This window comes from Thermobia domestica, chromosome 4 (genome assembly GCF_964235325.1).
Source record: "Thermobia domestica chromosome 4, izTheDome1.hap1.1, whole genome shotgun sequence".
NCBI lineage: Eukaryota > Metazoa > Arthropoda > Insecta > Zygentoma > Lepismatidae > Thermobia > Thermobia domestica.
This window is the reverse complement of record NC_137457.1, coordinates 293,088,374-293,229,517: the sequence shown is the minus strand read 5'-3', so window position 1 is coordinate 293,229,517 and position 141,144 is coordinate 293,088,374. Positions and strand designations below refer to the sequence as shown.

Sequence of the window (141,144 nt, the reverse complement as noted above, 5' to 3'; positions counted from 1 at the left end):
AGTCATGGATGATCTCAACATAAGTAAAATCATATATTTAAAATTCTTTTCAATATTCATATATAAACGTATCACACAGATTAAGTTTTTCTGAAGCCTAAATGCACAGTATGTTGGGAATAAAATTTCAGACTGACAGTAACTATATCTCGCTTATTTGTCGTATTTGAATGGAACGATGTACTCACAATCGATCACTTTTATAAACAAGTTATAGTTAGTTATCAATGCCTTACGTATCCTATATCAGGTAATGGGGCCGCGGTGGCTCAGTGGTAGAGCGCTCACCTCTGGTGCTTGGGGTCCCGGGTTCGATCCCAGCCCCCGCCAAGTGAACTTTGTGGTGGACAAACACCGCGTGCGTGGGTTTTCTCGGGGTTCTCCCGTTTCCTCCCACTTTCTTCATTCCACCATTTCACTCATTACTCATCATCACCGTCTCCTTTAGCCTAACCGGCATAACCGTGGGACGTAAAACTCAGAACTTTCCTATATCAGGTAATATTTCAAAAAAAATAAAAAGATCCTCTGTTTTGGTAGCTTTAAATGCCCCTATAGGAGATAAGGCTTTAAAATAATAGTTTTTGTTTCTAAGCATAGTAGTTCAACTTTGTGCAATGAATGCTCTACGATAATAAATAAATTCTATGCATGATGCCGAATACAAAGAATTACATCTGCGCATTAAACCTGGATGCGCTTCTTGGCGGGAGCTCATGTGGTAGAGATCCCACGTTAAACAGTAGGTCCATGTCTCCTATAGTCTCGCTGCTGAAAAAGACGCTAAATCCTAGTTCAACCAACGAATAATTACGTAGTAAATTTGCTTTTATTGACAGTTCATAAAGTTATACGAAGGTTATATTCTAAGTTAGGGTCGTCCGTGAATACCGTTTGAAATTTCGTGCGCCATTGAGTGAGAGTGCACGTGCAGGTTTTTGGCATCCCTTGCCTACAGTCGGGCGCCATTTGCATTCACGACATCAGTTTGCATGCTTTCTAGTGTGATGTTAAACCATTATTTGGCGTAACAGTCCATTTTTTGGCCTAAGCCTGCTCCAGCGCCATCTGCTAGCGGCCGGCTGAACAACGTCCAGGCTAACGGCGAACACGTGGTCAGCTTACTGCGAAGCCCTGTCCCGAACAGGCGCATCAGGACATCACGTCTTGTTTTTACGTGACTCCCCAGTTTGCCCCACGACGCTGTGTGGACGCCGAACATTGGAAAGCACTGGCCGGGAATCGAACCCAGAACCACGCGGACATGAATCCAACGCTCTAACAACTAAACTATGGTGCCCCCAGTGTGATGTTAAATTTCGCGTCCTTCCGACTGTCATACGGTCAGTCATCCAGTTCCTAATAGTAAGAAACATGACAGCTGCGAATATTCATAGCCAAGTATATGAGGTGTGCCGACGATCTAGTGAGTGAGAGTAAAATGCGAAAATGGATAAGATTGATGAAGGAATGTCGGATCTTCATAATAATCGTAAGGTAATAGAAGCGCTAATAGAAAAATAAACTAATATTATTAAAAGAAGAAGAAATGCCAATAAAAGATATAAAGGAAAAGTGGTAGAATATATATATATATATATATATATATATATATATATATATATATATATATATGCCAGAATCAAATTGGTATAGTGAAAGTGAAGATGATGCGTTCGATACTTAAGCACTTATACCTGCTCAAGCATGAATGAAATTATTGACTTCGATGAAATATTCTCATGAAAGTCGTATTGCTAATACATATTAATAACGAGGGATGAATAATGCTCGTGTTATTACGCCTGGATTTGTTTATTAGCAATCTCACAAACAACATCGTAAAGAGAGAAACAAGAACTGGGGTTAAAAAAAAAAAAATACCGAACAACGCCTTAAACAGCTTGACGCATCTGGGAAAGAAACTCACTTTTTCTTTGTGTAATAAAGATAGGTTTTAATAATAGTGTTAATGTTAGTAATTGTGGCAAGAAGATAACAAAAATGAAACAGTGGAACTAAGAAACAGTAGTAAGAAAGGTTTAAATAAATATACAAAATTTGAATTGAAAAAGTTACGTAAAGAAGAATAGATAATAGGTTATGCTCAATTAAGAAAAGCGGAATTAATTAACTTTGTTAATGTTATGTGAATAATTCTATACAAGATAATAATATATTAATGCTCGAGTTAATGTTTAAATACACACACAGACGTCTGAGAATAATGAAAGATGAGTTGAATACAGTAGTAGATAGAGTAGAAAAAAAGAAGGTGCTGTTTCGGTTAAGAAACAATTCAAAGAATTGTAGCGCCTTATGCAGAGTCGTTTTCACGTATGATTAGCATCATACTAAAGGCCTAACTACTGCAGGAAACATATGTTAGTCGAACTCTTTAGTATGGCACTAGTCACCCGTCATAACGACTCTCCATAAGGCCTGTAGTGTTTTCCCAAATTGGCGCGAGAGTTATTGAAATATGATGTGTTCAAATATAGTGTCGTGAAAAACACTACTTAGAGGAAGCACATCAGAGAGAGAGAGAGGTTTATAATATAAATATAAGAGTATAAAGGATTTTATTGTACGTACAAGTAAATACTTTCATGATTGTGACGAAGATTTTACTTCTTCTGGAATAGAAAATGAAATTAAATAAAATCTTATCTTTAAGTTTTACGTCTCACGATTATGCCAGCTAGGCTAAAGGAGACGGTGATGATGAGGAATAAATGAATGAAATGGTGGAATGAAGAGTGAGAGGAAACGGGATAATCCCGAGAAAACCCACGCCCATGGTGTTTGTCCACCACAAAGCTCACTTGGCACGAGAAAGTGGGTTCTCACTTTATTCGTTCCACCATTGCCTTCATTTATTTCTCATCATCACCGTCTCCTTTAGCCTAGCCGGCATAACAGTGGGATGCAAAACTTACACATTTCATTTGATTTTAGATCTTCAAATTTGATATTCTCGGAATATTTATTCGAAAGTCGCAACAAAATAATGTACAAAACGACATGAACCATCCATGATCCCCATGCAAGCAGGGAGATTCAGTGGTGGAGCACGCACCTCTGGCACATAGGGTTCCTTGGTTCAATCCCAGCTCCCATCAAGTGTTGTGGACAAACACCGTATCTGTGGGTTTTCTCGGGGTTCGACCGTTTCCATCCTCCTTTTTTTTTTTATATAATACCATTGTCATCCATCTTATCGTCGTCTCTTTTAGCGTTAGTGCAAAACAAACTTTCAGCACTTCGTTTCCCCAGTACTATCTTATCAAAACAGTTTCATTCCTCCTCCTCTTAAAAATGTACTATAGTCATTAAAAGTTTAACTTCTTGTGTAATTTCTTTCCACAAATGGTTTGGAATTAATTGAACTTTCTGATATACCTGAAGAGAAAATAAGGTTGTTCTGTCTAGTTTACAAGAATACACATTCAAATAGGTTTACTCCCTTCACAGTTATTACCCCGACTGTGGTTACTACAGTAAAAGGTGTGGGCCCGCTAGCGTAGTTCTGGGTTTGATTACCGGTGGGGACACTCGGTCGAAAAGGTGTAACAACTTTTTCAAGCCAGTCATCCTGAGGAGTTTTTTTCCTAGGTTTCCTTATTCACACCAGGCAGAAGCTGGGATGGTACCTGACATACAGGTCCCAGGCCACTTGCCCCCTTCCCCAAATAGTGTGCTCGCCGAGGGACGTCATCCTTCACATATGACGGACTTAAGGCCATAAATGTCAGTTATTCCCGGAAACATGTATAAATAAATAAAACTACAATAAAAGGAACTGAATTCAGTTGTTTTCTCCAATAAACACGGTTTTAAGACTTGGTTCCAAATTACAAAAGTTAATTTCAAACCTCTGTGGATTCATCTACATCTTATCACTTATTTTCTTTCTTTTTGACGTTTTTGTGTAATTTTCTGTCTAGCTAAAACGATTTTATTGATTCAAAGTAAGTGATAGAATACTGTTTTAAGCCACAATCTTTAAGGAATGATAATAAAGATACTACAAAAGAATATTGATAATATATTTTATTTATACTATTTGATTATAGCACTATAAAAAATCTTAAAACATTGGGTAACAAATCAGGAAAAAAGGCACTTCATTATACATATATAATAAATCGATAATATTCTAGTCAGTACTGTATAATACGAATTTCATTGTCCAATGTTTGTAACTAGACGCAAATACAATAATCACCATAATAGCATTAAAAGTAACCTTAACAATCTAATACAAAGTATTATATTACAAATTACTATCAATAACGCATATAAAAAATATGAACTTAATATTTTTTAACGAATTGTGTAACAGATATCTAACTTTCTTAAAACAAGATTGTACAAAAGGTACTTTAAATATAATGTGTGTGTATCTGATCTTCATATTGATAATCATGTACAATTCATTAGTTTTGACATCAGATGGTAAAATCAGATAGAATAACTTTTTAAAATATATATATATATATATATATATATATATATATATATATATATATATATATATATATATATATATATTATACAGAAACTTGTCTTTCAACATAAAAATGTTAGTCCAACTTAATCATATATTTTTTAAAAAATTGTTCTTGAGAAAAGATTTCCTGCAGTGATTTAACTTGATTTAAATGGAAACCTATGCATAAAGTTAATACCATATGAGTCCGTTTAAGCCAGATTTTGCTAACGGTTAGTTTTCTTTTAAAATGGGTTGTCGACAAATTCATTCTTATCCTTTCAGGTGTACGCGTTAGCAAAATCGTATTGTAAAGGAGTGCACGAGTGGCAACAATTCTTTCAACAGAAGGAAAAGATCTAAGTTGGAGTATGATTTCTACAGAAGGTCGTTTCAGGTTTATTGTAACGAATTTGGTCGTGAAGTAGTAGCACGCATGAACATGACACGTACAAGAAATTATTGCGGGTAATTCGCACGGGTGAATTGTAAGGACGACTGTTGTGTGTATGGGTCATTTGTTCTAGTTATAGTCAAATAATGTTTCTATATCAAAAGAATTAAAGCTCTGACCAATTGCAGCTAAACGGGTACCCTTGCTGTTGCTGGGCCCTACAATATTGGGTATCAAGCACACCCCCGATGTAGTACAAAATGTGCGTTCTTTGGTGCGACGTGACAACCAGAATCCATCATCTCAAAGAATAGAAGTAGTAGTACAATATTTCGCCGCGATCGTAAACAGCATACTGGCGCAAGATTTACATTTAGCAAAGCAGCATAAGTCTCGTACTTCGTCATTTACATATGATCGGAAAACAAAATGAAAAGACAAAAGCCGCTATCTTGAAGGATACAGGTGAAAGTTTGTAGGGGCTCTATACGAGACATGAAAGTGTCTGTGTCTGTCGGAATGTAACAAAGAAGGCCATCTTCTACCGTCCCCGTGATTTCGAAGGTCGTTCTGTCTGGGTACATGAATGTGTAGGGTTTTTTTTTTTTTTTTTTAACTTTATGGTTGTTTGGTGGTTACAGCAATACTAGCAGTTTCGCTACGTAGAATGGAAAAGTGCTAAAATCAATGTAGCTTATTGCCAGACGAATATTTTAGTTTTTGGATACAATATCATGATATTTCATCCCTACATGGCAGCGATATATATATACAGGGGCTGATCCAAGGGGGGCCTCCACCCTTGACGCTCAGGTATACACTGGATAAACTGGGCTTCAATCCTGCTTTACACTGGATAAAGCGGCAAACTATGGTTTAGCCCCTCTCTTGATCCGCCACTTATTCACCAAGACAAGCTGTATAGTTGCATGATGATGTCAAAGGTGACGTACGAGAAACGGATGATACGTGAAACGGGAATTCATGTAATTCCTTAATGCATCTCCCATGGATATTTGTGAGTCCCCGATGTTGAAACGAACGTTCGGTCGTCAAAGCTGCGCACACACTGTCTTTGAAAAATCTGTCAAGAGGAACTGAACTTCAACACCGTCTCCTTCACTGGGAACTGAGGCCGTGTCCAAAAGTGCATAGTGCACACTTCGAGGATGCACACTCGAAGTCTACAAATCGAGTGCACACTAAATAGTGTACACTTCGTAAAATTAGCTTTTGATCAGCACTTGCTTACAGCGCCTCGTTGTGGTGGAATATGGAACATTGATGACAAAAGAAGGGAGAATTTCGCGTACTAGAAAAAATTAGCATGCTTTTTTTTCTTTAGATGAATGACTTTCCAGTTATATTAAAGATAAATAAACCGTTCAGATTGACTATATGGGGTAACCATAAAATGATTTAAGAGTTTTTTTTCATGTATGCCAACAGCTTCAGCTTTGCCGTGCCTGCAAATATTTGTCATTTTGGGTATTTCACGCGCAGATTAACAAGAGCGGAGCATAAATGCAATACATATATAATATATGTGTGCGTTGTCTTATGTGCACAATATACTCGTAACAACATAAAAAACAGTAAAATATTGGCGATATTCTACTTTATTAGGCATGCTTGCGGAGGGAATATTTAATAATCTCCCGAAAGAAGAGTAGCACTGGTGATTAGGGCGCTGAAGACACTTTTGCGAATTAGTTTAGGAATTTTATTGCAACTGAAAGTAGGCAACGTGCAAGGGCTTTAGGACACAGAGGAGAGCGGTATTTACAATAATGTGGCACAAAACTACTTTGGGAGAGGGTTGATACTGATTATAATTGCTTCCTGTACGGTAGATTTCACAACAATGACAGTATAATTGTTGTAGTTCTACTGTATTCTTTCAGTTCAGGCATACTGATTGAACTCTTTCTACCATATTGCGCTAATATTGAAGTTCCTTAGATGTTATTCTTTCACTGTGAATTTATTTATTTTACCTGGAAATCATCGAAATTGTGTCTCCGTATTCTTAATCTACAGCAAAAGTTAACACATAGAAGGATGACAAGGAAAGAAATGGTAAAGTTGAACAACATGAGGACCAAAATAACAGAAAAAAGCTATTATGTCGCTATGAAATACCAATTTATAAGGATAATGCATACTCAAGGCGAATAACCCTAATGAAAGTAGTATGGTAAAAATAACAACAAAAAAAGTGAGATTACTATCTTATAAGCCTGCTTGAATGGAGTTCTGTATATTGTATACACTTCAACATTTACGTGCATTTTACTACGCTTTCGGCGCCCTACATCTCTCTTGAAATATACTCTCCTACATGCTTCCCACTGCGAAAATGGTTATTCAGTAACGAAACAAATCCTCTCGTCCAAATATAAACGTAAAATAAACTACTAAAAATATAATAAGAATTTTATGAAAATTAAGAGACGGTTTTATGAAAAAATACAGTATGTAATGTAATGGCTCTCATTGTTCAACTATACGGAAGAAATTATTGTTCATAATCTTTTAATACTGGGTACAGTAATGGGATTATATGAATTAAGAGGAAGGCGAGTCTTTACTTTGGACATTTCTTTCAATGAATCGTTCAATGAACCGATTCGTAACGAAGACGGAAAAGAAAGTGCTCTGCGGGGTTCCAACCAGCCTTCACTCGCTAACACTCGCTCGTCAATATTATGTGAATTAAATATTATACTTTGGTACAAAAAGGAACCAACCTACCTACTACCTTATATACAGTATATGGGTGAAGAGGCAAGTTGTTAAAACCGGAACCAAGAGATCAAATCGCTAAATCGAAGAATAAAAAAAATGAAATGGCCATAGTAAAGACTTACCAGGAGTAATTTGTGAAATCTTTGATAAATGTGGAGAAAGGAATTTTTGATCTGTATTTCACTTTTCGGTACCTGTCAAAAATACACAATGTATGGTAATTGGTATATTACAGTCTCTCTCAAGTGCAAGGAAATATGGTATCGTTGAAAGGAATTCGTTTAGAATCAAAACTATAAAATTAGGCTTATGTGTCTATGAATTAACCTTTGCGGCTGCGGCTGTAGCTGTAGCTATAGAGAAATGAATAATCTATGTATACTATGCTAGAACTTAATATATTCATACACCATTAAAATTTGTCATTTACGTGCAAATAGCCGCATTACCGATAGTGCAACTATTTCAATTAAGCTACATAAACCATGTAATATTTAAGCACAAATGTCTTTATAGCATTAATAAAGAAATTATTTGTTTGTTTTCCCTATACTATTTTAAATTCTATTGCATACTCAAAGAACATAACGTAAATACATTTGTTATTTGCGTAATATTTTTATATTCGACTTGTAAAATCACTAACTTGTATGTTTATCAAGTAAATTATTATAAAATCAGTCCACAAATATATTTACTTAAACAAAAATATTAAGAATATGCCTATTAAAATTTTATTAGGTCATTCTACGAGAAATCGCCATATTAAGCACACAAGTATACTAACGTAGTGTACATCCTCGCACACTACGCACTATGCACTCGCACACTTGTGAACTTGGACCTTTTGACGCACACTAGGTGACGTCACTTCCGGAAATAAGCGTACTTCAAATGTGCACTTGTATCTTTTGGACACGGCCTGAGATATAGGGTGATAGCTAACTGACACGGCTTGTACACTCATGTTCAAAATTATTGTAGCATGTCTATAAATATGTTGCTGTAGGAATATAATTTGATAAAGAATTCGCCCGGTATTTCTTACAATGTTAGTATGTGTATAATCGGCAAAGACATGTATGTGGCAAATTTCATGTAAAAAGAGCAGTAAATAAGAACAATAAAACGAAAATAAAACTTTCTTGTCCATTTAGCAATATTTTGTTTTACTTATTCTAATTTTCGTATTTATAATTCTTTTCCTGCGAAATTTACCACAAATATACATTTCCCGATTATACACATAGTATCAGTATTAAAAGTACCCTGCAAAATCATTATCAAATTATATTCTTACAAGAAGACAGTTATAGATATGCGACAATTATTTTGGACATGAGTGTACGTCGAGTACAATCACTGGCGGCGTTGCGGTATTTTTTTTAAAGATATTAAGGGTGCCAAATATTTATCATAAACGTGCTTCTGCGAATTTTGAAAAAAATCTATGTATCATTGTTTATTCAAAACCAAGTTAAATGCCCAGTCCCTTGAAACGAGCTTCGAAGGATTATTTTGTCTCCCCTTTTGAGAGCTTTCCTAGAAGATTAGGATCGATACTCAAGACACGCGACTCCTTTACAATAGATAAATTTACTAATCTAATAGAAGATATGGTGTTTTCTGATATGGAATATATTTAATATCGAAAAAAATCTAAATATAGTCAACCTATAAAATTTGCTATAATGTACATTATCTCTGCTTTTACACTTATGCATTCAAGAATTCTTGGTCGTCTTACACGGAGATCATTATAATGATGTGTGATATTTACACACACACACGTCTAAAAATATATGTTATCTTTAAGGTGTGGGATGGTAATTTCATAGAATAACGAGTTAAAATGCTAAAAGCAACATTAACTGAGTAGATGCTTGATTTTCCTCATGTATTTAATCTACTACAGTCAAACTATTTTCAGTCATGAGCCAGAATTTCAAGATAAGTAAAAGATAGAATTTTCTTTCCTTTTGCTAAAATATATGAAGCTAGATTTTAAAAAAATCGAGTTTAATTTTTTCCCCACTTATTACTTGAAATATGTATTATAATTTAAATTACTCTGTTTATAATTGCTTTTAAAAATCAAATAAAAGGACGGATCACAGAAAGGAATCAACATACGGTTTGCCGCTTGTTCAGACACACTGCTATAATCTAAAATATTCTGTTTCGCCCTAGACAAGTCCAAAACCAAGTAAAACATTTAAAATATAACTTTTTTGAAGAACCACAGGAAAATTATGTAATTTTACCTTTGCTTGTATTATTATTATCATCACAAGAATTAATATTTCCTAGATTTTTTTGAAATGATGAAAGAAACCTTGTGAAAGTGGAAGCAATAAACACAACACAACACATCCCATTAATGGTATAGTATTCCGCACTTTAACTAATCATTCTTCAGAATAATTGAATTCCACGACTTGGTGGTAATATAGGTACATCTATCTTCTGGGACTTCATGACATGATTGTTGAATCACTTCATTTCTTAACTAATACTATATTATTGTCTTTATTACTATATATAGAAGGCACATCTTAGTATCTTAGATCAGTGTCATAAAAACGCTTCGTCATACTCATACAAAAATATTATTCTATTATATCAGTTGTTGGGTATCCTGGTCCATCACAGTCCGTAGTGTATTCTGCTAAAAGAAAATTAACAATGATATTTATTTACTTAAAAAAACTAAATGTAACTTAACATCAATTTACATTATTTGAAATTTACTGTTTATGGCAACCGGGCTAAATAAAATACTGATTTATAATTTAACGTGGGGATTCAAACCTGGGTCTCCTTTATCATAATTTAACTGTTTCAACAGCCTTCTGGCAACACAGAGAGCTTTCCAGGAGCCGAGAGGCTAGTTTGATCGTTTTAAATATGAATTGTCTCAAGCAGATTTAAGGAGGGAATAGGGAATAAAAAATATCCATGGGTGGTAACTAAGCTGGCATCCATAACTAAGCTGGTAGCTAGTGATATCTCAGTTGTCTACAACCTGAAGGAATGGTCATATCTAGGCTTGGAAATCATGATTTTAAAACGGCAGTAAGTTTGTTTGATTTGTATTTATTTCTATCTATGCCCTTTGGGTTAGCAGCGAGATTATATTGGACAAAACCTCATGATCTGAACCACGCTGTGCATTTGAAGCTCTTCCACCAGAATCTAAAAAAGATCCTTATGCATCAAAGATATATACAGCTTTTTGTAATCCAGCCACCCCTATTGGGACCCTAAGTTTAGGTACCTGGAAAGATACTGCATGTCCTAGGCTATATATATATAATAAATTTCAATAAAATGTGGATAATAGTTATGGAGATAAATTTCTTCAAACCAAACAGAACAATAAAACATAGTACTCATATGGGGAAAACCGGGAAACGGAAAAGCAATTAAAATTTAATGAAGTTATGCAAATACTAGTTGAATAATACTTTACCATGAATCATACGGAGATCCAAATATTTCAATAGAGTTATCAGCAATTAAGAGTACATAAAACTAATCGAAGATTTTACAAATTCCGCTTTCTCGCTCTATTGTAGACCCCCCAATGCTACGAATGCACATAAACTAGCAGTTAGCCCTCCCTAGAAGTGACTAGCGCTGGCCCCTTTGATGGACATGGTCCTGGGCTCGATGTCTGGTGGAAGAACATCGAAATTTGAACGCACCATGGTGGTTCGGATTACACCTCAAAGTATAAGTCTACTCGTATTAATGAAAGAAGGTAAAAACCGATATACTAAATGAGCTGTAGTTGCCAATAAAGAGTGAAAAAGTGTATGACTAGATCAGGTAGGTGGTGGTTAACGCATCGGCACGAAGATTCCAAGATCGTGTTCCGGTCCAGTCATACAATTTTCACTCTTTGTGTATGATAAGTCCATTACTTCATATAGCTTCAATGCTGAAAATGGACGCTAAACTTCAATAGTGACAGTTATAAAAAGACACATCTATGGTAAAAGACAATATAATAACATAAATTTTATTTTATATTTACAAAGAGGCCTCTGTATTTTAGTAAATTCGATTATTTTGTCGATATATATCAAAAGTGCTAAGTAGATATCAAATATATCAAAAGTGCTAAGTAGATATGAATAAAAAATTTCAAGTTTTTGTACTAGTGCAAACCATTACACTGCACATATTTAAGACGGCACAGACTAGAATGATACAAGATCTGTAGAATCTGATGTAACTGTAATGAAATATTGTAAACTCATTAATTTGAGTTTTGCTTTAGACTATGTTCATTACAGGCGTCGGATTTTACATTTCCACTCTTTTTCTCGTTCTTTTTCAGTAAGAAATCGCTCAACATCTTAAGAACTGTCAATTGAACTGTTGAGTAGTCAAAATCCAAATCCCAAACCCTATTGTCGCCATAACCAATTTTAGCCGGATAGAAGAATATTGCGCGGAACGCCAAAATGACCCCTAGATATTTGCACATTTAAAAGTGATATAAAACTGAAACAAAAATATACTTCACTACAGTAACTATCAAAACATAACCATGAATAATATTGCGTTGGACAAATATCTTCGAAATATATCAAATGAACAACTCATATATACAAGATATTTCTAAAGCTTGGGGGGTGATTCTACTCACAGAAACAAGATAACTGGCTGCCAAAAGTGTGGGAGAATGAAACTATGCAGGTGAATGTATGACCAAAAGTGACGAGGTGATTGCGGACATCCAAATAAGTAAAAATGTTCTATAAACATGGGTCCGACGTCGCTTCGTTTCCGAGATACAGGGTGTTCATATGTCGAGACCCTCCATTGGCTTACTATGGGAAAGTGAAGGAAATGTTCAATATTACAGGAATAATACAATCAAATGGAATTATGCCTGTGCAGATACATTTATACTAACATAGGGAATGAAACTAATCGACATTTGAGGTTACTGGGTTGTCAGCGTTGCCATATCTATGAACCGTTGTTTCCTATTGTGTGCCGTTAATTGACTTCACAGTTGGACGCCTTGTCTTTCGAAAATGAAGCGGAATCTGCCCCATGTTTAGGAACGCTTTGATGTCAGCAATCATATGCTAGCGTGTGGACGTCTAATGCTATTTTAAAACATAATACTTTGTACTAGATTGGCAACACTGACAACTCAATAGCCTGAAGTGTTGATTAGTTTCATTCTCTACGTTAATGTAAATGTATTTGCACAGGCACAATTCCACTTGATTGTAGTATTCCTGTAATATTGAACATTTCCATTTACTTTCCTACATTGAGTTGTTGGAGGGACTCAACATTTGAACACACTGTATTTCGGAAACGAGGCGGCGTCAGACCCGTTTATAAGAACATTTTCACTTATTTGGATGTTCACAATCACATCAGTTTTAGCCATGCATTTGTTACACCCTGTAATGATCTCAAAGAGCCATCACAAAAGTGAATTTCAATTTCACTAAAAGATAACTCAGAATATTAAAAGTAAAAACTGAATTTCCATTCGATTGTGGCATCTCCGTAGTATGACCTGCTATCAATTTACATTAGCTTGAATGAAATGTCTTGAAACACTCAATACAAATATAAGAAACCCTGAAGCTGACCCATCAACCAACATCCTCAAGTTCATAAATTTTAAATAAGCATTTATGTATTAAAGAGAAAATTCATCACACTTGCCAGTATGAAATGCCCAGATAAAAGAATTAAAACTTACCCCTTCAATGTTCACTGTATAGTAACTGAAAATGACTGCTTATGTTGTGCTTCACGTTTTCTTATGTTTTTCTTTATAATGCGTCTTGAGCCCACTTTCATCAGTAAACACTTCTCGGCAGATATCACAGTAGAAACATTTCGTACTGATTGGTTTATAAGTTTCTGGTACCTTGACTCTGAAACTAGATATAAATACATCATTAATACTGCAAATTCAAATAAGTAAACTAGAACTTTTTTAATCCTTAAAGAACCTTTCTCACTGAATTCACGTATATAACCAACTTTGTCTATCACCCATGGTTTTCTAGTGACACTTAAGAATATAGTTTTAGATAAGTACCTACAGTTGCCGTTGCCGGCTGACATGGTTAAGAAATTACGACATTAGGCCGGCGATCGTAAGAGCCGTCTGATTAGGGCATGGATCTTCGTATTGTCTTTTGGTCCTTTCATTATTTATTTCATGAATCTCATTCATTCTCTTCGTCCCTTTTAGTCTAAAGAGCAGAACCGTGAAACGTACAAAACAAAAATACAATCAATACATATACAGGGTGATTAAAAAAAACAGGAAATTTTGAAAATTAAATAATTTCATGAAAATAATTCTTTTTTAAAAAAAAAAATCTTATTTAATAGTAAAAATAATGCCATTTTAAAAAACACACAGTACGTTATATATATATATATATATATATATATATATATATATATAGAGAGAGAGAGAGAGAGAGAGAGAGAGAGAGAGAGAGAGGGAGGCATCTTGCAGTTGAGCCCCTTCTCTACGCAAACATTCCTGCAGTCTCTTCGTTACATTGTTCATGGTTTGACGTAATATCTCAACTGTAATTTCGGCAATTGCTTCTAGGATTTTGGCTTTCAATTCTTTCGTTGTAGCAGGACGACTAAGGAACACTTTGCTTTTAAGACCACCCAACAACGTGGACTTACTATGACAGCATCTCGAACAGCTTGGATATTGTCTGGCGTCTGAACGGTTTCTTTTTCATTGCCGAACCATTTTGCTCGAAATCACGTATCCATGTTTTAACTGCATGTGCTGATGGAACACGATCGTGGCGTCTTAAACTAAAATGACGGCGGAATTCTCTATGCCCCCCCCCCTTCCACACACACACACACGCAGTGTCAATGTTCTTGTAAAACGCTTTGATCGCGAAAGCACGTCGCTCACCATTCCAAGCATTCATGATAACTAAATAGCAGGGTGTCGTTGACAAGCTGGCGTGCGTTATTCAGTGTAAACAAACGCCCACTGTTACCAACGCAACTTTCAAAATTTCCCATTTCTTTGAACCACCCTACTATACCTACTATACATACTATTACCTATTATAATTCGAGGATTTAAACGGTAAACGAATATACCTCGTTGCATTGAAAACTGAACATGGTTTCAGGTGATTATAGCTTTCTTGTCGTCTTTCTGCGTATGAGGAGAATAACAAAAGGAATTTATCGAATATTCACTCGAGAAGAAAGAATATTTCTTTGTGGGAATTTTTGACAATTTGGCCTCTTGTCTCTTCAATAGTGTTGTGACAAAAACTAGCTACTTATACTCAATAAATGTTGAAATTTGATTTCAACTGCATTACTTTCTACACAAATATTTTCTTTCTTTCATTCTTTCATATATATATATAAATGAAAGATGAATACTTTCTTATTTTTGTTGTTTGTTACTGATTTGTGTATAAATTTTAAATTATGCTTTATTGTTGGAATGTGTTAATATGAAGGCATTAGATCTAGAACTAAATAGTGCTCTAAAATTTAAAGACAGCGCGCAATTGTCTTGAAAGACTGTAGAAGTGGTGGTTGAAGAGGGACCAACAGACGACAGCACCTAGTTGATACTTTATATAAAGGTGGAGCAGTAGTATAAAAATGGTGGTAACATGTACCAAATAGGAATGGCGTTATATTACGCATTTTTAAGTAGGAAAGGATTAAACCCATCGAAATTCATCGAAGGATGTAAAATGCGGCAACTGTCTTGAAAGTTTGCAGTAATAATATGCTTTGGAAGACTCGCCAACATCACCAAATTAAAACGGTATATGAAAGTGAAACACTAATGTAAAAAGAAAATTGCGATACCAGTGGGAACATGTACTAAATACGAACAGCCTTCCGTTATCAGTATATTTTTAAATAGGAAACGATCAAACCCACCGAAATTCATGAAGCAATCAACATTGCCCGTATGCTGATATATGCCTATTACCGTAGCCAATGTAAGATGACATAGGAAGCTTGAAACTGCATCACTTTTTTTGACATGTTGCTCTTCTTTAGAGCATCGCGGAGACAAACTTCAAAGCTAAAAGTTGTAACGTACATCGTCAACTTTCTTAAAACTAACAATTAACATTTACAAGCCAAATGCTGTAATCATATTATTCAAACAATGTTATTAGCGTTCAATGGAAAGCATTTTGTCAAATGACATAAACCAATCGACAAGTCTTAATGAGCTGAATATAATGATATGGGTGAGAAAATCCTCATGCGTACTTTTTGATTTTTTTTGTAAACCTCAAAACTGATGCTGTACGATTACTACGCCATCTATTATGATAAAACTGATATTAAAGTATACCCTCATTAAGCATGTCTTGCGAAGTTTCAAAAAAAAAATATTATGGCTTTGAAAAGTATGTCGTTGGTTACCAATCTGATGCGGCTATAATATTCCTTGGAAGTGAAAAATGTGCACTGTTCAGTAGCAGACGCGACAATTCTTATTTGATTTCCTCGAACAGTGACACCACATACTCCTAATAATGATATGCACTGTGCCAAGTAACTCATATATACTACGGGGTGTTTCACCCAATTAGTCCCCTTTTTATTTTATTACTGTGACCAAATGAAATACGATGAAGCACAGTTAGTGATATTGTCGTGTACAATGGAGTTCAAATAATGTTTTGACATCTGGCAACACTTGAAACCTATACCTACTTCAAAATGTCGCCGCCCTTAACAAAGGAAAAGAAATCACGTGTTGTGCAGTGAAATCTTGAAACGAAATCGCCCACTACCGTGTAGAGAATGTTCAAGGAGTATAAGTGTCCATATGCTCCGGATAAAACTGCAATCAAAAGGTTTGTGAAGCAATTCCGTATCGCGGGAAATGTGACAGGAAAGAAAAAGAGCGGGAACAAGCCTTGCGTTCGCACACTTGGAAACATCGAGGTCATTCGTCGCAGTGTTGTGGATTCTTCAACGAAGAAATCGTTGAGACGTTTATCTATCGAAAATAATGTATAGTTGACCAGCACCTGCAGTATTCTTCAGCAAGATTTGCAAATGTTCTCCTACAAAATTCATGTATTCCAGGGACTAAGGAACGCTAACTGTGTTAAGAGGGGGAGACGTTCGCATGTGAATTCAGGTGATCACATGGAAGAAAACACTCATGTTTGGATAAACTGTGGATAACAAATGAAGCGTACTTCCATCTCACGGGAGACGTAAAGACAAAATGTCCGTTTCTGGGGACTGCAAAATCTACACGTAATCGAGACCAGTCTTCACCCGGCCAAGCTGTTAGTGTGGTGTGCACTGTCAACCAATGGGTTGATTGGTCCCTTCTTCGATTGACATGTCACTGCTGAAAATTACCAGGATATGTTGGCGACCTTTTCTCTTCCTGAATTCGGACGGAAAAGGTTCCCATTACGTCGACAGGGGTTCCAACAGGAAGAGGCTACCTTCGAACGACTGCAGAAGTGCTCAATTATCTCTATTCCAAGTTCCAGGATCGAGCAGTGTCAAATTGATTTCTGGCGCTCTTTGATTGCGGAGTTTCCTGGCCACTCACCAGCCCTGAGATAAACCCCTGCAATATTTTCTTATGGGGATTCCTGAAGGAAAAAGTGTTCGCTAGGGGTCCTCGTACACTACAAAATTTGCGGACGGCAATCATTGATTGCTACACACTTCTCGATAGAGATATCTGTAGACGGTATTTCCAGAACTTGACGATTCGCATGTGGGAGGTTCCCAATGGGAGTGGGAGACACATTGAATATGTCATACATTCTGTTCGTCAGTAATGAAACTCAGAACCGTACTCTTTACAGTGATACTTTGATCATTTATATACATTAATTCATTTGGTCACAGTAATAAAATGAAAAAGGAACTAATTGGCTGGAACACTCCGTACTTGTAATGAATCGCTATAATTTTATCAGGCATACTTCTCCTTGGTACTTACCTTACGCTCTCAGCATCTGTCTCTAGTATCTGTATAAGTTTATCTGTTTGGATTCCGTAAGTCGGTCGCTTCCCAGTCTGCAAGCATCGCTTTTGAGACCTCCAGTATCTGACGAGCGTTTCAGGAACACCATAAACCCTCTCCGTTGACAAATTCCCATGCTTTTCAGCATAATCCACCACCTCCAGCTTAAACTCTGCTGTAAATCTAAAGAAGAAATTTATGTTGTTGAACGTTGTAGGAAGGCTCATTATCAAAATAAATAGTTATTTTGGCATTTCCCAAAACAACATCCAATAAGGTATTATACTTCAGCAAAACGCTATGTCTATCTTCAGAACAAGACGACAAAAAAGATAATAATAACACAATACACATTATACTATACACAGGGGCACAAAAAGGGAATTTTTAAAACTTGTATGAACTTAGAATGTAGATGATTTTTACCAGTATCTTCTGACATTAATTTGCGAGTACTTTGAGTGCTCACTATATGGCAGAAAATACCGTAATGCCGGCATCTTTCCGTGAAGTATTGCTTTAAATGGGAGATTTCAAATGAAGTCCGCAATTCTTGCTTTATTATGTATTCTGTTTTTAAGATAATAAATTACCAAAGAAAAAAAGAAAAGTGAACTTGGAATATTTAATTTACGAACTGAAAATTTTTTGTTCTCGTCTGCAAACAAATCAATGTACAGTCAGCAACAATACTAAGTATGGATCGGAGGTATAAGAAATGATAGCTCCAATCTATACTTAATACTGTTTCTTACTGTACACATTATGATAACCAGTTCCCAACCTAGCTATCAGTTGCATGCACATGCGTTCTTTTGTCGTGGAAATTCTTCTTGGAAGACATATGAAACGGTGACGGCGCCTAATTAGTAGAAGATAGGAGGAAGGTTACGAAACAATAAGCCAAAATATTTGACAAGACTAAAAAACCGATTATATATATGAAAGAAAGAAAGGAATCCTTAAGTAATAATGGAAAATAATTACTTACCAGAGAGCAGTGAAAACATAATCCCACACAGCAAAAAAAAAGTACATTTTCACTAGAATAGGGAGGGGGAAAGAAACTGCAAGAAAATTAGGACGAGGGAAAAATTGAACTGAAGGAAAAGTAAAGAGGACAAAACGAAATGAAGCAAAACTACGAAAAGGAAAAACAAAGAAAAGTAGAAGGAAAAATAAACTGAAGGAAAAGTACGAGGAGGGGGGAAACGAATTGTAGGAAAAGCAAAGGGAAACAAACTCAATGAAAAAACAGGCAAAGTATGATGGGAAAATGAACTGAAGGACAAAATAGTAAGAGGAAAAAAATAAACACATACCTAACTACCAAGCGTTCTAGTGGTGCAGTGTTGGGAATGTGGTGTGTCACTCCAGCATGCGGCCGTCTGGATGGCTCAAAAATACTTACCAGTTCTTTCCTTTTTCGTTTCTTTTTCTATTTTCCCCCTCCCTATGTAGCGAAACTGATTATAGTATGTGTTAGAACCTCATTGGAACGAAAGAAATAAAAAGTGGGCACAGAAAATAAATGATTCTCCAGACTATAACAACACAAATTGAAACAATTCTCGAAATTACTACTTCATTTCATAGTATAGCATATTTAGTATTTATTAGAACTGTATTTACCTAAATTGAAGGGTAAGGGAAAAAAAGAAGGAATGTCACAAAACTGCATTTTCGAGAAAACGGCGTTTTAATATTGAAAACCGCGTAAGAAGTATAGGGTTAAATCTTTTGCCCATTTTACATGGACATTTCTACACTTACTCATGCATAGCATAGACAGTCAAATAGAACCAAGAGTCATCAACAGATAGGGCAAAGCACCAGAAAAAGCACATACATGGACATTCCTTGTTTTTTCCCCTGACCCTTCAATTATAGTTCAATTATGAACGTTTTGGCGTAAATTTACTGCCATTCTCAGCACAGATCCTATCAGAGAACTAACGTTGCATGTAGAATTATATCCCATTGATTACCTCCTGTATATCATAATTCATGTAATTCCTATAGTCTCTCAACGAAATTTTTCTTGTACTTAAATATTTATCTTTTTATGCTTTAACTAGTATCATATACTAAGCGGTTTGCGTACGCGCCTTTGATGTGGGAGACCCGGGTTCGATTCCCGACGGGAACTCATATGATTCGGATTCCACGTTAATCAGTAGCTCCACATCTCAATATAGCCTCCCTGCTGAACGGGGGAGTTAAACTCAAAATCAACTTAACTCAACTATCATATGATACTCAACTTAGAGTATCATATAAAACTGGGAGAGAAACTTCATTAAAAGACTTCGTGTTATGATACACATAAAAAGATAATCTATGGGATGTAATTCTACAAGTAACATTAGTTTTCTGAAAGAATCTGTGATAAGGATGGCAAATGATTGCTGAAACGTTCACAATTGAATTATAATTTGGGCGTTTTGGGGTAAATACAATTTTTACAGAAACTGCACTCCTTTTCGATAAACATTTCACCAGATAGAAAGAAACAAAGAGTAAAGCTTTTAGTTTGAGTCATACTTGAAAAGCTTTTAGTTTGAGTCATACTTGAATCAGAATCTTAACTCTGAATTGACATTTCCCTGTTCCTTTTCTTCTTTCTATTTCATCTCCTCTTTCTTTCTTTCTGATTAAGGATAGTTCCAGTATTGCCAAATAAATAAATTAACAGAAAAAAATCACGACACAATATTAATGTAATTCGAACACAATTTGCAAAGATTAACAGTTTAAAAGCAATACAGACTTACTCTTCCTCAGTTTTGTGAGATTTCAAATGTGTCTTCAAACCTTCTTCGGAACGAAATTTTAGGGTGCATCGCTCACAGTCTAAGCGAATAACTTTCGTGGTGTGTGTTCTCTTTTTATGGTTTTCCACTTGACTCATATCAGCGAACCGACGATCACACATAGGGCAGCTGGAACGAAAGAAAAAAGAATGACATACCAAGGCTTTCATCCATAGGTTATGCCCTTTAGGCTCAACATAGTATTAGTTTGTTAATGTACTAACACCTAAATCAAACCTAATTCTATATTATTTTGAATCTAGTCCTGTAATCTCTTACGTTCTATCCGTCTTCCAACATGACATAAATTTAAACCCCTGTATATACAATGTTGCCAAATTATGTACAAATTCAACCCTTAGTTTATATTTTTTGTATTGTCTAAAGAATACATAATAAAGTATTTACAGTCTTAAACTTTGTTTTTATTAATGTACTTGGTAATAATCGTTTCCCAGTTCTCATGGTTTCACTTTTTAGTGTTCAATAGCGGATAGAGGGTTTTATGTCATTATATATGCTTCAAATACGTTCCTTTTAATATTAGTTGGACCGCGGTGGCTCTCAGTGGTAAAACGTTTACTTTTGGTGCATGGGGTCCTTGGTTCGTTTCCAACTCGCGCCAAGTGAATTTTGTGGTGGACAAACACCGTGTGCGTGAGTTTTCTCGGGGTTTTCCTGTTTCTTCCCACTTTCTTCATTTCACCATTTCATTCATTTCTTATTATCACCGTCTCCTTTAGCTTAACCGGCATAACCATGGGACGTAAAACTTAAAGATTTCATTTTTTGTCAATATTAGTAGTAGACTGATGTAACATTTTTACCTTCTGAACTGAATGTTTTGTAGTTTGGACATGTTTTGACAGTCCTGAGACAGCTTACTTATTCTCGCAGGACTCTGTAATTTATTTCTCTAATCTAGTTTCAATGTTTCTTGTTCATTTCAAGGAAAAGAGAAGATTTAATTTTCGATATAAATCAACAGGCTAAACCATGGTGTCGTTACACATCTGACTTCACTGAAATTGTCTGGTTGAAATACAAAAATTCGTGATACGAGGTAGGATTGTTCGTATTTGAGTAATGTATCTTATAGCATCTTACCAGCAATTCTACTCACCCATATTTCTTCTGATGATCACACCAATGAACAACGTATGCATCCAGTGATAAATAGGATCCACACACATCACATGGATAAAGAACGACAGTATTGTGCTCATTAGTAATGTGGTTCTGGTAATTTGCTGCAGGGCCCTCAATTTTCAGGTCGCAATATTTGCATTTCATGCGTTTAAGATATGGCAGCTGGAACAAGAATTTCTGCATTTTATACCATGAACCATTCTCAGAGTAGTACTGATTCCGCTGAATGATAAACTTCATTTGGTCCCAATCACGGTCTGTGAATTCACGTTCCACCAGATCCTTGAATTCGCTGTCTAGTTAAATAAAAACAAGAAAACACTGCGGTTAGAATAATCTATTATGCCTGTATGTATCAACACAACAGCAACACAGAACAAACGAATCCCGAGTTAGATATACGAACACGAAAAAAATGTTTTGCCACAGTACATTAGAAAATTAGAGAGGAACAACCTGGGTCTAACAAGCAAACCAAAGGGACGCTAGCAGTTTGCTTAGGCAATTGGAATCCAAACAAACGTATAGTTTGTTTTACTCGAAACTCATCGCTCTCTTAAAGAGAAAATACTAGGCACAAGTCCGTAGTTGTCAAACACAACAGCGCAGACTAATTTAGAGAGGCTTCGTTCCTTACTCTTTACATATGTAGAAGTTGATCCATTTCCATCGGAACAGACTGAAGTTGCTTATCTAAGATATTCCATCCCCCACCATCGATCATGCTCCATGTGATGGCCACCGGATAGGATCATTTGCACTGTAGCAGACTTCATTACCGTTGCACCAGGGGTATACTGCCCATTCCTGCTTTCCGCCTTTCAAGATGTCATTTACTGTGTAAAACCGAGGTCATGAAAGGCGCCGTTTGAGAACTCCAAAAGCACAATAATACATGAGACTAGCATTTGAACTTTTCATGGGAATATCATCGAAGGAATAGCACAGTTGCCAGTTGAAGTTGCCAAACATCGATGCAAAGCAAGCGATTCTTTGGCTGTGACCTGTAGGTTTGTTTAGTAAGAAACAATATTAAATATAGGTTGGAGCTATCATTTCTTATACTTCCAACTATACTTAATATTGTTTCTGACTGTACAAGTTCTTCGTAATAAGGAGTTTATTATTATTATTATTATTTACGTTACGAATTTTGAACTTTATCCTGTAGAAAAAGCCCCTAATAACCATAAATCTTTCCAGATATTATCTTTGTACTGACGTACAAAAATTCATCGATCTTTTCCATGAACAAGTCTGTACGTTACAACCAGAGCCCGGATTTTGATGGCATAAAAATCTCTGAAAAATGACCTTTAAATTACAACCAAAATTATGTAAAATGACCTAAAATTTTTGAAGAAGGCCCAAAAATTCGTACAAAACTCAATCGCTGATTGAAACTAGCATATATACAGGGTGTTTCAAAACAACACTGACAACGTTTGGGAGGTGATTCCTAACATCAAGATAAGACGAAAAGTATACATCAACCTGGGTGCACAAATGCTTCCTTTTGGAGTTATAGGCTGCAGAAAACATGAAAAAATTAACTTTAAAGGTCCACAGCTCCAAAACTATGGAACATACCGTGGTCGGTTCAAGACTTCACTTAGGAACTAATATGTGCTCTATCCAAAAATACATGTTTCAAAATCCTAAGGTACTCACGCAACAATTTTTATAGAGACAGTTTGGCTATGGGCATATAATTTGAAGTACTCACCAACTACGTCTATAAAAATTGTTGCGGAAGTACCGCAGGATTCTGAAACATGGATATTTGGATAGGACACATACTAGTTCCTAAATAAAGTCTTGACCCGACTACGGTAGGTCCCATAGTATTTGAGCTATGGACCTTTAAAGTTCATTTTTTCGTGTTTTCGGCAGCCTACAACTCCGAAAGGAAGCATTTGTTCACCCAGGTTGATCTATACTTTTCGTCAAATCTTGGAATTAGGAATCACCTCGCAAACGTTGCCGGTGTTGTTTTGAAACACACTGTATATTTATATTGTACACTTACTTGATAGATCACAATAACATTGCAAAAAATCACAGATAATCACAGTATCACACAAATAAATCCTTACCTTTTATTATGCACACAGTAGATGGCAGTGACCATTCTCAGGTTCTCAAAGGAAAAGGAACGTCGATTGTTGGCCAACACATTTCTGTACATGCACCTTTCGACATCTAGGATGCAACTGGAACATATTTGAAATCAACAGCGGTTCGTGGTCTGCAGACGCACCGGTTGCAACATCAAAGGTATGAGCGTATGCGTGAGTATCCCCCTGCCCCGGCGTTCTCAGGAAATATGAGGAGGAAAGTCTCTTAGAGCCCTATTTGTCTATTTATTGAAAAAAAAAAAAGCGTTCTTCCAATATTTAGGTCACGGACAAGAAGAGAGTGCAATGAATTTTACAATGGTTATTTTATGCAACGCCTATATACAAATTCTTATGAAGAGCCAGGGATTTCTGCCATGATCCTTTTCCCCTAGAACAGCAGTGAAAATTTGATTCTTCCTAGACATACCTCGGAACCTACTATATCTAGTAGACTTGATTAATTATTTTGAATTATCCTGCATTTAAAATAATTTGCAGAATATTGCTACTAATTATCGGACAGTAACGGGTATCATGTCAAGTCTGGTATCCAAGGAAAGTATTAACAAAACCTATTTCTGAATTCAAAACGACCCCCATATTTTTAACAAAGCAACATCTACAGGTGGTAGTAGGTATATTTTCAGAACTTACCATGAAATTATACGAAAAATCAAATCAGATACAGACCTCACTGGAAGGGTCCACTGAATCTCCGAACGTTCAAGCCCAAAGCGATAGGCGAGAAAGAGAATAAAGAAATGAAATGAAATCTTTTAAGCTTTACGTCCCATGCTTACGCCGGCTAGGCTAAAGGAGACGGTAATGATGAGAAATGAATGATATGGTGGAATGAAGAAAGTGGGGAGGAAATGGAAGAACCCCGAGAAAACCCATGCATTTCTCCACCACAAAGCTCACTTGACGCGAGCTGCGATCAAACCAAGGACCGGATGCACGAGAGGTGAACGCTCTACACTGAGCCACCGCGGCCGGGAAGAGGATAAAATTAGAGCTTAATGGAAGCTTGTGATTCTGTTCAACTACGGAAAATTTCGCAATATGGCGTGAAAGCAAAACCTCATCTCTGTGGGCAAAAAATGCGAAAAAAACGCATCTTAAATTGAGAAATATACACTACCGAAGAATATATCGATTCTTGGTATAGTACACTTCTCATACTAGGAGAGTACAGCCTAAAATTGTTTTTAAATAGATTGCGACTCTTGCCTCTTTTATTGTGGAATAACCCAAACAAAACAAACATATAAGGTGGTAAAAAAACAATGAAAAAAAAGGTAAAAGAAAGAATTTGTCGGGGATGTAGCACTGTTGCGATAACATTTCCTCTGTGCTGACACAAACACCAGGTTAAAAAAAAATAAATACATATATATTCTCACCTGTTTCATCTTTGATTATTACTGATTCACTTTCATGCACATCAGTATCGTCATTGGGTTCTTCTTTGGGTGGATCTAAAAAAATCGCGTGGGGTTCCTGTTGCACTGGCTGGCAATCATCTATTTCGGCTGAATCATTAGAAGATTCACAATGGATATCTTCACAATCACTGCCTGACAGAAATACTGTGTCATTGGATTTTTCCAGATCACCTTGATTAATGCGTTCAGTCGTCGTGACTTGACTATCTTTATTCTCAGAACTTTTTGCATTATTACTAGTACTACTGTTGCTGCTATTGTTAATTTTTGAATTGTCGGAAGTTGTCTGTACATTCTTTGGGTCGTGCACAACACTAGCACTACTACTACTACTACTGTCCCCTTTGGAATTATTATTACTTGTACTAGTAACAGTTACACTAGAGATTGTTGCAGCAGGAGTTAAAGACAGTTTAAGTTTTTTCACTGGTGGATTGCTTGAGGTTGTCTCGGAGTCACTAAAGCTCCAGTCATCTGAGTCGGAGTCCGAATCGTCGTCGAACTGGAAAATAAATGAATTAAAAAAAATCATCATTTCGCCAGCAGCGACGTAGGATATAAATTTCACAATTAACCTCAAAATATTGGCATCCTACAGTACCACATAAAAATTAAGTATAGGTTTGAGAATAAAATATTTCAGCATGAGTTTTAAGCCAAAATTGTCTGCCAGGAGGGAAGTATACAGTTTCCACTTAAAAGCCAGTCAGTATAAATACCACGTAAGGGCAAAAGTTAACACACAATTATGTCATCGTTGTCCCAAAGTCACATTGAGCAGTGCGAGTTAATCTTGGGTATCACAGTTTCATAGACAGTATGCTTTACACTAAGCAAGCAAATATGAGCAGTATGTTGCTGAAAAAGGAATAGAAAATTGCATTACGATGACATGTACATCAACTTCTTGGACAACTGCCTATTGCGGAAGTTGTCAAGGATTTTCAAGAATGATAACTTTTCATGTTACATGATATATACTATCATAAAAGGCTATGAAAATGGGTCTACCAGCTGAAGATATGCAAAGGTGTGGCCATCCTGGCAAACACTCAGAGTGACAAAACGAAAATTGAAGAAACTTGCAGAAAACCATGTTGGGACAAGTGGTCAGAAACTGGTTGGCAAATTTCATGTATCTCCAGAAGAACAATAGAGTCATGAACCTACAACTTACGGTTGAATACGAGCCACCGTAACGTGTTGAAATTTTAATGCCCTCACCATAAATCTAACCCATGACTACGTGCACAAAACGGCGCATGAGCCAACCATTTAAAACATCGGGGAGAGCTACATCCCCCACGTGTTACACTGCATAGGAGGGCTTCTAAAGGACGAGGTAGTAACTGTAAATGTACTACGAGGGGTATTCAAATGAAAAGGTACGAAACGACACTCGAAGTATAATCGAATTCTGTAATCAAAAGTATAACCAGAGACTTGAGCACAACTATCCCACTGTTTGACGAACCGAACTATTTCCTGTTCCCAGAATTCCTGTTGCTGTGACAGTACCCAATCGTCCACTGTGTCCTTCAGTTCGTCGTTTAAGTTGAAGCGCGTCCCTCTGAGATGTTCTTTTAGCGGATCAAACACATGGAAGTCGCAGAGCGACATGTCTGGACTGTAGGGCGAATGCTCAAGCTGCTCCCACTTGAATCTGTTCATTACACTTTGTGTAATCTGGGTGACATGTGGATGAGCGTTATCGTGGAACAGAATCACTCCTTCCACATGCAGCCCAGGTCGTTTGCTCGTGATGGACATGCGTACGTTACTGAGTGTCTCACAGTACACGTCACTATTACTGGTTTTTCCGTGGTAGAGGAATTCGATGAGTATTGGATCTCGGATGTCGAAAGATTCTGTAAGCATCACCTTGCCTGCTGAGGGCACAGCTTTGAAGTTTTTAGGAGAGTAACGACGCATACTTCCATTGCATGCTGTCTCGCTTTGTCTCTAGCTCGAAGTTATAGCACCAGCTCTCGTTATCAGCGATGATTCGCTCCAGGAATGCGCTATCTTCATGACAGCGGAACAGGGGTTGCAGTGCTAGTCCCGCATGTAGTTCCTTTGCGGTTCGCTAACCATCTTCGACACCCACTGTGCAATAATCTTCCGGTAACCCAACCTGTCATGCACAAGCGTCCACACTGTTCCAACAACGCTGGTCCCCAACGTTGGCTATCACTGCCAAGATTCGCATTGTAACACGCCGACCATTTCTCACCATGTCGCTGAGTTCGACCGTGATTATTGTGTTTGCCTGGCCTAGTCTTACTCTCCTGGCCTTCACGAAAACGGGCACTCCCACTTTTTTTATGACACATAGTCTCCCCCGTATACGGCCACCATCCGGCGATAAATATCGGCCGGTTTAACCTCTTCAGCAGTCAGAAATCTGGTAATACTTTGCTGCTTCTCAATCGTAGAATTTTTCAATGTGAACGCCATGACTTCCTCACATGCATTGCCGCGTCAATTGGACGGAACACGAAATCGCCTGATTCTCTCCTGCGTCATGTGAAAGGCGCTGGCACATGCGCACAATCACGCCGAACACTACATTCTCCCAAAGCGACATACTCCTATTTCAACCGATGTTTCGTATCTTTTCATTTAAATACTCCTTATATATAAAATATGCACATAAAATTGCAACATGAGCAGAACCACCTAAAATTATTAGCAGAAAAAGAGTTTTACTGATTCATACATTTCAAACTTTCAGCTTCTCTTGCTTACTTTTCATTTTTTAGGTACAAGAATAAATGGTAAAACAACTACAGTGAAACTTCTAAGGAACGGACACCGATGAGACCGTAATATTTGACCGTAAATGAGAGGTTACACAAATTTAGATTAATCTCAGTCTCAGTTTATGAGGTAATTACATGCACTATACAATAAATACGCGTCACAAATCTAAAATATGGGCTAATATGGAAATACTGTACTTAGTGTTCGAATTACTCGAGGATTTTCGAAACAGGAAGAAAAAAAATTCCTCGTTGAAATTGCATTGTAAAATAAACAACGTTTGTTCTTATAACTTGGAAGTTGATGCAAGCTTCACAAAAAACTTTTGCCACGACCTGGATTTCAGCCAGGGACACCACGCACCAGAAGTGATCACTCTACACTCAGCCAACGAGGCCCCTATTGTCATCAGAGTACATAATAATAATTACATTAATAGATAATATTAGTACAATAATAATATCTTTGGTTCGTTATACGCTGTAGATTAAAACTGAGGAGTTTGATGTAATAAGGGTGTAAGCGAGTTGCATCAAACGCATTTGTGGCTTTTGCCATGCTTGTTTAGCCTCTTGATAACATTTCAATTCAATATTGGAATAACATGCTGCATATTACATTGTTTTATGCAAGAAAAAACACTTCTTAAATTTTCAAGATTGTTTTTCTCCAACTATGTTTCAGACTTACGCCCTTATTGCATCACTCCAACTATATGTTTCAGACTTACGCCCTTATTGCATCAAACTCCTCAACTGTACTTAATTAAACGTCTAATTGTTTATTTTTATTTTTTCTGCTTACCAACATACTGAGATCTTTTCCTTTTATAGTAAGGATAATATAACATAGTAATATTAGTAATACTACAACAATACTACACTAATCATAGAACCGGTGTTTAAATGAATCAAATGATACCTCTGAGTATAGACATACAGAAAAATTTTCTACCCTTTAAAATATCCAGCGTTGAAACATAACTTTTTTACTGTTGCCAGAAATAAAATTCAAAATAATAAATTTAGTTATTAGTTACAATAATTAGATTAACAACTAAACAGGAAGATAATATATCGAGAAGTATGAAATCATGCTCTGCTCTACATATTATGCTTTTTTCTTTAACTCTTTAGAGACGGGCGAATTGGAGCGCAGGCTGAGGTCCCGTCTGAAACATCCTAATTCGCCGCCTTGGGAGAGGAATGGGCGGCCATACAACATGAAATTGTTAGCACAAAATTGGTGGCAAACCTTCCCAGGAGGGCGCACGCTGGATCCAGGAAAATAGAGGCATAACACCTTATTAGGTTAAGTCGTGAACTTCTACGCTCTGTTACGTATAGGGTGTTCAGTGACTTCTTGAAAAGTAGTTTATACCGGCCTACGCTTTCTATACCTAGCGGTCATGTTGTTTGGAACCAGAAATGCAATATTCAGAGCCTTGAACTTGTGTTGTTACCAAAAGTGAAGAAATTGTTTGACTTACCGAATAGTATAAGTGGACTGAAAACTATTATACAGAGCTTATATCCATTAGTATGAGCAGACAGAGAACTATTCTATTAAGGCAATGTCCATTAGTACGGGGAAATAGAAATCTATTGCACTAAGCCAACAAAGTGATAAGAGCTTACCATAGGTCTTTCGGCTCTCCTTTTTTCCCTCCGCAACCGTTTTTCCTCCTCTTCGTCTATATATTCAATTCCTTTCGACTTTGCTATCTGCTTTAGACGCTTTTGATTCTCGTGACACTGAGAACGGAACGTGTGAACATTTTGCAGCTGGATCACGCAGTTTCTGCATAGCATCTTAGGGAAAGGATCCTCTTTCCTCACCTATTAACGAAATAGAAAACATAAAGATTCATATACGTATACAACAAAGGGTTCTAATATACATTTACATTTGAAATTACTGACATTGTATTCGTCAAAAGCAATTTATTTGATACACGATTTTAGTAGTCTCTGCTACTTTCTTCAGTAGCTTCTTGATTTGCTACGCTAGATTCATTGTATATCTTCCCACCCCATGACTGTCCCGGAAGAGGACAACGACATTACTTAGGAAACGAACAAGAAAAAGAGTTTGCAAATGACACTTAATTATGAAACACTAGTAGAAGTGTTCTGTAAAAACTGAGATTACGATTTTACTAAATTAACAGCAAATCAGTCGAACCAAGACAAACACTAAACAACAGACAAATCGTTATTTTATCCAGTCTCCACTTTACAGTCGCCTGCAAAAATAAAGCGTAACCTACGTTCACAATGAAAAATGAAATGAAATCTTTGAGGTTCACATCCCAGTTATGCCAGCTAGTCTAAAGAGACGATGATGATGAGAAATGAATGAAAAGGTGGAATGAAGAAAGTGGGAGGAAACAGGAGAACTCTGAGAAAACCCACGCACGGTGTTTGTCCACCACAAAGCTCACTTGGCGCCAGTTGGGATCGAACCAGGGACCCCATGCGCCAGAGGTGAACGCTCTACCACTGACCCACCGCAGTACGTTCACACTTAGTTTGTGCCTCGATTAACTTACTTGTTAGCAGCAGAGACGACTGAAACTTCAACTAACAAATAAGTTGTTCTTTTACGGACACAAGGTCAATAATTTCAAGTTAAGATTTAATTGAGTTGCTTCTCTTTGAGTTCTCCGAAGTTTCAACCACATCCATTAGTACTACCAGTCTACCACGTTCAACTGCAGAGTAAGATATCGGGAAAAATTATTTTATATCACCAAATAAAAATAAAACTAATTTCTTTCAAAATATTCAAAATGAACATCAAAATAAAATTCACAGAAAAATGGAAAGTATAATACGAAATGCGTTGTTTGAATTTAAAGATTTTAGTTTTCTTTTAATATCCCATAGTTATGCTATTTAGACTATAGGAGAAAGATGGTTAATGAAAAAGGAATGAATGTGAAATTGAATTTTTTGTGTTCTCCCACTGAGAATCGAACCCGGGACCACGTGCATCAAACGCACACGCGCTAGCCCCTACTCCAGCGGTGAGAGCTTTGACTGGATTAGAGTTTAATGTCCCTTTTAGTACTGAGGCTACATTAGACGCAGACTTAAGCTGGGTATTATTTAATCTCTCCCCCCCCCCCCCAAAGTCATTTGGTACTGATTCTGGCTCACTTGCTAGTGATTACGGTTCGTTATTTGTAACTTTGATGTAGTCATGAGCAAGGTGGAAAAATCATGATTTTTAAAAAAAAAAAAAAACATTTTTGATTTTTTTGATTTAAATCGATTTTATTGATTTAAATCAAATCTTTCTTCTGGTATAATACAAATCGCGAACTGAAGAAAATGCATTAGGAATTAGTAATAATGTTAATTATGTCATTTAAGTGAAAGTATTGGAGGGGAGAATTTTGAATCTCCAATCGCTAATCTATATCAATCCCACACAATGTTTCTTAACTGTTTTAAATTATGGCTTTTTCAAAAGATAAATCATAGACTTTCAGTCAAGCAGCTACATCCTCATTTCTATTTATCCTAGGATCATGGTTCATACCTAATTCGTAACATTAACATTTCCCTATCATGTCCCTGGAGCGGAAAATTTTGAGAGAAATCGAGATTTATTTGATTTTTTTTTTTTTCAAATTCTGATCCCCTCGGGACTCCCCTGTGTTAACGCACAGATCTCAAAATCAATTGGAAAATACTAAGGGGTGTACTAAATGTGTGTACAAAATTTCAAGCTTCAATCTTGAATATTAAGGGTGGGAAAAATATTTAACATTGAGCTAAGAACATCCCCACAATGACCCAGATGACCAGAATGTAATATAAAAATTTCCTCAGACATCCCTATTTATGCTGGGATAATTATTTGTACATTAATCTCTTTAGATATACAATAGATTATCAAACGGTACCATTCAAATGTCTTCATCGTTATCTGGGGCGGGATAAACACGAAAAAAGGTATTTTGTGTTTAATATATATATATATATATTTAAACTTTTACCCCTCGACCCCCCTGTTTTAAGGCAAAGAACTGAAACAAATTGAAAAATACTAAGAGTGCACTGAATGAGTGTGCAAAATTTCAATCTTCTAGGTGCAAAAGTAAGACCGCGAAAAAAATACCCAAAATACCCCAGATTCCCGTATAAAACAGGATCTCAGGTAACAATTTTCTGAGACATCCCTAATTACCCTTAGATTATGGTTCGTACATCATTCTCTTCACAATAAAACAGCCTTTGAAACGGTACCATCCATGTCTCCATCTGAGGCGGGAAAATCGCGAATTTTTTTTCCCTCTGGACCCCCTATTTTCACGCAGAGATCTGAAAACATCTGAAAGATATTAAGGGGTGCAATGAACGAGCGTGCAAAATTTCAGTCTTCTGAATACAAAATGTAAGCCCGCCAAAAAATATTAAAAACAGGGATAACAAAAAAATATCTTTTTTAAATTTATGACGCCACCACACCCTATGTCTCAACGCAGAAAGGTTTTAAAGCATATGTATTTACTCATCACCACATGCACCACATGTGTTTTACAATGCCTCCAGCCCCGAAAAAAAGAAAAAAAAAAAAGAAAAGGAAACGAAGTAAAAAGCTTTACTGATACTTTTTAAACCCAATAATGAAGATTCTACCCTATCACCTAAAAATAGATATCATTTCAAAAGGAAAAAGTACAGTATTAAGGAAAAAGTACAGCAACGTTTATCAAAACGACATTTTGTTTCCACAAGTTACTGATATTTGGCAGGGTCATATTTTTAAAAAGTCGTAATTAGCTTGCGGCACGAAATACATAAATTTCGCTTAGTTATAAAATATTACACACACACACACACACACACACAAAAAAAAAAAAAAAAAAAGTAGGGATAGGACCCCTCTAAATATGACCTATTATCTGGGAACAAACAAACAGACGCACACAAAAGAATTTTCGTCTTAAATGTCGATGGTGATTTCAGCGGTGGAATAGTTAACGGTTTATAAACCCTAAGCTACGAAGAGAAGAAAGCAGGATTTCCCTGTTACAGGATTTTCCCTAATCATCCTCTGCATGACACTTGTTTTCATACTGTGTTGTATATACATTTGAGTCTCATTGTATTACAATTATTATCTTCCATAATCGAAATAACAGAACAGAAACGGGATTTTATTTATTTTCACTTTAAATTAATTTATTTCGGAATATGATTTAAATCAACGTATTTTATTAAAAAACCAAGTGATTAAAATCAATCCACCCTCGTCATGAGTATAAATACTGTATAGACATATGGCATAAAACACAAATCAACTTGTGCTAAGTGGAAACTAAAAAGCACGAATGTTCTCTAACCGTGTCAGGGCAGCATTGCACCAGGGGGTACTCAAATTAGCGAGGGCGTACGTCCGTAGGGAGCAGGTGCGTCATCGATGGTAGGGAAGATACTAAATGCCATTCCCTACTTTTAACGTGGAATCGGGTTAAATCCCAAAGTTGGGCGTCCGTTTCCAGCGAAATTTTTAAAATTTACAGGAAAGATATGGATTTGTTCGTTTGTGTGCTTGATAATATATGAGTCTTGAAAAATCTGTTTATTTGTTACATATAAGCGGTTATAAACATGGGACTATACAGAGAGCGGAGGGAACTACTTGGCGCAAGGTAACCGAACAGTTGCATTGTGGTAAAGAAACGAGCATTTATGTTATCAACATGGCGAATGTACAAGGGCAATGAACTTGCAGTTTTAACATTTGTGAAGCAATACGTTGATAACGAGCAAACTCTTTTAAAAGTTTGTGAAGAGCACGGATTAATGAACCTAATAACAAACTGCAGAAAGTTTTGAAAGGAGATAACGAAAAAACGTGACGAAAGCAGACGCCCAACTTCGAATAAATGCCGTGGGATCTGAACAACGCAAGCTACCACCAGGAAAATCGAACCTTTGTAGCCTGCGTCAAAGACGCGTACGCTAACTATACAGCAACAGAGAAAATTCGTTATTTTGTATGTGCCAAGGTTTAGACATATCGTGTTTGAGTTTTATGGAATTATAAAAAAATAACGAGCATATCACATAACCAACTTAACCTGCTAGATGGCCACTAGGCAGTGTATTTCTGCAGTGTACAGAAACTGCATTTTGCTTACAAGTGGAGCGTTACTAGTTTGAGACATGACAACTACTATTGAAACCCGTATGATTGCCAAAACCCAGCTGTTTTCACTGCCCTCGCGTACGCGCATACTCACCATCGCCAACGCGCATGCTCCCTTCAGACGAGGCCCATGTGGGACCCTAACTTAATGTAATTTTGTAGGAACTTGTATATTTTGGTACTTTTTTCGATTTTATTGTGGTTCTGCGAAAGAGCAAAAGTGCCCTACCCTGCGGCACTTAACCCTATAGGATTATTTTTTCTGGCACCATCAAATATTTCCTCATTATTTTAATAGTATCCCTATAGAAAAATGTTAAATACCCACTTAAAACTCTTCCACCATAAAATATTTATATGTGGCGTATGCATCTAAAATTTAAAGCTTGTCGAACGTAATCTATTGCTAAACTTACTTTAATTTTTAAATCCTCTTTAATCATATCCAACAAACTAGAATTCCTCGAGTTCTGCCTAACACTCCGCGGGAACAATTCAATAACACTTTTATTCTGAAGCAAGCACAAACGACACGTATTCTGTGGAAAAACTGATTCCATGATTAATTAAAAAATAAAGACTTCTATGGAAATAAAACAAGCAAATAAATAAGCATTTGAAATAACCAGGCTAAAAGAAAGTCAGGATATTTATCCACATCAAAACTTCTAAAATGAAAACTAATCGACAAACGATATTACGAAACAAATGAAGTCCACTTTTCTCCTCTACAAAACCTAAACTGTAAAATTCGTGCCTCGGACACAATTTCAGGTAAACTACTCTAACATAAAACTTTCTTATGTGTGCCTCATGAGGAGGACTTTTCAAATGAAAACGAAATTATTTAAAAGGAACACAATAAGAAAAAACCGTCAAAATCACGAAAAGGTCAAAATCTGGAGAGAAGTTTAGAGAGGGAAAGAGGACTGAAGAACCAGCTGGATAGGGGCGAAAAAGGTGGGGAAAAGTAAGAAATGCACGATGTAAAAACGAAAAATGTAAAGGAAGAATTGGATGTATGAATGATTAAATATACAAAGAAGAGACATGTAAGTGCAGTGTATATGTGAGGAAGTCCCACTTGACCTCTTTCCCCCCAGCACCCTGGGAATATTATATAAAGTCAAAGTATGCCACTTAAGCTCTTTATACACTATAGAATAGATCCTAGTAAATGTCTTAAGACATTTTCCTAGAGTCAAAATCTCAACGTGTATGGTATCAGATCGCATGTCATTTTGGATGTTTGTTCCGTTTGTTTTCAGCGATCCTATGAGATTTCTCTTGCTTTGAGCACGCTCTATTTAGGAACGAAAATTGGTAAGATTTCGAATTCAGCGACATCAAGTAAGAGAAAGTGAAAACAATTGTTTTTCTCCCCGCTAGCCATATGTGAGTGAAAAAGCAAAAATAATCGATAAAATGAAGTGGGTGAAAGGATTAATGAGGTGTTTACTAATTTATCTTCTGATATTTTTTTTTTTTTAGAGGTCTGCAATTTAACAATATAGCGCCGGGTATCAATATCAGTAGGATGGTGCAGTGTAGTTACGTGTATGGGAAAAAACGGTAGGTAAATCATGATATATTTCGTAGGACTTATCTCATAGTATATACATGGCCTAAACGACATCAGGTGAAAGAATCTTTTTTTAGGGGTGCAATTTAACAATTAATAAACATGGATGTAGTTATCCTGATGTTATTCTATTTTTGATCTCGCAAATTTGTGTAGTGTAATATAATTTCGAAAGAACCTTTCAAAAGAAATCCAAATAGGTGGTATGGGTTCAATATTTCATGAGTAATACACGTTGAACTTAACCACGTAATCAGGTCAGACAAGAAAATCTTCACGTGTGCGGCAAAATAGGGTAAGACTTCCTACGAAATATGTCGTAACATTTTTCCGAAGATAAATTGTAAGAAATGTCTTAGGATCTATCCTATAGTGTATAGCTGCCTAACTCATAGAAAGAAGTCCAATTTTGTAGCTATCAAACAACATAGATATGTCAAATATGGATAACACTTATTAAATAACATATGTGACTCTATGTCATAAAAGAGACTGTTTTACCAATGTATGTTATCATCGGTAATAATGTCATCACAACATTTTACAAAATTGTTAGTTAAACATTGTTAAGAGTACTAGTAAAGTTTAGTTATATGTGGAAAAAATTCACAAATACCGGTACTATTTACAAGCCTTTATTTCGAGTACTGTAACGGGTCTGTATGATATTGTGACGGTTTGAATCAACACAACGTAAGATGTTCGTTTTAGTCTGCGTAACTGGTATAGCAGTTATAATTCATCCCTGCACCTTCAAAATATGCTGGGCCTTATGCAGAGTCATTTTCAGAATTGTGTTAAGAGATTTACAACTTCCTATGTTACCTTCCGTAATTAGTAACACGTAAATGAAGTAAACAATGATTTATATAGAAAAAGGAAAACCACGAATTTTGAGTAGGGGTGTATATATATCATAGGAGAAATAAAAGTGAAAAAGGAACGCAATTAACTTGATTGTCCTAGTGTTCGGACAAGTCTGAAAAAAAATGGCGATGTTCACTTTTTTTCGATATAAATCGTTCACTTCACTCACATGTTATTAAATACGGACGTTAGCACCACGATTAATAAAACTTAATATAACATTAAAAGCGACTCTGCATAAGGTTTGCTATATGCAAAACTCAAAATTTTACGAGGTTAAAAAAAATATGTAGCTGCTGCGCAAGCATTATTGTTTCCATTTCCATGTGGAATCAGCTATATGCACATCCCACTCTATGGTACATATATAGGCTGTGGCTAAGGGCGCCCATGTTGTGGTTTCCAAGGGGGGCAAATATAAGCGAGGTTTCAAATATAGTTTCAAATTTTGCTATAACTAATGTAAAAATACTATTGGGCTTTCGTTATTCCCAAGTATGATTTCCTCTTGAGGAGGGCAAGCGCCCCACCTAGTCCCCCCTGATGGTCGAGAGTATACGACGGCGCCCCCATACATATATTCCAAACAATTTTTCCTATATTTTTTTCCTTTTTTCTCCCCCTTACTTCGGCGCCCGGGGCTGTTTCCCCCCCTCACAGCACGGCCCTGTTGATGATGCAGGTGATTCATAACTGAAGAAGAAGAATGTTGACGAATTGTGTTTGTCTCGAGGACTAACTTGTGTGCTTGGTTGTACTTACTGAGAGGAAGAGCCTCCACTATATTAGTAACCATGTTCAAGCAGACTACAGCGAGAAAGCGAGTTCTCTGTTTCCACAGGCAGTTATCTATGGCAGAACTAAAAATCTCGATTTCCTGTCCCATCCCCGGCTCTGCACATCCATTGATGGCAATTACGCCACTTAAATAGAATAGACTTGTACAGAAACTGGTACAAGCCAGTACATGTTAGATATTGTATGATGTAAATTCTCGATTTCTGATACATTTCGCAAATTAATGATTGAGCTTGGTCCAGGAGAATTGCAAAATAAACGCTAGATTTGCAAAAGATAATTTAGGAATTCAAAAACACTACTTTGAAAGAAAAATGCCAAATGGATAAAAAGATTTCCAGAACTGGATTGTGTTACTCCCCACAGAAGCAAATATTGTTCTGGTGGTCTTATTTCTTGGTAAGAATTTAATTGAGAAGCTTCTGTAGCGCTGATGATTTCCCATATTGAAGGAGGTTGTATCCAGGCTTCAGGACCATGAAAGCAGCCCTTTGGAAATGGAAAACCGAAAATGTTGCATAAACAAATGTTTGATTGATGACAGTCTGAAAAGATGAATAAAGTCCTCGATCATAAGTTTGGAATGTGTCATCTCACCGATTCTGTTACTTACAGAACAAAACCTTTCCTTTCGCAGGTACGAGAGTCTCTAACTGAAAATTCGAATCCTGGAAAAAGTTTAGCTCTAATGAAGTTTCTGTAGAAATTTGATTCGATTACGAAATCACATATTGATTTAATATCCATGAAGAAGGCAAGACAAAGTGCATTTTTTAATTTAGGAGAAAAAGTTCGCCAGCACATACTTGAAGCTGTAAACAGCTAGCTCCAGTATTGTATTTTATTCAACTCCTGGTTGCTGTTGTGTGGAACAGTTTTCACAAATAGATCGATTTGTGAACTCGGTTCAAATTCGAGATTTAATAATGTCATTGATGTTGAGAAGGAAACTGTTGGTAGCACTCCAGTTGACACTAAACAAATTTAGTGTGGTAGACTTGATGTTCATGATTGGAGAAGTCAATTGTATGGATGAAAATTTATCGAATACGCTCTTTTAAATGCTACAGAAATGGATCGGGTTATACAAGCACTAATGACAATTTCCATATGTAACATCTCTACGGTAATTTGGCGAATCCCCCCCCCCCCCAATAACTGCCACATTGTTCTCTTAATTCCAGCTTCCCGAAGTCGGCCAGAGTGAAAATCATCTTCCAAATCTTCCCCTCCCTACTCTGCTCAAATGATCGAATTCACCTGGTACGTAAAATGAACATACTATTTTCCCATAAATTGATTTCAAGTGTTACTGAATTCTTTTTAGCTTTTTCACCTAGCATGTATCGTATGCAAATATAAAATCGAACGCAGGAATTCATGTTTAACCACCAGCTATTGTAACTACACTCACATTACAATCCTTCCTGAGACTTATCTTACATTGAGATATATAATTTTATAGGTCAAAATCCACTGAATCCAGCTATGTTAATTAAAATCCCACGCTCGATGTTCTTCAACTGGCAAAACTACCTGAATACCCCACCATAGAGGTCTCATTTCGTAAACCCCTTTTTATTCCGGTTTGGGTACAAAATATCGCGGGGCCGAAACATCCCCGCTCAAAACCTCGCGGGACAAAATCTCGCCAGGTCAAAACCTCGTGTCCCAAAATCTCGTTTGGCCAAAACCTCGCGTCCCAAAATCTCGCCTTGCCAAAACCTCGAGTCCCAAAATCTCGCCTGGCCAAAACTTGGCGGTCCTGAACTTGGGACACAAAATCTCGCCTGATTTAAACTACGCGGAATGTAATCTCGCCTGGGAAGAAATGTCATTAGTATAAAACCTCGTCACGGGGATTTCTTCAATATACATATATTGCTATATGTATACATTTTGTAATAACACATAATTGCATTAAAATAATGACAAGAAAATATTCTAACGCATGCTTTGAAATTCTGTATATATAAAAATGAAAATGACTATGCTTGTGACATCATACCTCTTGAGCCACCCGACCGATCTCGATCAAATTTTAAACATAGATGAGGTTCGGACCTAGGATGTCTTTTGTAATTTCACTTTGACAGCACAACGAAGTGGAGGAAGATATATAAAATTAATAAAACTTGATAACTCTTGAACCATGAGACAAATTTCGATCGAATTTGACACACAGATCAGGTTACCGCCTGGGATGTTTTTTTTTTTTTTTTTATCTTTTCACTTTGACGGGAAGGCGAAGGGGAAGGGAGAGACATAGAAATTCATAAAAATGAAATTGACTATGTTTGTGACTTAATAACTGTTGAAGCACCCGACCGGTCTCGATCAAATTTTCAACATAGATGGGGTTTGAGCCTGGGGTGGTTTTTATTTCGCTTTGACGGTGACCTTAGGAAATTCTAACGAAGTCGAATCATATTTATGAAAGTATGAAATAATATCTGAGTTTTTACGTCCCACTATTATGTCCTGTAGGTTAAAGGAGACGTAGATTATCAGAATGAAGGAAATGATGGGAAGAAGAAAGTGGGAGAAAATGGGAATACCCAGAGACAGCCCACACACACGATGTTTCGTTTATTGTTATTATTATTATTATTATTATTATGGAATTGCATATTAAAAAACTCATTGGGTAAACTTTAAGGAAAGGTTTTATTCCGCAAATTTTTGCCCAAGTGAGATTTTCGTCTGCGAGGTTTTGGCCAGGCGAGGATTTTGCCCGGCGAGATTTTATCCCGCGAGGTTTTGGGCGGCGAGGTTTCGGCCACGCAACATTTTGGGCGGCGATGTTTCGGCCGCGAGATTTTGTCCGTATCCCATAGGAGATTATTTCTATAAAATTTTGAAATTCTACTTGAAATAGTTTCGGAGATCTGGGGAACAAAAAATACAAAAAACAGGAAGCTTCTCTTTACCCCCTTGAGAGTCATATTTTGCACAAACTTGTATCTTTAGCCTAGGGCAGATGACTGACGACACAATTTACGGAACATCAACGACATCGCGACACATTTCTTTTGAGTTTTTGTTACTTATAATATATAATAAATTATAACAGCGTAAACCCATACGTATATATAAAGTAGTGATTTCATGTAGTTCTGAGCATCGCTGCTGACACTGGAGGCGTTGGCTGGTACACTCTGTCTGAAAATTGATTTTAGCTAGTTACCAAATGCATCATGAGTTTTAAATTCTAAAATTTCGCGATACACCCTATGGGACTGTAAGATACATAGGTTGGAAACAATTGGCCTAGGATGTAAAGACAATATTTATGTCTTTTAGCTGTGTGCCTATTGTTTCGGCAATCAGCTGATGAGTGAATCAATGTATTTACTCATTTATATACACTGATTTTATCTATCTATCTATCTATCTATCTATCTATCTATCTATCTATCTATCTATCTATATACTACATTTATACCTGCATGTTTGTAGCCAATTTCTTTCAACAAGACCTCAGAAATAAAAAGCACTAGGAACGTTCTGTGCCAATTCTCATTCATTAAAAAAAAAATGCCATTATTTTTCTACTGAACCTTTTAAGAGTCGTTTTGAGCCCGTAAGAATAACATTATTGCTAGGATGTTGCAAAGGTTGATATATATGTTTGATATACCTGTGTTACGAAACCAGTATAAGAGCTACGTCGCGGGCTGACAGACATTGTAGGTGCGTTAGTCTCAATGGCAAAACTTACTACATGTTGACAACTTCCTATAGACTCGCAATGAGGCGTACACTCACCATTTAGCATCATCCATCAGTTCTCCAAGTTTGCTACAAACTAATCTCGACATCTATACATTAAAATACTACGTTTAAAATATCTGTCTACAGGAATTCATTTTCTTTGTGACTCCTCCTGTACTTTACTTATGTCTGTAAAGAAACATGTATTTATGCTCAGGTTCAGCTATTATCCTTATATAATTCTTAAAACACCGAGTAACGAATCAGGAAAGAATAGTCACTCCATTTTACAGTAAAATATATTGACAATGTTTCTATACAGTATTGTATAGCACGACTATGTAAGAACTAGATTTAAGTATCGCAATAGTAAAAGTCATGTTAACGAACTGATATAAAATACTATACTACAAATTACTATCAATAACGTTTATTTAAAAAAATAATTGTACAAAAGATATCCATCTCTCTAAACACAAGAAAGAAAAAAAGACACTCCTATTACATGTAAGAAGTTACAAAATATACATTGTCTTCATATTGAAAATGAGAGATTACCTCTGACTTCGGATGGCAAAAGCAAATACAGTAAAATTACTAGTTTATTAAAAATATACATTCAAAAGAAATTTATATTTAACAAAAATGTCTTAACAAAATAATTATTTTTTAAAGTTATTTACTTCAGTTTAAAAGAAAATACGCGTAAAATACCATATATGCATAAAATACCATATAATTCTGTTTAAGGCTGATTTTTGTGTACGTTTTTCTTTTAAAATGAGGTATCAATACCACATTTATTTCCTTGAAGTATACATTGAAAAAATCGTGTTGTACAAGAAGTCAACGAATGACCACAGTTATCTCGACAGAAGAAAAAGATCTTCAAATTGGAATATGATTACTTTCTTCTTCTTTTACCTTTTTCCTAGTTATGGGAAGACGGAAATTCTAAAAATTGTTTTGTTAAAATTTATTTTTAAAATAAAACCAACACAATTTTCCTTCTTTCAGAAGTTACAAGTCTCGAACGTTGTCTGAACCTGCTCTGTCAAGTGATCAAAGAGATTTTAGATCCTCCATGCCATAACCTAAGCTTCTCTTCAATGTACTCTGGAAAATGAGGTCATTGGTGGACAGGTGTCAGAAGCCGGGAAAAGGCTAAGTCTGACAGATTATAAAATTCAAGAGGGGTCCAAGAGATATATATATATCTATATATTCAAGATCCTGCCTAACCATTGAATCCAGCGAAAAAGCGAGCAGGTTGGGAAGATTCAACATGAGATGGATCGTTCTCCTTCTATCTTTTTTTCCACCCTCTCCTTTACTGTACTTCTGTGAATTTTAGGACTTTCTTGTATAACTGCTTACTCAAACCCAGCATAAATCCCTAATACCTTGTAACTGGTTTTAGATAGCCAGGAAAGATCATTTTGTGTCTCCTATTTGAAAGCGTTGCTAGATGATCTAGGATAGATATTCCAGAGAGACAAGCAACTCCTATACAATATAGTTGAATTTACTAATCAAGGTAGTAGAAGATATGGCACTTTCTGATATGAAATATAATACACAAGAAGACAAGACTGTTGTTATTTGGAGGATTTTATAAATAAACCGGTAGTAGGAGTCGATTCCGGACTCTGATTTCCTAAACCTAGCTCCACCTACCAGAAATTTTACAATATATATAAACTGGACGAAGTAACACCCACAGAGGATAACGGAACAATAAACAGGACATGAAAAAGGTTAGAAGCAATCCTTGTAAGTCCGGCACAAGTAATTGGGAAAGAAAGAAAGAACAAGTATGACGGAACAGTTTGGTCAAGAATGTAGAAATATAATTAAACAAAAACAATGATGCGAGACAGAAAATTCTTCAAAAAGAGAGACGAAGTAATAGTGAAAGATATAAGAAATTGAGAAGAGAAGCAAATAAATATTCAAACAAAAGAAAAGATTTTTAAACGAATAAATAGAGCAAATTGAACAATATATATATACGAGGGCTATCCAGAAAGTAGATTACGTTTTGGAATAAAAAATCAACAAAGTATAGGAAACAAATTTTATTATATACAGATGAAAGCCACACACAAATACTACTTTTCGACATAGTCACCATTCAAATTAAGGCATTTATCGTAGCGATGTACGAGCTTGGAAATTCCTTCGTCGAAAAATTCGGCCGCCTGCGACTTGTGGTAACCAAGCTTTTCGCTGATGATTTCGTGCAACAAACTTCGCGAAATTTGTGGAAAACTCAAAGAAAGTTCCGTTATTGTGAACTTTCGATTTTCACGGACTTTAACATCGACTTTTTCGACAAGTTCGGCAGTCACTTTTCTGGGTCTCCCACTTCGATCTTCGTCGTGAACATTGGTTCGGCCATTTTTAAATCTTATGACCCACTGTCGCACTCCACCTTCAGTGATAATGTTGTCCCCATACACTTCACACAGCTGCCGATAGATTTCTATCGGTTTACAGTTTTTTGCTGTCAAAAACCTTATTACTGCACGCACCTCGCAGCTCGCGGGATTTTCAATTAACGCAGACATTTCAAACCGTCACAGTATCTTAACGGAGCACAGCACGAACCTCTCACTAGCACGGCTAGATGCCGACTGAGCTGCGCAATGCTCTGACCCCAAGATGGCCGCGCTAGCCCCGCCCCTAGCGGACACAGACGAAAACGTAATCTACTTTCTGGATAGCCCTCGTATATATATATATAACATAACTATATTCACCTTTAAAAGTTATTTTTTTCATACATTTCATTTTTGCTTTTTGAATTTAAACTTTGCTAAGCCAAAAATCATTTTGGGGATTTTATCCTTACAAGTCGGAGAAAACTGGTGATGTTCATTTTGTTCCCCCCCCCCAAAAAAAATCCTACAAAGTTCAAAGTAAACGGCAAGATGGATTTTTTAAATAAATAAAAAAAAAGAAGTAAGTGTACTGCAAGAGTAATATTGAATCACTAAACCTGGACTTATTTGTATTACTATAAATCAAGTTCTTTGGGGATATATGTAGTTAGTGTTGACCATGAGACAGGACTAGACAAGAAATAAGGTTTTCTCGTCAGTTGTGTAGAATTCTCGACTCGTCTCAGTTCTCCTAGAATTGTTTCTCGTCTTGTTTCGTACATTTATGTAGAAAATTTATTCTATAATTGTTTTAGTATCATCTAGAAGTTACCAGAATCCTTCCGCGTCACGAGAGGTCCATGGAGGGTGTGATATAACAACATATACACCATATTTATTATTGGAGTAGATTATGTAATGACTTGCATATCTTTAAGTGTATGGCTATTCGAGGATGCATTTCAGATGCGTTAACACCCGCCGCCAACGCGATCTAGGTGGCTACTCGGTAATTTTACTTTCGCCAGTTATAACAGTTATAAATCATACTGTGAACCGGTCAGGGTTTCCAGGTCCAGGTCTATAATAGCACAATTCCAATACTCTGCACAAAACATCTTCCAAGCAGCCATTTCTTGCTAAAATCCCCTTGCATGGCAACACGTCTTTCCTTTTTTTCCCCCTTCCTTTAATCATCTTTTAAACAGCCGGCGGTCTATTGTTCCGAAACGAATCAAATACGCTCCAGCCGACGTTTTCTGCGCTTTTTTGCTTTCGCATTCGCAGCGCATTGTGATTAGCCATCCACATTTAAATGCATGGTCAGCGTATTCCAAGTGTACGCATGAGCAATAAAAACGCGTTGCGAACGCAACGAATAGCCGCGCACTAAACGTTGATAAATGTTCTTCATTGTATTTGTACATTCATTTTATAAATGTATGCTATTAAATGTTGGGATAACCAGTGGGCGAATTGAACATTAAGACTTGGTGTACTAGTGTTGCCCACAACACTCTTAGAATTTGTTGTCCCGTCTCTATTCTCATCTCCAAAACGAGACGAGAAATTTCTAGTCTCTTGGGCAACACTCTGGCATTGGAGAAAAATTTCATCATCTGTTGATTGCCATGATCCACCTTTCATAATTAAAACGAAATATCGATAACGCACGCGAAACATAATACAACAGATGTGTTGTCTAAATAATTTTATAACAAACAAACAAACACACACACACACACACACACACATATATATATATATATATATATATATATATATATATATATATAAGGTGTAACTACCCAAATAAATAATTGTAATTATGCATCTAACTTCTGTATTGTATGACGTTCATCATCCTTGGATTGAGGTGTGCCCAAATGCATTGCAAGTTTAACCAGTCACAAGTCTGTTTGGGCTCCCACAGAAGTGCGTCTGGCAATCCACAAAACATTCGTGCACTCCACTATCGTGTGAGAACGCTGAACTCAAAAGGGTAATGTGTGAAAATCTTGAATAATTCTGCGCAAAGACCGAAAGGAAAGAAAGAAAAAAACTTTGGAAAGGTTATGTCTACTTTTGGGTTCCCCTCAAACGTTATCTGTACCATTTCACTTTCTGTTACCCTTTTCTCTGTAATCATTACAAATCCTTGTTTACTGAATCTACCCTTGCACCACTTCTGTTTAAATAATCTAGATTTCCCTAAATTACTCGGTATTTGTTTGAAATTAAAAAAAGAAAAACTTTATTATTAATTTAATTGGTATATTAAGAAAATATAAAAAATAAAAAATAATATGTACAGTTATGTTACATTTCTTTGGTTATTAATAAAACTAAGGTTTCCTCCAAAAATACACCAAAAAAATCAAAAAACTAAATAATATAACATATTTCTCGGATGGTGGTATCCTTATGCGCCGTACAAATTTCCAAGGCGAGGAAAACAACGTGATTTGGTTACCACAAATTCTCAGAGCTTCTGCTTGTTACAGCGCGCACATTGCAAAGGAGTCTGGTCATCCATCGTTTTTAGAAACATACAGAAAGCTTAGGATGCACTATTTTTGGACGACCATGCGAAAGGATGTTCAAGATTTTGTGAGCAGTTGCATCTCATGTACAGTGTTCAAGGAAAATATTAATACTATGTTTGGGGAATTACAAAGTAGCTTAGTAAAGCGCCCAAACATTGCCGTTTACATACATAATCTTGGGCCCCTAACATGTAGCAAGTAGGAATACAAATATTGCCTAGTAATGGTGGATGCTTTTTCCAGGCTAGTACAGCTCTATCCTATTAGGAAACTCTCTTCAAAAATAATAATAAACTGTATTATCAATTTTTTCTCAGAGTTCGGTTATTACTCTCGGCTAATTAGTAACAATTATTCCATCTTTACTTCAAAAGTCTGGCGAAAAACTTTAAAGGCACTTGCTGTGAAATATTCAAATATCAGTTGTTATAAAGCAAAATCAAACCAAGCTGAAAAGGCCATAAAGAATGTTAAAACTCTATTGGGCCTATATAACAAGCACCATGAAAATTGGAGTAAGGTCATAAAGATGATTGAGTTTGTGCTAAATTCAAGAGTAAGTAAATCTATGGGCTACATGCAATTCAAGATTCATTTCGGGAAAGATTTCACGCATCCCTTACTTAATAGGCCTGAGGCAAAAAAGAGATCAATAGATTCAACGGAACAAAATAAAGCGGAAACATATTCCAATTATGTTAAATAAATTAGCAAAAGGATGCAAATTGCTCTGGATAGGGCAAATAAAATTCAGAGAAAACACCATAATCAATATAAAAAAGTTTATGATAAGGGGAAAAGAAATTTTTTTTTTTAAATTGGGGAACGTGTTTGGCTTAGAGTTATTCGGATCTCCGAGCCTACGCAGAAAATTTCATCTCTTCTAAACCGTTACAGCGGGTCATGGTCTATTCAGAGGCAGGTAGCTGCAAATACGTATATAATCAAAAACATATGAATGGGCAAGAAAGTAAAGTCTAATGCTGATATGTTCAAACCCTTCGTTGTACCTCCAAATTTCTGACGCCATATTCCGGAGCCCAAAGAAAAATTCATTCATGAGCTCTCCCAAAAGAAGGAAAAATCAAAGGGAGAGGGGGGGATTAGGTACCCTACTGACACAGTGGTATAACTGTTTCTCTGACTATAGTGAGGTCTCAAAAGTCAGTTTCTTTTCTTACCTTTAGTTTAGCTCCAACCAGCAAAAAGTAGTTTCGTACTGACTGCACGTAAAGTCTCAAAATGAATTTTTCGAGAGGAAAGTTTACGAGACCAGTCTATGGCTGCCAGACCAAATCCGGAACAGCCAAAATCTTTACAACTTCTGTGTCACGTAGACTCAAGACGCAACAATAAGCGAAGAAAAAAAACGCCATATGAACAATGTACATTTTAATACTCAAAAAAAAAAAAAAAAAAAATTAAGTTGCAATTTTCCGATATGACTGGCTGATTTTACGTGAGAAAAAGGCGGAGACAAAGGCCAACGACATTAATAATACTTCAGCTAATAAATCAGAGTTACTGGAAGAAATTAGTAAAACACAAAATGCGAATATCAACCGCCCCTCTACAAGCAAGACAAACCTGGAAGAAGAAGAAAGCGAGTTCCTGGATCTCGATCCAGAAGACCAAAGTCTGTATGAAAACTTTCCGAAAACCCAGGGAAGGACATAAATTCCCAGATACAGGTAAAGTAGGAAATAAGGGTATAAAGAGACGTCTTCAATTGTAAAACACAAGTGTGTGTTCCCTGCGAATGCAAGTAGTGGTTAAAAAAAAAAAAAAAAAGTAACTGCACGAAACTGTAAACTGTAAATTACAGGCTTTAATGCCCGATATATTTTTTTCTTTTCATTTTTTTTTTATTTTGCGCTCAGTGATTATGTTGTAAATTAAAAGAAGTAAACTGAACGTGACTGAAGACTTCTGTGATAAAAATTACCCAGTTTAATTTTCAATATTTAATATTTTAGTGTTATAGTGTTGTGTTTAAGTAAATAAAATTTAAAGTTTCTCGATTCTCAAAACGTAAACTGAACGAAACTCGGAACTTTCAAAGATTCTGAAAAATAATTTTATGCCAAGTGCGTTCGTGTGTGTGTGTGTGTGTGTGTGTATGTATGTATGTATGTATGTATGTATGTATGTATGTATGTATGTATGTATGTATGTATGTGTGTGTGTGTGTGTGTGTGTGTGTGTGTGTGTGTGTGTGTGTGTGTGTGTGTGTGTGTGTGTGTATGTATGTATGTATGTATGTATGTATGTATGTATGTATATGTGTGTGTGTGTGTGTGTGTGTGTGTGTGTGTGTGTGTGTGTGTGTGTGTGTGTGTGTGTGTGTGTGTGTGTGTGTGTGTGTGTGTGTGTGTGCGCGCATATGCAAGAGTCACTTTATGCCTCTTGCTTGTATATATTAAAAAACTTAATATCGTGGTATACATATATATTATTAGTATTATTATTATATATTTAATTATGATAAAATAAAATAAGATGGGGATCCCAGGCCTGGGTAGCATTTAATTCATATATTTTGATTAGCATGTAAGAATTATTATCCATATTATTATTGTATATTTGTTTGTATATTCCATGTATTTTTTTTCTTAGATATTCTTAAAAAAATACTGACAAAAATCTTTCTTTCCCTCTTGATAGTTTTAGAAACCAGTTTATTTCTGGATTTAGCCAGCCAGCTTTGGAGAGGGGGGAGGCCGTATTCTCTTGGAGTATCAATGGATTGTTTGTAAGGGAGGTCAAAGCGTCCCTTTGGGTAGTTCCCTATAAATAAGAGGAGGAGCTGTCCTCATCTTCATTTTTGGCTAGACTTTACGCTCGACGTCTCGAAGATAATTTTTTTCATAGCTTTATGCTTACTTATGGCATTATAGGTTATATTAGGTTCCTTAGAAGTTTAGCACTTTTCGAGACTCAGATGAGTGATTCTGAGAAAAGAAGTTTTAATCCTACTCCTATTTTGGAAATTGTTTTTTTTTCTTAAAGTTTCTCTGAAGCTTTGTAAGCTCTCAGTTAAGTCTGGTTTCTACTTGAGGGCCAGCAGCAGGCTAATTTGGTATTTATGGATCCTATGGTTTTGGGTTCGATTCCCCTTTTTAAGGCAGGTGTCATGATCGGTCTGCCGGACAGAGTTTACAGGTCTTACTCTTTAGCGATAGAGATTATGGGCCTATATCGTTTGTTAAACATCCGACAATTTAACCAGTTCCGTAGTGAGGGACATATTTATTTCCTACTTGAGGAAATATTGCTTTACTTTTAACCTTACTCAATCCTTGTAAATTGATTAGATTAGAATCCTTATTTAGTAGTACTGCCTCTGACAGGCTTTACTACGAGTAGGCGTTAGACCAGGTTTCTGAACGAGTGCTGAAGGAACCTTTAAAAATTAAGGGCTCACTGGAAAGCGTGTAAGTGAATGCAAAGAAGGTGAGTTCGCAGGCTCCAAGATTTAGAGTAACTTAAGTTAAATTAAGGTTTCATTTAATGTTCTTAAAGAGATATCAGAGTAGGAGCTATATCTCGAATGAGGGCTATAGTTTGGAATATAGTTTCCTGAGAGCCAACTTCAGGACTCGATAACTCTTTTGCGAATTAGATTGATTTAAAATTAAGCCCAAAGATTTTTTTTCATAAATAAAGCGTAAAGACTTTTATTAACAGAATATGTTCCCTATGTAATTCATTGGATTAAATTTTACACCCTTATACACAGCCGGAAACTTATATCCTCTGGGTTAACAGGATATTAGAATTTGTATAATATCTTTATTATATACCTGTTAAGTCTTATATTACGTAGTAATATTTTTTAAGAACTGGAAACACTGTTCCTACGAAATTTAGATTTCATTTGTCATTCAAGATGAAAAGTGTTGAAGAGAGACGGTGCATAAGGCACGAGGCACGAACATTTCTTCCAGAATTTTAAAGTTAAGTTTGTTATTTAAGTGCAATGAACACAGTGCAGTTATTATATGTACTTTGTGGTGTGATTTAAGTGCAATGAACACAGTGCAGTTATTATATGTACTCTGTGGTTTATTTGAAGTGTTATGAAAACCAGCGATTAGTAAGGTATAATAAAAAATAAAAACAAGTATTGGAAGTTTCCATTGTTAGAAGACAGTCCATTGCCAGTTAAGTAAATCGCGAACATTTAAGAACATAAGCATAAACAATACCTTTTAAAATATGTAAGAGATTTGGAGCATTTATTCGTAAGATTTCGAGTTAATTAATTGAGGTTGTTTGTAAGGCGGGTTGCCTAACATAATTACCATTTCCCGAGCGAGGTATGGTCCGTAACTATTATTATTATTATTATTATATATACTCAGCACATAAGATTTAATTTCACTTATAATATTTTTTCTTGCAAATTGTCGGAAGATACTTTGAATCGTAGATGTGATACTCTTGCCAAAGAGTTATCACATCTGGAATCAAAGCAAAAAGATTGCTTCCGCTTACTTGATGTGAATGTGCAGACCTTAACTAACCGCGTCAATCGTGGGGAAGTTAGTTCACGTAAACGGTCGCTCAAGCGTGTGTATACTGATTCCGCTGATCGGATACGTCAGATTCCGATATCCAGGTGGAAGTTCCGGTATCTTCTACTGGAGAAACTGGAGCAGTCACCACGATGACGGTGTCTGTCTGCCATTCAACGGCCAGTGATAATGTGAATATGGATTCAACAGCCAAAACAGGTCAATTGACATCTATTGATGGGAGTACGGTGCGGATAAATGAAAGAATTGGTGGAATACAGGGTGTTGTAGAAATTTCTTGTTTACCTGTGTCCAATTCTGTTGGTAATGCTTCGCAAGGTTGTTGTAGGCTACGTCATTCGCCTCTTATGTCTAGCCAGGTTGTTTCCAATCCGGTTTCCACGAACGTTGGAATTCCGGAGGGTGTGTACAATCATACGGTTACCTCTGCGCCAGAGACATATCATTTAGGTCAAAATTGTGTGACATTAACGTTTTCGGAACAAAATTCGCAACAGGCAAAGAGTATCGTACTTGCTTGTAACACTCTTCCGAACACTAACTATCGCAATGAAACTTAAATAGTGGTAGTAGATCATCGAACTTTTATTTATCTGAGATAAGAAACTTAGCAATTTTTGCGGGTGAGTATGGTTTAGCTGGATCCTTTCTAGAAGATCTTGAACGGACTTTTGACCTGTTAGCCGTTTCAGAGCGTAGTAAATTATTATTATTATTATCACAATGCCTTACGGCCAGAGCAAAAGCGTGGTACCGAACAATTGTGGACAAAATTCAGTGTTATTCGGATTTTGTACAGCTTTCAAGGAAAATTCCTTGTCGAATAGAATAGAAAGATTAAAAAAAAAAAAAAGTAAACGTAGATGTAGGGATTAGATTTAAGGAGTAGATGTAACTATTCTAAATGTTTTGTCTTTCTCATATGTAAAAAACAAAAAAAAAAAAAAAAATTGTATCACCTTATCAGTATTTTTTTTTCTAAGGCACCCGGAAGATGATACCTCCCGACATGTCAGGTATTAATGTTGCGGTAAAAATTTGGATCACCCTATATAATATAAAAATTAGGACAGTAGGTAGAAGTGCATTTTCTGCTGTAATTTTTAATTTTCTCGTATTTAGTGTTAAGAAGAAAATAAATGGTGTATCTTGGTTAGTTAGGTTAGGTCGTAGAATTGTAGTATATTAATTTTGTGTCATTTTTGTATGTTTTCCTATGTTTTATGATTTTCTCGTGATAAAAGTTTGTATTTCAGTATTTTTAATGTCTTCAGAACATTTTCCTATCGAATTTTGCAGTTAGAAGTCATCTATAAGAATTTTATAAGTTTCTTCGTAAATTTTAACAATTTCTAAATTCTATATTTTCGGCTATCTTTAACATTAATTTTCAAACATTTCTTTAGATCGAACATGGCTTTCTTCTTCATGCATCATCTATCGTAAAAGAAGAGTTATCAGGTGTCAAAAGTTAATTGGTCGGTACTTTTCATCTTAAATCACGATTTGCTCATCTTATTGTTGTCGAGATTTATCAGCCAATCCCCGTAATCTTGCTTGTGAGCAAGATGTCTTGTGAAGCAACATCCATAGTGGAAGACAGTTTTATCGTAGTGAATCTTTTTCGGGAAAATATGAAGGTTTTTGGATTATTTAAGTGGAAAGACTAGTTTAGAAAAGGAGCCAAAGTGGTGAATGTTGAAATTAGCTATAAAAAAGCGTAAAATTCGAGTGACGGAACGAAAAAGGGACAAAATTGGAATAGTGTGCCTCAACATTACGTACAACATGGAGTATTAAAATGTTGTTTGGTGCTGTCGCTGAATCCCAACAGCGTAATTTTTGAGAGCCGAGAACATTTGCGGACCAGCAAATCGGCAAAATAAGTAATCATATCAGGAATATGGTGGAAGTTGATACCTTGACTTTATGTACGCTTGCTGAAGCTCTGTGAGGCCCTGTCGTCCTATTGTCCAGGTTCGATGTCAATCGGGAAGAATTTAACTCAGACCTATCTTTTGGTGTGATTAGTCTCTAAATCCCCTTTATAATCTGGAGATAGTTACTGTAAATATGTTGAATGTTTTGAAAATGCACGAGTCAAGTTAGTGATCAAAAGTGATTTCCTTCCACGTTACAATTTGTGTTACAGTTTACGATTAAGTAGTGAAAATGTTAGCGATGGTATCCAATTGCAATATGTTTGAGTTAGCACTTCTGTAACGGATCGATGTTTCCATGCTACTTAAGAGTTTTCATCCCGGCGAAATTAAAATACCGCTAATTTTACAGTAATTAGGTTATATCTTCAAAAGAGCGCCCTAGACAATATTATTTTGCGTGAGGAACCGTTATCACAAATCACCTAGTGGCTTTCAGTTTTCAGCCGTTTAGAAACGCGAATCGAAAGCAGATAAGTGAGTCGTGATAACGGTATCTCATGTAAAATAATACTGTCTAGGACGCTCTTGTTCTACATTTCGATTATCTTTTATCTATTTGAAGATATCACATAATTACTGTAAAATTAGCGGTATTTTAATTTCGCCGGGATGAGAACTCTTAAGTTCAATGTTTTTCTAGCGGATGTATCCAATTTTGTAAAGGTCTAACAATTTACTTTAAAATAAACCAAAATATCAGAATGAACAAACCGCTTATATGTTGTAAACTACGGTTTTATTTATAAAACTATTTTCCCGTTTTATATTCAACGCATTCTGACTCCTCTTCCCGAGTCCTTCCTAAGACTGTAACCGCTCGTAAAGAATCTATAAAGCATTACTTGATTACTTATGCTAGACTACCATAATATTTTGATTTAATTGGTTTATAAGGCTAAATTAGATTGTTCCATTTTATATTAGCGATCTCGTTTATTATTTTCAGGTAACATCGTACAAAAGGTGATTTGACATTATTAACAATATAGCTAACATCAAATGTCATCTGATCGAGAAGAAAAAAAATTATATAGAATATTCAACATTTTTATACGATTTCTGTTCTTTATATATAAGAATTTACTTTACAATGTATTCTTTTGACAGTGAAATAAAATTATACAGGTTTATATTGTTTGTTTCCATAAGTACCTCATTGCAGTGTCACATGCAACGAACTTTGATATCTATTCCAGACTGATTCTTTGGGGAAATAATGGAGAACTTCGCAAAAGCAACGAGTTTCTTTTTTTTTCTTTCTTTCTTTTCTCTGCAAGATTCAAAATCATTTCCCATCTGTAAACCACACTCTTAGCCTCAAACAATGTATTTCTGGAAAACAGAGAGGTTAATGTAAGTGTTTCTATTTAAACATGGCACCCAGGTCCAGATATAGTATAAGTTTAAGCTACCAATGATAGGACAATGCTCCTAGTACAACGCCAATGTGCTTAGCTACGGGTTTTCTACACTGCATTCAGCTCCAAGATAGCATCGAGCAGTTCTTTTATATTTTAGTTAGCATGCAAATGTTACTTTCAGTGAACAATGGAGTGTGATTTTTTGTCTTCATGACGTTTGTTAGCACTTCATTCGTCCTTCCTCCCGTCCCCGCATCGGAGACCTAACTAGCCATGCACTTCCGGCAAGCGTAGGGATACAAAATTTGAAAATGTGAGTAGGCTAAGTTTTGTTTACATTTTATTAAAACTACAACGGTTCTTGGGTACAAAGAAATAGCAATTTTGTTTTCTCAAAACGGTATGTCCCATGTGGGACAGTCCTATATCCCCTAATTGTACCAATTAACAGTACTGTTTACAGACAAATCTTAAGGGCCCAGTGAGTGGCGTTCGTCCGCAATGGCTGACATTCCCCTTGGTCAATACACCAATATTTTGTAAAAGGAAAAAAAGAAAGAAAGAAAGAAAAAAGTAGTACCCCTCTACATAACAATGTAAATAGGTTTCTATACTAAATTTCTTTTGAAAAATGTATATTGTCAGTGTTATAATGTTTAAAAGGTACTGATAATACATGTATAAACAGGGATGAGTGTAAATAATTTGAAATTGGTATTGTGTTTAGAGCTCACCTGATTACCTTCTGATTTGGAACCTGCCTGTTTTTGGCATGAAAAGTCTCTAGCTATCAAGCGTGTCATTAGTGAAGTGGGGAAATTTTGGAAGTTTTGTGCTTGTTTTTTTTTAAATTTAGTTTATATCTTACATACCATTATTAGTGTATCAAAATATATCATTTTGTACAGAAAAGATGTACGTGTGTGGTGAGACATATGAAACTCACACAACTGGTGCTGTAAAAAAGTTATTAACGTTCGAAGTCGTGACCCCATTTCCTCAAGCCAGAAAAATGATCCGTACAAAATCGCTGCTGCACAAAGAAAAGACACATGGAAAGTGAGTCTATTATTTTGGACTTCTTTTTGCAGCGGAAATAACTACGGCTGACGGGATGGTCATGCGACACTTTGGTTAAAGATACTAGAATGTGAAAGTGGACCCTGCAAGGCACACCTTGCTGTATATCATATAAATAGTGTATTCTAGAAATAAATAATTAGTAGATTATGAGTACCAGGCCTGGTTAATATTTTACGTAAGTGTATATATTGTGTGTATGTATATAGTCTGTGTAAATGTGTACTAATTCATATTTTTTTTTAGCTTTGTAAATTTCTTGTATGCAATTAGTGAAACTTCATATAGTTGGATACACTTCTCAGGAGAACGTGAATCGTTGTAGTTGGAAATAGGAGAAGGATTTTTTTTTGCCAAGGTAAACTCATAGTTCCCGCTACCCGCAAGATGTTCCTGTGGCCGAGTTTTGCCGAACAGCTATAAAAAGAGGCAGATTTTTAAGTTAGGGCATTCTGAAAGGAAACCTCCAGAATGATGGAGACGTTTTTCGTTCTTTATGTTTCTCAGAGTAAGAGAAACAGTTCCCACTAGAATATATATCGGGAATTATTTTCTAACTTAGAAATGTTGGTTTTGATTTCGATAAGAGGATAGGTTCGCGAATTAATGAAATAATTGAGTTGGATAACTCGGGTTTAAAATGTTTTTTGGGAAGGAATCGCGAAAGTAACTATAGTGAAAATTCTTAGTAACGGAATAGGTTTTTTTTTTTAAATATAATTAAGGCACGAGGAGAAGTGTGTAGGGAAATTAGAGAATTTTTCAGTCAGGATTAAATATTAAATAGTTTTTGTTCTCTCATTTATCAAAGAACGAAGAGAAAATTGAGTTTTAAGTGAACTAAGAGTTGTTCACAGGGTGATAAATGGGTACCCGGTCTATTAATTGATCTAAGATTCTTTTAAGGATCTTAAACTTATTTTGAAGCGGAGTCTTGAAACATAGACGAAGCTGATAGAGTTTCCTACCACTTGATTTATCCTCGGATCCAGTTTACGGGTCGAAAATACCTTACCAAACGATATTCAAACCTTAATTATTAGCTAGTTTTTTCCCAGTAAAGCAGTTCACATAAGAAGTTGCTTTACGCTTAGGGCAACTAGGTGAAGCATACTATGAGTAATTAGTATAGCTGATAGAAAGAATTAAGGAGTAGATTTGTCAGCTTGTAAGAGAACGCGAGGCAAATTACTCCGCAGTCCAATCCCTTATTAGAGATAACTTTATATATTCTAGAGCATTTTCAATTAAGGATTTAGGTAGGAATTTTTCTTGAGTGGGAGCAATTTACAGAAAGTCAGACAACTTACTATTATAATTGAACCAATTAAACTTTCTTAATAATTTATCTAATAAAAGATTAATTATATAAAGAAAGGCTGTGTTTTTCTAATTCCAAAAAAAGAAAAAAATCGTTCCTGGGAAGGGAAATTTCTAAAGTAGTCTTACCCTAGACGGGACTAATTAAATTTAAAAAAAAACGAGCTAATTTGAATGCAACCTCGTTCTCTCAATAAGTTAAAGGAAAAGAGAAAGGAGAACACCCAGGTTAAGGGTTGATAAAAATCTTCTTCTTAGCTTTAATATAGAATAATCTTTAATTTTTCCCGTAATAGGTAAATAGGAGGAAGGAAAAATAGGGAGATTAAGAAGGAGGTTTGCATATTTTGGGGGCTGATAGTCCGGGATTTTAGAAACATAGAAAAGGTTCATGTTGTTGAGATCGAGAAGCAGAACTGCTATCGACCCTCGAAGCAAGAAAAATTAATGCGCATATTTTATTAAATTCATAATTGACTTTTGGTGATAAACTTAGCAGTTGGCAACTATGCTAGTGTTCTTTCAGTACATGACATCTCTTCGACACCACAAACTGACTTTTCTTGTGAATGTGTGTGTGTGCTGAGCAATAGTCCTTTGTCTCGAAGACATTGGAACTTCCGGTTGTGTAGTTTTCCAGAACATTCGAGAAGGTGCTGGGTCATTCCAGGTTTCCGGTTACTTCTAAGCCCAGTTGCGATTGGACAATTTTCCAGTTATCAGCCAATCAGGAACAGTGTTATGTCCAGAGTATACTTACTCATCACGTGCATTGTGTGACAAAGAAGTGCGCCAAGCAATCGGGCTTTGACGATCAGCAAGTAAGGCACGCGTCTCGGTGCGAAGACTTGTATTTCTACATAAGTGGGAAATAGTGAAGAACTTACGTTTGATAAATGAAAATAAGTAAATCTAATATACGCAGTTTCATGCCCGATATCAGTTAAAGCCTTAGCCAGGAAAATTCATTAAACAAATAGTTTTACTGTGCCCGTATTCTGCATTCCGAGGACGACACTGAGAGTAACCTCCATTTCAGAGGAAGTGAACCTGTAAGTAGCATTAATTTGTACATTTGAAGGAATCATCAGGGAATTCATGTGAGAACTATCCCGAAAGTATCTACCACAGGAGCTAATCGGTCAACTAATATCAAAGCGACTACTTCTTTTAGTTGCAATTAGTACGCCAGATCCACCGTCGAGAATCAGCAGTGATCATAAAAGAAAGAAAAAAACAAAAAGCCACTAGTAAATGAGCTCAAATGCTTATAACTAACTTATGTAAATAATTTCGTACTTATATCATTGTTTTAGCTAGATAGGGAATTCAGCAAAGAAGTATTACACTAGTATTCAATGTACGAATCTTACTTTCACTGTGTGTTCAATACGAATGGTGCAGATTTCATCTTATGTTGATAACATGTAATATTTATTGTCTGTTTCAGTTCGTACATACATTAGCATCAAAGTTCGATGTAATATCTGGTTCATGTAAAACAAAACTACTTTGCTCTATAGTTAAATATGAGTAGTTGACAACCAGTTCCCGGTGTTTCAATTTTCTGACTTCTCTTTTCACTAGCGTTAATTGTAAATGCTAACGCGAGAGTAGGTTGCGGTACGTACTCAACTTGAATAATGTGAGTAGTGAACTATCCCTCGCGGCAGACTTTAATGAGTACAAAAAAGGTAAAATTGACATTTCTTTTCCATTTTGATCTTTACCATAGGATAGTTCAGACGTGACCAACCACGTTGCGACCGATCTCTTCATTCGAGTCGTTCCCAAGCTTGAATGGAGGTCGGCAAAGCATGTATATGCGTCCAAGTTGTAGCGTGAATTTTCGTCCGAGAAAAAAAAATGTAAATGTTTTTGGAAAGATCTTGTAATCCATCTATGTGACGGTAGATGCTCGCTTTGATTAAGTGATTCGCGTTTTTAACGCTAGGGTGAGCTGAGTCTGAGCCTTGACTGCGATGTCACCGTTTGATCTGACATCTAGTGGCCGAATCGAAAACCTGTTCAACTGGACGCGTTATCGTTAGTTCTTTGGACAGGTGAGGGTAAAGAAAGACGTATATTTCTTTCGATCCATTAGATAACATGTAGTATGAGTTAAATTGAAAAAGTATAGTATGAGTAAGATTTAAACTTGCTATATTCACTGTCTTGGGAGGCTATTTATTTAGGCTAATGTATTCAAAATTTAAACCTGTTCTTTTTCTCCTTCGATCAGTGAATCTTAGTAATAAATTTTTTGGAAATTTAAATTTAGAAATGAATAGTGATATTTTTTGGCTACTTGACTAGAAATTGCTCATACGTAGTAGTGAATGACGTTTGGTATTTCATTATCTTTTGTGCATATTTATTTTTCTTCGTGTTTGTTAATTAGATTCCATTGGTACGTACTAAAAATCATTTAATCAATCCGTGCACTTACTGCAATATTCATTCTTCTTGTGTGTTAAAATTTCGTAAAGATTTTTGCTCCTTTAAATACCAGTTATATAGAGCTGTCAAAGTATGCTCCTTTAGAGCCAGAAATATTAAGCTTTAAACGATTTATATTATTTGTTTGTTTTTTGGCTTTACATTATTCGTTATATACAAAGATATTTATATTAATAGTTGTTGTTGAAAATTTCCTTTTGAAAAAAAAAAAAAGTTAAAAATAAAAGTTTACTAGCAATTATTTCATGGAGTCTTAATGAAACGAACCGAGGTCCTTATGTATGCGGTGTATTTCGCTACATAGAAAATATGTTAAATCACCTGTCCAAAGAACTCGGTTCTCTGTAGGCCGAGTAGGCTCCATGAATGTAGAATATAAATGCCTTTGTAAGAGGAAAATTAGTAGGCGTGTATTTTTGCTCTCAAAATTTATTAAAAGTAAAAACCCCTTTTGGAAGTGTTTAACCTTCAAAATTATAATCCCTTATGGATCAATTTGGCAATCTTAGTAACACAGATAGAGAAAGTAATACCTCTTTTGGTACTGATTTAGTATGGAGTGGCCACACTTTAGGCGATGTTACCATGAGTGAGAGTGTAATTTCGCGTATAGAGAACCCAAATAATGTTCACGTTAGTGGAAATAAAGGCCCTTGTCATAGGCATAGTGAAAATGTAACCATGGAACCTCTGGGATATGTTAAATTTAATGAAAATGTAAGTGAACATAGAGAACCACCTAGCACAAGTTTGATGTTCGGTAATAACCATATGCAAAATTTTCAATCTTTTACGGACGAAAGTGATAGAACCACTTATGTTAAGACATTTTATAGGGGTAATATTGGTAATGAACCTATTTGTGAACAAAGTCAAAGTAACATGATGGGTAGACCTTTACAATGTGGACCCATAAGTGTACAGCCCAAATTAAACCAACCTTTGGGATACGGTTTTAAGTTTGATAAGTATCTATCAGAAACTGTGTATAAATCTGTTCAAAATCAACTTCATGATATTCCGTATGTAGACGGAAGTGATAGTTTAGCTTTCTGTCAGTTCTTACTGAAGGTGGAACTTTTGATATCACGTGGAATTGCACCAAATGAAGTGATTTTGGTTTCGGTTTTGGGTAAACTAAATGGTGATGCGTATAGGGAGATGCAAGTACTGTTGAATGAAACCTTAGAATGGCGCCATATATCTGAAAGGTTGCTTCAGTTATTTGTGTCTACTATAGCACGTATGAAATTCACCCAGGAACATTTGTACCGTATCATGAGAACTTCCGAACCATTTTATGATTTCGTTCAAGAAAAGATCTGTGTTTTGAACATTTTGTGTATTCCTATGTGTGAGGAAGAATTTTGTACACTCGTGTGCAATTTAGTAACGCCTGAAGTAAGAAATGTACTCGTTTTAACGCAAATTCCAACTAGTAAGCAACTTTTGTTAGATTTTGCTAGGTCATACGATTCAAACTTAAGATATACCAAGGATTTTCGTACCGTTTCATCTAACCAACCAGTACGTATTTCTTATGGGAGTAATACTTTTTCTCGCCCGCAACCTAAATTCTTTAATAAAAAGCCTGCGTTTTCTAATGCTAAGATATATGGTGGGTGTAATGCTTGTGGAAAATCTACTCATCGTCCAGTTACATGCAATTATAATTCTAAACAATTTGAAAAGTGTGAAAATAATGCATGTGGAACTTTGCCAACTGAAAACTTTACTTATCAATAGAATGTGGCAAAAATAGTAGTGTCAGTTTGTCACGAAAATGTCTTTTGCGTGATTGATAGTGGCTCATCTATAAATTTAATCGGTAGAGCATTTTTAAATAAACTGAAGGAAAAATGTAGACCAAAAACTAAATCAGTGAACATTTCGATTTCGGGTATACCTGGAACTAAAACAAGTAAGGAATTGGTGCAAATCATATTTTTCATATAACGTAAGAAATTCGTGGATTGGTTTGCAGTAGTTGAGGAACTTAACCTTTTGCTCGGTACACCTTTCTTACACGAACACCAAGTTTATGTGGACTACGCCAAAAACTTAGTGCATTTTCCTCGAGAAAATCTTACTGTAAAGTTAGCTTCTAACTCCGAGAGACCATGTGAGAACAACTTCTGTGCTCCAGTTTCTAATTTCAGGGTTGCCCAGGAACGACCCTTGTCACCTTGCTCAATCGGCAGTGGTCTTCATGGGAGATACAATCCTGAATCTCAAAATGTTTGTCGTTGGGGAAGAGAGTCTGTCGTGAGTTATGGGAATGCTGATGTGGGAGGAAAAGGAGCTGATCCCAGATCGTCGGCTGCCTTGTATGCTGAAGCTGGTCCCAGTGGTGTAGGACAGCAGGGGGCTCCCTCAACATCTTGCCAAGCTGAAAGGAGTTTCCAACCAAATCTTTCTTCACCGGATCACAAAGAGGACAAAGAAAAAGGTACAGTTGATGTGTTAACAAATTTGTATTCACCAGATCTTGAGAGTTATGTTAAAGATCTTATTTCTAGATATCCGGATGTAGTGACTGATAAACTAGGTACAATTAAAGATTATGAAATAGAAATTCAGCTTGAAGATAAGAGTCCTTCGGTGACTCAACCATATCCGCTAGCCAAACATAAATTGAATGAACTCGAGAAATTCGTAGATGATCTAATAGCTAGAAATGTGGTTGAAGAAGTAGATAGCTCACCTTATGTGTCCCCATGCTTTTTAGTTGTCAATAATGACAAGTCTAAGCGGCTCGTAGTCAATTACTCTAATATTAATAAGAAGGTGGTAGCTTCAGGGTATCCAACTCCCAATGTTGAAGCATCTATAGCAAATATAGGAGGTCATAAAATTTATTCAAAATTAGATCTAAAGCTCAGCTATTTTCAGTTAAAACTAGCTAAAGAATCTCAAAAATACACTGTATTTGCTACACCAACTAGACTCTTAGCTTTCAAAACTATGCCAATGGGTTTTTGTCATTCCGGATTTGCTTTAACTAGAGTTTTAAATAAAATATTCAAAGACTTAATTGGTGAACATTTAGATCTGTTTGTTGACGATATTTGTATACACACCAATGACGTAGAAACACATAAGGAAATTTTAGAAAAGGTGTTTGCTCGATTAAAAGAATGGGGAATAACCATCTCTCCTAGAAAAACCTTTTTGTTTAAAAGAAAAATAAAATATTTAGGATATGAGTTTGAAGATGGAAATATGAAAATCGATCCAGATAGAGTAGAAATTATTAAGAATCTGCCTAAGCCTCGTAATAGGAGAGCATTAGCGAGGTTGATAGGTTTTGTATCCTATTATTTAAAATTTTTACCAGGTTATTCAGAATATTTAGTACCTTTGTACAAGTTGAAATCTGAAAAGGTCCCTTTTCGGTGGGGAAAGGAGGAAGATGATTTGTTAAATAAAATTAAAGAGGCAATAGTAGATCATATTGTCCTGAAAATACCAGATTTTAGAGAGCCATTTGTTATACACTGTGATAGTAGTTGTAAAAATTATAGTGCTATTTTATCACAGTGTGATGATACAGGTAAACTTCGACCCGTATATTTTTGGTCTAAGGCGATTCCAGAGAGTGAATGGTCAAAGAATATATTCGAATTGGAGGCTCGTGCTCTTTGTTTAGCACTTTCGAAATTTGATATGTATCTGTTTAAAAAATTTACTGTTTTCTCAGATAATTCCAGCCTAACTTGGATATTGCGTAACCACAAGCGTCAGCGCAAATATGGGTATCTGATCGAGCGTATCAGTAAGTACAAATTTGATGTAGTTTATCTGCGCTCCCACCGTAATCATCTTGCAGATTATTTAAGCCGTATTTATCAATATACGGAGTTTACTTCTCCATCTGAGGAAATTGTAGAAATTGATGAGTTTGAAGGCAAAGAGGTACATATTTCGTATTTTAATTTGTGGGAGGAGCCTTTATTAAATGAACCTTTGCATAAATATCAACGCGAAGATACGGAGTTGAAAGAAATTATAGATAAAATAGAAAGTGGTGAAAATGTAAGAAATTATAGTCTTAAAAATAATATTTTGTTAAAGAAAACCAATGGTAGAGTGAATGGTGGTCAAAGAGCAGTAGTACCAAAATCAATGGTAAATACAGTTATAAAATATCATCATGATGAAGTCGTAGGGGGCGGTCACAGTGGGATTTCCCGCACGATAGCTAAGATAGCATCTAAATTTACTTGGAAAAATATGTTCGATGAAATTAGGAACTATATACGCCAATGTATTGTCTGTCAAAAATCGAATGATAGGAACACTCTTAAATACGGAGAATATTATTCTAGGAAAGTAATCTATCCATGTCACACTTATTATTTAGATACCTTAGGGCCTTTGCCTAGCAGTAAAGGTTTTAAATATATCCTAGTTCTGGTAGATGCTGCTAGTAGATTCGTTGTAATGGAACCTTTGAGAACCTTAAGTTCACGTCTTATATGTGACAAATTGGAAAAGATCTTTATGTTTTATGGGTTATGTAATAAGCTGGTTCATGATCAAGGATCATATTTTATGTCTACGACCTTTAAGAACTTTCTTTTTAGTAGGGGTATTCAAAATGTTACTACATCTAGCTACTCTCCTAGCTCTAACTTAGTTGAAAGACAGAATAAGGTAATTCGTCTAATATTAAGATCTTACATTCATCAAAATCAAACGAAATGGGTTGATTTCATAAGACAAGTTCAATACACCATGAATGTCAGTATAAATTCAGAAACGAAGAAGACACCTTCTGAAGTTTTCTTGGGGCGTAAAATGTTCAACCCTATGGATGTAATTTGGCTGTTAGACTTAGGTATAGTAGAGTCCTCTACAAATAAAGAAGAGATCAGTAAAACGATCATGACTAATATAGAAAAGGCGTGGCTCCGAAAAGAAAAGCTTTATAACAAAAAGAGAGTTCCTTGTACTCTTCAAGTAGGGGAACTGGTTCTCGTTAAAAGGATTATGAAGGCATCTTTGGATAAAAAGTTCAATCCAAAATTTGCATTGCAATATTCTGGCCCATTCCGTATTTTGAATTATCCGACAAAGAATACAGTTTGGTTAGAATCTGTTGAAGATCCCACTAAGAAACTAAAAAGACATGTAATGTATATAAAAAAGTATTACCCTCCCCGAACTTCAGATGATACAGTAAATGAAAAAAATATATAAAAGGAGTTAATTCAAAGTCTAGTTAGAGAACCTATGTAAATAGTGTATGTATTTGTTTGTTTATTTTTGTAAGAATACTGTTCGTTGTGTTTGTATCCTGCAGGAATGTATTGTGATCGAGTTCTGTATTGTCCACGACGCTTGTTATGTTGTCAATCCTGTTGTCAATGTTGTCATCCAACTGGTGCAAGGAGCAATTCCATAGATCAACCTTAAAGATCCTGTCATTGAGTGCAGTGCAATGTCTCGACTAAGAAGAATATGTATGTATATAACTAATCCAGGCCTGGGAAACAACAAGTAAGAGATCTATTCTTTTCTTATCGAGTTACATTGGAATTTTGAACTTTACAAAAAAGCAACTCAAATTCACTATCTGGAAAATCTTTATAAAAAAAAATTTAAATGCGGGAGGCACTTTATTATGTAGCGTGAATTTTCGTCCGAGAAAAAAAAAATGTAAATGTTTTTGGAAAGATCTTGTAATCCATCTATGTGACGGTAGATGCTCGCTTTGATTAAGTGATTCGCGTTTTTAACGCTAGGGTGAGCTGAGTCTGAGCCTTGACTGCGATGTCACCGTTTGATCTGACATCTAGTGGCCGAATCGAAAACCTGTTCAACTGGACGCGTTATCGTTAGTTCTTTGGACAGGTGAGGGTAAAGAAAGACGTATATTTCTTTCGATCCATTAGATAACATGTAGTATGAGTTAAATTGAAAAAGTATAGTATGAGTAAGATTTAAACTTGCTATATTCACTGTCTTGGGAGGCTATTTATTTAGGCTAATGTATTCAAAATTTAAACCTGTTCTTTTTCTCCTTCGATCAGTGAATCTTAGTAATAAATTTTTTGGAAATTTAAATTTAGAAATGAATAGTGATATTTTTTGGCTACTTGACTAGAAATTGCTCATACGTAGTAGTGAATGACGTTTGGTATTTCATTATCTTTTGTGCATATTTATTTTTCTTCGTGTTTGTTAATTAGATTCCATTGGTACGTACTAAAAATCATTTAATCAATCCGTGCACTTACTGCAATATTCATTCTTCTTGTGTGTTAAAATTTCGTAAAGATTTTTGCTCCTTTAAATACCAGTTATATAGAGCTGTCAAAGTATGCTCCTTTAGAGCCAGAAATATTAAGCTTTAAACGATTTATATTATTTGTTTGTTTTTTGGCTTTACATTATTCGTTATATACAAAGATATTTATATTAATAGTTGTTGTTGAAAATTTCCTTTTGAAAAAAAAAGTTAAAAATAAAAGTTTACTAGCAATTATTTCATGGAGTCTTAATGAAACGAACCGAGGTCCCTATGTATGCGGTGTATTTCGCTACAAAGTGAAGGAGATGATTGGGAAGAGTTTTAATTAGTAATTGATGTAAACAGAGAGTGCAAGACAAATTCGTGTGACCTCCTTCACAAAGCGATAGCAGAACGAAGAAAATGGCGAACTCAGTTGAAATCTCAGCGATTAGAAAAGTCCTCGGAATTAGTGGGGAGAGCGATTTTTCACAAGAACAAATCCTTGAGAAAATAAGAGAGCTGAAAACGAAAGAGAAAGAAAAAGCTCAATCCCAAAAGAATTGTTCTTGTAAGAATATAGAAGAGGAAATAAAAGTCCCTATTCCGACTTTCGAAGGACCCTTTCCAATTCATTTCCGGACTCACGGATTACGAGAAGAGAAAAGGAGTAAGTCTGGAACATGTTCCAGAAAAAATTGTTCCACACTTACTTAGTAAAAGTAGTAAAAATTGGTACAATTTTAAGGCACCGTTTGCAGACTTCCAGGATTTTAAGCACCAATTCCTACAAGAGTATTTCTCCTTTAATAATAGTAGACAGATTCAGGAGCAAATAAAGACCAGATTCCAACTAACAAATGAGTCTTTGGTAAAATTCATAAGGGAAATGTCAATATTGTATTCAAGATTGAGGGAAATTCCCAGTGAGACGGAACAGGTTAGGGAAATAATGTCGAAGATACACTCTAAATATAAAATATATTTGCATGAAAAGAACTTCGTTTCTCTTAAAGAATTTGAGTCAAAAGCACTCGAAATTCAGTCAGTTCTTCTTGAAGAATATCACGACGTACAGCAATATAGCAATGTAAAACAACGGACGAAGTTAGCAGCTACTCGTCATGTGGGTACCGGGTTCGATAACATCCCTAACATAGAAGTAGAAAGTTTGGATCCTGCTTTTTCTTGAGAACGAGGAAAGAGGAAGGACCAAAAATAAATAAGGAAAAGGAAATAATCTGCTTCTTTTTGCAATAAGAAAGGTCACACTCGAGCAGTTTGTTATAAATACAAACAAAGTAAGGCTCAGGAGAAACCGAAAATAAGTGCATACACTAGGAAATGTCAGGAAAAACGACAAATGAAGGGTCCGTTACAACCATATGCGTATGGTTTTGCAAATAGGAAATTTTTTCCTCTTTATTATGACATTGGATCGACAATAAATATTGTGTCTAAAGAAATAGCACAAGAATGGGGAAAAAGAGGATGTTTGACGCAAGAAGTAAATGAGAAAATTTCCTTAGCGCCGGGACATACATATTGCTATAAGACAGTAACGGTGAATCTTTTCATTAAACATCGTAAATTTAGAACGCTATTTTACGTATTAGAAAATTCCCCTGTAAAAGAGGGTGGAAATTTAGGTCCGAGAAGAAAGTAAACCGTTTTATTGACCCATGGTTCTACGGAAAAAAACAACAAACAAGTGGGAAAAGAAAGATTCTCATCTTCCAAAAGAGATGGAGAGGAGAATAAAGAAACAATAGCTTTTGCAGAAAATAAGAAGACGCCGCGGGAAAAACAACATAATTCAGATCAAGGGGAAGCGAGGTGCTCCGAGTTGAATGAGGGAACCTCTGTAACCCGAGGAAGAGAAAAGAGGACAAGGAGTCGAAATCGAAAACAAAGTTGTAAACAGAACGCCAACAAGGGGAACAAAGGGCCTGAGGGCAAATTTCTAAAACGTGAACAAGTGTCGCGGCAGGTTGAAAATGCATTTCAAGAAGAAAAGAGAGGAAGGGGGGACTGGAGACCCCGGAAAGACGACAACAACAGAAAAGAATTTCGCGAAGGAGCAAATGTTAACAGCAGCTACTGCAATAAACACACAAGGGGCGGAAAGGAGCCGACCACGAAACAAGAAAACCATTTTTTATTGGTGCGAAAACGAAAACAAGTGGAAAGATGGAGGAACCGTTAATAATGGCACACGTGTTAAATAAGCCAGTCCTATTATTCGTGGATACGGGAGCTTCTTGTTGTTGTGTGTCTGAGGCCAATGCGAAAGAATGGGAACAGGAAGGTTGTGTTTTTAGAAAGGCCAATTTACAAATAGCTCTAGCTTCAGGGTCAACTAACTCAAATGCTTTTGTTGTCGTGGACGTAAATTTTTTGGGCAAAGAATAAAGCAGAAATTCTATATTGTGAAATTTTTGTTCAAAGATTTAATCGTAAACCGGGACTTCATTAAACGAAGCCGAATCGTACTTTCTTTGAAGATGATAGATTCCCTATTTACTTGTTTAATAAAGCAACGGATCTCGATAATTGTGAAGAAGCTTCATTAATAGAAAATAAAGATGCAATAATAGAAGGCATGTTGTCTAGAGTAGTGGTGGATGACGACAGCCAAAAAAACTTAGACAAGTGCTAACAAGAAATAAAGATGTTTTTCTTCGAAGCCAGGTCGTACGCATTTAATAGAACATAAAATTTTATTAAAGGAAAATAAACCTTTTATACGAAATTGAGGCCTCTTGCGAATGATAAAAAACACATAATGGAAAAATTGTTGTGTGAGATGGAAGATGCGGGCAGATAAAAAAAACTTCCTCGTCAGATTATATTAGTGCACCCATACTTCATCAAAAATCAGATGGTTCTTGGAAGGTCGTGCTTGATGCCAGATCTGTAAATCGTATTTCGGAACGAGAACAGTTTATTTTACCGAGTATAACAGAATCTATTGCCCATTTGGGGAGGAAAAAACTTTTCGGAAAGCTGGATCTTAAATATAGCTATGCACAGTTGCTTATCCATAAGGATAGCCAGAAACTAACAACGTTCATAACTCATAACGGGTTGTACTTTTTCAAGACGGGTTGTTATGGGCTTTCCGGTTTACCGACTACGCTAGCCAAATTGATGCAACTAGTATTGAAAGAGTTGTATTTTACTAAGGTGATAGTTTATTATGATGATTTGGTTTATACAGGTGACACTGCAGATGAACTGTTAGAAGTTTTGAATCTAACTTTAGAAAGGTTTAGAAAAGCCGGTTTAACACTTAGTTCGGATAAATTTGAATTCTTTAAAACGGAAATAGATTTTCTAGGTTTTCGAATTACCAATGGTTACGTAAAGTGTACCGAAGAGAAACTTCGAATGGCGAACCAATTCCAGCCGCCTAAGAATGTAAAGTAGTTACAGAAACTAATAGGATTTTTTTTTCAGATTTAGAATTAAAGATATGTCATCCATTTTGGCACCTTTAACAAACCTACTTAAAAAGGGAGTTCCTTTTAGGTGGGGGGAAGAACAGAATAAAGCACGGGAAAAACTAAATGCTGCGTTGGCAGAGGATCCAGATCTTTTAATACCAAACTTACATGAAGATTACCATATCTACATCGACTGATCGGCAATAAGCTCTGGATACGCGCTTTGTCAGAAAAATGAACAGGGAGAAATAAAGGTGATTGCTTATGGGAGCCGAAAGCTTAATAGTATACAACAGAAGTATTCATCGAGCTATTTGGAATTGTTGGCAATTTTGACATCCTTAGAAAAATTCGAAGTTTATTTAGCTTATACCAAATGTGTACATGTATATTCAGATCACAGAGCTATAATGTATCTTTTAAAAGCAAAAAATCTACCATCAATGATTCATCGGTGGGTGACAAGGATTTCTAATTTTCCTGTAGTGATACATTTTATTCAGGGCAAGAAACAGGAAGTAGATTTACTTAGTAGGATTGAATCAAATCACACGGAGGGGAAGAATTTTTTGGTTCAAGAGAGGCCGAGGGAGCTCTTCCAATAACAGCTCAGAACACAGGGTTCATTAAAATAGATATGGAAGAAAAGGGCGTGGTTGAATTGAGTGAGATTCCCACCCACGAACTTCTATTGATTGATATAAACAACTCAAAGAGAATTAAAGAAGAGAAGAGAAGACAAAGAAAAGAAAAGCAATTAATGAATGATAGATTAGGACCTCCGGTTAAAATAAGCCAGGAAGAAAAGTTGGCGTTAATGAGTGAACTGCCTTTTTGTGAGAAAAAAGAAGAAATTGAAAATTTGGATTTGAAGAAAGAAATCAACTTACTAAGAGATCCAGAGTTTTGGATAAAGAGACAAAAAGAAGATCAGTTTCTTCAAAAATTAATAAGCTTTAAGAAAAGACAGGAAGTAAAGATTCACAGAAAAATGTTGAATAAACTCAGAGCGTTGGACAGAATAACTTTCTTTTCTGATGAGGGAATTCTGATGCGTAAAACACGAATTAAAGGAGAAGAAATTGATGCGATTTCGGCACCAGATTCAGTAAGGGCTGTTTTGTGTTATGCGGCACATATTATTCCAGAATCAGGTCATCCTTCTTTTGAAGAAACTTATGATAAGCTTAGACAAGAATATTTTTGAAGAAACATGAGAAAAGATATATATCAGTTTACCAGAGCATGTACGCCTTGTAGTGCGTATAAAGTAAATTTAAATTCCAAGTTCGGGAGTTTAGAAAGTAAAGTGTGTGACAGGCCTAATGAAAGAATTTATTTGGACAATCTGGGACCTTTAGCTACAAGTAAGGTCTGAGGTTACAGATTTTGTCTCGTAATGGTGGACTCTTTCACGAGATACATGAAGTTGTACCCTATTAGAAGATTGACCACAAAGGTTATGATAAATTGCGTCTTAAGTTTCTTTCTAGAGTACGGGTTCTATCGTCATTTAGTTACAGATAATCATGGGATTTTTACTAGGAAGATGTGGAAAGAAACTATGCAGTTTTTAAAAGTGAATTATGGATACATAAGTGCCTATAGAACAAAAGACAATAAAAGGGAGAATGTGATTAAGCACGTGAAACAATTAATTGGAATGTATAATAGTAGACATGAGAATTGAGCAGAAAAAATTAAAATGATAGAATACGCTCTAAAAACTAGAAAAAATAATATGACTGGGTATTCTCCATACCATCTGCAATTCAGGAGGCCAGAAAAACACTCTTTTCTTAGTAGATTGGAAGGGGAAGCCCAAGAAGTTAGGGAGGAAGAAACAGAACAGCATTCGAGTTATATAGAAAGTTTACGAAAGAGCATGGAACTCGCTTATAGTAGGGCGAAGTCCATTCAAGAGAAGAAGCATAATGAAATTAAGAGACAATATGACAAGGGAAGAAGAAAAAATCCTTTTAAAGTAGGGGAGAGAGTCTGGTTGAGAGCGATCAGAATCTCGAATCCCTCGCAGAGAATATCAGCTTCTTTACTCCCACGTTATAATGGCCCTTTTATTCTGGAGAAACAACTGGCCCCAAACTCGTACCTCGCGAGGAATATATGGTCTGGGAGAGTTGTTAGGACCAACGCAGATATGTGCAAAATAACCCCCCTGATTTTGCAAAACATGTCCCTGAACTAAACTACGAGTTTGCAAAAGAATACGAAAGGGAGGAGAAGAGAAAGTTGAGACCTCCAATTGAGGGATAATTCTGATACTAAGGGTAGGCAGAACCAGAACAAGTCATTCCTCGAAATAAGTTTGTTGAGAGACATCGTAGTTAAAAATGAGCGGAATATTCAAGTATCCCAATTCAAAAAGAAGTGTTTACTGTGGAGTACGACCAAATCCACAGGACGACACGAAATTGCAATTACTTTTTCACATGGACGCGCCGAGAAATAACAAAAGGCGAGAGAAACGAAAGAGGCAGAGCGAACTTATAAAAATAAATAAGCGAATTTGTGTGGCTTTTGAACAATTGAAAATGAACTCTGATCAGGAAGGTGAGGCTGAGGCAATGAAAGTCGACCGAGAGCCAGAGCCAATGACATCATTTTCCATCAACCTGGATTTTGGAGAAGATATCTTAATAATTGAGACTGACGGAGAGGATTTGGAACTTGACAATGGATTACCAAGGACCCCCGGGAGAGATCTGGAGGTAAAGCCTAGGACTAGGAAAACCCTTGAGGCGAAGAGGAGACTCAAATTTTAAAAATTCCAGGTATGTAAAGTGTTCAATGTTAAAGTGAAGTGTGGTGAATTAAGTGATTTGAGACAGTTCGTGACTATAAACTAATATGAAGTGAATCTAAAAAAATATATTAAGTAATTTCTGTGTTTGAATAAATTAAAGATTTATCCTCTCAGTGCTTAAGGGAGGATAAGACATTTCGAGACTTTGACATGAAAATTCAGTTTTTTTTTTTTTTTTTTTTTTTTTTGTGAATTAGTGTATAAAGTGAAAGTGACTGAAACGAGACAATGAACGAAATTCAATATCTCAAAGGAGATAGTGCAATTTTTTTTTCGATTTTTTTTTAGTGGTGCTCATATGCAAGGCACACCTTGCTGTATATCATATAAATAGTGTATTCTAGAAATAAATAATTAGTAGATTAAGAGTACCAGGCCTGGTTAATATTTTACGTAAGTGTATATATTGTGTGTATGTATATAGTCTATATAAATGTGTACTAATTCATATTCATATATTTTTTAGCTTTGTAAATTTCTCAATAAGTTAAAGGAAAAGAGAAAGGAGAACACCCAGGTTAAGGGTTGATAAAAATCTTCTTCTTAGCATTAATATAGAATAATCTTTAATTTTTCCTGTAATAGGTAAATAGGAGTAAGCAAAAATAGGGAGAGTGAGAAGGAGCATTGCAACCCTGTGCCACTTTAAGTAATTTTCACGGTAGCAATATACATTAAGGGGCATCTCCTCTATCGACTTTGACACCATGTTAGTTTAATGCTGCGTTTACAAGTATTGAGCGCCAGGAGTGAGATAGTCGATTGTTGCAGTGTAATTACTTAATATTAAACTACTACTTTCATTCTTTCTCGTGAGACAATCAGGAGGTGTTCGTGAAAACACCAGACATTCCAACTATCAAGCGACACTTAAATAAAAATGTAGGACAAGAAATATAGTAAGCGCAGTGAACGGGTTAGTGAAGAGAACAATTTAACAGTGCCATAGCCTTCTATATATGTACCATATCCTGGATCATATCCTGGATCCGCCACTATCCTGGAGATTTGAGGTTTATTCTGGGGGATATCAATTTCATCTCACTTTCCTTTGTGGCCATCGGACAATAATCAAATTTCTCCCCAAAAATACATTTCAAATAGGATTATTGGGGGGGGAGACAGTCTCCCTCAGTTACAAGATTGGAAGGGCATGTCCCCTCATCCCCCCGGGATTTGCGCCAGTGATAGAAGGAACGGGTTAGAAGTCCCACAGGAGTTGATTGGGTTATGTTCTCGACATCAAATGTGCAAATTAAAGACTTGCCCAAATTTTCCTGTACATTTTACAATCTATGGATGCGTATAGTAAAACTTCATCGAGCATTGTAAATATTCTTATGAAACACGTACGTATTGTCCAGAATTAACTGTAATTTTCATATAGCTCATGGACCTTTTCTTTTGCAAAATATACGCTTTAAATTATAATAATCGTAGGACACGCATATCACGCATGGTGTAATGGTCGTATTCCTGCTTTTTCGTGTTTACTGCATCCCCTACAACCACTAGGCAGGACCATCGGACTACCTATGACAGATAATGCGGCGTTGCCATTTTCACTTCGTGGCTAGGAACACATAGAAGGCTATGACAGTGCTTATAGTGACAGTAACCTCTTTTTATCTAAACAGCAACAGTGATTGAATGTGCCTATTTTCATGTTTTGGAACAAATTCTGAAACATTCCTGAGTGCATCTATATATATATTTCGAAACCAGTGCAACGCATATAGATTTATTAGAGTGTTGGAAGTTAAATAAGAGCCAATACATACTATCAAGTGGGACTAGTGTATCACGCGATTGAACACATGAACGTCTGAAAGTCAACATCTTTTAAGGCAGAGCAATGACTAAGAGAAATACAACGACACTACACAAATTAAGCAGTGTGAGGAAGATTAGGATTAGGATTTAGATTTCTGGGCTTTCGGCATCTAAGGCCATTTGGCCCTTCACGATTTGAGAGATGGCGTCCCTCGGCGAGCACACAATCCGGGGAAAGGGAAGGTAGAAAGGATTGGGGAAGGAAGGAAGCGGCCTGTTACCTATAAGTGAGGTACCACCCCGGCATTTGCCTGGTGTGAATGAGGAAAAGCCAGGAAAACCTCATTCAGGGTGGCTGGCCTGAAAAAGCGTGTTACACTTTCTTGACCGAGTGACCCCACCGGGAATCGAAGCGAACCGCAGGCGAGCGTTAGCGACTACGCTACGCGGGGCCACTGTGAGGAAGCAGAGTATCATCGGGAGAAGACTTGCTGCCAACTGAAGTCATAAAGCTTCTCTATATGGGAAGAAGAGACGGCACAGAAGTGTGAAGATAGCATTTTAAACGAAGACCACATCATTTCAAACATTCAAGACGCCTGAAGAATTATTCATTTTTAAGAATCTCAAATACGTGGCCACGGATACTTGAATTAATCTGAGTGAAACAAAAGTTATCATGCATTTTTTATTTATTTATTTGAAATAAGTGTGAGAGTGTAAAGGGATATTTATCATTTAATGAGGTGACTCTCTTTTAAAGAGAAATTAAATTCATCTACTCACACTAATTCCTTTTTATTTCTGGATTACATCCTGATGACCTGGTACACTGACCTCAAGAGGGGTAAGTACAATGTACATACAGTGTATGATGTCTATGTTTTCTATTTCAGGCAGATGTCGGTCGCTGGTCTCTGAGCCGATGACTGTAAATATCACCGCCCTGTAAATGAGTAATCTGTTGGTATCATATGACTCCGTTCCCCACTTTAGGTGAACACACTACTACACGTATAGCATGTGAGTTACAAAGTTAAAATCCCGCAAGGTAGGCCAGATGAACTATGACACCTATGTAGATCTTTAAATCGGGTATTTTTTTACTAATATCTTTAGCATAGATTTACATAGGGACTGTTTTGATTATTATTATTAACATTGGAATTTTAACAAAGTCTCAAGTTAAATATCTTTTAGGTTCTATCGTAATTATTCATTCATCATAGTTCATGAGACCCACGAAGACAGATGACCTTTCCAGTTACGGTAGAAGGCCACTGTCTGGATAATAGAGGGAGACCTTACGGTCTACATAAAGAGTAGTGGTGGCTCAAGGTGACTACTTGAGTTCTAAGAGTCTCATACAAGTAAGCATCTCTGTTGACTTGTTTCCATTCTTTCTCGAGCTCCTAATCTTATTCAGTTGGCTTTCCCATCAAGGGTCGCCTCCTACTTCTCTATACAATTGGCAGCCACGCTTTAAAGCTAAGTGTACACTCATACCATAGGCCGAAGGGTACAGATCTCGCGCCACGAGTAAACTCTATACAGAGGGGAGACGGGATAAAGAGAGGCACAAGGTCAACTCTATTTTCAGAATCTGGGGGTGGAAGATGGTTTATGCTTGGCCTTTCCGCGTGGAAAAGATGTGGTATCAAGGGTTGCCAGCACGGTGAAGTGAATTTACAGTACACTGACCTTCTAAAATTTACCCGAGGAAATTACCAATCGGGAATCGCAATCATATTTTCAAATATTGAGCTACTGTTTCTTTGCGTAGAGTGTTCTTTATTTATGTAACTCAGAAACTATGCATGGCTGAAGTAAATGAACATAGTAATCGAAACAAATTGTTGAAAAATAAATAATTTGGTACACAAAATCTCGTAGATGTAGAAGAGTTTAACAGCAGCAAGGCTATATGAGACGTGGACCTACTGATTAACGTTGAATACGAACCACATGAGCTCCCGCCGGGAATCGAACCCGGGTCTCCCGCGCCACAAAACCTCGTGTCACTGATTCCCAACGATGGCAAGCTTGCAGAAAAGGTATGAGAGGGACACGCGATTAGAAATTTAGTAGTTGTTTCCTATCGCAGTAAGTTGTCAGTTCAACATTTTAGTGCTTGTGGTGTGTCAGGTGTGCAATTGTTATTCTATTTGGTATTTTATTTGTTCGTGTTTTTGTTATTGCTGTTATTTGTTGATTAGTTGTTATTGTTGATATATATATATCTATATATATTGCAAGGATCCCCACATCACAACAGACGCACGTGCCAGCTCAACACGAGCTAATGATTACAAACAACCTAGCAGACAACAGGCCAACACGGAAGACACCGAGGAACACCGAAAGCAGACGGACCTCACGGAAGGACCCGAGGAGGACAAATAAAAGGAGGACCACCGAGGGATCCAGCATCAGTCGACCAACTGATCGCCTAACCTTTACCTTCCTATGTCGCTGTGGACGAGGAGCACCTATTCCTCAGATGATCTTACCCTATGTCGCACTGGGCTAGGGATCCATCTTAAACTTATAATCCAAGTCTAACCTACAACCTGTCAAAGTGTTCTGGAAACTGCCATGAATGGAAGGGGCACCCGGCAAAACATTTAGTATTCCTTCACTTAGTCATTGAGGAAGAGACATTGAATTAGAGACACTTGTATTTATTATATTTTGTAATAAAACTTGGTGAAGGGGAAAAGACACCTGGTCTATCATTTGACTCTACCAAACATTATATTATCGTGGTGATTTTGTTGAGGTGTTTCCGTGTGTTACGAATTATCGCAAGAACGTGGGAAAGAAAGGCAAAACAATACACAGTGAAGGGAGAGAAACTATTAGTAAGGTTATAGACTTTTGTGACCAAGAAGTTAAAAGCAAGCAATGTATTGTTCCTATCACTCGTGCCAACAAACGTGCAGTAATCGTGACAGGTACTTCGGTGTCTACAATTATTAAGATCCGGAAAGAATCAGATGAAAGAAATGTGCGGTCACCGGAGCGGAAAATGTTATCTCCTGGCAAACATAGGAAAAGAAATCGTAACAGAAATGTACATGTCGATGACTTTGATCGGTGTGTTATTATTACTATTAATGACATGTACTTAATTCAAAAGGTGGTGGCTTCGTGTAACAAGCTTTTGCCTGCTTTGAAAGAGAAGATTCACTTTCCGTGGAGAGCCACTTCGTTAAGAAAAGTTCTTAAAGAAATGGGATTTAGGTTGGAAAACTTGCGCCAACAAACGAAAATTGCTTATTGAAAGACCTGATATTGTAGCTTGGAGAAGTAATCACTTAGGTCTGTAAAGAAGGCTCGTGAGGAAAGAAGTACGATATGTAGATGAAACTGTTGTAGATAGTAATATTACATATTCGCAATATTGGCAGAATGATGATGTAGGAGGAGTATATTCTAACAGCAGCAATAAAAATAGACTTATTGTAGTGCACGCTGGAGCAACCAGTTTTTATGTGACTTTGCATCTCATGTAAGTTAAATTTTTCAGTTTAATATCCCACGATTATGCCCGTAAGGCTAAGAGAGACGATGATAAAGCAAGTGAATGATAATGGAAGAATTGATGGAATGAGAATGTGGAAGAAAACGAGGGTACACCTATAGACATGATGTTGTCCACCACGAACTTACTTGGCCGGGATCAAACCAAGGACCCTGCGCACTAGCGCTAAGCAGTCAGAGCCATCGTGTCTGCCTTTTGTACCCCATGTGAACGTGGAACTGAAATAAAAAGTAGTGTTTCTTTCGGGGAGGGGGGTTCCGAGATATTATCCAAGATGGTGGTATTCCCTCTCTAGATTTTTTTAAAAGACCAGAAATCAACATATGTAACACTTATAAGTTTTTCCTCAAATATAAAAATATCAACCAAAGAAGTTTTTCAAAGAAACTCGAAAATTAGTCATTTTTCAAATTTATTTCTAGGCTACGTATCAGTGAAAATCTCGCCAAAATGTATTCAATGGTTCTTGGTTAAGTGCAGTATTATTTGCTACAGATATTTTCTTTTTCCAAATCTTAACAATTGATCATAATGTGGCAACCCTGAATTTAGTTCTGAGTACAGCGTGTTCGTCACCCGGTGCCTTGTGCCCGAATCAAACTACCTGCACGCGCCTGTGAAATCGACAGCTTGGACACATGTGATACAACTACGTCAGAGTTTTTTCTCGTGGCGCGAGGACAGTACCTATCTTGCTGTACCAACAGAATTACAAGTGTAGAGCATTATTTTCTTTATGACGCGTGAAAACTTAAAAGAACATTGTGTTGTTGTTGTGTAAACTTGAAAGTGTGTTTCTTTACTGTATGTTTGAATTTAAATGATTTGTTTATTCGAACTGGAAAACAGAGGAGGGGGGATACTTTTGTATTCTGAAACATTAGCAAATTAGAGTTTTTTTTCTTTTATTATAGTGGATGGTCATCACGGGAGCTCAAACGCGAAAATGGAGGAGCGATTGAGATTCGATAAGTACGCTCAGCATAGTGAGCCAGAACCGAGGATCAACAGTGTTAACAATATAACCGTCACCATAAATGACGGTGTCCGTGATGGAGATAAAGAGAAAAGCGTAACAGGCGTTCTCACTGAAAATAAGAAAGAAAGTACAGAATGTGAAGGAACCAGTTATAGTCACCAAAGTTCCGGTGATGTCACTGCAAGTAGTGAAAGTGACACAGTTGTGGGACAGATTGGCCAACCTGTCCAAGGAAAAACAGTTGACGTAACTGCCAGTAGTAGTGCTGCTGTGGCTACCGGAAGTCAAGTCACCGAGACCGGAAGTGGGAATTCCGTATCTCAGTTCGTAACGGCTGATGACTTATCCGTGTTGCTAAACGGTTTATTGGAATCTATTTCGCAAAAATGGAGCAGTTAACTGACCAGCATAGGACCAGTAATCAGTCTACAACTGAAAAACTCGAGAAATCTTTAGTAGCGAAAATTGATTGATTCAATTGCAGTTGTCAATCATAAACTCGACACTTCGAACATGGAGCTGCAGACACAGTTAGCGTGCACGGGTCAGCTCATATGGGCTTCATTACAGGGGGTCAGCAATAGAATCCACTCTAATGAAGTCTCTATTGCATCATGAATAGTGAACTACGAAAGGTGGAGCAATCCGTGGTAGACGCTCAGAGTACCCTAGCCGTACAATTAACAAATGTCAAGCAGAATTCAAAAGATCTAGGCGAAAGGTTAGGAAAACTCTCCACTAAACAGACTGATATTGACCATGCAGTAGAGCGCATGAATACCAAATGGAGATTAGATAGATGTGTCGAGAACATTGTAGACAACCAGGCAGAGATAAGAGCTAAACTTCAGACAGTGCAAAATGAATTTGCATTGCGATCTGAAACCACACCACAGCTGGGGGACAAAATTGAGAATCTCCGAGACGAAATGTCGGAGATCCAGAAAGTGAAAAAGAGTACAAGACTCGAAATCGAGATACTACTAAGTGCACGAGATGGGTCGTCGTCTCGTTCGAAAAGAAATAGTGGTGGCTCAAAGTGACTACTTGTGTTCTCAGAGACTCACACTCTCAACATACAAATAAGCATCTCTGTGGACTTGTTCCCATTCTCTCTCGAGCTCCCCACCTTATTCAATTGGCTTTTCCATCAAGGATCGCCTCCCACTTCTCTACACCACATTACTGAGGACACTGGTCATTTTTTTTTCATGCTTTTCGATCATTTAACGTTACTTCAATCTTTGTCAGCGGAGAAAAAAAGGAACTTCTTCCTATGTATCTGCAGGATATCGCTAAGCCCAGAATCAATTAGACTCTCTTAATTATGAACAATTGAAATCTAAATTAATAGATCTTAGTCGACTCAAATTGCTAACCTATGGAGCATTCAGATCCAGCAAGGTGAAAATGAACCCATAGATGCATATTTTTTGTCAAAAGTAAACGTAATTAGGCAAGTTATGTCCTAGACAACGAAAGAACACAAAATTAGCTACTTTTCATGAAGGTTGAAGAAAATCTTCCTACACAAAATTGCTTTAGAAACTTTTGAAAGTGTACAGGCGCTACAAAAACATGCAAAAACATGCATGCATTAGAAACCGCACATGACCTAATGAAGAAAAGAGATTATACAATGTTATCCCAAGCCATTTATTCTCTTTGCGGACAAAATTTAAGCACTCCATCTATTAATGGCATGACCTTATCTACAGCGGCTAATTCCTCCTTACCCACTTTACATCAACTATCAAATTATAATTTGTATAACCAATCCTCTAATTGGCAGCAGTACCAACCCAACCACCTGCACAGTCACTTCCTTCCGCCTCCCGCTACATGGTGCTCCTCAAACCCTAACAGCTCCCTTCGCCCCTTAGCAGTCCCTTGCGTCATAACTCTCTCCCCTCAGAAGATGAAACCAATAGATGATAAGAAATAATGAGAAAATAGACAATATGATACAGAGACAACATATTATAAGATTTCTTAAATCACAGAGCTTAAGATGGTTCCGACATTTAGAAATAATGGAAGATAATAGTGTTACATGATGAGAGATATGGTCCCGGAAGTCCGTCGTTCGATTCTTGTGGATGTCACTTACATTTTTTTTTTCTTCAAGAATATTTGAAATGTAGCCTCAAGCTTCTTTGAAGCAATTTGTAATACTTTTCTGCTTCATTAAACTAGATGCAATGGCAGAAGTCCTTTACCCTGCACATGTCTACACCTTATTCCTTGTCCTGCCTTTTTTCCCCTTACTTGCTACTTTTCACATTTCACTTCGAGTCATATGTCAGCTATATTTTGTTTTATCACTTTGTTGAGTAAATATTCTGAAATTGACTAACATGCCAGGTAATGCTCTTTTTACTGAATGAAGTGATTTATATCCGCAAACATAAACATTATTTTATTGTGGAAATACTTATTTTCTACGTTATCAGCTATATTGATGAGTTCACGTTGGACGATGTCACCTCCTGTGAGGTTGATTGAGGGTAATGCTTGTGGTACTGAACTTTGGAGGTTTTTGTCCTAAACCTTCTAGAACTTTCGATTTTACGTCAAGACAACGTGATTGTGGGTGTTCCCGAACACTTGAAGTTTTGCTACCTTTTATGGACAGAAGAAGAAAAGGGGTTGGGTTTTGTAAAACCAGCCTTTGAATAAAACCACGAACACCGAGTTTGTCGAGATAGTGGGAATAAGATTTTGACGGAGAAAAGATCGTTAAACGACACGTCATGGAGCTACTTCGATACTTGAAGGTATTGTAATCAGCTGACATATTGAAGGAACTTTACATTTCAAACCATTGCAATTCTACAGACCTAACATTTTTCTAGTTTACCTACCCAAATTCTGCTGCATCTTTTGAAATATGTATTTTGTGTATTTCATTTATTACTACCATATTAACCCTGTTAAAGCTACATCTCGAATTTAGTATCTTTTGATTACATGAAAGAATCATACAATTTTATTATTCATGTTTCCAGCTTTTCATAAAAGCTGGTGGTGGAGACAACGTCCCCAATCTGTTGGGCAACGATTTTCTTACTGTATTAGGTTGCCTTCAGTGCATACCGACTCTATGTACGGTGATGCAACAATAGAATGTCAAAATGAGTGTTTAACGAGATAATATACTCCAACAAGGAAAGAGGGCGTCCCACAATAAGATGGAAAGAAAATGTAGAGCAAGATCTGAATATGATATAGATAAGAGGCTGGAGAGAAATGGTTAAATATCGAGAAGCTTACCTCGAGATATATGGTAAAGGAGGCCAAAGCTTGCCCTAAGCTGTAGTGCCAATTGGTAACGTAAGGTAAGATAAGGAAAATCTCATCACAAAAGTGAGAGAACGGCTTACAGAAGATCGTTGTGTGACTGTAAGACTGTTGGCAGAGGAATTTGGTGTAAACCGGAAAACGATTTTTCACACTTTAGTGCAAGATTTAGGCAAGAGAAAGATCGCATCTCGGTTTGTGCCCCATTCGTTGTGTGACCAATAAAAAGAAATGAAATGAAATCTTTGAGTTCTACGTCCCACGGTTATGCCGGTCAGGCTAAAGGAGACGGCGATGATGAGTAATGAATGAAATGGTAGAATGAAGAAAGTGGGAGGAAACGGGAGAACCCCGAGGACACCCACGCACACGCTGTTTGTCCACCACAAAGTTCACTTGGCGGGGGCTGGGATCGAACCCAGGACCCTAAGCACCAGAGGTGAACGCCCTACCACTGAACCACTGCGCCCCTCCCCCCAATAAAAAGATGACCGTGTTCATTACGCAAGGAACATCCTTGAAACTGCTCAAAGGAATAGAAATTCTATGAACTCCATTGTTGCGGAAGACGACACATGGTGCTTTCACTATGATCAAACAACAAAACACCAAAGTGCTGAATGGAAGTTATCTGCATCCTCTAAAGAAAAAAAAAATGTTCGTTGTTCGGTCGAAAGTGAAGACAACGCTGTTGTTTTTACCATAGCAAGGAATTATTCACCATCAATTTCTTACAGAGTGACAGACCGTCACTGCAATTAAGTGAGTGTTATGGAATGTTTTTGGAAAAGGACTCGATGTGTGCGACCTGAGCAGTCAACACCAGGCAGGTGGTTCCTGCTTCAGACAGTATCCGTACACAAGTTTTTGACCAGAAAGCAAATGTGTGTGTTAAATCACTCTCCCTATTCGCTTGATCTATTCCCTTATGACTAATTTCTGTTTCCCAAGCTGAAGTCACCGTTCAAAGGGTGACCCTTTGACGATGTTCAAGACATCCAAAGAACTGGGACAACTCTTCGGGATATACTACAAACCGATATCCAGAGGTCATTCCAGTAGTTACTCGATCGTGCCATCCGTTGAATCGATTCAGAACAATTGCACTTTGCATTAAAGAAAAAATACCATTCAGTTATCTTGTTAATATTTCATTCAATAAAATCAGTCTTATTATGTAATTTTCGGACTGTGTATCTATTTTCTGGACTTCCATGACATGTCTATTGAACCACTTCATTTCCTAACCAATACTATACTATTGTCTTTGTTACTACAGAAGGCACTTTTTCACTTTCTCGTATCTTTGAAGATCAGCATCATAAAAATGCTTCGTCATACCCATACAAAAATAGTACTCTATTCTATCTGGCTTTCTACCGGTACATCATGGTCCATCACAGTTCGCATCGAATTCTGCTGGAAGAAAATCAATAACAATAGTTATTTAGTTATTATTTTTTTAAATAAAAATAAATGTAATTTACGCCAATTTATATTATTTGGAATCTTTCCAACACCAAGATTATGTAAGACATTAACCTGGAGTTTAACGTGGAATCCAAATCGCGTCTCTTTATCATAATTTGTATTGCTTTAACAGTTTACTTAAATATAGAGAGCTTTCAAATAGCCGAGAAGCTAGTTCGAGTGTCTTAATGTGAACTGTTCCACGTGGATTCTAGAAGGGCATAGGGAATTAAAAGAATGTAAGCTGGGGCGTTATGCTGTTACAGAAGTAACTGTGCAAAGAAAGGCTTAAATTCATATGCTTATGTACACATCATATGTAGGTTGACTACAACCTGACCGAACGACCACACATAGATTTTGTAATTGTAATTTTAAAACGGTGATAAGTTTATGTACTTACCCGATTTGTATTTACATCAGAAACGACACTAACTTTGTGCCTTAGTTTTATTCCTTTAATTGGATATTTTGGATTTGATTATTTGTGATTTGTTTGTCTGAGATTAAAAAGTAAAAAAAAAAATTACAAAATTTGTGAATATTTTATAGTGACACATTACAGGCAATGGGAAGCATTAATTGCTACCACAAAAATGTTTCGCCAGATGTTCCCAACGAACTTCAATATGTTTTGTACTTCATACACCCATTCCACATACTCTAGAGAAAAAAAATGCCCCTGAGAAAGAGGTTACCATACGTGGAAAAGTGATTGGATTTTACTAAATTGGATTATATGAAACTGCACACTTTTTTATCATTACAAAACATTACATTGCTATACATTTCAGTTAGCAATTGAGTAAAATGAGTAAGCTCATAAAATCTATACAATCTGACGTAATTGCAGTGAAATTTTGTAAACTTACATTAATTTGAATTTTACTATATTTTATTAAAGATCTAACTTTTAGTAGTAGTGTATGTTTGCAACTGACATTTTTTTTCTTTCTTTTGTAAGGAATCTTTGAACATCTTAAGAAGTGTTTTGTAGTCAAAATCCAAATACTCCATTGTATCCGTGATCAACATCTGCTGGATAGGAAAACATTAGGTCTAATGCCAAACAACTACTAGATATTTTTAATAATATTCCCATATCAAATCTGGTATAAAACTTAAATAATAATAATAATATATTTCTGCTCTTCGCAAACTATCAAAACATAATTACGAAATATTGAAAATCTTTGAGTTTTACGTCCCACGGTTATGCCGGTTAGGCTAAAGGAGACGGTGATGATGAGAGATGAATGAAAAATGGTGGAATGAAGAAAGTGGGAGGAAACGGGAGAACCCCGAGAAAACCCACGAGCACGGTGTTTGTCCACCACAAAGTTCACTTGGCGGGGGCTGGGATCGAACCCGGGACCCCAAGCACCAGAGGTGAACGCTCTACCACTGAGCCACCGCGCCCCCCTACGAAATATTGAGTTATAAATATCTTCGAAATATACCAAAAGAACAATTCATACATTTATAGAAACATAGATACAGGCTGCAGAAAGTGAAGAAGAATAACATTAAAGAAGAATATCTGGGAAAACTACTTAGTTATAAAGCTGATCTCAAAAGTGAATGTCATCTTCACTGAAATATAACAGAATATTACCTACAGTCCGTTTTTAAACTAATAGCGATTTCCGCTCAATTATAACATCTGTATAGTTTAAACCTTTGCGTTCTTATGACCGACACTGTAAACTTCCCTGTGCATTCGTATGTTGTAAAGCTTCCGACATAACAAATTTCATTCTGCATGTTGTTCTCTTTTTTCACATTAGAAAACAAAAGTTGTAGTCACATGAAATTCTCGCTTGTCAATCAGCCAATAAATTAATAACACTTAATTTTATGTTTACAGACAAGCGAGTAATTTCTTCTGTCAGCGTATACTATAACCCTCAAACTAAAGCCGTTTAACCAACCGTGAAAGGGAGGTAATCTTATTATCCTAAACAACTTGTTGCAAAAGATTAAATGAAATGTTTCAGTTCAACGTCCAACGGTTATGCTCTTTAGATTTATGGTGATAGGTGATTAATGAAAGTGAATGATTGTGAAAATATATGTTTTGTGCTCTCCCATCGGGAATAGAACCCCGGGAGCAAGTGTACCAAAGGTGTACGTACTAGCCACTAGACTAGCAGAGAAGGTAAACTTATTGCAATTGTAGAATGTAAAAAATGTAAGGAAAGATCAAAAAGACTGCTCATTACTGTGGTAGTTATGCATTCATACAAAAAACTTCGAAACGGTGGGGCAATCTGTTCTGGCTTTCCAAAATAGCCATAATGAGCAGTTTTATTTTCCACAATTTCGATATTATCAAGAAATGATCAAAAACAGACATTTGAAATATAAAAAAAACCTTGATTGGAAATATACGAAATAAGAATGCAGGAACCGTGGTTGCTAATAATCTTTAGATGAAAAAGATAGATAGAAAACCTGAAAAAAAAAATGAAATGAAATCTTTAAGTTTTACGTCCCATGGTTTATGCCGGTTAGGCTAAAGGAGACGGTGATGATAAGAGATGAGTGAAATGAAGAAAGTGGGAGGAAACGGGAAACCCCGAGAAAATCCACGAGCACGGTGTTTGTCCACCACAAAGTCCACACGGCGCGAGCTGGGATCGAACCAGGGATCCCAAGCACCGGAGGTGAACGCTCTACCACTGAGCCACCGCGCCCCCCAGATAGAAAACCTGATGAATGTGGTTTATGAAAAAATTGTCCAGTATGCAGCAACCAAAAAATCATGGAGTACAGACGTGAAACGTGCTCAAAGCTGACAGGAACATACTTGTCCTTTTCTTTCTTTCCAAATTGCCAGCTCTGCATGTGTTTGAACCTGTTGTGTGCCAACAGAACAAATAGATTCCCGGTGCTCCATGGCATAACCTAAGCATGATAATACCATGATAATACCTGGAAAAAGAGATCAGGCAATCGTTGGTGGACAGCTGTGAGATGCCCGAAAGACACTAAATCCGACGTATTATCCACATACACGAGCGGCCCAGAAGACATAGAGGCAAAGATCCTGCCTAACCATTGGATCCAGCGAAAAAAGCGATCAGGTTGGGAAGACTCAACATGAGAATGTTCTTTCTCTTTCTACCTTTTTTCAACCTCTGATTTACCGTAGTTCTACGAATTTTGAAAAGACCTACTTGTATAACTGTTTATTCCAACTCAAGTTAAATTCTCATTATTTGAAACTGGTTTAAGATAGCCAGGAAGGATCATTTTGTATCTCTTGTTTAAGAACGTTGCTACAAGATGTAGCATCGATATTCCACAGAGCCAAGCGGCTCTTTACAATATAGTTAGATTTACTAATCAAGGTAATAGAAGATATGGCACTTTCTAATATACAATAATTTTAATACACAAAAAGACAAGAATATTGTCAATCCATTAAATTTACATATAATCTCTACAATTACCATCCATACACAAGAATCAAATCTCATTTTCCTATAAAGAGATCATCACACTATTCACACATATGTCTCTAAAAACTTAAGTTACCACTAGAGTGTAGAAATGTTATTTTATACAATAACGAGTTAAAACGTTAAATACAATATTAACTGAGTAGATGCTTAATTTTTCTAATGTATGATATTTTAACCTAGTGCAGTAAAAACATTTTCAGTCATGGGTCAGAGGGATTTCCTGAAGATATCTAAAGAGCCAACATATTTTACCACTTTAAGAGGTAGCTTTCTCGGAAAAGAAAATGAAACTAGGCAAAAAGATGGAGATGAAATGTGAGTTTAATTACTTTTTCCACATTTACATTTTGAAATATGTATTGTAATCTGAGTTTGATTATATAACCTGTTTATAATTGCTTTAAAAAATTCAAATAAAAGTACGAATCAGAAAAAGGTAGCCATTGGGCCACTACTATAATTTAAAATACTCTGACCTACACTAGACAAGTTCAAAATTAGATAAAAAATTCGTCATTTATGAAAAAAATCATTATTATTATTTGCTTGTATTATTATTATTATTATTATTATTATTATTATTATTATTATTATTATTATTATTATTCGTCGTTGTCAAAACAAAGGTATTTTAAATAAATAAATAAATAAGCTTAATCGAAATCTTGGTTGGAAATACTTATGAGAAATAAGAATGCAAAGAAGGGTGGTCGCTGATAAATCTTTAGATGAAGAAGAGAGACAGAAAAGCTTAAGAATGTGGTTCATGAAAAGATGGTGTAGTATGCAGCAACCGGGAAAGTCATGGAGTAAAGGCATGAAACATTCTATTATTCTAAAACGTGATCAGGGCAGACTATACCTGGAAATGTTTCAGAAAACATACAGAGAAGATCTACAAGTAAAAGATGATGTAAAATGTCAACTTGATGTACAAGGCTATAAAACTATAAGGCTGTATTTCTAATATAGAAGTTTAAAACTTACCCATTGCAACATACACTGTACAGTAACTGACAATGCCTGCTTATGTTGTTGATAATCATCACGTTTCCTTATGTTCTTGATAATGTGCCTTGAGCCCACTTTCATCAGTAAACACTTTTCGGCAAATATCACAGTAGAAACATTTCGTACTGATTGGTTGGTAGGTTTCGGGTACTTTGACTCTGAAACTAGACATAAATGCATCTTTAATAGAGCAAATTTAACTAAACCAACACAAAAATTCAGTTTTGTTATCATTTTTAAACATATTGGTCAACACGATTTTGTAGATCAGTCGTGGTTTACTTTACACATCTACAAAATTATTTATATACGAAGTGCTTACCAAAAGTACGTGACGTTTACACGTAACTGCGGTCGTGTTCAATATTTGGGTGAGACCCCTCCGTCACTTTTCAACATAATCTCCATCCACTTCCACACACAGTCGCAACATATGAATTCACCTTTCAAAAGCATCTGTGAAATCATTTCGACAAGGGAGGGGGAGGGTTACACCATGGAATATGTTACTTTTACGGGCACTTCTAGACGGAAAACTTTTGCCTCGCAATAAGTCCTTTACTTTTTAAAACACAGAGGGTACTAGAAAATAGTATTTGAGAGCAGAATGGATGAGGGACCACTTCGATCTTCTTATCCTCTAGTTTTCTGTCCGCCATGACCAGTTTCAGAAGGAGCAATGTTTCCTGAAGTTCCGGACCTTGGCAAAACTTAAGTTGATCAAGCTTTCCTTTTGTCCGTAAATTCACGCACCAACTTCTCCACAGTAAAATCAACAAGGGCAGTGTCACCAAAAACACTTCTCAACTGGCACTGAATATCGATACCTTTCTCACAACACCAACACAAAATTGGTGTTAGAACCTCTGTGGCGGAATTCGTCATTTCAGATCAGTATCAAAAAAAGCTCTTTTTCACAGTTAAGCTAGAATTTATTTTTTAAAAAGTGAACCTGTTAGAAGCTTGAAATTCTGCACAGTTAAGCCTTAAATTTTAGAGTTAATTCATATATACTTGTATTAATCTACCCTTATTGGTCTTTTACCAATGGCAAAACGGTACGTACTTTCGGCCCTTCGTATATAATTATAGCTAAATATCTATATTTCCCATCAGTGCTATCGTTTTCTGTATAACTCTGATGGACGTGGGGACGTTCAGTTGTGTGTCTAGTTATCAGATCGTCTAACAAGACAGCAATTACGACTGTAATAAAAATACAGAAACCCAAGCAAATTGGGAGGGGGAGAATAGGTACCCATAGTTTCTATTGTCGGTTGGGATGGTTATGCAATCTAAGACATTAACGATCGTAACAGCTGTCTGACTCAATTTGAATCCCGTTGAGGGCATGAATGAACTTACGTGTTATCCTTTCAACATTCACCTCTCTTCGTCTCCATTAGCCTAAAGAGCAGAATCACATGGCACACAACTCAAAACTACAATACATATAATTCATACAACAATTGGAACATTAAAACGGTAAACGAACATAACTCGTTCTATTTCAAAGTGAGCACGCTTTCAATTGTTTATAGCTTTTTCAACGTTTATCTAAGAGGAATTTATAGAAAATACCCTCGGGAAAAGAATTACCTTCGTGCGAATTTTTTGATGCCCCGGGTTCTTGTCCTTTCACTACTGTTGACACAGAAATCACACTCATTCTTAATAAACTATGCTAAAAGACAGTAAAGAGCATTACGTGATTCCATGTATGGGATACGGATAGGCACTTTTTTACGTTTTGTAATATTTTCTCCATGTGCAGGAAGTAAACAACAGAAGCAGACGACACCAAGTTACCATGACATCGACATGTGACTGAAGAAGAACACCAGTGCCACTACTACTCACGAAGAGAATATAAAAGACGCCGCAGGACCTCCGACGGTATCAGTCTGCGTTGGGATTGGTCAACCTCACCTACTTTCTCCGGTTGCTGTGGGTTGAGAGTCCGGACACTCATTTTATCAAACCCGCAAAGAAAATATTTACATAACGTCTCAAAATATTACAATATCCTTTAATTACAGGCAACCAACACTTCTTTGCTACTGTGCAGGTTGCATAGAAGCTAGGAAATATTATAGTTTTTAAAAGGGGTATAGATAGCCACCATTAATGTCTCCGTTACCTGTGAGGAGGTTAACGGATATACTCCATTAACGAACTCGGTCCAGATAATCGCTCTGTCTGTCTATTGCAAAAACTAGAATTTATTAAAAAATCGCTTTCGTTCAAGAGTTATTGTGTGGAGTAACGGACAGGCGTGTTAAGAGCACAACTTTACTGCGTGATTCTAATAAATGTTGATATTTCATTTAAACTGTGTCGTTATTCCTTCTATAGAAATATTTTCTTGCATCTGTATGGAAAATTTATACTTTCTTATTTTTGTTGTTCTGTTACTTAGTTTTTCATGTGTCTTAAATTCTGCGAGATTAACGAATAAACCCACAATTATTTGACCGACAGGTGGCAGCATCAATTTGGGACACTACGAGGGTGGAGCACTAATATATATATATATATATATAAATGAAAATGAAATCTTTAAGTTTTACGTCCCACGGTTATGCCGGTTAGGCTAAAGGAGACGGTGATGGTGAGAAATGAGTGAAATGGTGCAATGAAGAAAGTGGAAGGAAACGGGAGAACCCAGAGAAAACCCATGCACACGATGTTTGTCCACCATAAAGTTCACTTGGCGCGAGCTGGGATCGAACCAGGGATCCCACGCACCAGAGGTGAACGCTCTACCGCTAAGCCACCGCGGCCATGTTAAAGGACCTAGGCTGTGAAATATTAGCTCACCCGCCCTATTCACCAGACCTTGCCCCTTCAGATTATTACTTGTTCTGGTCGATGGCACAGGCACTTTCTGAGCAGCACTTCCGAACGTATGAAGAGGTGAAAAAGTGGGTCTTTGAATGGTTTGCTTCCAAGGACACTAAGTTCTTTTGGAACGGTATCCACAAAGTGCCTGAAAGATGGAAGCAATGTGTAGATAGCGATGGGCATTACTTTGAATAAACCCATTTTGTTGTTTCTGTTGAACTTTTCGTATTTTCTTTGCGTACCAAATCCGCATTATTAACTGGTACACCTGGTAGAAAAAGCGCGTAATTCTAATCAAGTTTGCAGCAATGATATGGTTTGAAAACTGACCGAACGGTGGCAGCACCAAGCTGGAACAATGCACCAGGGTGGAGCAGTAGTGTTAAGACCAGGTGCGCACCCAGGTATTTCTGTTGGGAGGGGCCTACAGTTTAAAGGGGGTCCAACAATACAAGATACTTCATCTATGTAGTACTGAATCGGTGTTATTATACATCAGAAGGAAAGAAAAAAAAAGGAAGAAATACCAAAATAGATTGTTTTTATAAGGAAGGAGTACAGAAAAAGCGCAAAACAAAATCTTTAGGCTAAATCAATCGTTTCTCTGTTAAACAAGCAGTTTTATTAAGAAAGTGTATAAATGTATGTGAGTTAGAAGTTTAGAGAGGAGGGTCCTGACCCGGTGTATCCCCCACGTAGGTGCGTCCCTTGCTTAGAATACATATTCTTTTATTTTTGTTGCTTAGTTATTCAGATGGTAAATTTTGTGTTATTCCTGGAATATGTTATTACGAAAGGGTCAAACGGAAACTTCAAAAGTACGCTAAGCTTTAGAAACACAGCGTAATTGTCTTCAAAGCCAGGCAATAATATTATGATTTAAAAAGTGACCGACAGATGGCACCACAAGTTGGAACGTTACATGAGGGCAGAACAATAGTATAAAAATGGCGGTAGCAATGGCAACATGCATCGAACAGAAACAGCGTTCCGTTACCCGTTTTTCAAGTAGGAAGACATCCAAACCACCGGAATGCTTGGACGAACCCATCAGTACCGTACGATAATGTATGTCTATTACTTGAATCAATGTAGGAATGGACTTAGGAAGCTTAAAAACTGCAGCAGTTCTGTCATGTTGCTATTCTCGCTGGACAAACTTCAAAGATGGAATTAGTGAAACGCATGACCAACATTGTAAAAATTAACAGTTAACATTTACAATCTGAATTTCGTATCAATAATACCTTTAATAATTAAACTGTTATCATGTTAATAAGCACATTTTCCCCTCGACTTACTTTAAGCTCTTAGCATCCTTTTCTAGCATCTGGATTAGTTTATCTGTCTTTATTTTAGCTTTGCGAATCACTCGTTTTCCAGTTTGCAACAACCGTTTTTGAGTTCTCCAGTGCCTGATAAGCGTTTCAGGAACACCATAAACCTTCTCCGTTGCCACCACACTCCCGTGTTTCTCAGCATAATCCACCACCTCCAATTTAAACTCTGCTGTAAAACTGAAAAAGCGTAGTAGTCGTTAGTCGTAGAATATTCATAGTTTGTATGTTTTCAAAGTAACATGCAACACGGCGTTATATTTCCAGCAAAAGTCTATGACCATTTTCAGAACAAAATGACAAAAATGATGACTAACATCAATAATAATACATTGTACACAGAGAAACAAAAAGGGAATTTTTAAAACCCGTACTAACTTGCAACTTGAAATTGTTTTCTTCTTTGACATGATGTGTGAACTCATGATTTGCTAATAATGGCATTTGAAGAACTCAGCATACCGGACAAGACATCCTAATTAGTGGCAACTTTTTGTGAAGTATTACTTTAAATAAGAACTTTTACGTGATATTTGCAAGTTGCTCATTTGCGCAACTAATGTTCCGACATTCCGAGTTGCTGCTACTCAAGTCGGGGCACAGACACAAATTCGACCTTTCCTGTAGCGCTATTGTTCCCGTCATTCAAAGTCACTGCATCATATTGGGGATCAGTAGTTATATTTATGAACTAAATTATAATCTTTGCTGTATTATTGTGTACTTTGTTTCTGAGAAGACAATCTCTCTGTATATAAATACGAAGTTTTCAGTTATTGATTAACGCATAGTCCAAACTGTTTAAGCTAAAAACTTAAAATTTCGACAGTACATACGGTTTGTGAGCAAGACACCCTAAGAAAGGAGTTTTGGAAATCTGACATAGGAAGGGGAAAGGGAGTTGCAATAACTAGTTATAATGGAATATTGTATCTCAGTATCCCTTAAGGTTAGAGATACGAAATTTGGTATTTGTACTTTTCATTTTAAATTATTAAACCTGTATCAGAGCTTTTATATATTTGACCAAAACGAAAAGAAAAAAAAAAAAAAAAACGGGAGAGAGTTGCAATCACTATCAAAAGATGTCCACCCCTTAAGGTCAGAGACATGCAATTTGGTATTTGTACTTTTTCTTTCAAATAATTAAACATGTGTTTCAGTGGGATTATTATTATTATTATTATTATTATTATTATTATTATTATTATTATTATTATTGGACCTAAACAGGAACAAAAGAGCTGTGAAGAAAAGGGAAGATGTTGCACTTACTATTATGAGATATCTATTCCTTAAAGTTAGAGATGATGAACTCTGGTATTTGGACTGTTCATTTACAATAATACACGTGTTTGCATCTTTTAATACTTCAGCTAGAAGGGAAGAAAGTGGTCGTGGTGGTTCAGTAAGATGCCCATACGAGGTGTTCGACTTTCATGTGAGACTTCAGGTTCAGACGAATCTATATGAGCGATGCAGGAGAAGGTACACAAAATATTGCCCGCAGTAACACCTGGACACATTTGCTAATAAATTAATAAATTACTGGCTGAAAAATCGAACTAGGAATGTCTAATTTACGAAATGCAAAATGTGTTCTCGACTGCACACAAACCAATGTACAGAGTGTCATAACGACAAGTCCCCACTCTACAGCTGACAATAGGATGCACGTACATTGTTTCTCTGAGTTGCTTTTGCAGCAGAAGCAGTGACGGTGTCAGATTATTAGGAGGGGAAAGGATACGAGTTTGTGAACCTAAACTATCTGGCAACACTGCAAACCGATTTAACATATATATCTAGCACGTAACTGGAACAATGAAATTTTGTAGTGGTATTGGAAAATGAATTACTTACTACAGAGTAGTGAAACCATAATCACACACATCAACTAATTAATGAAAGAAAGAAAGGAAGGAAGAAAGAAACATAGCTATGAAGCCTTCTGATGGGCGCCATATTGTAATGTGATTTGGCACTTCAATATTGTGCCCACCTAAACGCTTCATTGCTATCCCTACCTATCTGATAAAGCGAATAGCGAGTATGATTATAGTGCATCTTTTTCATGTAAGTGTGTGTGTGTGTGCATAAGCACATTATTGCAAGAATGGAAATTCAAAATGCGTGGGAGGAAATGAATAATCTTTTACAGAACATTAAAAATTAAACTTCCTCAACTCCAGGGGTGAGCTGCAGATCGGGTAGATGTGTTAGTAGTTAATTTAAATATAGCTGACAATTTATAAAATAGGGATTCTAGCAAGATTTAGAAAATATAATTGTTCGTAAGTAAAGAGAATTATATAGGTACATCTAGAATAAGAAACAGTATTGTTAATATATATCAGCAAGTTACATGACCAAGTGATTATGTCCAAGCAAGTCGACATTTTTTTTTAATGTTCTTATGATAATTCTCCCTGACTAAATTTCTCCACAAGATGTTATATGCACCTAAAATATGTATGAAATTACCAATTAAGCAGAAACCTTTTCTGTTGGAAAAACAGATTTGTTTTTCGAAATATTAAGAAGTTATCTACCATTCATCAACCTGACTTCAAGGAACATGCAGGTAAGTAAATTTAATTGAAATTAAGTATTCCTTACATTCATTAACAAACAATAAAAATACTATAATACAACATAATGATAAACTACAGCCTCTTAAGCTAAACTCTTTATCAGATAAGGAGAAGCAGTATGAAGAAACAATTCAAGGACAGACAAAATAACTATCAAATGTTTAGTTAAGCATTGCATTTCAATCAGAATCACGTGACTCTGGACTGCAATATTTTGCCCCCTCTCTGTCCCTATCTGAGGAAGGCTTTAGCGAAAGTATTTAGGTAAAGGTAACTGAATTCGTTCAAGTGTTGCCCAAAAAAAAAAAAAAAAAGAAAAAAAAGAAAAAAAAAGAAAAAAGAAAAAGCGTTGCAGAATTCACTGAGGAACATAATGGCACTGCTACGAAATAACCTTCACGAGATATGATATTAATGTAATCGAATAATTTTTGCGAACAATAATAATCTAACAGAAACACAGGCTTACTCTTTCTCCGTTTTGTGAGATTTCAAATGCGTGTTCAAACCTTCTTCCAAATAAAATTTCATGGCACATCGGTCACAATCTAAGCGAGCAGCCGTAATATGACTTCTCTTTTTGTGGTTTTCCACTTGAGTCTGAGAAACAAACCGACGATCACAAAAGGGGCAGCTGTAAAGAAAGAAAAAAAAAACAAATGAGATGGAATTACTAGTATTCGTCCAAGGTTACTATATCTTTAAGGCTAAAGTAGCGGATAATTAACGGAACTTATTGATTATGATAATTTCTGGAAAAATAATGTGGAGGACACGAGAGGACCCCGAGAAAATACACGAACATGATGTTGTCCAACACAAACTCATCTAAGTTAATTTTTTCCACATTTTTTTTTTAAGTTCTTTTAAAACGTTCTACCATAAGTTGTTTTACAAAGATGCTCAAAATGGAGGGCTCAAAATAGAAAAATTCGCAAAATATCATCTCTCTACGATTTACGGTTCCCGAGATGTGGTTCCTTGAATCTCCCGAAATCCGAACTTTTTTGGCTAAAAGCTGGGGAGCGGTGGCCAGTTGTCCAGTGGCCACCGGTCACTATTTGGTATCAAAATGTTTACCATCCTCTTAGGTGTTGATCAACACCTATGTCATCTCTCCATGACTTAACGTTCCCAAGATATTGCTCCTTAAATCTCCCGGAATTAAAACTTTTTGTGGCCGTTATCTCGGGAATGGTAAGAGTAACGCGAAAAATTCCAGCACTTTTTTCAGATAGTTTTTGGTGCTCTATCGAATAGACGGCTCAAAATTGAAAAATTCCCAAATAATAGACACACACACATATATATATACACACAAACATTGAGGAATTCTGTAACGAACTTTTTAAGTTGGTTGAAAATTAAATGATCAATCAAGAAAAAGATCACAATAAATTATCACAATTTAGAAATATGTATCTTCAAATTAAAGAATGAAAAACTTAACTTCTTGGCGTAACAATCAACGACGGACTATTTCCAACAAGAAAGCTTTCCGTTGGGTGATGTGTGATCAACATATCTGTTTCCATCTTATTTCTTGCTTTCTACATCAGAACCGGAGTTCGATTCCTGCAAGTTCAAATAGATTTCAAATTGCCCCAAGATGTTAGGGAAAAAAATCGAATTCTGTGCCTCGCTTTTAAAAGTACGCACAGTAACCATTTGCCTACACCAGAATGTCTACTAGAAGTTTATATTAAATTCCAATATTTTCCGTGTATATTTATCATATCATAAAGGCTTTAATGTTAAAATACTAGGTTTATATGTTTGTGGTCAAGAAAACTTTATACGTTTGTGGCCAATCATTTCGACAATGAGATCTCGAAAACCAAAAGAGCTAGAAACGTGCAGTTTTCGCTGGTCGATTCCAACTTTTGTATAGATTTGCAAGTTTTCGTTCAAATTTTCAAAAAAAAAAAAAAAAAAAAAAAAAAAAAAAAAAAAAAAAAAAAAAACTTGTTTTTATTTTTCTATTCCACATTTTAGGCGTCGTTTTGACCCAATTAGTTTAATATTGCCACAAGGACGTTAAGGTTGATACTCTTGTGAAATGCAACCAGCAGAGGAGCTACGTACAGCGGGTTGATAGACATTTCAGGCGCTTTGCTTTAATCTGAATGACCAAACCTATTGAAAAGCTGACAACTTCGAAGGCTTGTGGACCATAATGAGGCATACTCGGATATGGAATTATAAGAAAAAAAAATATTTGCATTTGGTATCATCTATCACTTAACCAAGCTTGCCACAAACTCACCCCAACATTCTATATGTTAAAATACTACATTTATATGTTTCACTCCCTTTGAGAGTCTTCATGTCCTTTACTTGAGTCCGCAAAGGAACTTGCACAGATATAGTGGGAATTGGGAAGGAGATTTATGCTCATATTAGAACTTTCCGCTATGTAAAGAGGGCACATACAGCTAGTCATATCTTAAAGATCGTACATTTTCTAACACAGAAACATGAATAAATTGACATATACTGATGTACAATAAAATTTACTTTCAAATAAAGGGATTTAACTAGACTAGAGAAGAAGTCAATAAAGTCAAACCACTAAAATTTTAATTCATTTTAAAGAAAAGATAAGAATAATTCTCTATATAAATCAATGGGATAAAAGCAAAATTGGCGCAGGTACCTAATACTCTTAAAACATGGAGTTACTTATGCTACATCCGACGATACTCACCCATATTTCTTCTGATGATCACACCAATGAACAACATATGCATCCAACGATAAGTAGGATCCACACACATCACATGGGTACAGAACGGTATACTTGTGCTCATTAATAATATGATTCTGGTAATTCGCTGCAGGACCCTCAATTTTCAGGTCGCAATATTTGCATTTCATGCGTTTGAGGTACGGCAGCTGGAACAAGAATTGCTGCATTTTATACCACGAGCCGTTCTCACAATAATACTGATTCCGCTGAATAATATACTTCATTTGGTCCCAATCACGGTCTGTGAATTCACGTTCCACCAGATCATTGGATTCTTCGTAATCTAATTACAAAGACATGAAAACACTGCTATTAGAATGAAACGCTTGTATTTATGAATTCAATGCTAAACATAGAACATAAAATAAATACACTCCGGTAAAAGACAGTTTAAAAAAAATCACATGATTCCATATCATTTTATTATAGGCGACCAACATTTATTTGTTACTGTATAGGTTGTATATAACTTAGGGAAAGTTATCGATTTTAAATAGGATATGAATAGCAGAATGAGTCAAAGAAAAGCAAATCTGCGGATATCGACTTCTAACAGTGAGGAAAAGTTGCGTATTCGATGCTAATAAAGGTAAAAACATTTTTAAAAACACATACTTTTCTATCTTTAGTTCGTGCAAAAAGGCCTATAGTTTGAAAAAAAATACCAAAACGATCAATTATTGCTTTAATGCTTAAATTTTGAAGATTAACTTTTCCGATTTTTAGTAGTATAAAATTATTTTAATTGTTTAATAATGGTAAAAGTATTTTAAAAATTACAGCGGTACATTTAGAGTTCGCACGTATGAGCTAAAATTAGTGAATTTCGGTGAGAAAAAATGACTTTTTGAAATAAATGCATTTTTGTATTAAAATATATACAAGGTCATTTTTAAACTTGTTTTCTTTAGAGTGATTTTACGTATTCAAATTTGAGATGAAGATTAGGTTGTAGCTCTTCGTCCAATTCGCAAATTTATTTTTGGTAAAATGAATCTGATTTCACCATGTGGAGGTGGTTGCAATTCGAGCTCTATCCACGCCTCATCCAGCCATTTAGAACATGCTAAATTACGTTGTTTCGCCATTATCAGTCAAGGATATCATCTTGAAATCGGATATACGACTTAAACATCAAAGATTGCAATGTTGCTATAATATAGCCATCTCTGTTATCTTGTCCGCGCACTTTTCACTCGGACTCTCAAATTTAACACATCTTTGAACTATTTGATTGTGACAGGGGAAATTTACAAATTCAAATTTTCTGTTGTTAAGCTTTCCGTCACCAGAGGAGATGACGGAATCCCCGTCCGCCCAATCAAACAGCTTAGCGTAGTTCTTCGTTTCAATATGTATTAAGGGAGGTATAAAAGATCTATTTGCCAATCGTCTCTTTATTCCTGGCTTTCAGTATTTTCCTGTAACCCAACTTTCGTATATGTTCCCTCTCAGCCACTACCTTCGCCAATAGCATGTTCTCAGGATGAGAAAAGAACGCGTTTTTCTTACTGGACTAATGGGCCTAGTTATTCCTGATGGTCGATACGTCCACCGGGTCTTACAAATGTTTATTTCTCAAACGAGTCCTACGAATGGACTGATGATACTAGCTTCTTATGTTGTGAAGATGTATGATGCTGTCTGGTTTAATATAAACCGTTAGGCTGGAATCCCAAGTACACAATCACTATTAAATGGATGAGATCCCGACACACACTCACTAAGTGCAGATTTAAACAAAAAAAAAAAAAAAAAAAAAGAAAAAAGAAAGAAAAAAAGAAAAAAAGCAGCACTGCTCTGCAACTATGGAATTTTACTGCCAGTACGGTAAAGAAGTAGGGATTCATATACCAGCTTCATGAGTTCAAGGTGAAATACAACAGAAAACGAGTTTTCAAAGTCTTGTAGAAAAGCGGTATATGCCAAAGAACATTAAAGAAATCATCGATCCAGGGATTAAGATAAATGCGTTCTTTTGTTATCCTGAGAACATGTTGTGGGCGACACTAGTGGCTGAGAGACAATGCACACGAAAGCAAGATTACAATAGGACAATGAAAGCTGGGAATTGACAAAGGAAAAATCTGTTACAACTTTTACGCCACCCTCAATACATCTTGATGCCAACGACTACATTGATTGAGAGGAATGTAAGTTGTTTATAGCTTCCTATGATAGAAAGCTTAACAGAAGAAAATATTTATGGAAAGTAAATCTGAGACTGACTTTATAAATTCCCCTGACACACACGAACAGTGGAAAGATGTGTAAAAATTTGTTAGAGTTTGCTGGAAAAGTGTGCGGACAAAATAACAGAGATGGATATATTAGAGCAATATCGTACTCTTTGATACCTGAATTCGACCGGAAATCCGATTTCATGATGATACCCTTGACTGATAATGGTGAAACAACGTAACTTAAGAGCTCTTTTTTGGCTATATGGTTTGCGTATACGCCTTAAGTGTAGGAGATTCCGGTAGGAGATCATACGGTTCGGATCCCACATTAAGCTGTAGGTTCACGTTTCATAAAGCCCGGTGCTAAAAAATACCTAAAATCCAAGCATTCAACATAATTTAGCATGCTCTGAATGGTTGAGTATGGCGTAGACGGTGCTCGAACTGCAGCCAGCTATACGTGATGATATCTGGATAAATTTTAGCATGACTAACTTTGCAAAATGAGCGAAGTCTTACAAGTTAATGGTCTTGTTTCAAATTTGAATATATATATATATATAATCAGTGGCGGTTCCAGGATATGATCAAGGGAGGGGCTGAGCCATAGTTTGCTGTTTTATCCAGTGTAAAGCAGGATTGAAGCCCATTTTATCCAGTGTATACCTGAGCGTGAAGGGGGGGGGGCTATAATCCCCCCCTTAGATCCGCCACTGTATATAATCACTCTCTGGAAAAATGAATTTAAAAATGACTTTGTATACGAGTATATTTTAATACACAGGGCTAGAAAAATCTTGCTTGCAAGTACTAGCCAGCCAAAAATCTACTAGCCAGACTATTTTGCAGTCAAAGTGTTTATACTCGCCAAATGTAAAAAAGTACGCTCGCCATTGGTGAGCAGGCGAGCGGATTTTTCAAGCCCTGTTAACACAAAAATGTGTCTGTTTGTAAAACTTGATAAATTCAATTTTTGACCGAAATTTACTCACTTTAAGCCATACTTTCGAACTTTAAATGTAACGCTGTAATTTAAATGGTTTCGGCCTCTTAAGTTGTGGCTTTGTTCACCAGGAAAGTTATTTCAATTTTGTGCTGCGATAGCAGATTTGCACAAAATTGTCATTTAGATCCCGAGCTTGCCCTCCGCTACTTACTACATTAAAGCTACTGAAAGAAATAGATCTGATAACAGGTATTTTACAATTTCTCATTATAAATTTCACAACTGTTTTGTTGGGCTCCTCTTTTGTTTTCAAAAGGCATTGCTAATAATATTTAACTTTTAATGGATGGGTTATGGAATTTTAATTAAACTTACAAAACTGGCCAAAGTTAATTAAAAAGAAAAAAAAGTTACCTTTAATGCATTATAGATTTGGATAATTGTGGGAAACAAAGGGTGGACGAGCGTGTAAAAAACACATTGAAAGTTCCCAACATTGGACAATCAAAAAGTGTGTTGGGGGGGAGGGGAGGCAAATCTTAAGTTAAATTAAAGGAGTCGATCTTTAAATAATGAGAATTGTATACCTGAATCATTTAAAAACCTGGAATCTTGTACTAAAAGAATATTCTGCACAACATCACTAATTATATTACACTTGGCTTTTAAAATTGAAGTAACGACTTTGTCAGTTGTCGTGGATAAATATATGACCACGATAATTTCCTCATTGAAAAGTCAACCCTGATATTTGGCAAATCTTGCGCTGACTACACAAAAATGCTACGCTTCGCCACTGGCAGGTATCCTGTTTCAATCAGCTGTTTCAAGAACCACCACAATTATGTCACTGGTGGTTCTTCAGGCTACTTCGTGTCCTAAGGTAGACAAACAACACGTTGATTCCAAATTTATTAGAAAGAAGAGAACACTCTTCCTTGCGTAACGTCACCGCGAAAAACAGGTGAAACGAATTTTGGCAAGATTATTTTATACAACGCCTATATACAGGTTCTTGCGAAGTGTCAGAGGTTTTTTGTCCCGATCCTTTGCTACTAGCTTTTGTAAATCCTTTACATACCGGTACTGCAAAACAGCAGTGATAGTTTCGATCCATCCCATATATACCTGGAACCTATTATATTTAGTAAGCTTAATTACTTATTTTGGATTATCCTGCATTTGAAAAAACTTGCAGAATATTGCTACTAGTTACATCGTGTACCATGTCTAGTCTGGCATCCAACAAAATTATTAACAAAACCTATCACACAACTATTAATACCAATATATTGCAGAAATTATATATATTTCGATTCTTGGTATAATACATTTCTAATACTACGCTAGTGTGTCTAAAATTGTATCTAAATGGACTTTGACTTGCCTCTTTTATTACAGAATGGCTCAAACGGTACAAACACCCAAGAGTGTAAAAACAATGAAAGAAAAGGGAGAAGAAATAATTCATTCAGAAAATAGAAGTATTGCAGTAAAACTTTTTCTATGCTGTCAAGGAACTCCAGGTTTAAAAAAATAAGTAAATAAAAAAACATCCTTACCTGCTTCGTCTTTCATCATTGCTGATTCATCTTCATACACGTCCGTACCGTCAACTGGTTCTTCTTTGAAAAAAATCGCATGAGGTTCCTGTTGTTCTGTCTGGGAATTAGATATTTCGGCTAAATTAGGAGATTCATAAGGGATTTCATCATTATCACTACCTGATAGTGAAACTTTTATGTCGTTCGATTTTTCTGGATCACCTTGATTAATGCCTTCAGTCGCTGTGACTTGACTATCTTCACTTTCAGAACTATTAGTACTATCACTGATACTATTACTACTACTATTCTTATTATTAACCATTTCTGTACTATCGGAAGCTGTCTGTACATTCTCTGAGTCATGCGCAACACTAGCACTAGCACTAGTACTACTATCCCGTTTGAAATTATTATTGCTTGTACTGGTAACAGTTATAGTAGACAGTGCCGCAGCGGAAGTTAAAGAGAGTTTAAGCTTTTTCACTGGACAACTATCATTTTTCTTTGTTGGATTGCTTGAAGATGTCTCAGAGTCACTAAAGCTCCAGTCGTCTGATTCCGAATCGTCGTCGAACTGGAAAATAAATTCTGAATCAGAGATTAACACTTCAGGAGCAAGCTTATATAAGATGTATAAACTTCTTCCTTAACCTAAGGCTTAATAACTACGAGGGTAATCCAAAAAGTAGAGAACGTTTTGGCATGATTAAATAAAAACAAAAGATATCAGCAAAATACTTTATTTACAAAGCCACAGGACCTTTACTCTACTTTTCTAAGTAATCGCCATAGTTGTCAAGACATTTGTTATAACGTGGGACCAGTTTTTCAATGCCGATGTTATACTCATCCGCCGCCAGAGATCTGAGTCAGGCTCTCACTGTTTGCTTGAGTTTCTCATCGTTTGCGAAGTGTTTTCCACCCAAAAAGAGTCGTTACTTTTCCTGAATTTCTTCTTCCACTTTTTCTGTAATAAATGATGGCTTTCACTCCGACCTTCATCATGCACGCTCGTCCTTCCTTGATTAAACATAATGCACCATTGCATTGAAGCTAGGGAGTTACCGATTTTAAATGATATACGGATAGTAAAGTAGGTATAAGAAAAGCGAATTTTCAAATATCGACTTCTAATGGTGAGAAAAAGTTGCGTATTTGCCCGACTTCTATTAGAATGAAATTATTTATTTTAGTTGTTTAATAATAGTACAAATATTTTTAAAGTTACAGCGGTACATTTAGACCTCGCACATATGGCCTAAAGTTAGTTAATTTTGATGGAAAAAGTTTTTTAAAACAGTTTTACAAATATACACGCTTTTGTATCAAAGTATATACAAGGCCATTTTAAAACTCATTTCCTCTACAATGATTTTATAAGTTGCAGCAAAACATACATAAGATTTTAAAAGCAAAAAATTTACGAAGCAAGTAAATGTTTGTTTAAAGAATTTCACTTATTCGCTCTGACTCCTACCAGCTTATAAATACCCTGAGAACACAGTGAACGTATGAAATCTTCTATTGTTATATATAAATTCAAATTTGAGATGAAGACATTAGCTTGCAGCTCTTACCCAATTTGTAAACATAATGCACCATTTCCTCACTGATGATGATTTCATTGCACTATCACCATAAACATTCTTTATTTGCCTATAAATTTCAATAGGCTTAACGTTTCGCGCATTCAGAAAACGAATGACACTCCATACTTCACATTTGGCGGGATTGGCGCCACCATTTTGAGTTGCTGCAAAAACAAGTGGCGTGATCGCACAGCATTAAGACTCGGCTCTCACTGAGGTGGAGGAAGAAGCTAACTGCCGCGCACGCGATTGCAGTGGTGGGGGGTTGGCACCGCGCGCAATGCGCAATCCTTCTTTACTTTCTGGACAGTTCTCGTATAATTAGCATATAAAACTTAATCACAGATTTGAGACAAATACTTAAAATTGTCTGCATAAACAGAAGTATATAGTTTCCATTGAAGGACGAATCAATATGAATACACAAAGACTATATGAAACATAGACCTACTATTTAAGGTGGAATAAGAGCTTCCGTAATGTGTTCAAAGTTTAATCTCTGCCATCAGAAATCGAACCCAGGACAGCGTGCGCCTGGTCTACATCGCTCAACACTGCATAGCAAACGACTTATAAAAAGAAAACGTAGCAACTGTCATACAGAAACGGATACTGATTAATTTAATGAAAACGCTTGAAAAAGGCGCAATTTACCACATTAACTCCTTTAATAGTAAGACTATCCATGGCTTTGGATTGATTATTTTAACAAAAGAAACACTGACCAAAGCTTAAAACACACTTTATTTTAAATTATAATAACGAAGTGGAAAGAAGCAGATTGGATAAAGAAGGTAGGAAGAGATAAACTGATGAACTGGACAGGAGGCTTACTTATTAATGAATTATGGCAAGGAAGTTTGGATAGCATAGACAAGAAGAAAATAAAAAAAAGGCCCTTATAAGAAACAAAAATGACGGAACGTGATAGTTTTTTTTTCCTCCTCCTCTTTCGAGGAATTTAGATTTAAGGCACAGATCTTATCTCATCCCAGTTTGCCTATGTCCAGCTACTTTGATTAATTGTTCCTGTAATAAAGTCTTGAGTCGAAAACTTCTTGTTCAAACACTGGATTCTTCTTGTAACTAAAATCAAAATAACAAACACAAGATCAAACGTAAAGATTATGAAGAATATATATATATATATATATATATATATATATATATATATATTTTTTTTTTTTTTTTTTTTTTTTTTTTTTGAGAAATGTTGAATTCCAGTATGCTTTGTAATCTGTCATCAAACTGTTTGAAAAATATATTATTAAACTTTTTTTTATATGTTTAAATTGTTTTGTTGTAGAAATTGCAAAAAGATATGTAAAAACTCTTGATTTATGCTTGTTAAAATAAAATTAATATTGACTGGTATTGTATGAAAATATTTAACAATTTGTTCCATAAATTTGTCTCTATTTTTGTTGAATAATTCGCATTGAAATATCAAGTGATTAATTGTTCCAATGGATTTACCACACCAGCAGGTATCTGAATCTCTACATTTAATCTGCCACAATTTTCTGGGAGTTAACGTAGTATGTAAAAGTAACCTAAGAAGTATTATAGTTTTTGATCTTGTCCAAGAATTTATGATTGTTGAGATTGGGCGCGTGTGACATTCTGTTATTTTCCAATAATTCTGTCCTGGACCTGTTTCACTCTTCTTTCTCCATGCCAAAATTTGTTGGTGTTGATATTCCTTGATTCCAACGTGATAGTTGGAAAGTGAACAAGAAGACTTACGGGATTGGCTGAAGGCATAAGCAAATAGAAAAAAAAAGTACAACAATAACTATAAAAATGTCTGTTAAAAGAATTTAAATGTTTTGATAACAATGACTATATATATGACTGTTAAAGAATTTAAACTTTGTCATAACAATGATTATACATATATCTCTGCATTTTCATTTATTTTCGATAGAAGGATATGTTAGATATCCGAAACCATTATTATAATTTAAAATAAAGCGTGTTTTAAGCTTTGGTCAGTGTTTCTTTTGTTAAAATTAACCCCTTGCATACCAGTGACATCAAGTGGGTGCCATGAAAACATATCCCTTGTTAAGGGTCGTATTAATCCTGGAGATGATGAAATTTGTTAGTGGATGCAAGACACGATTTAGTTCTACTATTTCTCCTTAGGTGACAGCACTATACTAACAGAAAAGACAAAAAAATGTGTTGTCCAGTAGACAGCAGGCCTAAGGGAACATTCAATTACAACACAGATGTGTTTGTTTTGACTATAAACAATTAGCAACTTGGAGTTCTATTCGAGATCGAAAAAGGAAAAACCTTTGTCTTTGATCTCCGGTCAGTGTTGCCAACCTGAAGTTACATAAAATCCCTTTAGAACATCAGAATTTTCCTTTTTCAGTCCAAATGTTTCAAAATGCAAACAATTGTTTTTATCAGTAATGTGAATGCTCTCCTCACGCGCGCACAATAACTATGCCCTATATAATGGTCTAGACAGTCTTTCAACGGTAACTGAAACCGGTATTACAGCACGCAAACAGCAAAATGGCACCTGGAACGCAAGGGGTTAATATGACATTGGACCAACTTTCGCCCTCAGAACAGTTTTGATACAACATGACATAGATTAGGAATTAGATTTCTGGGCTTTCGGCATCTACGGCCATGTAGCCCTCCTCATGTATGAGGGATAACTTCCTTCGGCGATTACACTATCCGAGAAAAGTGAAGGAAGTGGCCTGGAACCTATATGTTAGGCCCGGCATTTGCCTGGTGTGAATGAGGAAAACTCAGGAAAACCTCACTTTCTTGATGGGTGATTTGAAAAAGCTTTTACACTCTTCCAATCGAGTGTTCTCATCGGGAATCGAACTCGGGACCGCTCACACCAAAGACGAAAACGCTACGCGGGACCACTACAAAGTGAAATAGAGTCACAGAGGTTGTGAATAATAGCAAATGGAATATTATACCTTTCCGTGTGCAGTGCACCGATCAGTTGCGTGAAAGAGGATGGAAAAGCAAATCTGCACTAGATTCGTGTTTCCTTGGGAAACAGTGTATACCGACATCTGCTTTCTTTATTTGGAAGCCACGCTGTTTGGAACTAAAAATGGAATATTCTGAATCTTCCACTTTCGTTGTTACTACAAGTGACGAAGTTACTTGAATTATCCATTCGTACGAGTAGATAGAACTATTCTATAAAGCTAAGAAAATGGATAAAAGCTTACTATTGCTCTTTCAACTTTCTTCTTTTCCCTTCGCACAAGTTTCTCTTCTTCTTCATCTTTGAATTCGATTCCTTTAGATTTCGCTACCTGCTTTAGACGCTCTTGATTCTCCTGACACCGAGAGCGAAAAGTGTGAACACTCTGCAGCTGGATCACGCACTTTGTACATAGCATCTTTGGAAATGGATCCTCTTTTTTTACCTATCAACGTTATAGAAAACAGAAAAATGCTTACATATAAATTCACATACATTACATATATTCACATGCAAATGCAAACTCATTAGTAAATACTGTATATACTATTCAGTTGTAGTATGCTCTGGGAACATAGCAGCTAAAATAACACTCACTTTCCTTCTTTGGCTCACAACTGAATCATATAACTCAAAACAAATTTTCTATAACAGAATACTTGTACAGGTGATATCCTATATTACTCCATCCCAGTACGGCTTTATTCTGAACGATCTACTTTAACCAATTTTATTACATTTACTCAGTTCCTATCAGAATCATTAAATGCTAATTACGTGGTTGATGTGATATATACTGATTTTTCTAAGGCATTTGATACATTGAACATTATCTATTATTGATTAAATTAGATTTCTCTGTTTTATCCGATAATGTTAAAATTGCTATCTTTACATTTACTCAATCGGAAGTATACAATTATTTTCAATTGAATGCCAACTTCCCATTATATAGCATCATCCGGTGTCCCTCAAGGATCTAATTTAGATCCGTTATTATTCTTATTTTTCATTAACGTTTTACCACCTGCTGTCAAATACTCATAGTCATTACTTTGTGCTGATGATCTAAAAATTTATAAGGAGCTTAATCCAATTACATTTCTGTGATCAAAATATTATATTACTCATATTTACGTAAGTAAATTAGAAAATGCTTAAGAGACGTGGAGCTCTTATTTTCAAATTCACATTGACGACACAGACCGTATTCAAAATACATTTCTTTGTTATTTGTATTTAAAAAGTATAATTGCCCAGCTAAAATAAATAGGATATATCTATTATGCTATGTTCTAGGATTTTATTTTATTTCTATGTTAATTATGCATTTTCTGTTATATAAAATTATTAATTATTTTGTTTATATTCAAGATTTTATGCAATATTTCACATTGAATGTAAACCCATTGTATGTGGGTTTAGAGTTACACACATTTTTTTTAATAAGCAGATCAAATACTGTTCAACATCAACATTCTTCAGCAATTAGATTGTGTAACATTCACAATCAGTTAATTTGTAAAGGGTTAAAAAATAATTATTCTATGCCTTATGATGCATATGTATCTACAATGCGCAATTATTACAAATATAATATTATTTGGTTCAGATTATTTTTACAATTATTATTATTATTATTTTTATTTATTTATTTATTTTTTTTAAGTATTTAATGTATAATTATGTGTTTTGCACTTTACAATGTTCTGGTATCTTTGTATTAAATTGTTTATAGTATAATATATTAAATATGAAGTCATTCTTGTTTTCCCATAAGCACCTCGTCAATTTTTTATGTATTAATACATCGTTAGTAGTACTTTTATTTGTATTTATTTTACTTCCTGTATTGTAATTTATCATATGTTTACCTGTAATTTGCCATTTGATAAATTGAGGATAATGGTCTGTCCAGGGCTATGAAATAAATAAATAAATATAAAATTTTCTGGGTGTAAAGAAGGGAAAGGGGAGAACGAGCAAGGAGGAAAATGCTATAATGCTCATTTCTTAATACAGTACATGTGCATTAACTGTAGACTTAAAATATCAACAACAATGCCGATAAACTCATTTTTCTTTTCACTTTTGAAGTAAAATCAGAAATATTTCTACGCTACTCTAAAGCATTCAATAGGAGAAGAGGCAGGGTTGGCAAGAATCATAGTTTTTATTGAAAAAAAATTTTCTTTTTGTTTATTATTTTTTTTTTATTTTATTTTTTTTTTTTTTTAAATAATGTCCTCTATGTATTTACATCACATACGGATAGAAATAAGTTTGTTTCGTCTTGGTGTTATTATGCAACAACTGGGTTATGCTGGAAGGGATCACAAGAGCTTAAGGCGGAATCCAAACCGCTTCTCGGCATACATCCGAGAGAAATTGTTCTCCATTTGAACTCGAATCCGGAACTAATAGGTCACTAATGCGATACATCTGCCGACTCATTCACGAAGGACTCCTGACAAAAATACGTTGTACTGATCTTTACATACTTGTTAATATAATTGTCAAGAGCCATTTCAAAAGGACAAAAAGATAAATAGTTGCGCAAGTCAAACCATTATACAAAATTACATATGGACCATTTCAAAGTACTGCAGAGTACAGAAGAACTAATTTAGTCCAAGTTAACGAAATACAAGGACTTAATTTGCATATCAGTAAGAAAAGTGAATAAAGATAGGAATTATTTGAGTCCACTTTGGCTCTGATCCATTTATACATGTACCGGGTCAATGAAGATTTTACCGGGTCAATTGAAGAACTTATTTAAGTTTGTGAGGAGGAATGAGTGAAAGTGAGGTAAATGAAATAATAAAAGTGAAGAAAGTTGTTGTTTGTGTTGGTTGATTTTGATGTTGTAAGCGGCATTGTACGTAGAGGTGGAAGGACTATTTCCCTGAGAGGTACATTCCTTCTGATATAGTAGCGCGAAAGGCATAGCGCTGGGAAACAAGGGCATTTCGAGGGCTATTTAGCTGAGTATTTATTTAAGGAAAGGAAACCCCAGGAAATTGTTGTACACGATTTTCTTCTTGAAATTGGAAAAGTTTACAAACCTGTTTTGGAGGTAACAGACTTCTACTTCAAGGGGAATGTATTTCTGCACAGTATACAGAAGCTGAATTGTATGTTAACAAGTGAAGCGTTGCAAGTATGAAACTATGACAAGAGCTGTTGAAAATTTTATGATCACCGAAACCCACATGTGGTCACTATCCTCGCCTACGCATATACCCACCGTCACAAACACGCATGTTCCCTTCGGACGCACCTCCTCGCTCCACACCTGCCCTGACTCGGTTAGATAGCATTCGTGCTTTTAGTGGCTACCTAGCACAGGTTGGTTTGTGTTTTTGCACCCTAAGTTTTTATGCCCCTAACCTAAAGTAACATCATCTAACGTAACTTAATGTAATCCAACAAAATATAACCGAATGCAGTACATTTTGGTGCCTTTTTTTTAGTTTTCAAAAAGTCCGGCGATACGGCACTAATGCCAAACTTGCAGATTGACTTCACGAGGACTTCGTATATATACAATGTGGAAGTGTCATAAAAACTACAGTACGTAAAACACGAACCAACTTGTGGTAGGTGGCCAAATAAAAAGCACAAACGAGCACTATCTAACCGAGTCATGCAGGAGCGCAACAGGTAGGCCCGAGAAATAGCGAGGGGGTGCGTCCACATGCAGCAGGCGCGTCAGCGAAGGGGGTATAGTGTATAAACGAGGATAGTGGAAGACCACACATACACATTCAATACTTCCACTGGTACTCAAAATGCTGTGTACTGACACTAAATACTTATAATCATACTTTCATCCTTCACGAAAAATGTTTCTCATCGTATTTTATCTATAATTTTCTATTTGGTACAACCGTCTGCTCGAGTGAACTTTAAAAGCGTATAGAAGAGTAGGGTAAGGTACAGCAAGATAGGGACAAGTAGGGTAGGGGAAATAACGTGTTGGCTTAAGGTTAGGTAAGTTTTCACCCATTTTCATACAATTAATAGTATAATTTCTTGTTTCTGAGTGAGTATACCAGTTGGAGCGGGCATTGTAAAGTTAACCCGTTTTTTCTTTCTTTCTTTTTTAAAAAAGGGATAGTGTTGTGTAACTCTGTAAGAAACTTACATGTATTTTTAAATCCTCTTTAATCATATCCAATAAACCAGAATTATTTTGCTTGACACTGCGAGAGAATAATTCGATAACTCCCTTATTTTGGAGCAGGCACAAACGACACGTATTATGTGGAAAAACTGATTCCATAATTATTTTTAAAATGAACACCTCTATGGAAATAAGACAACGCACATACAAATATCGGAACTAAAAAGACCGAAATAAATTCCAACATCTGACTTCAAAAGGGAAACCAAACAACAAACGATATTATTTCTAAACAAATGAAGTGCTATAATGTATTAACCAGCAGAGTTGCCAACGAGCAGAAAATATTTAGTGTTAAATGAAAAAATCACTAAACATCATACACAACATTATACAGTATAGGGTATATAGCGAGAGAAAATCTAAACCAGTTTTATCAAACCCTACTTCCTAGTATGCTTCGCAAAATTTCCCATACCGAACGAAAGAACGAAAATATTTCTGGAGGAATAACTCAGTGGCGGCTCCTGAGAGATCTCCCATGGTAAAAATAATTTTTTTTTTGCTACAAGCTAAGAAAAGACAGTTTATCCCATGCACTAATTCTCTGTAATGTAAGTCATGAGGAAGTTACATTAGGTTTTTTTTTTTCGTTTATCTTGTAGCAATAAAATTTAAATATTTACCAATGTAACTTCCCTCAAGAACTGCCTCTGGATTACTTGAATTCACATTACATTCGTAGTCTCCTATTACATAAACGCTATTATTATGTACTACGCAAAGGCAAAGCATTTGAAATACATTGAATAATTAGCATAAATGTGGTTTCAACAACTTCTCAAAATTAAAAATAGATTACAAAATGGATACGTAAGTCTATCAAACGAATATAAAGCCTGCCTACCTGCAGGAGACAAAACCATTTAAAAATTTTTATGAAAGAAAAAAGAAAATACCGCAGTTAGATCAGAAAAAAAAATGCTTCCGACAAAACCACTTTTAGGAAAACCTCGTTCAAACAGCACGATTTTCATTAATAATATTGAATGCTATGTATTTTGAAATAGTTGGAATAAGTTGTGTTCAGCTAATATCATGTAATAATATTCTCTCTCGATTTGAAATTTACTGATTAATACAAGTTCTTACACTTTTGCTAATATCATTGACTACAATTACAATATTTGATTATTTAATATTCAAGGTAAATAGGAAAAAAAAAATTCTCTGCGTATGACAAAAATACATCTGACCAATAGGCTACGAAAAACTAAAATTTAAATGCGTTTGTATGACTTTCAATACACTTGTAAAAGTTGTTTGTACAATCCTCAGCAAACGTAGCTACGCTTCCTGCATATTTTTAACGATTATTTTGGAAAGAATTGGTCAAACGTTTTCGTTGTTGTATACAGAATTACGTTCTCTCTACGTCAACGAAAACAATTAGGCTTATAAAATGTTATTGACATTAGATCATAAAGGAAGAGGTAGGGCCTATACATATTTTTGCTGGTAATTGAACTTGAAATACTAGAAATAAATATGTGAATGTTAAACACAATTAAATATAATAATAATAATAATAATAATAATAATAATAATAATAATAATAATAATAATAATAATAATAATAATAATAATAATAATAATAATAATAATAATAAACTTATCACGCAGTATAGACCTCTTTCAGTAAGGCACTAATTCCTACGTTTCAATTGGCATGGTTAATTATCAAAATTCAACATTTGTTCTAGACAGAAATTATGTATAATATTCATATATTTACATTGAGGCGTTTTGTTTTACAATTTTGGGGTCTTGGCGAAAATAAACTCGATTTAGCGCGTTTTATGAGTTTCTTTGAAACAAATATTTGCTTTGTGATAAGAATAGTAGGTCTATTTAATATTGGAACCGAAAGTTTATTTCTAATTTTGGTTTTGTTGACGGTGATCGCCAAGAATATTTGTTCTCCAGCAGCCGATGAACGTGGTAGTAATAGCATCCCTATAAATTTTGAGCATTTTCTCCTGATCCGTTCTTCAATTTACACATTTGCCAAAACTCTTTCAAAAATTCTTTGTAATTCACAGGATTAATTTGATTTAGAAGAGTACTGTCTACGCAAATCCTGTCATGTAATATTTTAAAGTTATTTTAATCCTTTATTTATGGCATTTTGAAACAATGGAGTTAAGACATGAACTTATGAGGTGTTTTTCCTTGAATTGGGTCACAATGAAATATTTTTGTGTAACAATTTCAAAAAAGCCGTTACTAAATTTTTGGCGGTCATTTTGACTCAAAAGTACCGTCGGGTCAGAAATATCAGTTTTCCAAAGTGTAAAGCATATGAGGTAATTGTTATAAACATTAAATTTTTTGTATTCCCTTAATAAATTATAACATTGTAAATGAACTTTTCACCATTAGCACTCAGAAATAAATTTGAACATTATCAACAGGCCAAAGTACCCTAAATACCAACAGCAATAAAGTCGACCTTAATATGTACATCAATATTAATTTCGGCCGACAATAATTACATAATTATCGTACAAGTAAATTTATTTAGCTATTGGACATTCAAATACTGCTGAACATTCCCACTTGACCCCCCCCCCATCCTTGCCGCTTGCTCCCACACGTCATTTTGATTCCTAACAAAGAATGACATATATATTTCATGACATTGCTAACAATTGACTGAAATATTTTATACTGAGTAGCGCTCTCGGTATTTGTTTCTTTGCTTTTTCAATATTAGTAATAAAGGATTTTCTGAGAAAAATTGCTCGATACCCCTACAGATACACTTTTATTACGCCAAAGTTATTCTTGTTTCCTACCATTCTTCATAATAAGTTGATAATGTATGGTGCACCGCAACACTACTTCAGATCACAATTATTTCCAAACGTATTAACAATTCTCACAATTCATCAGATGGATCCAGCGGTACAAACGTGTAGTAAAAGTAACGGCAAATTGCATTCATACCGCTGGATCCATCTGACGAATAGAAAAAGGGCCTATAATAAAATATGGAAGAACGCCCCATTTCACCCTTTATCACATTCATTACTTTACGATTAAATAATATGAATATTTACTTTCTTTATCTAAAACCCCTCACGTTACATGTTTGGTATCCATTTTTCAGATTATTTCCAAATATAGTACATTATGTGTGATTAAAAAAATATGAAGTGAAATGACCCCTACCTAAGTGCGCCACCACTTACATCTGAGTCAGATACGTTTGCTTCAATTATTCAAAGAAATTCCAAGTGTAATTCGTAGAGAAGGGTACTCGATATTCTTCCTTAAAAATTAAAAAAGAAAGTAAAAAGAGCCATAAATTATGCCGTTCCGGCTGGCCGGTACTTCTAACAAGGAAAGCTATCCAACTCCTCGACGAGTATCGCATTGAAACTTGCACAAGTGGAAGGACATATTGAAAGATGGAAATATGCTTACTCTTACGATTCGCAACGTCCTCGAACAGGAAGTAGAATGATCTTCTCCCATAGCCCAGGAAAGTTATGTACTCTGGTCATACATGCCAGAATGTGATACACTGGAACCTGTTATCTCACGAAGACAAATATTGCAAACTCAAGAGAATAACAGTCGGTGGTGATTGGGATATCTAGTATTTCACTGATGCGAATCGATGTCAAATGGAACACGATACGATACATCGATACGATAAGTTCCAAACAAACACGTTTACCAGGTGGAGAAAAGGGACGCTCTGATATATACTTGAACTGTCCAAAGGTCTGGCGCCAGGGCAATAAAGCAGCGAAGAAGAAGAAGGGACGCTCTGAAACCACAACGCAAAAATGGCTTTCTATAATTATTATTATTGTTAGTAGTATGACTAATATTATTATTATTAGTAGTAGTAGTAGCAGCAGTATGATTAGTATTAATATGAGCAGTATGATGTGCAACGATACTTGTATTTCAACATCTTTATTATATCTTTATTTGTATTTGTGGGCGAAATGTGTTTTTAAATTATGCACAAGCTGTTCAAGAAAGGAAGAAGAAGAATATGAAAAGAGATATAGATGTAATTCTTTTTTGCTATGCGATTATATTTTGTTATAATAGTGATTCGACGATGTGAGTTAGTTGTCATAGCAACGGAATATAAATAATGCATAAGAAAGGATCCATCTCGTGAAATCTATATGTACAATTTTAAAGAGTGTAATTGTTTAACTTGTTTCGTATTACAATAAAAGGTGGGAAACTTCCAAAACTTTTATAACAAAGGATCGCGATTTTTGAAAACTAAAATTAAGGAGCTTCAAGATAATAGTAAAAATAAAAACATTCGGAACATGTATAAAGGAATCAACGAATCTAAGAAAAGCTATCAACCTCGTGCTTATATTAAAGAAAGCCGACGGAACAGTTCTCCCTGATACAGATAGCATTTTAAATAGATGGAAAGACTTCTTTGACGATTTGCTGAACACGCAGCCAAAAACTAATGTGCGTGGAGAAAGGGAGATACACACCGCAGAACTATATATTCCAGAACCCAACTGAATAGAAGTAGAAATCGATATAAAGAAATTAAAGAAACACAAATCTCCGGGTGTAGACGAAATTCCGGCTGAGTTAATTTTAGCTGGAGGTGAAAAAACGTGGAACAAGATACACAAACTCATTCTTCTTATCTGGAACAAGGAAGAATTGCCACAAGAGTGGAAAGAATCAATCGTTGTTCCAATCCACAAGAAAGGCGACAAAACTGACTGTAATAATTATGGAGGCATCTCTCTCCTGTTAATATCCTATAAAATCCTTTGAAACATTTTATTAGCAAGATTGACCCCATACGCAGATGAAATTATTAGGGATTATCAGTGCGGATTTAGACGAAATCGATCAACCATCGATCAAATGTTTACCATTCGTCAACTCGAAAAGAAGAGGGAATACAATACCCCGGTACATCAATTATTTATTGATTTTAGAAAGGCTTACGACTGGGTTAGAAGAGAAACATTGTACAACGTTCTTACAGAATTTGGAATACCGAAAAAGCAAATTAGATTAATTAAGGCATGTTTTAAACGAATCCAAAAGTAAAGTCCGGGCAGGAAAAGTTTTGTCCACGAGCTTTCACGTCGAGAATGGCCTGAAACAAGGAGATGCGTTGTCGCCATTATTATTCAACTTTGTCCTGGAATATGCTTTAAGGAAAATCAAAGATAACAACCAGGGCCTACAGTTGAACAGTGTTCATCAGGTTATGGCGTACGCTGATTATGTAAATTTAATACGAGATGATAGGAGAACAATAGAAAGAAATTAAGAGGTCTTATTAAACGCTTGCAGGGACATGGGTTTAAAAGTAAATGCAGAGAAAACTAAATACATGGAAGTGCGTCGGGACCGTAATATGGCAAATTATGAATGCCTTAAAATATTAAATATCTGTAATACTTTTGATAAAGTGGATAGTTTCAAATATCTAGGATCAATATTAACAAAAGAAAATCATATTCAAGAAGAAATTAAATGTCGACCAAAAACAGGAAATCCGTGTTATTATTCAGTTCAAAATCTCTTGTCGTCGCTAATTCTGTCGAGGAATTTTGTAGTCTCCTTTATGGCTTACTACATTTAGAGGAAATATATATATATATATATATATATATATATATATATATATATATATATATATATATATAATCTAGGCTGAGACAATTAGATTCAGTAATCCTACAAATTTCTTATATTTAACGTAAACATGCTATAATTTATTATGCACAACAATTATTCATTTCAAAGAGAATTGATTTATTTACCTGCACATCCAAGAACTTGTGGCAATGTCATTCCAGCGAGAAGTATAATACGTCTTTAGAATTGTGTGTCCAGTCATCCCCTGAATTACTATTCGACTTAAATGTTATCATTAGTAATTTATATATAATAATAAAAGGGTAAATTTTATTTGAAATTCAGTAATGCATTTATTTCTCTTATCAACAGGCAATTAAAATCAAACATCAACAATGACAAAGAAGAAAGAAAGAAAAAAAAATAATCAATTTCTATCAGTGGAGTTAAATTCAAAAGGAAGATGTGTAAACATGCACTTTTCTTGTTACTCATAATTTTCTATTAGTAATTCACAGATGTATTGCTATGTATATGGAACAGTACAATAAACGATGAATACTTTACATGTATATTTCGAATCATTTATGTAGTTAGTTGTAAGATTAGAATATTGATCATTTACTCAGTCTAGATATCTTTTATTGAGATATTTAACATAATTTGATCATGTCGACACTATCAACGTCTAGTCACATTGTAAAAGTTCACGGTAATACCCACTCACAGATTTCTTTATCAGATTACATTTGTTAGCTATCCACCTTATTCAAACATTTAATATTATTACTTAATATTCAACAATTTGAATATGTCTGTGATACATATCACTTAGTTAACAGTGGCTTCACATATATAAACAAACATATCATCACATTTCAATATACTTAGAGCGCTCAGTTTACATATAATTCAGATATCTGAGCATACGGACCCATTTCCATATTTAAATTAATATTATCCGTACGTTCTATCACCTGCATCAATTAAGTTTGAACATATTTAAAATCATCAGAGATTATTAACTAATAAAAGAAAACCTACCCTAACTAACCTACACTAACTTAACCTAAACATATTATTCAAAGCAATTCAATTTCATAATACATTCAAACTATTATATTTCCGTGAGGTATTAACCGTGAATGAAGGATGATATTGTTATCTAGACTGAAGCATATGAGACAATTACTATCTCGGCTAACAATGAGTCATTGCTCAAAATCAGCGATTATTCCATTATAGCATATAGCTAGTATAATGAGTATTCACTGTTTGTTTACTGTCAGAATTTTCATATCTACGATCAATAACATGGATGACTATGTGGAAAAGACACTCATAAATCTTTCAGAACACGTTTGCGATAAGGTTAATTTTTGCTCCCCCATAGGCCTACCCGGGTTTGTGCAACTACAGGTATTTAGCTTCGCATGGTCAAGAATTGAGATTTCCTTTGCAAAACTAACATCACTATAAACAGTTTAAATTTCCAAGGTAATTGTTTTAGTTAAGGTCACAAAGTTAGAACAAAATGGCAGTTTACTTATGAATCCCCATGAAATTTTATGTTTAAATTTTTATATCACTTACATAATTGGCGAGTACCTCGATTCTACCCAACATTTTAAGGTTGTTCAGAATTGTTTTTACTTAAGGTTTATAGTTCCAATTAGCGTTTTTAGCAATAATTTCTAATTATCGGGTACCGCCCTACATAAACTCACCACCGTTAACTTACTACATTTTTCACTGCACCGGAAATCATAGCTCCCTCTAGGACAACTACTATTAACATATTTCCATAGTTATATATATATATATATATATATATATATATATATATATATATATATATATATATATAATTAATTTATTATTAAATCTCGTATTATTTCATCTCCTAAATTTCTAATTTAACTTCTAAATTCCGCTTTTGTCACTTTTCTGCATATCCACTATAAATTTTATACTTAATTTGAACTACTGCACTTCCCGTTTCCCACATCCGGAAAACACATAAACAATATCATTTCGGTTTAATGACAACCATAGTTACTGTCATTTAAGACTGTCATTTAAGACAGATTTCAGCAGTGGTCGGTCTAAAGAACATTAAATTTTACTAAATTTTACGGAAATAAAAACCCAACTTACATAATTATCATACGTTTCCTACAGATAGGCCTACTTTATTCACTCAGTTCGTAAACATGCATATTATGTGTTTCTGCTCTGCATGTCTAATCAACGCTATAATTATCCTCTTGAACCTTATTTACATGCTATAAAAGGGAATTTGTATTATGACGAACAATCCTAAATACCGATAGTGTAATACATAATCATAAACATGATCAGCAGCCGTATTGTGTTCACCAGCTATTCCAGATTAAGGATATGCGGACCATAATACTTCCTCTCGAAAATAACCCATAGGTTTATCAATGTTACTTAGTAATATAAAATCTACGCTTTTATATATATATATACGAACGTATGAAATAATATTGTTACTGTTTACGGTAACAGTGAACTGTAACAATGTTCCCCGATGATTGGAGAAAAAAAAATTAAAAAAATATTTTTTTAAATTTTTTTTATGTGGGATTTTGTAATAACTCTCGTTTCTTTTCCGCCGAACAATCGAACAATTTGATATTCGACAGATTTTGACTTGGAACTTCTTTCCCATTTAAATCTGTTAGAGCTACATAGTTATTTTGTTTTCTTTTTACAATATACGGGCCGCTATATGTCGGCATATATTTATGAATCATTTTCTTATACGCGTCAGATAAGAAGTGAGTTTTAACCATCACCAAATCTCCTATTTGTACTTCTACTGGGTTTACTAATTTTAACTGTTGTTTTCGTTTTCGTTTCGTTAAGAATCTAGGGGTCACCTGTATAAATCTCTTTGATTCATCTACTCTTACTAATTCTGATGGCCAGGGGAAATTTTCTTTAAATTTTTGAGTTGCTGAGAATGACAAATAATTCTGCCGGTGTACTATCAATGCTACTATTGTAGGAATAATTAAGGTCTTGAGCCGTCTTCAACACTTCTTTCCATTTTGTATGATTGTTCTGACACATTAATCGGATTATACGGTTAAGTTCTCGATGCGAGCGCTCCACTATCCCGTTTCCTTTCGGGTTGTATGGGGTAGTTAAAACATGTTTTATTTTATGTTCCTCACAATATTTCTTCCATTTCTCCGAAAGAAACTGGGGGCCTCCTTTGTCCGAGACGATTTGATTGGGATATGGAACGAGATAAAAATAATCTTTTTCTAAGACTAATAATTTCTGTAACTGTAGACGTTTTAAGCAGTAAATAACATACAAAACGGGAATATACATCAACAATAGACAAAATGAAATAGTACCCAAAACTACATGGAAGTTTCCCTACCAAATCGATACACAGCTTTTGATGTGGTCTATCCGCCTGGATATGAACATCTTCTCGCGCTAAAACCTGATTCGAAAATTTTGTGCGAGCACATAACTCACAATTCTTGATATACCGCGTATACATTTGTTTCTGTTTTCGCCAAAAAAATAGAGTTCTCGTTAATTTCATACATTTGTTTATTCCAAAGTGTCCAACATTATGGATATATTATATTATCTTATCTGTTAATGCCATAGGGATCACAAGTAACCAAGGTTTAAATTTAGACCTTCTTATAAAAAGTACATTTTCTTCCACCCTTATATTTTCACAATTTGTATTTTCATTCAGGCGTTGTTTCAACTGTTGGCAATACCAGTCAGACGCATGTAAATCAATTAACTCCTGATGTTCGAAACAATTTTTAGCATCATATGATACGAAATTTATATAATAGTTACTGGGATCACTATATACTTCGGGTGTATTCCGACACAATATATCGGCTATTTCGTTATCTCTTCCTTTTATGTGTCCAAATTTTAAATCAAAACGTAATTTTAGCAATATTTTCGTGGTTCTATAATCTAGATTTTGCAAAGTGAAAGCGAACATTACAGCTCGATTATCGCAATGCACTACCACTTCCCGACCTAATATATAATATGAGAATTTTTCACACAGAAATAACACTGCTAGTAACTCCAATTGGAAAACCGAATATGAGATTTCATTTACTTTTAATTTCCTACTAGCATATTCAATAACTAGAATATCTCCGTTGTCATTATATTGCGCAAGATATCCAGCGAGATTCTCCAGTGAAGCATCTGTAAACAAATGAAACGACCTATTAAAGTCCGGTTGACTTAATGCTGGTGGCTCACTTATTAAGATTCTTAGTTCTCGGAATAAGTCTAAAATTTCTGGCGTTAATACAAATTTATTCGTTTTTTTCAAGAGATCAAATAGAGGTGATGTCAAAGCAGCAAAATCCGGAATGAACTTCCTTCTCCAGGATAATAGCCCAGAAATGATCTTAACTTCTTCTTAGTGGTTGGAATTGGGAAGTTTTTAATAACTTCATTTTGTTTAGGATTTGGTTTAACTTCTGTCCCATTTATTATATGACCTAAGAATAAAATTTCTTTCTGAAAGAAGTTACACTTTTTTTTAAGTTTAATGCAAAATTACCTAGTTCTAAAATTTTGAAAATTTGTTCCAAATGATTAAAATGATCCCCTACCGACTACTGGTGATGGAGAAAGAAAAACTATATTTAATTCATTATCCTCATTATCTTCCTTTAACTCGAATCGCGTAATAAATCTCAGAGGCTCTGATTCAGATTTTAAATGTTCTACTTCTAAATTATTCTCTTATTATGATCTATTTTGTGAACTTCTCTCTCCCACATTTCTTCCAGTCACAATTTGAATTACCTAATATAATATTGTCAATATGGAGGAGTCAACACGGACAAGGGCTTAGTGTCACTCGTCAGCTTTAACTTCATAGTTGATATACGGTAAGTATGGAAAAGAAAAGAAGAACCTAACCAATCAAAAAAAAAATTCTATAACTACGAACTAAAACGGCAACACAAACGAACGGAATTGAACAGAACTACTGCTCTCCCTCTGGAATTTTAGGAGGAGCTACTACCGGAGGCGAAACTCTCGCTTGTCTGATTCGGCAGAGTGCTTCTACCCATTTCCGACACCATTTGTCGATTATAGATCGATTGCCCTGACTTGAGCACCGACCTACCAACCAATCAAAAATCTTCGATTTCGATACTTCATAGCGAGTTTGCTTTTTATGTCTACTCCTGTAAAAGAAAGATTTCTTATATCTTTCACTTGATTTATTAGTGCCCTTACTGTTAAGATTCTTATTCGCTCTCTTAGGATAGCTGTCATGCTTATTACTATGGCCTACATTTACATCATAAGTTTCTCTACTACAAACTACTTCTACTCTTAACCTAGGAACATCAAGCAATACAGGACACATCTTATTTTCTATATTTTCAATCATTAACACAGGTTCATCATTAAATTGCTTCCCTACATTCAAATCCTGTTCTACATTGTCATTCAAATCTATAACAGAGTCACTATTCAAGTTTACTTCTGTTTTCTCAGCCTTCTTATCAAAACTTATTTCATCCAAACTTTCAGTCAATTCAGTTTTCACCATTTGAAGTTCCGCTCTTACTGCCAATAACTCAGTGGACACCTTTTTATCTAAATTACCAATAGATACCTTCATTGAGTAAATATTCGAATTTATTTCAGCTTTTACTGCTTTCACTTCTGAATTAACTGATTTTATTTCCACTGTCACACTATCAATCTTAGAATTAACCTCAGTTATCATTCGATTTTGATTAGCTATTAAATCTTTTAAAGTTTCGAGAAGAGGTCCTCCTCCAATCTCAATCTCCGGTATTTGCTTACGATTGCCAACTCCAACCCCCCTTATAGAAGCGTCAGGGTTGCAGGATTCACCGACCATTTCGGATCTTTCGTCACTAATGATACTATTATTAGCATCAGGACCAATAAACTGAGCCTTCTCATGTGATCTATCACTTACTCTTATTTCTTTATCACACGTTTCACACAACCATTGTCCACCATTTTGTTTTATCAAATCGATCTTGTCTTTCGACATCCTAATACAAGTTACATGGAAGAATGTGTCACATTTATCACACCCCACTGATTCTTCCTCATTTGCATTTTCCTTACGCTTACAACATTTATAAAGTCTTGGATCAATATTACTAGCACCGCCACTAACAATCATTTCTTCATAAAACATTCAGTTGCACAAATCCCAGGCAAGCATATGAAAGGATTAACACCATAAATTGAACATTTTATTATTATTATTATTATTATTTTTAACCTTATCGCTTCTCACCAGAAATGATCATCCCACCTTATTGTTATATCCTGGCTAAAGGGTCGCCACTTTAGGTAGTCTCCTTTATGGCTTACTACATTTAGAGGAAAAAATATATATATATATAATCTAGGCTGAGACAATTAGATTCAGTAATCCTACAAATTTCTTATATTTAACGTAAACATGCTATAATTTATTATGCACAACAATTATTCATTTCAAAGAGAATTGATTTATTTACCTGCACATCCAAGAACTTGTGGCAATGTCATTCCAGCGAGAAGTATAATACGTCTTTAGAATTGTGTGTCCAGTCATCCCCTGAATTACTATTCGACTTAAATGTTATCATTAGTAATTTATATATAATAATAAAAGGGTAAATTTTATTTGAAATTCAGTAATGCATTTATTTCTCTTATCAACAGGCAATTAAAATCAAACATCAACAATGACAAAGAAGAAAGAAAGAAAAAAAAATAATCAATTTCTATCAGTGGAGTTAAATTCAAAAGGAAGATGTGTAAACATGCACTTTTCTTGTTACTCATAATTTTCTATTAGTAATTCACAGATGTATTGCTATGTATATGGAACAGTACAATAAACGATGAATACTTTACATGTATATTTCGAATCATTTATGTAGTTAGTTGTAAGATTAGAATATTGATCATTTACTCAGTCTAGATATCTTTTATTGAGATATTTAACATAATTTGATCATGTCGACACTATCAACGTCTAGTCACATTGTAAAAGTTCACGGTAATACCCACTCACAGATTTCTTTATCAGATTACATTTGTTAGCTATCCACCTTATTCAAACATTTAATATTATTACTTAATATTCAACAATTTGAATATGTCTGTGATACATATCACTTAGTTAACAGTGGCTTCACATATATAAACAAACATATCATCACATTTCAATATACTTAGAGCGCTCAGTTTACATATAATTCAGATATCTGAGCATACGGACCCATTTCCATATTTAAATTAATATTATCCGTACGTTCTATCACCTGCATCAATTAAGTTTGAACATATTTAAAATCATCAGAGATTATTAACTAATAAAAGAAAACCTACCCTAACTAACCTACACTAACTTAACCTAAACATATTATTCAAAGCAATTCAATTTCATAATACATTCAAACTATTATATTTCCGTGAGGTATTAACCGTGAATGAAGGATGATATTGTTATCTAGACTGAAGCATATGAGACAATTACTATCTCGGCTAACAATGAGTCATTGCTCAAAATCAGCGATTATTCCATTATAGCATATAGCTAGTATAATGAGTATTCACTGTTTGTTTACTGTCAGAATTTTCATATCTACGATCAATAACATGGATGACTATGTGGAAAAGACACTCATAAATCTTTCAGAACACGTTTGCGATAAGGTTAATTTTTGCTCCCCCATAGGCCTACCCGGGTTTGTGCAACTACAGGTATTTAGCTTCGCATGGTCAAGAATTGAGATTTCCTTTGCAAAACTAACATCACTATAAACAGTTTAAATTTCCAAGGTAATTGTTTTAGTTAAGGTCACAAAGTCAGAACAAAATGGCAGTTTACTTATGAATCCCCATGAAATTTTATGTTTAAATTTTTATATCACTTACATAATTGGCGAGTACCTCGATTCTACCCAACATTTTAAGGTTGTTCAGAATTGTTTTTACTTAAGGTTTATAGTTCCAATTAGCGTTTTTAGCAATAATTTCTAATTATCGGGTACCGCCCTACATAAACTCACCACCGTTAACTTACTACATTTTTCACTGCACCGGAAATCATAGCTCCCTCTAGGACAACTACTATTAACATATTTCCATAGTTATATATATATATATATATATATATATATATATATATATATATATATATATATATATATATATATATATATATATATATATATATAATTTATTATTAAATCTCGTATTATTTCATCTCCTAAATTTCTAATTTAACTTCTAAATTCCGCTTTTGTCACTTTTCTGCATATCCACTATAAATTTTATACTTAATTTGAACTACTGCACTTCCCGTTTCCCACATCCGGAAAACACATAAACAATATCATTTCGGTTTAATGACAACCATAGTTACTGTCATTTAAGACTGCCATTTAAGACAGATTTCAGCAGTGGTCGGTAAGTTTCCCTAATCTAAGGAACATTAAATTTTACTAAATTTTACGGAAATAAAAACCCAACTTACATAATTACCATACGTTTACCACAGATAGGCCTACTTTATTCACTCAGTTCGTAAACATGCATATTATGTGTTTCTGCTCTGCATGTCTAATCAACGCTATAATTATCCTCTTGAACCTTATTTACATGCTATAAAAGGGAATTTGTATTATGACGAACAATCCTAAATACCGATAGTGTAATACATAATCATAAACATGATCAGCAGCCGTATTGTGTTCACCAGCTATTCCAGATTAAGGATATGCGGACCATAATACTTCCTCTCGAAATTAACCCATAGGTTTATCAATGTTACTTAGTAATATAAAATCTACGCTTTTATATATATACGAACGTATGAAATAATATTGTTACTGTTTACGGTAACAGTGAACTGTAACAATTTGAAGCTTAAAATATATAAAACGATAATCATGCCTGTTGTTCTGTATGGTTTCGAAACATGGTCGCTTGCTCTGAGGGAAGAGCATAGACTGAAAGCACTTGAGAACAAGACCCTGGACGAATATTCGGACCCAAGAAGAGCAGGAATGGGGAATGGCGGAAACTTCATAACGAGGAACTACATAATTTATGCAGATTACCAAACATTCTTAGGGTCATGAAGTCTAGATGGCTTAGGTAGGCAGGTCATGTAGCTAGAATGGAAGAAAGTAGAAACGCTTTCAAAGTCTTGACTGGAAGACAAATCGGAAAACGACCATTAGGAAGACCAAGGCGCAGATGGGAGGACAATATTAAGATGGATCTCGCTGAAATAAGAATCCAAAGTAGAAAGTGGATCCAGTTGGCTAAGGATAGAAGTCAGTGGAGAAGTTTTGTGAACTCGGCATTGAACCTTCGGGTTCAATAGGCCATAGAGTTAGTTAGCTTACGAAGCATGAGTAGATGCCTAGGCTGATACTACAAATAGATGAAATGAGCATTTACTGAAAAGATGGGTTCTACTGACATTGGGTAGTCTATATACTCTTCGTATGTTAGGGCCTAGGGGAGAGGAGGAAATAAAATTTCACATCAGGTTACGTCACGCACAGTCGCACTCCTTCATTTTCCTTAAAAATGGAAAAGCCAAGAGAAATCAATTTCATCTCACTTTCGTTTGTAGCATCATCTCACTTTCGTTTGTAGCAGTCAGACACAAATAATCACACTTATATGCAAAAAACATTTTTCAAATCGGATTATTGGTAGAGCCTCAGTTCAAATGTTGGGGGGGACATGTCCCGCCATTTCCCCGGAATTTGTGTCCGTACCTACAGCTGAGACAACTTTCCAGCATGAGAAGAGGGGCATATCCTCCTCTGGCATTTATTGCAATTTGTGCCGAAGTAGCGGAAGTGGATATTGATGAGACTACTAAACGCACTACAGCACGAAGTTCAGTTTGAAATACTACAGAATACGATCCTTTTTAAAAGATGGAAAAGCCAAGAGAAATCAATTTCATCTTACATTCCTTTGTGGCAGGCGGACACAAATCATCACACTTATCCCAAAAAGCACTTTTCACGTCAGATTATTGGGGGGAAAGTCCCCCCCAGGTCCAAGATTTGAGGGGACATGTCCCCTCGTCCCCCCGGGATTTGCGCCAGTGGTAGTGAGGTTAGTGTGGGCCAGCGTCGGAGAACAAATCGTTCCTTTCATCCTGTGAATTCCTGACAGGTGAAGGATAGGAACAGAGGTAAATTTTTCCGTGTCAGTGAAATCAAATCTCTTACAAAATTTAGTGGAAGATCTGATGATATACCAGCTAGTACATTTATAGAGAAATTCGAAGATCAGTGTGATCTAATGGGGGTGGATGAATCTAAATTCTTAAAAATTCTGCCACACGTTTTATTACCTCCCTGTTCAACTTGGTTTAAGGCTATCAAAGTTAACCTGCGTAATTACTCTGATTTTAAGAATGCGTCATTATCCAACTTTGAAAATGACTTTATGTTAGCTAATAGGGATGCATTAATTCGTAAGAGGCATTATCATCCTAAACTGGACCGGAGTATTACTGACTGTAATATCAGCTTATAATGAGTTGAAATCAATTAATCCTTTTCAACCTTAATCTAGGATAATAGCATCCATACGTATCTTATTACCCTTTAAGCTGCAACAAATGTTAATTTCGGCTCAGTGCGTCAACTTCAACCATCTCATTATGATAGTTCAAAATTTTGAAAGCCAATCTATGATGCAAAATAACAATAGAGGGCAGGCTAACCTTAATCGTAGCCACGTTAATTATGCTTCTGTCCGTAATATCAATGTTCAAGAAGAGGGTATTTCAAATGTCCGAAATAATAATAGATTTCATTCTAATGGGAGAACAAGTAAATTAAATTTTACCGGTACTCGAACCGAACCTAATTACAGGAATAGGAAAATAATCGTAACACGTTTTCACGAAATGGATTTCCTAATAGATTCACAGGTAGCAGGAATTCGCAATATAGAAATCAGAATACTGAAGTACATAAGACAAGACTGTACACAAGATTTCGCTACGCAATGTAACTTAATTCAATTCTATGGTAACATAACTTAAGCTAAAGTTACGGCGTCCAAGGAAACCGTATTCAATTGATTTTTGTTATACTTCACTATAAATATCGTTATGATTTCGTTTGTTATTTGTACTTTATTTAAATTCTATACATATAATTTAAATGTTTAATTCATCACGTACTAATGCAGATGAATATGAATAATGCTTATCAAAATTCTGATAATTATGCTAATTTTTAATGTTGTGAAATTGATTATCTTGTTTTGTTCTGGATATTGTCGATATTTCAATTTTAATTTATATTTTGTTTGAATATATCATATATTTAATCCTTTCTTGTTTAAAAGAGCAATTATGTAAATGTCATAATGATATCTTTTTCGCAATCTTTCTAGTTTTGCCCGATTTTGTTAACCTTCAACTTATAACACGTATCAATGGCCCCAAAAGGACCTAAAATTAAACAATTTCTATGCCGTTATCTGAATGTACACTCATGTCCAAAATTATTGTCACATATCTATAACTGTCTTCTTGTAAGAATATAATTTGATAATGATTTTGCAGGGTACTTTTAATACTGATGCTATGTGTACAATAGGGAAATGTATATTTGTGGTAAATTTCATATGAAAAGAATTATAAATACGAAAATTATGAGTAAAATAAAATGGTGCTAAATGGACAAGACAATTTTATTTTCGTTTTATTGTTCTTATTTACTGCTCCTTTGACATGAAATTTGCCACATACATGTCTTTGCCGATTATACACATATTAACATTATAAGAAATACCGGGCGAATTCGTTATCAAATTATATTCCTACAGCAACATATTTATAGACATGCGACAATAATTTTGGACATTAGTGTACCTTCTGTTATCGGCGTTGAAGTGTATAAATATTTGAAATGAAATTAATTAAGAGGATTAAGATAAAATATGAAAATAATATTGATATAAAAGTAAAATAGATGATTGTATTTTTTATATATACGAGGGTCATTCAAAAACTTAAGTAATTAGTATGTAATAGTTAACGGTCCAGGATTTCTCTTTTTTTATTTTTAGAAAAAAAAAAGGTCCTATTGTTCAGGCGCCACATACAACGATACTTGTATTTCAACATCTTTATTATATCTTTATTTGTATTTGTGAGCAAAATGTGCTTTTAAATTATGCACAAGCTGTTCAAGAAAGGAAGAAGAAGAATATGAAAAGAGATATAGATGTAATTCTTTTTTGCTATGCGATATTTTGTTATAATAGTGATTCGACGATGTGAGTTAGTTGTCATAGCAACGGAATATAAATAATGCATAAGAAAGGATCCATCTCGTGAAATCTATATGTACAATTTTAAAGAGTGTAATTGTTTAACTTGTTTCGTATTACAATAAAAGGTAATATTTTGATGCAGAGTGTAAAATGGATATTGATATATCCGTAGCCTTAGTTATATAAATGTATACACTGAGGACCTATAAATATACGTCTTAGGTGAGTAAAAATAATAATATTGAAAAGAAGACAAAGGTATTGTTGGGCCCGTTAAGTGACGAAGGACTTCGGTCCGTCTTGAGTGTCCTCTAGCGCTACTATAAAGGTTTTAGAATCCATACACAACCATACCCCAGAAGGGATTCGAAGTCTGGACCCTTGAGTCGCTGGCTTGGCGTCTCAACCCACATGAACACGAGGTCTACAAGAGGAAATAATATAGGACAGGGGGTCTCAACCTGGGGATCGCGAAGATAAGCAAAGGGGATAAGTATAATTAGAATCTAATACCAGAGAATATTTATAAATAATAATTATTTTGAATTTTGTTCTGACAGAAAAATTTTATTTGTATTAATACTGTAAAGAACAACAAAAAATTGGTTTACTAAACATTTTCAACAGGTGCAAAGTTGGTTAAAAATCAATTTAAACGACATGAAACTTATGAGAACTTCATATTGAAATACCAAAAGAATGCAAATGAACTTTAATCATATGACCCAAAATTGAGGGAGTTATGAAGATTAAAGTTTTCAAACGGCCTCCATTTTGAATCAGTAGAACGGCGGATTCGATATTTGTAATACGAATGAACGGGCCAAATTTGGTTTTAATCCATTCGCTTTTAGGGAGGTTATTGTATCCACTATATACAAGAAATGGATTCTACTATTACAGAAATAAATGTATATAGTGAGATCTCCGCAATAGGTATATTAAAAATCCGACATAAGCTTATTACAGGCCAGAAGGGAGTCGCTGGCAAGAGGATGTAATATGGGGGTCGTGATCGAAATTAGATTAAGAACCACTGGTATAGGATTATTATTATTTCTTTGTCGTCTTCTTCATTTTACGAGGTTTGTCCGGAAAATAAGTATAAAAGTTGAATAAGAACTTTATTTTACAATTATTCAGCTATTACAATATGGTCTCCTTCAAAGTACTCTCCCTTAGACAAGATACAATTCTACCAACGCTGTTTCCACTGTTGATAACATTGCTGAAAGTCTTCAGTTGGGATGCTGTTTAGTTGCCGTGTCGTTTCTGCCTTGATGGCTTCCACATCTCCCAAGTGCCGCCCCCCGAAGCACCATTTTGCATTTCGGGAACAGGAAGAAGTCACAAGGGGCTAAATCGAGTGAATAAGGCGGGTGGTTTGTCACGGTGATTGAGCTTCGGGCCAAAAACTCACGCACAACGAGCGACGTGTGAGCGGGCGCATTGTCGTGATGAAGGATCCACCTGCCCCCTTGTGCCAAATCCGGTCGAACTCAGGCCACACGAGCTCTAAGACGTCTCAAAACTTCCACGTAAAACTGTCCGTTTACACCCTGGCCAGGAAAGACAAATTCCTTGTGAACAATGCCCCTAGAATCAAGAAAACAATCAACATTGTCTTCACATTGGATCTTGCTTTACGCGACTTTTTTGTTCTCGGTTCTCCTGGTAGCTTCCATTCCTTGCTTTGAGATTTGAGCTCCACATCGAATTCGTTCTGACTGTCAACCTACGGTCTTTAAGAACACAAGTCCGAATTCGTTCAACATTTTCATCAAAACTCGATGTCGACGGGCGTCTTGGGCGAAGGTCTCCTTTCACGTCTTCTTGGCCTTCCCGAAACCTTTTTAACCACTTGTTCACGGTTGGTTCCTTCAGAGAATTGTCTCCGTACACTTGTTTCAAACACTCAAAAATCTCACGGCCATTCTTACCTAGCTTTGCAAGAAACTTGATGTTGATGCGCTGTTCCTCAATCACAGAGAGCTCCATGCCGACGGCAGGTGAAACAGGGTAACTTTCAACAAGCAGCCATACACTCCTACTGACATGCAGAGCGCTCTGACTCGAACTGAGCGTTGATGGGATTGGCTACAGCAGTAGTGCCACCTGGCGGTGACTGCAACCTGTAAAATAAAGTTATTATTCAACATTTATACGTATTTTCCGGACAAACCTCGTATTGCCGACCTCATGTTCGTGTTGATTGAGGCATCAGGTTAGCGGCTCAAGGGTCCCGACTTCGAATCCCGGCTCGGATATGGTTGTTTGTGAATTTTAAAACCTTCATAGTGCTAGAGGACACTTAAGACGGGCCGAAGTCCTTCGTTACTTAACAGGCCCAACAATACATTTGTTGTCTTCTTTACATTATTATTATTTTCACTTATCATACTGCTCATAATACTAATCATACTGCTGCTACTACTACTACTATTAATAATAATAATAATAGTAATAATAATATTAGTCATACTACTAACAATAATAATAATCATAGAAAGCCATTTTTGCGTTGTGGTTTCAGCGTGTCCCTCTTCTCCACCGGGTAAACGTGTTTGTTTGGAACTTATGATCGGTGTATCGTATCGTGTTCCATTTGACATCGATTCGCATCACAGGCGTACTAGAGATCCCAATCACCACCGACTGTTATTCTCTTGAGTTTGCAATATTTGTCTTCGTGAGATAACAGGTTCCAGTGTATCACATTCTGGCATATATGACCAGAGTACATAACTTTCAGGGGCTGTGGGAGACTACTTCCTGTTCGAGAACGTTGCGAATCGTAGTAAGCATATTTCCATCTTTCAATATGTCCTTCCACTTGTGCAAGTTTCAATGCGATACTCGTCGAGGAGTAGGATAGTTTTCCTTGTAAGTCCCCCCCCCCAAAAAAAAAAAAAAAAAAAAAAAAAGCAATTGGTTCTCTCTCACACAACATTCAAAGGATTCCGAAACTTAACAATGAATACATGATTACCAAGCATGTTAATGAAAATTTAAAAAAAAAAATATTCGAGCACCTAACTTTATTAAATTAACGGGTCTCTCAAACACTGGATAGTGAAAACAGCGACTCAGCCCTTTTGCCTATCTGAAACAAAATGGCTTTAGCGGGAAATATCTTTCTTCTACATCATGATGCCAGGTATTAGTCGATTTGCCAAACAGAGAAAATTGTTTCCAATGAGTACCGTTCGAACACAACGTGCGAATCCTTTCCCATAATGATTTCTTCCTGGTGGTACTTTAAGGTACCATTAGTAAATAAAGAGTTAAGTGTTATCCCTACGTTTTCTAACAGAGTGTACAACCTATACTTTTCGCTGCTTCACATTTGGAAGGAAAAATGCTAGAAAATAGAAATAAGCTTTCATTATTACATTTCCAGATGCACATATATGAAAGCTATGGCAAATACACCACGCAGCAAAGATATTTCTATTCAATTAGATTAATTTTGCGCTTACGCCTTTGTTAACTCCCATCATAGTGCTGGTGTTGTCAGCAGCAAATCTAATTAAATTTGAAATTGGGATATTTCTTCCTTGGAAAAGCGCAATTATTGTTTCAAAAATGGTATTGCTTTTTCTACTATGACTTTCCAGTAAATCTAATACTATCTAATACTTGACCCTTTCCGGAGCCAAAATAGCGAACTACAACAATCAGAGTTTTCGAATTACTTATGTCTAGATTTGTCAATAATAACTGAAAAATAGTTTGCAGATCTTCGGCGATCAGTTCAACGTTTTCTTCCGCTGAAACATTTTTAATAATAGCACGGATTTAGTACGACCACATCGAACTTGTTTTGTAATTTGAGAATCCGGAAAACAACCTTTAAGAGTTCATGACAGAAATAGGTATGTGGTGCTCGCCTAAATAAGCAGATAATCTTATCTCGACTTGTCACTTGAACTCCTAAGGATTCTCGACAGGTCTGGGAAACGTATTGTTCAAAGTTAGAGTGGTTTTCCTTTCTTCGTATCTCTAAAATGCTTTGAAGTATGTAAAGCGCTCCATTGCTGATACACTTCCCAAAGGCACCATATCGCAACATTTACAATATGCTTTCGCAGGGGTTTTAGGACTAGACGTAAGCCAGTCTTTAACCCTTTCAGACCTGGTAGTAACAATTGTGTACATCAAATTTTAAGATTAATATAATTACTCTGGAGGATTCAAAATGGCTGGATTTTCATGCCAATATTCTTTGAACATGTCTAAATCACTTTCCGCTATTTCTCTGGTGCTTTCATCTGTTGTCAAGTAGCTACGCCCATTTCTTGAAGAGTACTTGCAGGGCTATCACGAAGCATGAAGCTCAGCCACGTAGGCTGTTTTATTCTTGGCGAAACAAACTATTTGCAATAAATTCTCCTTCTGTTTTAGTGATGCGTTTTGAGCTTCTAAACTATGTAGATCACTATGATGTTTTGGATTAATGCCATTTTGTATTTTACATACTTATTTCAACCCTAGTGCACGCAAAATGTTTCATCCATAATTCTCTAAATATAACATCTGCAAACAAATCGACGTTTGTATTTAAGTCAAAAAGAATAATAAGACAAAATAAAAATAAAATCGGAGAGTAAACAAAAAATCAGGACTGAAAGGATTAAATTATGGTTTATCTTCCCAATCTTTTTTTGTATTCCTGATGTTAATACAAATATCTTTTGATTAAGTGTTCGATAGCATTCATATCATTTGAAGTTACAGTTTCATTACCTTTTATTCTGGAAGATTCTTGTCAGAATTACTATTGTCATCAGATACAAAAACGCATTTATTCCGGATTTCAGTATTATTACAATTGCTCGAAGTACCAACATAATTACGCGCAATCTTCTTTCACTTCAGGATTATTGGCAAATACACATGAATCAGCACTATTAGAAATTCCACCCTTAACTTTAGTACAATTTGAAAATTCCTCGCGCCTTCACAAGTTCTTAAAAGGACCTTTATAGAGATGACTTTTGATGCTAATTATACATTTTCTTAACTCATCAGCATCGCCGACGGGATACACTATGGGTCAGCGATTTCGCAACACAAGCCCAAACTTGAGCAACTGAAAAAATATACATCCGCGAGGAATTAAATATCTCAGACTGAAAGTTCTGATGGAAATCTTACTATAGATATTCTGAACAACTAAATGGCATTGTTTACTTTCCGAGAACAACCTAGTAGCAATTTCGAACTCCACAAGATAGTGAACGAAATTAATAAGTAAACTAATATACGACTCCAACGAGCTGTTTTGAAAATATACGTATATATGCGTAAACACAAATTTACTCTGTGAAAATGTACCAAACAGCGGCAGTTAGTAGAACTGACCTTCCTGAGGCGAAAAGATTGTAAAGATTTCGTGTTGTAAGAGATTTTCTTTCAGTCTTTGTATGGCAGCTAACGACTTCACGTGTTTACAAATATTTTTTGGAGATGACTTGTACCCATGTAATAACAGTGGTACCAGCACCAAAGAATCTTAAAATCGTTAGGAAAATTTTCATCCCGACATTTCTCTCCTTTTGGCAACGCTGCAATCAAACAAAATTGCCACATTCTTCTTCTAAGAAACAAGGTCTTAGCCATATTAATCGAGTAAACAGTCTTTGAGCTGTAACTCATTAACTGAAAACGTCAAAAAGCGTCCCGTACCGAACGGGTTAAATTAGGTTCTAGTATAATTTCCTATTTCTTTAAACTCATTGGGAACATCTAAAGATAATGATACTGGCGGCGCCTCTGTACGTCACAAAACATAGAAGCACAGCATTATTATTTCTCCACTTCCGTGATAAAATTACCCGCTCACCATAAGTAACTCACAATGTCGTCCCATGTCAGCGAACATAAAGGAGTGGAGGGCCAAAGATAGTCTCTGCTCATGATCACTTTTACACCGGGAGTTACTCTCAGACTGTAACAAAAAGAATAATTCTCAAGTTTCAATATTTTTTCGGAACCGAAGCATATTTTTATTTATTATTTGAAAAACCATTTTCTTGACATTTATCTGCATCAGAAATGAAATGTCAAAAATCACTAGAGTTTGGAGATTTACGCGAAGTGTGTACTATGTATATCATTAGTTCAATGTTAAAATCACAAATCTAGTACAAAATCACTAAAAGTGGCACCCTTGGGGTAAACGGTATCTATACGGTAAACAGATTACTTATGCTTGTGAAAATCCAGTTGGACTCATTATAAAGTCCGATTTGCCAAGTAGCTATTGGGCTACGGTTTATATCGATGAAAATAAAAGGACTACTATTTTGATTCATTAGCGCAAAATGTGACTAACTTAATCCAACAATTCTTACAAATAAATTGTAAGCTTTATTTTGTAAATAATGTGCAGATCCAAGATGACCTATCTTTATATTGTGGGTATTTTGTAATTTTTTTTTTTTTTTTTTTTTTGTATCACATGGTACGTGGTTATTCATTTGAAATATGTACTGCAATATGTTTAATAATTTTAAAAAAATGAAAACTGTAGTCAAGCTAAATTTAAAAAAAAGAAAATAGTTGTTTCCAATTTTCAGCTGTTTCAATCTTTTGTAACATTTAACCTTTCTTGCTAACGTATTTATAAATAAAACAGTTTGGTACTTTTTTAAAATTTGTTTTATTTCTAAAATACAATTCAACCTATATATAAGGAAGAGATTTATTACATTATCTAGTATTACTTTACATAATGTTTGAAACAGAAAACACTAAACAACTAGATATTTCATTAGTAAGAGTTATAGACCGTTGATATTTCCACCAGTGATTCAAATTTGTTGAGCACTGCGAAATGCAGTCAAGTTTTTTTCCCTGCAGGATTATTTTCATTATAAACATGACCTTATACAAGTATTATGTTAATCGTGGACAATCTTTTGTTTCCAGATCCACATTTGCTAATGCAAATATTCTCTCAATTCAAATGACTTTTACTCCACCTTCACAATAAAAAGTTGCATCTGGTGGATATATACGAATATGTGATACTATACACCTAGTCTTACTATTCTACATTAAACTATGTAAACGATTTGTAATTCAATCAATTTGGTTTTGTGAAACTACGGTGAATCGTTACACTCTTATGGCAATCTTACTAAAATAAATAAATAAATAAAAATTTAATGTATCATCACATGTAGCAAGACAAAAATTCATGTATCACAAATTGTTTTTGAAGAAATCTTAAACCCTTTGAATGGTAAACTGACATTTCACTGGAACCTTCCACGACAATTGAAACAAGTTATCCAATAATTCATTATCTTTTAATTGACTGAAATGTAACACTTTCAGCCCGAAGCCCATTTAAATTTTTAAAGCGTTGAATCGAACTTTTTAAGGGTAATTTTTTAATTAGTATCTTTCTTTCTGCATAAGCTTTTGGCCCAAAAATTGCAACATGCAAAGATGAAAGTTTACTTGTATATGAAAATTCAGACAGCTACCTTTCCAATCAGTTTGCCATCTCTTCGAATTTGACAGTAAATTTGGAAGTTTTTACAACATAGTTTACATATGACGCACACGCAACCACACAAGTACACGTATATTATAAATTATATTCACAAAGGAAAATGTAATTTATAGCACACGTTCTTTAGAACATAGATTTCCGAATACTTGTTTTTTGTGTGGTATAACTCGAAACATTTTCCTAAGCCACACAGGCAGCCCAACAATAAAATGTAGTTGCTTTTTTTTTTTTTTTTTTTTTTTATCACGTTTCACAGGCCAATACTTTCCCCAGTCAGAACACACTTTACATCTTTGTCCTACACGAGCAGTATGCGTTGACGATATAGATACACGGTATGAGTAATGGCGGGTCGTTACAAGCTTCTCACTAGACAAAGACCGGGATAATTCACTGATCTCGAGACCAGCATCACTCACTATTCACCTGTCAACTCTGCGAGAAATTTCCTGTCCCTACAGAGAATATATGCGTTGACAATTGACAGATCAAATAGGCGAAAGAAAACTTTTTTTTTCCACCACTTCACCATTTTCTTCTAAAACTGTACTTCGATAGCATCTGATCCGACTTGTCGACTCCAATCTTGTACGTGTTATAATACACAACGGCGGCTGCTTTTATTTTTTGATACCTACCTTTCGACTATGTTCTGCGGTCATTTGGTCGTTATGAGCTGTACTTAGAATGTATACATACGTGTCTGACATCTTCCCCATTTTTAATTTATTGCTGAATGCATCCTTAGGAATTTTTCTTCTATTACGCATTACTATTGCTACAGTTTTGTATTACACCTCAAGAGATGAACAAAACGTGTGGGGCTCAAAACCACCTGTCCATGTAGACCATGGGCAGAGCCCAGAAGACAATTCCTAACTCCGCGTATGATGTAGACTATAGTATTTTTTTTTTTTTTAAGCAAAATCTGTTCACAACATTGAGTGCTGTATTATGTTGCGGATCATCCGGCTGTGCATCAGTATAAATTTCAAGATCACACACAAAACCACTTCTTGCTTCACACAGTTCAAATATTTTTATTCCATACTTTTCCGGCTTTCAATCTGACTGCAAAATGCGCAGATTCCTTCATTGAATACGACATACTCTTCTGAAGTATATAACACTTAGTACTGAGACGTGATAATATTCAAAATTGTGCGCACCTTATGTAGTAACGGGTCATCTCTTGGCTCAGTTTTAAGCACAATAGTGTCGTTAGCTATCAAGTGAAGCAGGGCCAGAATTTCGAGAAATCCAATCATCAAATAGAGATGGTTTACGCACAAGATAAGAATAAATTACTATCGCAAATTACTTCTTTAGTTCTAAGACATTTATGGGTTTCCATTTCGCAAAAATTAATTTCCTTAGTGTACTCTTTCGTTTCACCTTCCGAATTTGCTGATGTGCGTACCAGTTTGTCTCTCTTGAAATAATTTCAAACACATCTTCACCAAAAAAGAAAAGAAAAAAAAAGAAACATGGCAAGTGGTAAAATTTCACCATAAGCACTGACATTTATGACAGAAAAAACAAGATTTGTAGTTTGCTGAATATTTTCAGTCCACCCTCAAGTCTGAATCTGTGTCTACACGGAGGACCCTTTTCCGAGTATCTGTAACTACTACTTCCTTAACATCAGAAGATTCATTGCCTCCACACTCCGATACGCCACTGAATTTGTCAGTGTCATAAGCATCTGAATCGGAATCGTACACAAGTTCGGTAATTCTATCTTCGTTTAGCGTCAATACTCGTAAATTACGTAAATTTCTGCACAGTCCCATTTGTTGAAGGAACACCCATTTTTCAATACTCCGAAATTACCAACCCATCACGACACCGTCAAAATTGATAATGTCCTCAAGCATCACATCTAAACAATATACATATTCACGAGAAGAGAGTAAAACAAAGGTAAAAAAACGGAGCTTTTATTTATGTTATTTCTTCTTGAGAACGTGATCTGATTGTCCACAAAGAAACCATTATCAGAACGCATTTCTCCTAAATGAGAAGTAATTTGTCACTCATTGACAAATTCAAGACAGAACAGAACACATACACATAGTGTTGCCTCCTTACCACTCAGGGAGGAACCAGGAAGGGATTACACGTCGAGCTGCCTTCAAGATTATCACAATTTTTTCTCCTTTAATGATGGTTTTCCTGGAAGATTTTAAAAGAATTCAACTTGAGTCTTATCATTCACCAAATGTTTTTGAAAAAGTTTCACGATTATGATCCATACTACTTAATGGATTTGTACGTTAAATATGCACTTATTGTTTTCAGAACACAGAATTTCATTAATAGTTTGTGCACAGTTCTCATTACAATACATGATTACACACAAAAAAAAACTATTTCTTTCTGTAGAGATATCTGTCCTTTCCCTGGCTCGTTATGCAATCCAGATGTGTTTTGTGTATTTCCGGAAAGAAACAAATTCAAGAGTACATATATTTTCCTTACACACTGCATCATGTCAGAGTACTTTCCATAATCCCTTTCTAATGAAGTCTTCAATAAAATAGGCCTATAGTCCAAGTCCCATGCAAGATTACACAACCATTCAATATCATTTCACATCATTACATATGCAGATCCACGTTTCAGTCTATATATTCTTAATAATTCTTTCCTTACTCTGGAATTGTGAAAATATAAATCGAAAAAAAAAAAAAAAAAAAAACTACTTTCACTATCCCATATCAAACCAATTATGATGTCCTTGCCTAGACTCTTCAAATGCAGAGAGGAGGCATGCAACACACGCCTTCGGATTTCCAATAAATAAGGCACTACGTAACACACCCTAATATTTTCTCTACAATACAATCACCAGATGATTTCGAATATTCCTCCAATTTTCAATCGTATACTGTTGAATCAATAACCATGCTGGAGAGATCTCTTTTATTTCATCATTACTGTCTTATGTCTTACTTTGAATTACTATGTTAAATTTCGGCATAAATGAGGCTTGGAAGAGAATTTGGTCATCTTTTCCAACGGTGTACCGCTAAGAACTCAACCGAGAAAGTATTTTCCATTGCTGCCCCCACTAAGGCCCACCCGGAATAAAGTTTCTTTAATGGCATTTCGCTAAGAATCGCTTCGCTAAGTACTGATAAGGTAAGTACTTAAAAAAAAAAAAAAATAGTTACTTTTAATTTTTGATAGGCAATAACTGAGTAACTATCAAAGATAATTACACCAAATTTTGTCACATGAAACATTACACCCAAAACATTTCATTAGAGCTCTCAGTACTTCTTTGAGACTTCGATTCTGTAAGTTATGCAGGTATTTCACAATAGCCCCAAATGCAGAGCCTATTTTGAAACATTTTTTTATTTTTTTCATATATATATATATATATATATATATATATGTTTCTAACCCAAGCAGATTTTGATGTATGGTTTTTCATTTCACAATTACCCCACTTGACCCTGAGTTCACGTACTGTGTTCCGTCTTCCCAACATGAGGACCTCGTTTGGCATAAATTTTAAATCACCTCTTCCCTTTTCAATCCTCCTCCTCACCCCTTAGGAAGTACATCAAATCATTCGAAATTGCCTACAGTCTTTCCGATACAGTTACTTCGACTGCATCAATGCGGTTCAAGCCAACGCACGGTGTGGATCTGTATACAGACATACAAACATACATTTCTATACATAAGATATCTATAAACATCTCCCAAGTAATGAATCAAAAAAGTAAATAAATAAAATAAAAAGAATAAAAAATAGTCCCTTCATTTTACACAAAATAAATCGACAATGTTCTAGTCAGTATTATATAGCACGGCTTTGCTTGTCCATTGTTTGTGACTAGAGGTAAATGTTGTATGTGACAGTAACAATAACATTAACGAACTAATATAAAATACAATAATATAAATTACTATCAATAACGTTTATTAAAAAATAAGAGCTTACATTTAAAAAAAATGTATAACAGATATCTTTCTTAACATAAGATTAGAAAAGGCACTTCAATTAGAATATACAATGTAAATGGTTACATAATGTACAATGTCTTCACGTTAAAAATGGAAGATTAATTCTGACGTCGAATGGTAAAAAGAGAGACAGTAAAACAATTTAAAAATTACTCAACAGAAACTTATATTTAACATAAGGAAGTTATATATTTTTACAAGAAATCTGTTGCTAATATTTCTTTCTGCTGAAAATTTATTTAGCTCATATTAATGCTTTCGATCCTGTACTTTTTATCTAGCAAATTCCAGCTTCCTGGCAGTTTAGTGCAGAGTTGCCATATCTTACCTTTTCCCCACATTTTTTTGGCATATTTTATTATAGGATTTTATTTTCCCCGTAGAACAACTTCTTGCGTTTTTTTAAAAAAAAGAAATATATACAAGAAATTACTCCTATAGTAATCGGTACGTTTTTATATGTTAGTGCAAATTAAAAAAAAAAAAAAAAAAATCAGAGGAAATGATTTCTCACACACTGTAGCAAGTAACAGAACGATATAACTTAAAGTTCAGAGAAAAATGCAACAGATTCAGGTTTTTTTATTTCCTATCACACCAGCACCCTCACATTTAGCATCTTAGCCTTCATCTGTCAACACCGTTTCGATCATATCGCAATCTCGATGATTGTATTATACTGATGTCAGGAACAGAAGCAACTGTGGCTAATAAATGCAGAACTCTTAAGTGATTGTGATTTTCGATATGTCCTGCATGGACTTTTTCGAACTATCAAAATAGATATAGGACTGATAGGAGATACAAAGTCTTTATTAAAATACAACTAAGGCAACACATATTTATGTAATATACTTGGTAGGATGGATTTGAGGCTATCTATATGAGAGGAGGCTACATACGACAAAGGTCTACTCTTTAACGTAGATCCAAACCACATGAGCTCCCTCAAGGAGTTCTAACATATCTTTCTGTATATTGTGAGTTACAATTATTTTTAATGAATCTGTCCCAGTTTTAATTAAAGTTATTCTATGTTGTTATGTGAAATTATATATGTTTATTATGTGTAAATCACATAATAATATCACATATCTTCCGTTTTTTCTTCTAAAAATCCTAAAATCTTCCTTTATGTACTCTGGAAAATCTGGTAATACTAGCTTAGTGCTTTGTATCAGGTAGAAGACAAAAGATATGCATGCAAAATATATTCCAAGTGAATCTTTAAACATTCTATTTGAAGACGAAGACACTTATTAATATTGCTACAATATTACCAAGCTCGTATGTTTGCATTAATAAGTTACCGCAAGTCCTGCTCGGGCTTCGCATCGGAAATGTTAAACCTATGCATAAAATTATACCGTATAGTTTCATTTAAAACATATTTTGCTGTATGTCAATTTTCTTTGGAAAAGAGTTGTCGATACATACCTATGTTCATGAGGTGTATACGTTTGGCAAAACCGCATTTTAGTAGGAGTAAACGGATGGCCACAATTCCCTCGTCAGAGGAAAAAGATTTTGAAGTTGAATTATTATTATTACTTTTTTTTTTCTGGTTATGAGACATACGGAAATTAAAAATTTTCATTTTTTTTTTTTTTCAAATTTCCAGTCTTGCGCCTGTCTGAATCTGCTATGTGCCAACAAAACAAGGAAGTTCCAGACTCCAGCATTTCTCTTCATATAAATACTCCGGAAAGCGAGATCGGGAGGTCGTTGGTAGACAATCAAACATTTGACACGAAAAGAAGCAGAACCAGACGATACTGTGAGTTCATTTACCTCCATTCATTACGAATGGAAGAAAACAAAGTCGATGGATTATCCGCATATGTGAGAGGTCGGAAAAAAGGAGTCCGAAATTCTGCTCAAGTGACCACTGAATTCCAAGATAAGCGACCAGAGTTGGGAAGAAACTACAGCTGATATCCCTCTTTTTTCATCCTTTGTTCCACTGTGCTGCTCATTTTGAA

General features: G+C 35.6%; 3 protein-coding genes across 8 annotated transcripts in view; all 3 read right to left on the bottom strand.

Moving 5' to 3' along the window:
• Positions 1–4,038: 4,038 nt before the first annotated feature.
• LOC145684182 (uncharacterized) lies at positions 4,039–34,880 on the bottom strand. Of its 2 annotated transcripts, none has more exons than XM_081756195.1 (8): positions 34,527–34,880; positions 29,583–29,783; positions 25,141–25,684; positions 21,592–21,913; positions 20,430–20,597; positions 17,632–17,838; positions 13,375–13,558; positions 4,039–10,302 (listed from the first exon to the last, which is right to left on the bottom strand). In XM_081756195.1, exons 1-7 carry the CDS (start codon positions 34,668–34,670, stop codon positions 13,426–13,428), a joined length of 1,719 nt encoding a protein of 572 aa, XP_081612321.1. In that variant the 5' UTR covers positions 34,671–34,880; the 3' UTR covers positions 4,039–10,302; positions 13,375–13,425. The 2 variants fall into 2 exon arrangements, with proteins under 2 accessions (XP_081612321.1, XP_081612320.1); XM_081756194.1 differs by having other exon boundaries at positions 4,039–10,299.
• A 6,250-nt stretch (positions 34,881–41,130) lies between these two features.
• On the bottom strand, positions 41,131–109,947 carry LOC145684181 (uncharacterized). Of its 4 annotated transcripts, none has more exons than XM_081756193.1 (8): positions 109,666–109,947; positions 105,760–105,960; positions 100,968–101,526; positions 96,235–96,559; positions 93,997–94,161; positions 90,898–91,113; positions 86,729–86,916; positions 41,131–41,260 (listed from the first exon to the last, which is right to left on the bottom strand). In XM_081756193.1, exons 1-7 carry the CDS (start codon positions 109,801–109,803, stop codon positions 86,787–86,789), a joined length of 1,734 nt encoding a protein of 577 aa, XP_081612319.1. In that variant the 5' UTR covers positions 109,804–109,947; the 3' UTR covers positions 41,131–41,260; positions 86,729–86,786. The 4 variants fall into 4 exon arrangements, with proteins under 4 accessions (XP_081612319.1, XP_081612318.1, XP_081612317.1 ...); XM_081756192.1 differs by lacking the exon at positions 41,131–41,260 and adding an exon at positions 48,178–53,814; XM_081756191.1 differs by lacking the exon at positions 41,131–41,260 and adding an exon at positions 80,610–82,223.
• A 25,448-nt stretch (positions 109,948–135,395) lies between these two features.
• LOC145684178 (uncharacterized) overlaps positions 135,396–141,144 on the bottom strand; it is a 54,297-nt gene continuing 48,548 nt past the window's right edge. For both annotated transcript variants that reach the window (XM_081756185.1, XM_081756184.1), the window contains exon 8: positions 135,396–141,144. This exon is cut by the window's right edge. The gene's annotated coding sequence lies outside the window, so the exon portion shown is untranslated.

Bases quoted from the DNA above. Each gene is read 5' to 3' on its own strand.
- LOC145684181 (XM_081756193.1), bottom strand. From the start codon at position 109,803: ATGGAATCAGTTTTTCCACATAATACGTGTCGTTTGTGCCTGCTCCAA. The intron at 96,560-100,967 runs GTAAGGATGTTT...CTTTGTAATTAG, and splicing joins AATGATGAAAGACGAAGCAG to ATTACGAAGAATCCAATGAT. The intron at 86,917-90,897 runs GTAAGTCGAGGG...ATTTATGTCTAG, and splicing joins AAGGATGCTAAGAGCTTAAA to TTTCAGAGTCAAAGTACCCG.
- LOC145684182 (XM_081756195.1), bottom strand. From the start codon at position 34,670: ATGGAATCAGTTTTTCCACAGAATACGTGTCGTTTGTGCTTGCTTCAG. The intron at 17,839-20,429 runs GTAAGTCTGTAT...TTTCTTCTTTAG, and splicing joins TCTCACAAAACTGAGGAAGA to ATTTACAGCAGAGTTTAAGC. The intron at 13,559-17,631 runs GTAAGTACCAAG...ATTTATATCTAG, and splicing joins ACAGATGCTGAGAGCGTAAG to TTTCAGAGTCAAGGTACCAG.